This window comes from Anopheles bellator, chromosome 1 (assembly GCF_943735745.2).
Source record: "Anopheles bellator chromosome 1, idAnoBellAS_SP24_06.2, whole genome shotgun sequence".
Classification (NCBI taxonomy): domain Eukaryota; kingdom Metazoa; phylum Arthropoda; class Insecta; order Diptera; family Culicidae; genus Anopheles; species Anopheles bellator.
This window is the reverse complement of record NC_071285.1, coordinates 25,701,180-25,814,963: the sequence shown is the minus strand read 5'-3', so window position 1 is coordinate 25,814,963 and position 113,784 is coordinate 25,701,180. Positions and strand designations below refer to the sequence as shown.

General features: G+C 49.0%; 9 protein-coding genes across 11 annotated transcripts in view; 4 read left to right on the top strand and 5 right to left on the bottom strand.

The window, feature by feature from the left end:
- The first annotated feature begins 6,092 nt into the window (after positions 1–6,092).
- Positions 6,093–34,831, top strand: LOC131206355 (potassium voltage-gated channel subfamily KQT member 4-like). Its single transcript, XM_058198879.1, has 8 exons — positions 6,093–7,264; positions 13,328–13,545; positions 22,850–23,025; positions 23,091–23,342; positions 23,410–23,658; positions 31,000–31,315; positions 33,999–34,140; positions 34,246–34,831. Exons 1-8 carry the CDS (start codon positions 6,093–6,095, stop codon positions 34,829–34,831), a joined length of 3,111 nt encoding a protein of 1,036 aa, XP_058054862.1.
- A 7,133-nt stretch (positions 34,832–41,964) lies between these two features.
- Positions 41,965–43,325, bottom strand: LOC131215304 (keratin-associated protein 10-12-like). Its single transcript, XM_058209693.1, has 5 exons — positions 43,308–43,325; positions 43,148–43,224; positions 42,736–42,840; positions 42,378–42,663; positions 41,965–42,008 (listed from the first exon to the last, which is right to left on the bottom strand). The coding sequence occupies exons 2-5, from the start codon at positions 43,199–43,201 to the stop codon at positions 41,965–41,967; spliced, it is 489 nt and encodes a 162-aa protein (XP_058065676.1). The 5' UTR covers positions 43,202–43,224; positions 43,308–43,325.
- Positions 43,326–43,912: 587 nt separating this feature from the next.
- On the bottom strand, positions 43,913–45,882 carry LOC131215303 (m7GpppN-mRNA hydrolase). Its single transcript, XM_058209692.1, has 3 exons — positions 45,453–45,882; positions 44,585–45,382; positions 43,913–44,470 (listed from the first exon to the last, which is right to left on the bottom strand). The coding sequence occupies exons 1-3, from the start codon at positions 45,741–45,743 to the stop codon at positions 43,913–43,915; spliced, it is 1,647 nt and encodes a 548-aa protein (XP_058065675.1). The 5' UTR covers positions 45,744–45,882.
- A 1,083-nt stretch (positions 45,883–46,965) lies between these two features.
- LOC131206083 (BSD domain-containing protein 1-A-like) lies at positions 46,966–49,834 on the top strand. The gene is made up of 5 exons (XM_058198478.1): positions 46,966–46,997; positions 47,068–47,200; positions 47,401–47,879; positions 47,983–48,140; positions 48,208–49,834. Exons 1-5 carry the CDS (start codon positions 46,981–46,983, stop codon positions 48,813–48,815), a joined length of 1,395 nt encoding a protein of 464 aa, XP_058054461.1. The 5' UTR covers positions 46,966–46,980; the 3' UTR covers positions 48,816–49,834.
- Positions 49,835–49,851: 17 nt separating this feature from the next.
- On the bottom strand, positions 49,852–50,568 carry LOC131215302 (uncharacterized). Its single transcript, XM_058209691.1, has one exon. It carries the CDS (start codon positions 50,566–50,568, stop codon positions 49,852–49,854), a length of 717 nt encoding a protein of 238 aa, XP_058065674.1.
- Positions 50,569–52,137: 1,569 nt separating this feature from the next.
- LOC131216843 (vesicular inhibitory amino acid transporter) lies at positions 52,138–54,911 on the top strand. Of its 2 annotated transcripts, none has more exons than XM_058211432.1 (4): positions 52,138–52,366; positions 52,445–52,628; positions 52,689–52,812; positions 53,717–54,911. In XM_058211432.1, the coding sequence occupies exons 1-4, from the start codon at positions 52,138–52,140 to the stop codon at positions 54,899–54,901; spliced, it is 1,722 nt and encodes a 573-aa protein (XP_058067415.1). In that variant the 3' UTR covers positions 54,902–54,911. The 2 variants fall into 2 exon arrangements, with proteins under 2 accessions (XP_058067415.1, XP_058067416.1); XM_058211433.1 differs by having other exon boundaries at positions 52,138–52,370; positions 52,452–52,628.
- A 3,529-nt stretch (positions 54,912–58,440) lies between these two features.
- LOC131205595 (failed axon connections) lies at positions 58,441–98,926 on the bottom strand. Of its 2 annotated transcripts, none has more exons than XM_058197758.1 (6): positions 98,764–98,926; positions 96,985–97,551; positions 61,646–61,984; positions 61,068–61,214; positions 60,791–60,987; positions 58,441–60,712 (listed from the first exon to the last, which is right to left on the bottom strand). In XM_058197758.1, the coding sequence occupies exons 2-6, from the start codon at positions 97,411–97,413 to the stop codon at positions 60,535–60,537; spliced, it is 1,290 nt and encodes a 429-aa protein (XP_058053741.1). In that variant the 5' UTR covers positions 97,414–97,551; positions 98,764–98,926; the 3' UTR covers positions 58,441–60,534. The 2 variants fall into 2 exon arrangements, with proteins under 2 accessions (XP_058053741.1, XP_058053742.1); XM_058197759.1 differs by having other exon boundaries at positions 61,068–61,205.
- A 3,186-nt stretch (positions 98,927–102,112) lies between these two features.
- LOC131215301 (sterol regulatory element-binding protein cleavage-activating protein) lies at positions 102,113–110,504 on the bottom strand. Its single transcript, XM_058209690.1, has 8 exons — positions 110,200–110,504; positions 107,236–107,586; positions 106,973–107,147; positions 104,164–106,908; positions 103,913–104,081; positions 103,490–103,834; positions 103,203–103,409; positions 102,113–103,081 (listed from the first exon to the last, which is right to left on the bottom strand). The coding sequence occupies exons 1-8, from the start codon at positions 110,502–110,504 to the stop codon at positions 102,900–102,902; spliced, it is 4,479 nt and encodes a 1,492-aa protein (XP_058065673.1). The 3' UTR covers positions 102,113–102,899.
- Positions 110,505–112,937: 2,433 nt separating this feature from the next.
- Positions 112,938–113,784, top strand: part of LOC131215300 (uncharacterized) — a 12,574-nt gene continuing 11,727 nt past the window's right edge. The window contains exons 1-2 of the mRNA XM_058209689.1: positions 112,938–112,979; positions 113,182–113,766. Of these exons, the coding sequence (XP_058065672.1) occupies positions 112,938–112,979; positions 113,182–113,766 (627 nt within the window). The remainder of the gene's footprint in view (positions 112,980–113,181; positions 113,767–113,784) is intronic.

Below are 113,784 nucleotides of genomic sequence, written 5' to 3'. Positions count from 1 at the left end.
TTTTTTTTTTTTTTTTTTAATTCTCAAAATTGGATCTTTATTATACAGAGATGTTTGATTACATAAGAGTACAGAGATATAGTTACAGCCTTGCATCTATCAAGCCGTCTCACCGTTCGCTACGAAACGGTGACACTCAACCTGACAGAGTCGGCGTTTGCGACGCCGACCTCACGATCACAGGATAGTGTTAGGTAAATGTAGGAATAGGGTTAGAATAGGTAGTGTTAGTGTTAGATTAGAAATTAAGTAGGAATAAGAAATGTGTATAATAAAACGGCACTCTCGATTTGATATCGCCTGAGTAAACACGTGTTCGAGTTCGATCACATAATTATATTCCACAATGGGATTGCAGCTATTTAATAATTTTAAAGTATCAAAATGATTGAAATGAAAATATTTCGATTAAAATCTATTTAGATTACATGTTATGCCATGTGGCATTGAGTCATTATATCATACTTATAACTAATAACTAATAACTACATACATCTTACAACTAGTTAACTTTAAAAACATCAGATAATTAGGTCTTTTATTGTTGGGTGGATAGAATTATTGCATCTATTGATTAGGCCTTCTTTTAGTTTGTTAATTTCTAACGATAGTCTATGCGTGCCAGCGAGGCTTAGGACGAGATTTGTTGGTGTTCTCCAGTGTAAATTGAGGATCATTTCGAGAATTTTATTCAGTCTGATTTGTATTGATTGGAAGTTAGTTTTGGAGCAATGCGACCACAGAGAAGAGGCATAGGTTAAAAGAGGGAGGAAAATTGTTTTATATATAAGGAGTTTATTTGGGAAGTTTAGTTTTGATTTTCTGTTTATTAATGGGTATAGCATTTTGATGAGTATGTCTAGTTTTTTATGTAACATTTCTAAGTGTGGACGGTAGTTAAGTTTATTGTCCAGTAGAAGCCCCAGGTACCTGAGGTGAGGAGACCATGATATATTTTGATTATCTATAATGATATTTTGTCCAGGTAGGGGAACAACTCGTTTGCTGAATTTATATGGGAAAAATATAGCCTGAACTTTCGATGTATTGATTTTTATCTTCCAGTTATTGTAATAACTTTTATAGGAGTTAACGATTTTTTGTAGGTTCTTAATCGCTGTTTTGGTTACCTTGCTTGTTGATATAAGGGCTGTATCGTCAGCATAAATTGCCACTTCACACGTTCTTGTTTTTGGAATGTCGGACGTGAATATATTATAGAGGGAAGGACCAAGGATACTTCCTTGAGGGACACCAGCTGGAGCACTAAAGGATGCAGAGAGCGTATTGTTGACAAGTACTTGATATTTTCTATTGTTAAGATAGCTTTTTAAAATTTTTAATATGTATAGTGGGAAATTAAGTTTATGCATTTTGTGTAGCAGTCCATAGTGCCATACACTATCAAAAGCTTTTTCAATGTCTAAAAAGACAATGGCTGTCGATTTGGTTTCAGATTTAGCTTTTCTTAAGTGGTTTACTACTCTGGTTAGTTGGAGTGTTGTTGAGTGTCCTGATCTGAAACCAAACTGTTGGATAGGAAAAATATTATTTGAGCTCACGTGCTCTATAATTCGTGTCAGGAGTAGTTTTTCAAAGATTTTACTTAGAGAGCTAAGCAGGCTTATTGGTCTGTAGCTACTCGGTTGAGTCGGATCTTTACCGGGTTTTATTATTGGGATTATTTTTGCTGTCCTCCAGGCATTAGGGAAGTAACAGTTTAGAAGACAAGCGTTGAACAGGCGACTAATGAATTGTTTGGTTCGGAGACTGAGTTTTTTTATAAGAATGTTAAAGATTCCGTCCATCCCAGGAGCTTTAAAATTTTTAAGGAAATCTATTGTGTTTATCACTTCATTAGGAGTGAAAAAATTTATATTTGTAGTGCAATTTGATGATTCAATGAAGTTAACTGACCTTAGTACTTTTGTTTCGTGTGGGCTATTATACGAGGCTGTTGTAGTGTGTGAATTAGAAAAATGTAATCCAATGGCATCACCTTTCTCAGTGGGACTGACAAGAATATTGTTGTCTGAGGTGAAAATTGTTGGGATAGGCTTTGGTTTTGTTCTGAGAACTTTGGCTACTTTCCAGAAATGTTTGGTGGAATTTTTTAACTTTTCGGTCATACGCGAGAATGATTCATTCCGAAGAGTTTGGCATCGATTCCGAATGGTAGAGTTTAATAGTTTTAAGCACAGGCCCATAGCTGGGGAGCGATTTCTTTGAAATCTTCTGCGAATGGAATTTCTGTATGAAATTATTGCTAATGTAGTTTGATCGATGGGAATAGTGTGGTTTTGTATCTGAATGGAGGGTACAGCTAAATTTTCAGCTAAAATGATAGCCCGAGATAGGTCATGAATAGCCTGATCAATATGTTCAACATTTCCAAGCTGACTATTAAGGTTTATATGATTTTCCACTAGTTTCTGGAACTGGTTCCAGTTGACGTTAGAAAAGTTTTTCTTTACTCTAGGGTTTTTTCGTTGAACTGAGCAAGTAATAGTTGCTACAACAGGCAAATGGTCGGAGGAAAGAGCGTTGTCAGTAACTGGAGTGTCTATATTTACTAGGTTGGATAAGAAAAAATCTATTGTAGAGGGAGTTGAGCTGGTTCTAATGTAGGTAGGAGAAAGCGGAGCATAAATGTTACAGTGTCCTTCTTGCAGGAAATCATACAGAATTTTACCGTTACTATTGTTGGAACTATTGTACCAGTATTGATGTTTGGCGTTCAAATCTCCAGCTATTATGATTTTCTCGGAGGAGCTTGATGATATTAGTTTTCGTAAATCTGAAAGGTAGGTATTATTGCGGCCTGAGCGGGTGGAGCATTGAACCGGGCAGTATACAGCGTACAGATCAAAAGATTGTTGCACACCAAAAATACGTACTCCTAAGGAAGTGATAATTTCAGTTTTTTTATGGGACAGGGTTTTGAAAGGGATGTTACTTTTAACTAGGATGGCCAAGCCATTAGAATGGGAGGTACCATCTAATCTTACAACATTGTAACCGGGTAGAGAAAGATTTATTTCCGATGTTAAATGGGTTTCAGTAAGAGCAGCTATATCTATCTCCGAGGAAGAGAGAAAGTGCTGTAACTCTGTTGTTTTTTGCCTGACTGATCGGGCATTCCAAGTGGTTATTTTAAGTTCAGCAGGCATAGCGAATGATGAAGGTAGCGATAACATGGATTTGCTCTGTTTTTGAGCGACAGTTTGTTAGGGCGGGTAAAAGCTCGTTGAAGACGTGCATAATTTCGTCCGCATTCATTAGTTCGTTTACGGTGTTCTTACCTGCCTTTTGCTGGTTTGGTAGCATCGGTATAGGTAAAAATGTCGTGTTACCCACAGGCACTTTAGGGAAGTCCCTCTTCTGGTGAGACACCAAAGGCGTGGCAAGTGCCGGTGTGAATGAAGATCGTCCGGGGCCTGATGTGTTCGGAAGTGTTTGGGACTCCAGAACTGGTGTCCGGGGGAGGACCGGAGCTGTTGCTGTAGGACTCGGCGGACTAGGAGTCTGAGGTAGAACTTGAGCTGGTACCTGATGTTGCGGTGAAGTTGGTGCTGGATCCGACGGCGTTGAGGCCGTTTTTGGAGTGGGAGCTATGCGACCGGCGCCCTGGATGATCTCCGCGAATGATGAACCGATTTCAGACACGTATTGGTTCACAGACGCGTGAACCGATTTTTTCACTACATGCACTGTTTGGGCCGGCTTGCCTCTCGCCCGTTGCCTTATTGTGATGTATTCGGAGCGGGTAGGGCAGGAAATGTCTGATGCTGCGTGATTGCCACCGCAGTTGGCGCACTTTAAGTCTGTTGTGGCTGAGCAAATGGCCGTTAAATGCGCAAGCCCACATTTTCCACATCGAGGGTTAAGGTGACAGGCCGAGCTTCCATGCCCATACATCAAGCATCGATGACACTGCGATACTAGTTGGGTCTTCGGAGTGAAATTCTCCCACTTCACTATAACGCCACAAACGCTTTTCAAACTTTTGAGGGTTTCGAGTCTTAAATTTTTTTCAAACTTAATTATATAGGTGCAACTGTCAGTGGAGGGTTTTCCTATTGGGAAGACTCCTACTGGCTCAGAACCAAGTTGGGTTTTGATGTCACACTTGATTTCATCGGCTTCCAGCGTTGGCAAGCCTTTCACAATGAACTTCACCGTTTTGGGTTGCACTTCAGGGTGGGTGAAGTAGTTGAATTTAGCCTTGCACAGGTAGGCTTCAAGTGTTTTTTTATCACCAAGTGAATTTGGGATTATTTTTGTTCCAATGGAACATGATTTACAGAGGGCATTTACCCCAAGTTTTTTTATGGTTTCCAGTAATTTGGACATGGACGAGTCCATTACCATGATGGCTGCAGCAGGCTTGTTGTGCTTCAAGGGAGCACTTGGCATTTTTTCGGAACTTTCTGTTCCAGTGGATCTTGAAGTGTCAGCATTCTGTGACGCGGCACCACTTGGATTGATGGACTCATTGGGAGTCGTGGATTTGTTTCTCAACAGCGGGGAATCAATAGTTGATTCCAACGACTGCGTCGAGTATGATATCGATTTCGCTGACGAGAGCGAGCATTTTTCTAAATCTGGCGACGAAACTTCGCGCACTAACTTTTTAGACGATGTGTCTTTCATCTTCTTCTTTCTTTTTCCCATCGTTAAAAACGACCACACTTGTAAGGATACACGAGCTGACAGGTAGATCACTGGAGAGCTCCTTTAAACACGTCTTGTCTCGTTGAAGGCACGAGAAGGAATGTGTATCACGTGGTTCGATTGGAGCCCCTCAAGAAAAAAAATCGTTTACTACAACATTAAATATAGTTCGTTTCGTATGAATTCTTTTGGAACTCAGCACGTTCTAATTTTATAAAGTAATCTTCGAGTTTTTATAAAGATCAATTGATCTCCTTACTCTGCTGAAGGTCCTTCACAAATATTTTCATCTGTCAAATTTGCTACTCATAAGTCCAAACCGGTATACATAACGAAAGCAAACATACAAGTTGAAGGTATAGGTTATTTGGTTTAACAGAATTGATTGGGAAATTGACAGTTATACAAAACGTTTTTTACTTAATTTATTTACTAAAAACTTAAAATTTATATTTCATTCATGAATTCGTATAATTTATACTGCAATATCAATTGACTTTAAATCATTATATTATGCCGTTTCCTACGATAAATAAAATAAAATTTCTAAACAGTTATTTCTAGTCAATTGTAAAAACATGGCATTGGTAAACAATTGTGCGAAGAAATTGTGAAACAATTCGGAGCGACACATCCCAGTTCTCGTAACAGAATTCCCTCAAATTCTGTACGTTCCATTAATGAACGTTTGGCGCAGATCGTGGTCGAAGCAAACATCGAAAAAAGTCGGGAAAAACGGAAACACTTTGACCGTGTGTGCGCGGTAAAACCTAATCTATGTTCGCCCGGTGGCCCCGTAATCCTTAATGACCAGCGCGGTCGATAGTAACACAATTTACCACAATAATTATTTCCCTCGCAGATCCGAAGCCTGTAGCTTAAGGACACAACACAGAAAAGGGGCGAATGACCACAAATTAATAGCGGAAGTGCAAATAGTAATCAAACCAACGGCCGGAAGTGGAAGTGGAATTGCGGAAAAACACAACGGCGGCAGTAGTGCGAGGAGCGGACGCTGCGTAACGCTGAGTAACGCGCGTAACGGGTGTGCGTGAAATGAGCCCTCCCGGCCCGGTGGTTACGGTGTGTGCGTGAAAACGGTGGCCGAGCCAATCGAAGCGCTGGTCGTAAAATGTTGACGGTGGTCCTACCGTCCCGCGTGGCCCGTGTAGTGAAACAGGACCCCGCAGCAGCAGCAGCGGCAGCAGCAGCAGGTGGAACAGAGAAGGTGGCCCTCCAGCGAAGAGGCCGGCAACCGGAAGTGATAGTGTTCAGGAGTTTGGATCTGCGACTTGCGCCAGGGCAGCGACCGGAGGAGCGAAGCCACGTTGCCGAGCACCGGCCAGGAACGCCCGCCGTCGCCCGCCGCCGGTAGGACACCCGGATGTCCCGCCCGGCCCAGGACGTGATACTGCCAAATGTTGTCGGTCGTGCTGAGCGCTAGCGCCACCACCACCACCACGATAACGATGAACAGAGGCGAGCAGGAGCATCTCTACCGCCAGTCACGCAATCTACGGCTGCAGCAGCAGGAAGCGAAGGCCGTACAGCAGCAGCAACCACCATTCGCCAGCGGAGCTCGCCACCAGCAGCGCCACTACTCCTACGGCAACATCCAACAGTACATAAGTGGCAGCGGCGGCGGCGGCGGCGGCACGGCCGGAAGTGGTTCGCTGATGATCGCCCGCGGCCTGGGATCGTTCACGTTGGAGACCGACCAGGGGGGAGTGGGTGGCTCCGGGGCGTCCGCCTGTGATGATCTGGTGCTGAGCGTGCTCAAGTCACCGGTGAAGGAGACGACGAACCTGCTGCCGGCGGCGGCCAGCAACAGCAACAGTCGCAACATTTCCGCCAGCCCCAGCGCCGGCAGCAATGGGCTCGGGTTGGGCGGTGGGTCGTCCACCCAAACGCCCAGCCCGGGGGGCGGTGCGTGCGGGGCCGGCGGTTCGTCCGGCGGCATGATTAGCTACCGGGCGCTCCAGGGATCGGAGGACGATCTGGTGGACGACATCGAGTCGGCGATCGAGACGACGGAACTGAACGCGAACGACTCGTACCGATCGCTGCAACCCCTTCAACCCGGAGGCGGCAGCGGTGGAGGTTCCTCTTCGCCCCGGGCCCTTAAGTTTCTGAGGCGCTTCCGGCCGAGCAAACCGGCGAGGACCTTCGAGCCGCACCATCGGCGGGTACCGACGCCGGTTAGGCGGAAGAACCGGAGCCGATCCCGGTCCCGGTCCACCGACATTCTGGACGGTGTGGGGTCCGTGCAGGGGGACCTCGATGATGACGTCGACCTGGACGTCGATGACGTGAACGGGCTGGGACCGTCGGTCGGGGATCCGCTCGGTGCCGGCGGAACAATCGGCGTTGGTGCCGGTGGCGGGACGGCCGGCGGAAATGGCAACGGTGGCGTCGGCGGTAAGAACCTAGGCGTCCCGAACCCCTACTACCCGATCGCCCTGCCCATCGACCAGGCGTTCAAGGCCAAGTACGTGTTCCACCATCGGCGCGGCAAAACGGTCCAGGAGCGGTTCTACGTGTTCCTCGAGCATCCCGTCGGGTGGCTCTGTTTTGTGTACCACTTTTCTGTGTAAGTACCACGGGGTCAGGGTCGGCGGCAGGTGGTCGTCGGTGGGGCCGGGGAATCTACCTTCGCAATGCAAATTAGAATCGTAACAACCTATGATTTTGAACCATTTTACTCCAGGAAGGCTCTCAGCAGGAACGGAACCAAGAAAACATAAGCAGCAAATCAAGAAATATCAACAATGGAATAAATATTGGAAATGGCTAAATTGTAAAACCAAAACACAAACATGCTACTAGCATAAACAAACATTAGTCAACAACTGCTATGTTCAATAAGTTTTCCAAAACACCGTTCGGACTCTCCTAATGATTCCTAATGCACTAAAAGTTTCGGAAAACGGAACAGAAAATAATCTCTTAAATCTACTTTTCCGGCACCCGGCGGCTTGGAATTCAATCCATTTATCAAATCTTTTAAGGCACTTTGCTCTGTAAATGCCCATGGCGTCACTATGTTCCAAAGGTAGACAAATGCTCCCAATCGCGCTGCTGAGATCATGAACGACTCGTTAAAAACTTTCATTCCGAGATAGAGGCCCACGATAAGCAGGCTTCGTGACAGGTTTTGATGAAACGAAACGGAAATTCCATTCGCGCGCTCTCTCACTCTCACTCTCTCTCTCTCTCTCTCTCTCTGATGATCCTCATAAATCTCATCGAAACGAGCACGGCAGGCTAAGTAGGCTGGCAACGTGGGCAGCATTATTGATTGCCTGTCAAACACTTACCGGCCGAACCGAGCCCGAAGTGTCGGAGCTCGCAACATCCGACAAGGCTTAAGCAGTACCCGTGGTACCATCACCGGGTTCATCCCACCGGGTAGCTGGGGTTTCGCCAACTTCGAACGGCGGCCGATAGCTTGTCTGTTTAATTAATAAACCACGTAACGACATAATTTTGTGTACTTCGCGCAAACTTTCTACCCGTCGCCCGACGCGAGAGTAAAATCAGTGCAAATAATGCCACTGAGACCTCTGAGGCAGGGAAGGAAGATAAACGACCAACGACGGCGGCACAGCAAGCATTCCCTTCCCTATAATGTGACAATAACACGTAGAACACTGCGGGGGGGGGACTGCCATCAAGGTGTTCGAGCCTGGTCCCCAGTAATCTGCTTTCCAATCACAAGCCCCGCGGAAGACGCCATCTTGGCGACCGTCGGTGGGTTCTTGGAAAATGGCCGGTCTCGTAGAGGTCATGCGTTCCATCGCAAACACACGCGCTCTGGCGTGGCATTAATTAATGGCAGCTCCTGGCAGCTCAGCATCGGGCCCGGGTAAAGCGTTTCACGGCAACGGAACGAATGTATTTTTAATTGCATTCGTATCTTCGCCTCCTGTGGGTGTGTAGCGCATAAAATGAAGGTGTCCCGCAGAATACGCAGTCTCGCAGCGTAAAGAACGATTCCGAAAACGTCATTCACGATGTGCTTCAAGGGCAACTCCTCGTCGCACGGCGATCCGTCTTTTCTAACGATCCCGGTACCCGAACCCGGCACCGGTGCTGCACCGGTGTGGGAAACTTTATACCATAAGCATAACCCAAGACCTGCGGGTCTTATGCTGCTGGGTGTTTGTTATGCCAACTTCAGATTGGAACCCACATGAATGCACCGCCAGGAGGGTGCGCCAGGTTGTTATGTGCCCATTCGAGGGCTCTCTCGTTGCTGTGTAGTCTCCTTGGAGGGCTTGGAAAAAAGCGGGGCTTTGTGTGGTCTTGTAGTAATCCTTAACACCCTCCAGCACTAACCTGTTCTATAATCAAGTTCTGATAAGAAGGCAACCAGAAGCCCTGATAAACCATGGAAAACTTAAAATAATTATTTTCAACAACACAGAAAACCAAGGGATGGCATTTAATTTTTGAGAACGGCTTTGAAGTTTCTACAACTGTTATCTCAACAAAAGTGGCTTCCCTAAGCAAACCGGCAAATGTTGGCCACGAAAAAGCACACAATTGGGTTCGCTTTCGGTGTCCACAAATTGGCGGGTCGGGGCCGACTTGCGCTGGTGCGTTACCTCCTCCGAGAAAGTTTGTCGTCAACTTGTTGAGCCGCCCTTTGGCGAAAAACTTTTCACGCACGCACACCCCGGGGGCTGTCGATGTCGAGGCACGGCACGAACCACAGACCACGAGCCTCCAAGTCCAAGTTGAATCCTCGGAGTGTGTCTTGGCGGCGCGCAGCAGCCGCGACTTGGCGTTGGCGTCGAGTTCGAGGGTTCGAGCTACGGCCTGGCGATGGCAAAGTGAATGTCTTGAACAGAAAATTGACTCTAATCTAGGGCTTAAAGTTATGCCTTTCTGCGTTTGACAAACCAATGGGGCGGCCGCCTGTTTTTTGGAACAACTAGGCACCGGGTGTTCAAGCTAATTCAGTGATTGCCGTACTGGCGTCAGATCTGCACTCACATTGAGGGGCCACTGTTTCTGAGAAGCTAAATTGCTAAAATCTTTCGTTCGCCGTACATTCGACGGCCAGTTAAAATTGGAACAGTACGCTAAATATAGCATCCTTTTAAGAGGATTTGTCTCGCATCGTCGATGAATGACGATTTCGTCCAAATTGTGGCGATCGAGCGTAGCGTGTACCACGGCCAGCTGGCCGAGCTCCGTAAGCCCAAGTCCATTAAAGGTGTAGGTCCATCGCGGCGTCCATTTGTCCCTACGTTACATTCTTCAAATAATTGGCACGGTATTTCTCGTTGGCACCGGTGAATTCGAATTTTGTCCTTTCGGGTGATCTTTGCAAAAATCAATTCCAATTCATTTCAGCGGAACGGCGGAATTTCATAAATTTTACACCAAAAATACTGTTCCCAGCGAGAGAAAGTGAGCCAGAGAGAGAGAGATGGAATGAAATTCCTCGTCGGTTCGGTTACGGCCGGGAAGCAATTTCAGGTATTTAATTTTCCTCCGGCAGCGAGGCAGACACCGAAGAAGCCATATTTTTCGTTGAAGCCGCCAGTTTTCGATGTTGACGTCGACGGGTGGTACCGAAAATCGATTGGACCGCCTGTGTGAGCGTGGCAAGCTTACGTTATTATTTGAGCCAACCAACGCCACAGTTCGGCAGAGTCTGGAAACTGGAGCCCTTTTTGGAAGTGGATCCGCCGCAACGCGGACGCGGAGAGAAGACGAATCTAAATCCTTTCATCAATCCTTTTCATAATCTGCCGGCCAAAGTGGTGCGATGATCTTGGCCCACCCGACAAAAACCCGTCCGATCGATCGAGAGCTCCTTGAATGGGTTGAGATGCACATCGTTCCGTTCGAGGTGCTCGCTTCGTTCAACGTCTAGCTTTAGATAAGGATTTTCGAGGATACTGCCCCGGTGGGACTGGTGCCTTTTTCCGGCCGGCGGGTTTCGTTGCCCGAGTATCTGTACCCTTTCGAGGCTCGCAGTGTACGAACGAACCGGTCGGAACGCACACTGGACGTGCCTGGCCAGGGCTTTAGCACGGCTTCCGAAGCAATGGGCCCGTTGATTTGTCTCGCTGCTATTCGGTAACATTTTGAGGCGGTTTTGGAGCATCTCGGTGGCGTTTGGACAAAAAAGTCCAAAGTTAAATCAATCAAAACTCAGGTTTCAAACGGATGGAGGCGCCTAGCCCTTGGTAACATTTTTGTATGTTGCAATGGTTTTCTTTGCACTAAACAGTACAAAAGCAACCTATCTTCGCATGGCCACTCAATAAGGGCGGTGTATTGTCACTTATAACCGGGTTTGCTAACGACCCATGTTTTTGTCCTTCCGACAGCGCGCTCAACCCACTGTGCAGTTCCATCCCATCGGACAGCCGATTGATTTTGTGTGTGCACCAAACTGAAGCGATCCCCCAAGCCAGACGTGGCAGCATCCTCTGCAGCTGCTGCTGCTGCTGCTGGAACTTCCGACAGCGCGCGTTGGAAATCCAAGCACCGTTCCATTACATTAATCTAAAATTAATGTGTACCTTCTTTTCGGCTTCGGCGTCGACGGATGATGGATCACGTTACAACCGGGCCCTGCGATATCCTGCGTCAAGAGCCACCGGGTGGCGGTGGCCTGTGAACCGATTTCCCCCGAAACCGATAAGAGCTTAATATACATTGGCATTACCGTCCGCGGGCCACGCATCAAAGCGGTGCAGTACGCATTTCGCGCCACTCGAAAGTGCAGCTGGAGCAAAAACATAAAATCAATTGAGACCAACGGGCGAGGGCACCGGGCGAGGGGGGTATGCCCGAATATTCCCGAACACCGGAAAAACGAAACGAAATGGAAAATGTGCCAACAGATTGAAATGTCATTCGCATGGGACCCACGCATCAACTATTCACATTTCGGTAACAAATGGGTTTTCAATCACTCGGAGCCCACCGGAAGTCGGAATGGGTTAATGGGTTTATCGATCCATTCTGGCCACCGCTCGGTGAGCGTGTGAATGTATGGCTTTATTTTCGTGTCACTTTTGCGTTTGACTATTATTAGGCCAGCCAGCCCAGACCGGGCCGGCATCATCGGAACGTGCAGCGTTTGATGAATGGAAGGGATTTATGGGGCCAAACCCAATACGAGTTGTTGGCACAAATTGTCACGGTGACGCTGTCGATGAAACTAATGAAGTTTAAAATTCGTGGTCGCTTCAGAATCCACACGAGCGGGCTCCACTGTCCGTTCGGAGTATTTCCCATTCGCTCGCTCGCGCTTTTCGCGGGGAAGTTCGTCGCCGACATTCGGTGACAGCTTCTGTCAGCTGCACTCGAAGCGCCCCCGGGGCTGCTGCCGCTCATCGTCACCGTCAGCGTCACCGGGAGCGACCCGTCAGCAGTCGTGATCCTTTCGGACGAGACAGTTCACCCGACACGGTGGGTCGATTGCACAACTCACCTCAGCCGATTGTGCACTTCCCGGAACGTGCGCTGTGGACGGCTTATCCGACAGCGTAGACGAGCGTGGGATAAGCGCCAGTGAGTTAGTCACCCGGCCAGGTGGTGGTCGCCGTCGGAGCATAAACTGTACATTTTTTATTTCTTTCACCGGTTCGAAATTGTGGCATATTTTGTGGGTTAAATATTCAACCCGCAGCGAGAAGATAGCGCAAGGTTTTCCCCTCGGCACTCACTCGCGATATTAACTTCCCGGAAACCGGCGGCAAACGGAGCCCGGATCTCGGGCCTGCAGTTGGCAACCGACACACACAAACGCCCGCGTATGTGCCCCGGACTCAACCGGATTATCCCGGGAGATTGTTTTTGGCGTCAACAGGCGACGTGGCCGTGTCCGTACCCTACGTGTTCGCTGCTCTAAATTCCATTTTCCGACGTGTGATACATTTTCCATCAAACCGGATGGCACGATTACGGGGTGGTACGACGTTTATGGTGTATGTTTTGCTTGCCTGCGTGGCGTCGGGCGAACGACAAAAAAGGAACGCCCGGCGAAGGTATGAATAAAAAATGGAGCCAAAGTTTGGCGATGTGAACAAAGAACCGATCAGACGCAGTCACACCGGATCCGGTTGGGTTTTGCTACGGATGTCCTGTCACTGTGCTGCCCGTTCGTGTAACCCATAAACCTACATTCATCGGCCACACGCGGTCCGATTAAGAACCGTCGACGTGGAATGTGCGACCGAAATGAAGACCGTCCGTCGCTCCGTTGAAGACGATCGTAAAGATGATGACCTCAGGAGGCTCATGGCCAGCAGCCCATCATAAAGCATCCGCGTGGTCACCGGGAACACCAATTTCGCAAAGTGCAACCAACTGAGCGCCAACTGTGCCGGAATGCAACGGAATCGCTTTTACGGTGATTCATTTGGCGTTTTTTATTGCAAAACGAAACCCGTTAAAAAGTCGGACTCTAATTGCGAGTCTCGCTTTAAAAAACCCCTTGGCCCTCTTCTTTACAGTCATGGCGAGCAGGACCAGATTTTCAATCAATCGTCGTAGGAAATAAAAGAACCCGCCTGAACGAGATGAAAAGGATTGTGTCTTCGAAACGTCAAACAATCGGTCGTTAATTCTTTGCCACTTTCGTTACTAATTCTGCGCTTTCTTTCGCTCTCATTGTTTCCGCCAGGTTTCTGCTCGTGCTGGTGTGTCTGATATTTAGCGTACTGTCGACGATAGACGAGTACAGTAAGTTCGCGAACGAGACCTTGTTCTGGATGGAGATCTGCCTGGTGGTGTTCTTCGGCGTCGAGTACCTGGTCCGGCTCTGGTCGGCCGGCTGCCGCTCGAAGTACATGGGCTTCTGCGGCCGGCTACGCTTCATCCGGAAGCCAATCTGTATCATAGGTAAGTCTCCGGAAGGCTGGCAGAAATAACAGAATGGCGCAATCTGGACCGGTTGTCGATTTGTTTAATGAAACGGCCACTCAAAGGCCTGGGCTGGGATCCTTGCGCACAGAGGCAATTGATGCTGCTGCTGCTTAACATTCGCACTGCAAGGCCAGGGAACGTTGGAATGGTACAGTTCGTGCTATTCAATTCTGAGCAGGGCAGAGGCACACTGCCGACTAAAACTATTGAACTACGGCCTTCGTTTAACGTCGAGCTTTACTCGACGTTTACTTTGTTAAATCCATTCCTACATTCACAAAAAAGAAGCTAATTTAAGAAGCTTAAGAACCTTCGCCTTAATCTTATTCACTCTTGGCAATGCTTGAGTAACGGAACTGAAGTTCGCATATTCAAACGGAATGCATAGAGAACCTCTCGGAAAAGCACTAACGCTGCAAGAAGGTTCACCCGCAAAGAAAGTTCCATTAAGCAAAGAACCAATTTATTCTGAGTCGATAACTTGAACTCCGGTACTACGAGTGTGACACTTCCTTAACTTCGCACCAAGATATACGATGGCGGATGGCCCGGAAGGAAGGTTCATAAAAACGTGCTAGAAATGTGTGTGAAGTTTGAAACCATTTTCCAATCAACAGCAAAGGTGCAGGATCCTTCTCCGAGGCGCCGACTCCCTTCTGCTCGGGTGTGTGCGTGCCAGGGAGTGTGTCACCTTTGCGGTAGCTAATTTCGAATTCATTAGAAAACTAAATTAAAACACGACACTTCGATTCGAAATGCATACACTCGTACATATTTAACTTCCGAGGCACTCAGGAGGGAGTCGCCCCGAGTGTGCATTCGCGCAGGAGTCCTCCCGAAGCAAGAAGGACTCCCATCAACGGGCTGACGGGTGGCGCCGGCTGAGGAAGACATGTTTAATGCAGCCCCGGGTGTGGGGTCCTTTTCTTTTTCCGTTGGGTCCTTTCAACACCAGAACACCGGGCCCCGGGTGGGTTTATGCTCTGCGTCAATTCCGGTCACGGTCTTGCTCCACACGGATCCTCCGTCCGCTGGACGCGACCAGGGGGCGTCTCTCGGTTTTTTATGCTCCCCCTTTTTCGAGCTGTTCTGGAGGGGAATTTCAGCGAGCTCCTGGCTTCGGTGCTAATGTACTCTTCGGTGCGCTCGATTTTTCTTTCCCCGTCCGTCGCTGCCGGTGGCCAACAAATGAGCAGCCATTTACGGGGACACCACCTCCCAGGACCCACGGCCACTCTCACGGCCTGTGCATAAATAATGGCGCCAACCGGCTTGCTTTCGGCTCATCATTTAACCGCTTCTTCGCACGCCCGAACCCAATTGTCCACGGCCAACACATTTTTGGGGCCAACCCCAAAGCATTCGCCGAATATTCGGCGCCTTTCAAACGAGAGTCGTTAGTGGTTGTACTTTGACCGTCTCTCTCGCTCTCTCTCTCTCTCTCTCTCTATCGGGTGCAGTTTGTCAACCTGGAACCTTTCGGCGATCCGGGGGTTCCGCGTGGTGGGCCCAAACTATTAGGCAGGCGGTCAGCGCGTATGAATTATTCATGAGACCAGCAGCAGCATTGGAATGTTCTTGCCGACCACGGCAAGGACCGGTCGGTGTGACCGTAGCACATGTTTCGCACTGCACTCGTTGTGGACCAAAAGTGAAACAACTCGCGATGGACCCCAGAAAGACACACTCCGCACCCGGCGAGCTGCGATTTTCTTCCCACATTTGTCTCGTCTTTGCACTCGGCCAGGACACCACTCGGTCGTCGGTTACCTCTCATTAGCATTTCGAATTTTTAGCTCCTGCCACCCCAGACGTGTTTCGCCAAAGTTGCGCCGATTGTTGCGTGGTTGCTGGCCGTCAACCGCTTTCCACTTTCTGGCGGCGATGGCCTTGGGGCTCCAATTCCTATCTCAGGTGCGCTTTGTTGGGCCCGCGGCACTGCGGCAAGCCCTATCGGGAGCTTTCTTCTTCACTCACAAGCGAAAAAAGGCGGAATCCTTCTCTGTGCAGTAGGACTGTTTGGTGGTCTTTAGGCGGCTAAAAATGGAGCGACTTTGGCGAAGAATTAATTGAGGTACGGGTCCTCCCGCCGGGTCCGAGCAGGGTCACCGGAAAATGAATTCAAATGGTAATGGCTTGCCTCCGGCGCAGGAGCCCTGTCCTGTCCTGTTCAAATATTATAATCGACACGCCAAGGATTATGAATTTCGGTCACTACGACACACCTGCAACCTGCAGGAGGTGCCAGGCACTTTGTGGCCACCGTTGGACCTAATGCTTGTGGCCGTCGGTAAGGTCAATTCAAGCAGCTCGCGGGAAGTGCCACTAATTCCGTTCCGTTGCTGTACATTTCCCCAGGCCGGGCAGGATTCTTCGGGGAAACGGAATTAGCCCGACTGACGGTATGATTAATTTTGATGACTAAATAAAATTCCTGGGCAACCATTCGTGGTTCTGAGATGGTGCACCGTCGGAAGCTCGGCATAACCTCCTGGGTTATAGCCGAGCCAGAGCTTAAGTGAACCCCGAACGGAACGCACTCGCAGTGCTGTGTTCAAAGTTGCTGCTTACAATGGGAACTGACCGAGCATGTGGCAACCCAATTACAACATAATTTTGTGTTGCCAATTAAAATTGGTAAAACAGTTCCTGTTGCACCACTGGCCAGGGGATACATGGTTTCACGGAAGGCGATTAATAAAAGTTGTCCAAAGGCAAAACTCAACCCCAATTTTATGCTTTCTCTTGTTTTTGTCTTGTTGAGCGAGAAAAGGATGTCCACCGTGGCACCGAAAGTTCCCGGAAACAATTATTACTTGTCCTAGAGGAGGGTACCCGAGTTGAGGTAAAACTTTGGAATGCACATTAATTATCTCTACGCCCTCCAGCGGCGAGAAGGCCAATCAGAGGGCCAAAACCCAAGTGTGCCCTGCAGCACCTGGTAGGGAATCCTCTCTGGAGTTTTCCCGAAAACTCCGTCAGATGGGAGCCGCCCTGCACTAGGATGCATTCGCATTCGCAGAATTTCAGATGAACATGTTTGTGGAAACCAATTCCATTCACTTTCCGGGATTTCGGGTTATGAGTTCATCATTAGGCTGCGCTGGCGTCCACACAGTAAAAACCTGTGGATGGCAACGCCGCCAGTGATGCCAGTCCAACTCGAAACGAAACTCACACAATGATCCAGCTCTCTACGCAACCTCAACAAGTGCCTGAACAGAAACAAAAGCTCCAAATGGCTTGGACCCGGAATCCGCAGCAAACGATAGACTTCTTAAGACGCGTTTAATCCAAACCTAACGGTGAGGGAAGTTTGCAGCGTAACTTGTTCGACATAAAGCTTCGTGCTCTTGTTCCGTTCCAAGTTCCAAGAGCATTGGGGTTTCTTTTTCCCACACCAAACATACTTGTGCACGGGCCGGAGCAGTTTTCCTTTGATTTTCCTTCGAACTTTGAACATCTGTTGAACCGGTTCCGGTCGAGCGTGGGTTGTTGTTATTTCTTGCTTCTCTTGTTCCGTTTCGCGCTAAAAAGGCGTCCGGCTTTAATGGTCTAGCCATTGGTGTGAAGCGAAAAAATCAAAGCGAGTGCTGATGTGAAACTTCCTGAAAGCCGTACCGTTGTGTGGCACGGCCATACGTATTTTCTCTCTCCGCACAAAGGCGGCACAGAAACTTTGCAGTGAAAAAGTACTCGCTGCCAAAGCTAGCCGAATGGACTCTCTAATGGGTAAGATTTTCTTTTGGTTGTTAAAGCTTTTATGCTGCTGCTTAGTTTATGGTTGTGCTGAAAGCAATGCTCGCCATCAATCCGTGGCCTCGGTGGCCTCGCATCCTTTTTACTTTTGCAGCGAATCGCAGGATTCGAAAATCTGTACCAATTTATAGTTTTACTTTATATGCATTGCTTTAATTTGAGACCTCCATATCCTTGTGTTTTAAAACTAGCTGTTCCCGGCGTGTGTTGCCACGCCTCATTTCATTCTCATTCCTCCTTAACGGTGTCTGGTGTCGTATTCGATCGGCTTCCCTTCTCACTTCCCGGTTGGTACATGGCCAAATTCGCATGACTTGAATTTGGTTCGATTTGTTCGAAAACACCCTGAATTATACTGAATTTTATGTTACGTTTGTATGGGAGCCTCTCCCGAATGGGAATTCCCCCTCATTAAATAGAGATCTAACTGTTCTCTTTGCTTTCAAATCGAGATTAGTTTTCAGATGGTAAACGCTAATTAGTGATAAGCTACCGTCTCTGAGAGCTGTTATGTCAGAGCTGTTTTAATTATCAACTGGTTTACTTAAAAAAGTGAACTTTTTTTAAAAATATCCGAAAAAATCCGACAATTCCATGTGAGATGCGTTTTTGTTATACCACATTTTATAGTGACTTCGCGGGAACGCCGTCCGAACGCGACTAAAAAGTATCCTATGTCTGTCTCCTGGTTCTAAACTATCTCTCCACCAATTTTAAGCCGTTCTTAAGTTATAAATAGTGTAACTAACACATCTTGCTTTTATGTTTTTATCGACCAAAACCGGGAGCTTAGCGATTTGCCACGTGCGCAGATGATAAATTGTTCACGGAATGTGATCATCAGTTTCGCTGGCCCCGGACGTGGCCCGGTCTCTATGGTGCACAGACAGTAATTGTACCGAGTGACCGCAGAGCAATTTTTACCCTCTGCCTGTTTCTTACCCTTTTGCAACCATTCTCAAATCAACTTTTCGTGAACGCGCCCTGTCGGGAACCGGAAATGGCACTGTGCAGATGTGACCATTCGTTGTGAGCCACACACGCCCGAGAACGATCTGTGTGCAGTTTATTTCGAAATAACGCCCCATAAAATGGTGCACCATCAGCACTGGCACGTAATTTCATCAAAGTTTTATCAGCACGAACATTATTGAATGTTATTACGGCCGGGCGGTGGTGCCATTGTCGAGCTGGAACCGGTTATGATGCGGCAACCGGCGAAGGTAGCACTAGTTTTCGGAAGCCGAACTAGTTTTCGAGAGCGCACAACGGAAAATTAATGTGCACAGTCATCAAAAGAAGCCGGGCCGGGTTATTGGTGCAATTTCGACCGCGGGCTGATGTTTTGAACCTGTTTTCCGTTCGACCGTCCGTTGAGGGGCTTACGTTTGCCCGGTGACCCCTTTTGTTTGTCATCCGCGTGTGGTGGGCCGGAAACTCACCGATGGCTCAATAATGTTTGGAGTAATTTAGCTAATTTGTGCACCGAATTGTGGTGCAGGATCAAGGGCTGGCCCAACCGCCAACGTGCGGCTGTCGCGGCAGGTAGTCATCCACTTAGGTGAGTTAAGTGGGCTGATTAGAACCGAATTACTCTCACGGAAAAACACTCACTACCAAGTTTGTGTTGGCTAGCGAATAGAAACGAGGTAAACGACGTCTTCTAATTTGCCCAAAATATAATTTCTTATTCTCTACCAATTTGTCCTAATGAGGAATGTGTTCAGCAAAACTTACTCACAGTACATTGATTCCAACTTCTATGCTTGTCGGAAAAGTTTGCCAAAAAACACTTATTGTAATGCCATTTCAGCATTCGATGGCGATTCGAATTGGCAACTGTAAATAGCGGCGTAACGCAATGCTCGGGACGATGTGTCGCTTATAACGCTTTCCAACAAAATAACAAATAACAAATAACAAATAACAAATCCAAAACGATGAAGATGTACCAGTCTTACTTAAAAAAATTGAATGAATGAACTGAATGAAAAATTAAGATATCAGTAACGCTACCGTAACGCCTATACGCAGTCATCGCTTAACCATATAAAAAAGCTTTCAAAGTTTGTCAAAAATAAATGATTGGGCTGACTGACCAGTATGGAAAGTGTGCCGGTGTGAAAAGGTGTCTCAGAAATCGTAGGCTTCTTGGTACCACCAATATTGTGCTGACCCCCAAGACTGCGATCTTCTCAGAACCTCACCCGATTAAAATATGTTGGGCCGTCAGAAAGTGAAACCTCAGAGAATCCTGTTTTGGGAACCGCATATGTTAGCTATTCTGATTGTCCTGCCTTATGCAATCTTCAGCCCTTAACATCTTCATCCCTATCCTTGAAGCGACTTTCACCACCCTTTGCCCTGGTTTGACTCGATAAGTGAACATTATTCTCGTATTTGCGAGATCATTTGGCACACTTACCGTGGCGTTGTATTTTTAGGACTACTTCCCCACCTCGCATTGGGGTCTAGGTTTCGGTAACGATGTTTGTTCCCGACACGGTTATGTACAGAACGGAACGGAACGATTTTGTAAATTAACACAGCTTGGTGCGTGCTATTTTGAGCCCATTTTGCTTCATTTTTCCCGCCCCAAAACACCCGAAGACCCGAAGACCGCACCCCCGGACCGCAGACAATTAACGAGTAAATATTTGTCAATCACCATCACCGCATCCTGCAGCAGTCTCTTTGCGGTTTTCGGAGCCCAACATCTTTGTCGGTGCCGTTTGCTAATTTGGTAGCGAATAAAAAAAAGAGCCCGTCCCCAGGTCGAGGCACGCGTCCTTTTTCACGTAGCCGGAGTCGCATGATTCGGCTTCAAGCAACTTCTTCACCGGTGTCGGTGAAGGGTGTCTCTCTCGTGCCGGGGGCCCAAATTGGGTCAGTAATCAAGCTTCTTTTTCGTCCATGTTTTCGTAAAGTTGACGCTTTAATTGGTCGACGTTGTGGTCGGGAAGTAGTTTAATGCGAGCTGGCCCAAAACGATTTACGGGTAGTCGTCGGGCTACCGGGCGTCTCCGTTTCAGGTTTTCCTTGTTCCTTTGAGCCGCTCGCTTTGTCGAAGCTGTCGGAGCGTGTTGGTTGACGGGCGACCCAAGCAAACAGGCCGTCGTCGCCGTCGCCCTACTTTTGGCCATTAGAAAGGAGCCCGGAGTCCGGTGACCAAAGTTATGGATTGTTTTCGCCCCGCTCACAATCGTCGTCCCGGTGGTCCGGAGGCGTCCGTGGCTTCCGTTTGTCGTGCTGTGCTGTTTTACTATTTTATAATGAGCCTTTATTTCGGTGGCCCTACCGGGGTGCCATTATGCTGTCACCGCCGTATTGGAAGCCATTTGGTTGTGGGGTGTGGTGCCGATACGACCATGAGTCCCCGAATTCGCCGGCCGTCGGTGAATGCAAAGTACGTGTCACGGAAATGTGTTTAATGAAAACGAATGGAGCGCGACACGGCCGACGGTGGCCGGCACATAAAGCACGGCACAATGAAACATGGCCAGCTGATGGCGGTAACGAAAGCGGTACAATTTAACGACTACAATTTAAGGCACTGCCCATCGCTGTTGCCACCGGCCTGGTGTCTAATCGGCCCGGCCCGGGAAGTTCTGACTCCCATGGGCCGTTCGGCATGGGGAAAACTTTTCCCTGATGCTTCGCCGGCAGTGATAGCGAATTGAAAGTGATGATTTCCCGATAATTACCCGCGATTAGCGACGTTTGGTGCGCCATTTTCCTCACCATCACCAGGACGAGAGGGAGACTTTGTCAACAGCAAAACGTCGGTGCTGCAGCTCTCTCTACTCTCTACTTCAACCCCACCGTTTATTCACGTCCATTCTCGTGGCCACCCATTTCAAAGGGACCAACGATTAATTTAAAACAATGTTTAAAGCTCCCACTCCCCCCGAGGGGGTCCTCGGTGGACGGTTTTGGGAAAATTGAAATCCCAACCAAACAGCCAACAAGCTGTCGCGGTGGGCAATAAAAGATGTCCACCATTTTATGATGATTACCAGCAGCGGCAAGGGGGTGATGAGGGCGATTTGGGGTGCGGTTTTATCCCGGGGACAGAGGACCACCTGTTTGTGGGATCCGGAGGTAAGTACAAAAAAGGGAACAAAGATCTTGGACCATTTTTGCTTTGATTCTCTCAGGCATTCGCCCGTTCAAGGATTCCCCTCAAAACCGGCCGGCCCCAGGCTGCAGGGCAGGATGATAGGAATTTTTATTTCAAGAATTTGGCATCCTGCCCTTAGGGGATCCTGCATTGAGCGTCCTCGACGGACAGTTGAGTGGATCCTCGGAACGGGAATAAAATACAAATTTAATGCTCCACACGTGAAACGTGGTCATGTTTTGTTTTGTAACCGTATCGGATCCTGAGGCATAATGCAGAGCAACGCTTTTCTCTCCTTTTTGGGGGGGGGGGATTAAATTTAGCCATTTACCTCCATTTTGATCGATCCAGAACGAAAGGCATTACAAAATCAACCTATAGCGAACCCAAAATGTACAGAAATTTACTGCTAATTTTAAAGTGAATCAGAATGCATACTAAAGGTCACAATTTTGAGCCATCTCTGTATCAACCAAATGTGTGTTTTAGATTATTTCATGCACCAGTTCCAACCATTTCCCCAAACCGAAACCGAACCATTGTTGAATCCTTGAGCATTCATCTTTAAATTTTTGATGAATCCCTACCCAAACGAACCGACGACTGGTGCAAAACTTTTGTAATGGTCCACACGACGGTCTGTGGGGTCTGATTGCTCCGGAAAAACGCAGTTCCAAGAACCCCGACGTAACTCGTTTTCAGTGGCTCCGCTCCGAATCCAGTGCGACTCGCTCGCCGGGCAAACTTTTTTATGCGACTTCGAATGAATGCTCTCCGCTCGTTAAGCTGCGTGTATATTTTACGATGTAAAAATGGAAAAATAAATCACCACGAAGATCTTGCGCTGCCAGCCAAACCCTTTGCTGCGTGTCCTTTGGGCAAGTCTTCCCCCATTTGTCATCTCGCATCGAGCCGAGTCGAGTGCGGGAAGCTCAAACTCTCTCTCTCTCTTCCGAACGATTGATGATGATGTTACGGCTCGGCCCCGTATTTGCATCGGGTACGGGCGGGAGTCACAATAAACGGACCACGAAAGGAGCTTCTCGAAATTGAAAACATTCATTTGTCAGTGTCCTGCAGCGGATCGACGACGACTAGCTCTCGGCGCCCCAAGCAACTTTTCCCCAAGTCAATCTTGCTTAACTAAACTTCCACACTTGAGATGGTTGGTGTGTGACAAACGCCAGCTGCAAACTTTCACCACCCAAACTACTGGGGCTGGGCATCGCAGCCATTACAACTTTTTCCATCAACCGAACCGAAGTCGAGCTGCCTGAAGTTGGCTGGCCGACAGAAGAGCTGACAGATTTGGCACCCAACCAGCGATAGGAAGATGGGCCATAAGAAAATGATGAGTCCCGTCGAGAGCTCAATAACAAATGATGTCTTTTTCTTCCCCAGATCTAATCGTAGTGGTAGCGTCCATGGTTGTGCTGTCCGTCGGCTCAAATGGTCAGGTGTTTGCGACGAGCGCGATCCGGGGCATCCGGTTTCTGCAGATCCTGCGGATGCTGCACGTCGACCGGCAGGGTGGCACCTGGCGGCTTCTTGGGTCGGTGGTGTTCATCCACCGGCAGGTGAGTTCGACCGGTGAGAAATCTGCGGTCCGTCAGACAGTAACCAACGAACGTATCGCCCGCAGGAACTGATCACCACGCTGTACATCGGGTTTCTGGGGCTGATCTTCAGCTCGTACTTTGTGTATCTGGCCGAGAAGGACGTGCTCGGGCCGGACGGGAAGGCGGACTTTGCCAGCTACGCCGACGCGCTCTGGTGGGGCGTCATAACCGTGACGACGATCGGCTACGGGGACACCGTGCCGCAGACGTGGATGGGCAAGATCGTCGCCTCCTGCTTTAGTGTGTTCGCAATCTCGTTCTTCGCACTGCCGGCCGTAAGTCAAGCCGAACGACACCAACCGACACCCGGCACACTAATAGCGAGGGTCTTTCTCCCGCTAGGGTATCCTGGGGTCCGGATTCGCCTTAAAAGTACAACAGAAGCAACGGCAGAAGCACTTCAACCGCCAGATACCGGCCGCCGCGATGCTGATCCAGTGCCTGTGGCGCTGCTACGCCGCCGACAAGAGCTTCCACAGTGACGCCACCTGGCAGATCTACGTCAAGTCGAGCGACAACGGCACCGGCAACGGCAACAGCAGCACCGCCCTTCCCTCTCAGTTGGGCAAAGTGAGTGCGATGTTTAGCGGTGTACGTTTGTATGTTTTGGTGGTATTTTCCCTGCATATGCTTCTACACTCACGAACACCAATTATATGAAGAATCACAGTCACAGAAACACACACCGTTTGCCTCTAGGGTGGTTATGTCGTAATGTTCGATTGCATTTGACAGTTGACCGTTTGCTCGTTTGTTTGGATCTTTGTTTGATCCTCGTTCCCTAGCCCATTGGGTTCCCCGGGGGGGCGCTCTCGACGCCAACCGAAGCCTTATGTTGCTTTTTGCCCCTTTCTTTCATTATTTTCTGTTCATTCGGTTCATTTTCCTTTTTGTCTGTGACAGTTTTAGCTTTGGTTTTGGTTCATTCTGATCAATTAACCTACTTTTCTACAAATCATAAACCTTTTGTTTTTGTTTCTCCATTTGTTCGCTCCATTCGGACAACGTGCTCCGGTTGGGCTTCTCTTTTGAACGGGGGCCTTTGTTTCGACCCCGATGACCAACTTTTTTAACATGTCAGTGTCGCTCCCTTGTACGCTGTTTTGCTTTGTGGCCACTGAAGACCCTACCGGCGACATCAGATCAGAACGTCATTATGTCGCGTTTGCGCCCAAAGCAGTCACCCGTTTACATGTTTATCGCCCGGAACATCCTTCGCGTAGGTCTCCGGGACGAAAAGGTACATGTTTTGCCTGACGGCCAACGATGATCCGACCGGGGTTTAGCGTTTTTTTTTTCGTTTCCGGTCAGTCAACCAACAGAAGGCTCGCTTATAATCCATTCCCGGTCCCCCCGTTGTATGTGTGCGTGTTGATGTGTTATTGGTGTATGTTAGCTTACTCGTTAGGTGCATGGCTCGAGTGCATCCGGATCGGTGTTCCGTAGAACTGTTTGGTGGCCAATGGGTTTTTGGTGGTAGTTCGTTCGTTAGTAGGACGGCTTGTGCTGATAGATGGCTAATGCTTCTGAATGGTTCGGCGTAATGTAAATAACAGGCTAAATTAAAAGTGCTTTCAAACATCATAACCGAAGATAAATCCCTGTCCAATTTCCCTTACCCCCCCCAATTCAGGATGCAATCTCCAGCAATTCTTGTACTCCTAGCGAAAAAAACACCAATTCGTTGCCCAATTTGTATTAAATTGTCATCGTCCCCAGTCGTTGCGTTGAGGAGGGTTCTGTAACCGAACCCAACTTTGTTCTCTCAGCCACGAAGCTGTCAAGTGATCCTGCGACGGCCATCTCGGTACAGCTGAGACGTGCAAATGGTCCAATCAATATCCACCGCAAGTCACGCGGCGCTTTTGTGCGCAATTTACTGGAGCGTATCCTGTTACGCACGACGATCCGATTTTACACGCTCAGAAGAAGGCGCGCCCATCGCCGTCGTCCCTGTGATGGACGCGTCCTTGTTTGTTGGGATGCAGATTTTACCGGAGTTGCGGTTTCAGCTCGGTAGTATTACCTCGGTTCCCATCCTCATCATCATCGTCATCATCATCAGTGGTTTACTCAGGCAGAACCAACAAGCGACGCTTTGGCTTTCGAGGCGAAGCTCCGCTTTTACGACGGGCGCAACCATTTCGATGGGAAATAAACCAATCAATCAATCAAACATAAACTCGGCCCGGGAACCCAGAAAATCGAAATGAAACAATGGCGTGGGGTTTTTCGAAAGAAAAATAAAGCAATGCGGTGCGCGTGCGGCTGTGATCAAATTTAAATTGTGACAGCTCTCTGAAGTGGTTTCGATTTTCCGCCGGGGGTTCCGGTTGGCAGCCACGAAGCGTCGAGAGCCTTACACGATAGCGAAAGAGCCGGAGAGAGAGAGAGAGAAAGAGAGATAGTGGGAGAGAAAGCCTAAACAAACAGTGGCCCCTAAACATCCCATGCCGAGTGCCGTTTGTTGTTGTCGGTTTGTGAGAAGTTGTTTGAATGTTTTTGTTTATTTCGGCCCGGTGTTTGTGTTTTATTTTGCGCAGCCAAGAGGCAGCCGTTTGATTTGTGTCACCCCTCTTCGGGGAATAAATTATTCAGATGCCAATATTCAAGGGACACACTCACTCCTACAAACGATTCCATGGAACGGACGAAGAAGCGGCGCATAAAACATGCGGCGCTCCACCCTTTTAAAACCCTTCGAAGCTGGCTGTTGCACTGGCCCGGTTCATATTTTTATCGGCACCACAATTTGCCAGCCTGGAACGTACCATTCATCCCAATTCACACCCGATTCACGTTTTAAATTCCGAACCGCTTTGATCGCAAGACGCATGATTAGATAAAGCTCGCGCGATTCCTCGCGAACCGGCTCACCGTAAAGGATTCCGTGTGTGCATCGTGGCCCTGCGCTACGCGAATCGCGAATGACCTAAGGTACGTTAATGTAATTCAATTGGCATTCATGCATTCGATTGCCGTGCCGAGCACCCACATCTTCATTCGGATCGTTCGGTCGTAAAATTCGGTGCCTGAATGACGCACGAGCATAACGCTGTCGGCCCGTTCGGTCGATCCAGCATAAACGTGCCTTTGCAGCGCCGAATCAAATTGTTATAAAATATGAAGTTACCCTCATCGAGTTCAAAAGATTCGGATCCAGCTCGATTTCGCAGGGGTTAACACGTTTCCCATGTCATCAGGTGTACAGATATGGAAATTTTCACTATGAATATTTTAGTACGCTAAAAAAAGGCTTTCAGGCGTTCAGTAATTTGATTTGCTGAAAATAAATGCGTTGTCACCAAAGGTGCGTGCCATCGAACAAATGTTGAAACACGATTTGAGTTGCTGTCCAACTTTAAGCACATACTTTCAGTTGCTTTCCAAGTTCAATTTTGCCAGTCTAATGCTGGAAACATAGAATTTGATATATTAAAATATGAAATAAAATTTAAGAGGCTCAAATCAATCGAACGAGTTGAGCAGCTCCATCGTCTGAAATGAAATGTTGTTCAGATCGTTCCATTGAACGGTCAGCCACAGAGGCCTGATATGGCCCCTAAATCACATGCTTCTAAAACGTTAAACATTAAACTAATAAACCCAACATAATTTTACTATGTATTTGACTCAATCTAGAGCTGTTTTTCTCGCAAAGGCCACCGATTTACAGCGAAAAGTATGCGTCGCCATGCTTGAACTCATATTTAAAGATACATCTCCCATTGATGCCAAACGCCAATTGACATTGCGTGGGGTTGGTCCTGTTTTGTTTCCATTTAAACTTTTCTGCCACGAGCAACGCGCAACGAAAGCAAAAAGTCGTCCTCCAAGAAATCGCTCCGAACGGATGCACTTTTTACGGCTCTGGCAACTTTCTCCATCCTCATTACACGGCTCGGTGCGTAACTGTAACCATCAAACCACTTGGCCGCGCCGTGCAAACTTCGGCGTGCCGGAAAATAATAAATTACGCACGCGTTGCACGGTTTTCGGTCGCCGTAGAAATCACCGACTTGCGCCAGGCGGACTTTCCGAAAAATAAGTACACATTTCCACATTCGGGGTCCCATCGCAGGGAACGAGCCCGGTTGTTCCTGGCGAGTTCCTGCTTTTTGGAGTTATTTTTGACTCGGCTCGACGCGCGGTAAGGCGATTAGTAGCGGAGCAAGGCGACGCCATCAACAAATGATAATTTATTCAAGCCATCCACCGATCAAATTCATTTGCATGTTTCCACTCCGGGCCACCCCTCGTGGCGGAGGAACGATGCCCTTCAGCCATCGAGGGAAGGCGGCGTGTGACAGGAGTTTAATGTTATTTGACGGAAAATTATAATTAACAAATAGCGCCACCGGGCCCGAAACGAACCGAGCCGAGTCGTCTCACAATTCCGACACTCGCTCCTCGCTCGGCTCGGCTAATGCTAACCAATCATGCCAGCTCCCATGCTCGCTTTCATTCATCACGCTCCATCGCGACCGATCCCGGGTGGTGGGAAATGGTACCTTTATGCTGCCGGCCGTCCCAATTCGGTGTGCGAATGAAATGCCCGGCAAACGAAAGAACTCCCAAGAAACGCCATTTTCGCCCGACGCGAGGAGCCCAAGAAACCGGTTCAAGCGGCATTAGCGTCGGTTTCGCCAGCCTCAAGAACACACACCGCACTCCCGGCACAGCGCACTCATCAACGATGATGATGATGCCCCGGTTGCCACACGCCACTTGCCACGTGCATTATTGATGTTGTATGTTGTGCGATCGCACAGCATCGCCTCGTACCGTTTCGCCTCGGTTTCTTTCTGCGATTTGCTTTCAACCCAACTCCCATGGCCGCCACAGACCCACACACGCCATGATCAAATAATAATCACACCTCTCGCCTAACAGCATAATGCTCGGCTGGCAAAATGGGGACGGGATTCAATTCAACGATAACAGCACAACTTCCGCTCGGGAGCCAAAGAAAAGGGCCACGAACGGAGGAACCCATGCCGTTCGACAGGCGTTCCCTTTTCCCAATAATTCAACAAACACTCCTGGCACCGGCGTGGAGCATAAAAATCGAAACGTGACTTTATGCCTTCACACTCCACAGACCCCATAAGTGGCAGGCGAGTCCCATTGTGCCCGGCCAACCCAACAGGCGTTCCATTTTATAAACTGACGGAACGAACCGAACAGAAACAATCGAAAAGAAAGAGAAAGAGAGAGAGAGAGAGAGAGAAAAACCCACACCGGATGAAGGGAAAATGAAAGAAAAACGGTGGGAAAATGGGCCCGAGAAAATATAAATGTATCACGGACCGGCGGAAGCCGACTACTCGAGGGTCTTCTAATGCCGTTCTGTTTTTTTTTTGTGGCAAACCAAACCCCCCACTCCCAGCCATGGAGGATGATGCCGGATGATGATGATGATGATGATGAAAAACTTTCGACATGTTATTGGCGAAAGAAAAGTGGCTTTCGGGCTGCAGGAGTAGCCCGGAAGACGGGTGCGCGCCCTCTTTTTTCCCGGGAACGCAGCGGTTGGCGAACGTCATATATTAACATTCCGCACATCGCCGGTCCCCATTTGCGCCCGGTCTTATGTTGTGGGAAAGGAAACGGAACTTTTCCCAGGGCGTGCGATGCCACAAATGACGAATTATTACATCTGCCGACTGCTCGGCAGGACACGGCGGCCGAGCGAGTGAATGTTGAGGCGAACCGATTTTTCTGTTACTCCAACATTGTAGAATGTGGGGTGCATGCTCCATCAACGCGGTACTCCTCGAGGGGCCACATCCACAATCGGAGGAGCCAGAACCCGGCGTCGAGTGCCGGTGGTGGTACGACAATGTTGTGGTTGTCGAGAGGCTGGCCGACACTCGATCCCACTCTCGTTCGGTCTTTGTTTCTGCGTCGGGACGCTTCGACAGGGCCCCAGACTCGGTGCACTCGAGCGCCGTCCCGATGTGAAAGATGCAGCCCGCTGTGGATCTGCAGCCTGCAGCGGTATGCTGCTGCTTCTGCTGGTTCCCTTGCGAACGCGAAGCAGGAATCTCTTTTTCGGAGAATAAATTCCGAACCGTGGCAAGCCTGTGTGAGTCGCTGCGGCGATGGGATACAGAGTCCCGGCAGCCGGACCACCGGAACGCAGTAGGCCATTAGACGAATTGTTCGCTGCAATTGTGGGATCCCCTTCCCAGCCGGAGCCAGATTTTCTGTTTCTTTGCGGGAATTAGGGTTCGCCATTATGGTTCGCCTTGTGTAGGGTTCACTAGAAACAGCGCGATTGTTGCCAGCTTTGCATGTAAATGCCAAGCAGAATTGCTCGCTTTGAGTCCGCTAGACGAGACAAGACGAGAGCTTAAAGTTGTTGCAATTACTGAATAGGAATCGGAATCGCAAAATAGCTGAAGTAGAGCAGAGCGGGCGCACGGAATAGGAATGAAGTACCGCCAAACAGCGTTGTCCTTCATTAAGTTCCCCGAAATGTCGGCAATCAAGAATTAAGTGGAGTGCTTTATTGAAGAGGGCCTTCTGGAAAGCTGTCTCAGACGAGGTTCAACGCAGTCGGAGGAGCTTCTTATTGAAAAGGACTTTGGAAGTGAAATTTCTACAAAATCAGTTTGATACTTGCCGATCCAGAGCCAGATCGGTTGGGATATTAATTTTTAATGAAAGAATATCCTTCCGCATACTCATTCGGATAAAATCATTTGAATCACGCAGTTCATGCTACGAATTCGTTATTTTATATAAAGCATCATAATGAGTCTTGATTTACAAGAGAACCAGGCCGGGCTGAATTTTGCATCCAGAACGTGTCAAATGGTACGATAAACACTGGAACCTCTTCTAGATCAATGAAAGAAAGCGTATCGTGTTCTGGCCCGTCCCGATTGCCCACTTCCCAGACAGACACAATCACGTGGTCCGAAGGCCCCTTCGAGCGTACATTATTTCTTTTCCATTACCTACGCCAAATTAACTCGCTCACATGGCGGAAATGGAGACGCCGACTACTGACGGCCCACTCGATGACAGCGATGATGACGATGATGATAATGGTGTACTGCAATTGATCGCCGCACTCTCTCAAACCGGTTGATGAAGATGCGCAAAACGCGACGACAACGTGAACCATCGCCCATTGATTGATTGATTTTGATGGTTTCTCTCGTCCTGAGCGAACAATAAACCCCGAAACAAACCCGTAGAGCATCGCAAAAAAAACCACTGCCTTCATCGGGGTGGGCAGACATAATCGAATTGTAATCCAATTCGATATCGATGCCCGGCGATAAAGATGCTTTCCGGCGAAAGTTTCGTTCGCTAAGACCATTACCATGAAAGATGGATGTTTGATAGGAGTGCGTGCCCCGCGCGAGTGGTGGGTAGAGCGAAGGGTGTGGTGGTTCCCTTCAGGGACGAAGTGAACTCCCATCGGCGTCGACAATCTGTCTGATGGCGCAACATACTTCTTCGGTGGCGAATGGTCACACAAATCACAAAGTTTCGTGGTGCCGATAACCTTTCGGAGCTTTCCGTTTTTGCGAACTTTTTACCCGCACTACATCACCCTTTTACTAGTTTGCCATCGAGTGTTGACCAAGTTGTTTGTCTTTTCGTTGACATTAGTTCTCTTACTCCGTTTTTTTTTTAAGTTCAACTGGAACTGTTGGCATGGAGAAAGAAAGAAATTTCCAAACGCAAACCCTAACCACCCCAGCAAACATTCACACGGCTTTCAAGCACGCCCCCGCCCAAGACCCTCCCTGACCAACCCGCCTCCCGTTCCCCGAGCTCACGTAACACTCCTCGGACCCCGCACTGCACCCCGGCTGCTTGCTGCCAGCTTCAGGCCCGTGTCGTGGCGCTCCGGTCGATGTGTATCAATGTGTTCGTTGTTCGTTGTGCTTTATTCGAAACATTCGGGTTCAGACCCTAATGGTGCAGGTGGCGCGGCGCGGAGCATCGGTGCTGAAACGGCGCAAGTCCCGGAACCGGATGGAAGCCCCCGGAGTGAAGCCCGGTGCCGGCGCAGCGAACGCGGCCGCGACGGCCACCGGAGCACCGAGCCAGGCAGTGTCGGCGGGCGGCGGCGCTAGTGGCACTTCCGGGGCGGGCCAGGCGAGCGGCACGGACGGTGCCCAAGCGGTGCCCAACACTCCCGGCCCGGGCCCGATGTCGGCGGACCTGACCAAAAGCGAATCGGATGGCGACGTCGTCTTCTACATGGAGGAACCGCGCCCCGCAGGTACGTGCTGGGCGGGTTGCATACCTTTCAGGGGCCGGGCTTTTCTTTTTATTTCATTTTTTGCATTATTGCATCGATTCAAACAGGAAAACGGGCAACATCTTAACACATATTTAAACATGGTGGCAATTTAAGGAGGGGTCATAAATTCTCCACAACAACCAACTCAAATTCCAATCCGGACTGCGGTGGCCCATTAATTTCTCTCTCGGAATCCACTAGAAACAAAGAAACTTCCTGCACGCATCGTGGCTGAATGTCGACAATGTTTGTGGACACGGAGCCAACATGTCACGGTCGGGGCCATGAAATGCGTTCGACGAACAATCGCCCAGTTTCAGTAACCCAGTTTAGCCCACCGACATTTGTAATAGAGGTGTTACAACGGGCGCGGCCCGCACGGTGATGCATAATGAACGCTTGACCCCCTCGCATATCCTCCCGAAAGGACCCCCTGGCGAGGGACCTTCAGATGGCACTTTATTAATTGCTCAATCGGTCGCTCGTTCGGCGGCGAAAGAGCGTTCCAATTTCATACCGACGCGGTCTTGCTTTATTTTATGCTTGGCACCTCGGCAGGGAGGTCACCGTGGGTCGAGCTCACATCGATCCATTATTCGCACAGTGAAACGGAGGAACGAAAACAACGTAACCAGAAGCGTAAAGAAAAAGGAGAATCGATATATGTGCGCCGAGGAAATGGAGTAGAAAATTTGATTTCCTTCCGTTGTGGGGCGGACCTTGTTTGAGGAATGATTGCCATTCCGATCCCGTTCGCCCCGACTATCCGTGTAAGGTATTTGGTATGTCGATCCACTGCTGCCGCCGGGAATGTGACTCGAATTTCTCATCGGATCGGTCGAGACAAAAATATGTTGTTCTTTGGCTTGGTGCTTGGGGTCTTACTTTTACGAAAGTGGGCCCTTTTTGGGACTTTGTGGGAATGCCTCTTCAGCGCAATTCGATAAGCGTTGTTTCGGCGATTCTCCAATCGAATAATCGAATCGTGTCCAGGTGTCCTTGCCGTTGCATTGAATGGGAGAAATGAAATGGCTGTTAGGATGCGAGTGCACAAACAACGTACCACGTTGGAGCATCCTGAATGCTACCGTTCAAGCTAACAGTTACGAGCCCTGGAATTTGCTGATAAGAGACATTGCAAAGCGTTATGCCATATGAAGTTCCGTTTCGCACTATCGTTCTAATTTTTTTCGCTATTTCAAACGACCCAGAAGAATGACATAAAAATAGCATTTAATTCCACGCACACCGGACGGTCACTGTTTTCGGTTAGAAAAAGCGATTCGTTTGCACGCCATCGCCCGCACAGTTCGGACACAGACAGAAGTTAAAGTCATGTGTCGCGCGGAAAAAACGCAACCCGAGTTCCGAGGAACACACAAACGAGTAGCAGTACCGGGAAGGCTTGGCTTCATTCAAATTACTCATATGCACGAACGATACACACTCGGCACCGACTCATTTATTTACCATCATACCCCACAGCGAGGGCGCTGTGACCATGCCTAATTTTATTGTACGGGTCCCAGGGGAGAAATGTTGGCGACCGACCGAAATAGCGATAAAAACAAGCGTCAAACAAAAAGCGGCCCAACATACGGCACACACAATTCGAAACGCGAGTGGTCCTGTGGGGTGAACAAAAAAATAAAAACCGACCCCAGGCGGGAGATATTATTTCGAACTGTGTCGCACCGCAACACGCAACGCATTAGCCATTTGCAAGCGCCAAGCGACCCCATGCTGGACAGCGAAGGACAGCGAACACGGAAAACCGAGTGCCAACGAGATTAGAGTCCGTGTGGTGTAGGCAATTTCATCGTTGTTGAACACACGCGTTTTATCTGTCGGGATTTCGATCGGACCGTTTGGTACATGTCCCGGTTGTGTCGGGGTTTGCTGGTCAAAACGGGAACTCGTTGGCATTTGGTGTCGGCAAGAACACCACGTTTTGATTTCTTTTTTATTTGTATTTAAAATACTGGGCTGTGTTTGTATTGTTTAACAAAAATAAGACGCCACGTCAAATAAACGCCACCAATTGTTAGGCGTCTCCATCATTGACCCGAAACAAACCAGGCGCCTCCATCACATGGAAATCTATGTTTTCGTCGCTTTATGAAAAAAAGCGTTAACAAAGATTGACAGAAACTTTTATTGACTACGTGGAGTTGAGCTTATAAAGTAGCGACGAATATATTGATGACGCAATATTTCCACACATAGATCTGTTACTTATTGATAGAGGAAGTAACGATTACGGGCTGGAGCCGGCAGATTACAAACTGAAGCGACTAGAACCGTATCAGTAACAGCTTTCAGTTGTGCACTAAATTAAATTATGAAGATGGGCACCTTTCCTCGTTCAAGTGCGCTTGGCATCTTCTCAATCAACCTTCTAATTAAGGTGGACGTTGTGTGTTATCCTCGAAAATATAGCTGGTATAATGAAATAACATAACAGATAACATGGTCTTCACAGTCTATAAATTGAATGACATGTCATGATCATGTAAAATGAGCTATGCGCTTAAAAACTGCAAAGGGGACACTTTACTAGTCAAGCATCTGTTTTTTTTAACCGACGAAAAGAGGTAACATCCCACTTTTACCAGGCTATGCCGGTATATTAATCCACTCTTCGTCATCTTCATTCGCCCAGGAACGCCACAGCGAACGCGCCGTAACGATCCGAACCGGGGCGTGTTCGTGAGCCAGAACAGTTCCGTAACGGAAGCGCCAAGTGACGAGGTGGAGGCCGAACCGGAACCGGACGACGAGCCGGAACCGGCACGCGTCACACAGTAAGTGTAGCCTATGAAAGTCTAATGAGCCCCGGGGGAGCCCCGGTGGGCTTCCGGCAGTGTTTCGGGGTGGTTCTATCGCCCACTTTTTCCTTCCCCAAACAGACTGACGGAAGCGCACCGGAACGCAATACGGGCGATCCGGAAAATCAAGTACTTCGTGGCGCGCCGCAAGTTCCAGCAGGCGCGCAAACCGTACGACGTGCGGGACGTGATCGAGCAGTACTCGCAGGGCCACCTCAACATGATGGTGCGCATCAAGGAGCTTCAGCGGCGGCTGGACCAAACGCTGGGCAAACCGGGGAGCTACCTGGCCGGCATCGATCGGGTCGGCAACATCAAGCCGATGACGGTCGGCGCCCGGTTATACCGGGTCGAGCAGCAACTATCTGTGATGGACAAAAAACTGGATCAATTAACGCACGCCATCAACTCGATGACGCTGCAGCAGAAGATGATATTACCGCCGCTCGCCCAGCAACAGCAGCAGCAACAGCAACTGCTGCACCACCAGCAGCATGCGCTACACTCACCCGCAACGCTCGGTGCGATCGTGCAGCACCAACAGCTGCAGCAGCAGCACCACCAACACCTGCAGCACACACCGATCTCCCCGCTGCAGCTGCCGGCCGCGCCCTCCCAAGTGTCCTCACCGTCGATGGCGATGAAGTGTCTCGAGGACGATGTATAATATTTAATCTAAGCCCTCGCGCGATCGGTAAGGTTCGGCGAGGGTTCGGGTCCGTAGCGCCAGTCTCAACCACGAACCGACCGCTTCAAGCTACACGCTGTAAGATAGAGTCGAAACACAGAAGTAACTGTCTTGTAGAAACGACGCGGCAGGCGTTATACATAGTTTTGCACAAACTCTCTCCGTTTTTTATCTCTTTCTCTCTCTCTCTCTCTCTCTCTGTTAAACTATTTATTTTCGATTAGTAGCGAGTAATGTACAGCATAAGCGCCAAGGAGTCTCTTTGCCCGTTATTACCAACAATATGAGACAGCCAGGAAGCGCAGTGTGAACAGCGAATATCGTTGGGTCATTCTTTTGCTGTGTCTAATGCAACGTAGCACAGGGCCACAGGGGATACATTCTGACCAGTAAATGGTGGGGAAAAACAACCACAAATTAACATTATTCAACTAACTAATTCAATCTCTTCAGAGTAAGCCACTGCTGACCATTTTCAATCATCAATCCATTATCCCAGAACTGAAATCCAGGGTCCCTGATTTCTACTGTGTCAGGCTGCTCTTGGAGTACAATGACATCGGTGAAATATGTTTTTTGTGACATAACTGAGTTGCTTTCAAAGAACTTCAAAGATTCCCGCCATTTTCTGCTCAGAATGTACGTACCATTCCGTCGCCCTTTAGCGAACCACACTAAACTAAGAGTACTCAAAGCAAGGATGTAATTTTACAAGCACAGCATATGAGTACGCAGCTAGTAAAGCGACGTAGTAAACGGAACAACAGTTTCACCATGGCCTACTCGATAGTGTGCGGGGATTAAGCTGCGTGAAGGAAGAGTTATTAGTGCAGGGCTTGCTGAAGCACAGGTTTGGTCCTGCTACGCTGCGCATCTATCTTTCCGGCGCCGATTGCCTTTCGCCTGTTTAAGTAATTTTTAAGACGACACATGAGACTGTGATAGTGAAGTCGAGGTAGCCGGGAAAGAGAAGTGACCGGTCAGTGGGTCAAGCGAACGCCCGGCACCGGAAGTAGTTGGAAGTTCGCCGCTAAGTGTAAGTCTGTGCCGGAACCGTGCGGGTTGCAGGCTTCCCCATAGATCGCAATCTTCCGATACGCGCGCTCGGCTCGATCGTTTTGTGCGGCGTTTAGTGTACCTAAAATCTCCGAGCCTCTGGAGTGTATAGTTTTCTGTTTGCGTGTCAAGTCAAGTGCACAACCGCTGTCGGTGATTTTCGGTTCACATACACGGCTATCCCTCCGTTTTTGTCGTACATTAATCGTATTAAAGAATGTGCACTGACACTAAGTCGAAATCGGTAGACAGCTCTACTACGAAGCGTGTGTTTTAAAAGAAACAAAACCAAGCAAAGCAATAACTAAACGCAACTCGAATGCCTCTTAACCCTTTAAAGTCCTTAGCGACAGGCGTCAAGGAGCCGGCGGGGAGTTTTATCATCCACGTGGCTCGATTCAACCGATCTCGCGACTCGCTTCGCTGCGCAGAATTTCGCCGCCTTTTGTTCCTGACACAAGTTTTCGGTTAAGCCCTTTTTCCTTATTTCCTTTCTCTCACACCGATCTTTCAAGTGCAATTTCGCTGCGTTATGCTGCTGCTTCCGAACCCGCCGATGGCCATTAGAATGTGGAATCTGTTTTTGTACGTGTTACAGAAATATGCAAAAAAGTTTTCATATTCTTGCGGCCATCGCCGGGCGCTTCAACCACATATTGCCACAACGGAGCCCAAATACTCATTTTCTAGCGCCGCGGATGTGTGATAGTGTAGGAGCTGAACGCAATCGTTCTACAGAAGACACCAAACCAACCGAGCTGACAAAACGTAACGGAAACGGAAACGGTGGGCAGCTTGTCGCGTCTCAAGCAACGCACAAAATCTTACAATATCCACAAACTGGGCCCACTTTTTGCTTTAATTTGCGTCAATTTCCTTCTCTCTCAATGCACCGCCTGCACCAAACTTTCAGTCGCATTTTTTGCATGCGCAGCTCAAGCATAAATGCGGCATAAATACGAAAAGGCCGAAATTGTTACCCAACAGCATAGAATAGACACGTGGGTCCATTTCCTCATGTGTTTGCGTGTGTACATGCGGGTGAATCGTAGGCCGACCAAAGCTGCTGCAATACGTGTCGAAGGTTGTCGGGCTTTCCATAATGATAACTTACCCAAACATCGACTCTTTCACTCTTTCTTCTTTTTCTCTGTATTTGTTTCTTTGTTTCGATCTTTTTCTTCGGTTTAGCTGTATTCATTTTAAGTGTAGACTTTTTAGTCTTTGTTGACGCCAGCGCTCAGCGTGACGCCACGTTTCTTGCTAGTTTAGTTGGGAACGGGAACTAAAGAGCGAGAAATAAACTCACGAATTGCAAGTAAGTTGTACGTAGGACCGAAGGAAGTCGAGCTCAGTTTCAGTGTCTCTCATTTTGTCTGAAACAAATATAAGCACTGAAGTTCAGAGAAAAATAAGAAAATGATATCGTGATAGGTGCCACAACAGAAAAACTATCGATAACTGACGATTAAAATAAATAGATAAGACCTTTGAACAGCCGAGCAGATTAAATCGATCCAAGCACTAAGTGAAGAAAACTGAAATAAAATTAACGAACTAAGCATTCTTACTGTGATCATTACGAAAACAAAGTGGAATAAACTTATACAAAACAGTGGCATAACTCGTAAAACGCAACCTTGTACAGCCTATCGCGATCGCGTTTTGTGTAGTTTTTTTATTGCTGCTCTTTCTCTCTACTTCTTATCATCAGACCAGTCAAATAACTCTCTGGAGCGAATTATGAAACAAACCCACTAGTGCGGCATAGCGTGTTAGCAGTGTAGTGTAACGTGAAAATATTTTACACGTTTTTTCTATCAGTTTGTTCCCCGAAGTTGCAATCGAAAGTGTACAGACCACGTACACATTCAGTACTAAAAGAGTCATCTCTTTTCAAGCTACGCAAAGATAAGCAAACAGTGTTGCAGGCATATAAAATTGAGTAGGATAATAACAGATGTAAATATTTTATCGGTATGATTATAACATTTCGTTACCAATTTCGAAACATCAACTCTCTGCAGCATCAGCAGGGCAACGATAATGCAAAAGTATTGTAAGCTTGGACAAAGGGCACCCAAACGGTGCCGTTCGGTGTATACAACAATAAGCAGCTTAGACAGTTTACACAGTTTTAGCCACAAGCACTCATACGAATGCTATTGCTGCTGCTGATGATGACGATGATGGTGATGATGAAGCTAAAGGGTCCAAGCCTGTTTGCCTCTACTAAAAAAAACAGAATAAAATGAAATCGATTGAAAAGTAATAGAACATGCGAAGAAACGGCGAAGCAACTATAAACTGTAGCAAAGTAAGTGGCTTTTAGTAGAAAATAAACGAAATTTTTCCTAAATATAGAATGGATCAAAAGTAAACCAACAGAAACAAAAATACAGAAACCAATTAAATTGTGTAACACAAAACTAAAATAAATTGAACCGTAAACCCGAACCAAAACAAGATTGCGTTAAATTGAAACAATCCTAAGAAACTGAGATAAAATGCTTTAAAAGTACGCAAAAGCTACTAGCTAAATGGGGTACATGTGTATGATCAAACCACAAAACAAACCCGAACAGCAGCGGACCCGCTACACAAACCTTGTGACGAAAACGACCAACGATCGTACATCGTAAATAGAAACAGTTTTAAACTCAATTATCGTGTGGAACGATTTTTAACCAAAAATTTGAATAATCCACTCTTGCTAATGCCAGGGGGTTTGATCACACGAAACGTAAGGTTCTTCGAAGCTCCATAAAATAATACTTCTTTTAACCGATATCGCTAACCGAACCAACAGAACACTCTTAACAAATAGTCCAGTATTCAACACTAAGAAAGAACCCGAACCAAACCTGAAACCTACATGGCTTTAAGAAATAGGACCATCCCTCTCTCGTTCGAAAAGCAGAAAATTTAAACATTTTAAAATATAATCACCAAAAGTTTTCTAAGGTTCACTGCATGATCCTACTAACCTATTTTCAAACCGCCTTTACCAACTTTCCCAACTTCACTCTCGCTCGCTTCCTGTAGCTTTCAATCCGATGCCGTAAAACAACTCTGAGAAGTGTAAGAATAATAGGAACGGAAGCTGTTGACCAAAGAAAGAGGAAGTAAACATCCATAGAATTTACATATCTTAATAGCGCCGCCGGTAGTATGGAAGGCCACACAAAGCAAACTATAAAACAATCGTTTCGGAACCGATCTATAAACAAATCACAACAAAATGGTTTCTCTATTGCTACACAAGGTGCTCCATTGAGAATGTGTCTCGACCACAGTCGACTTCAAACGGCTTATCTATAACCAATTATCACCTATCTGAATCCACCTTAGTATATGTAGAATCAAAAAGCTCAAACCAAACCCTGTTTCCTCATCAGTCCTATTACCTATACAGCATATGCCTAAATCAGAAACCGGTAATCTTATTGCGAAATACTACAACACAAAAATCAAACAAACAAAAGATATGTTACAAACTAGCCTGAGCTAAACGAAAAATTGTGAAATCATTTTCAAACATGTGTTGATACGAAATGGTCAAAGATTTAAATCTCCTGTTAAAGCTAATCACGGAATATGAAGACATAAAGAGAAAGCAAAAACATATTTATATATATTATATATATATTCAACCCTCAGTATGGCACTCATTCGAGTTTACCCAAAGAGATTAGAGCGTGGGTTAGTCAAAAATCACAAATTAAATAGAATAATTTATTCACTAATTCGTACATTACCATCAGGTCCATGACCGACAAATACTTACGGCTACTAATTTCTCATCAACGGACACACTAACACCGTAGGGGCCTCTATCGAATGAAACGCTGCTGAGCATGCTTTTGAAGCATGGAATGACACATTTCCTGTAATTGGATGTTTCTATTTGGCATTTGCAAGAAGAACTATGCTAGTTACAAACTGAAAGAGAGTTCATTTTTGTCTGAAACAAAACTTCCAGTCTCACGCAAAAGTAAATTAAATTAAGTTCATTATGTTGGTTGTAATTAAAATTAAAATCATTTGTTTCAAATTTCATGCTTTCAGTGCACCGTTGTAAATCCCAAGCATAATTTATTGGGTAACATTTATCACCAGTTATCAGAGCCGCATCTTCGATCTTGCAAGTGCCATAACTTTCGTTTCTGTACATAGACCATCTTCCTAATGCAACGAAGCCGTTTGTTATTTTGGATCGATAGTTTAGTTCCAGGCAACGCTATAGACTGTTTAATTTCTTTTCGTTTTAAAGCAGTTACAGCAGTTTAAATAAAAAGGAAACACAATATGTGTAGCTGCTGTTTGTCTTGTGAACAATGCATGTTTTAAGAGACGCTTGTTGCGAAAACCGAAAACTCTTGACGAACACTATCTTCTATACACTGTCAGGTTCCTACTAGTGTAACGGTAGCCCGCTGATCGAATAGAAGTTAAATAGAAATAATAAAGTAAAAGAGATAGTATTTCAATTGCAAATACCTAGCGTAGTAGGCCCGTAGCGGCGGAAAGTTTTAGCTACATTAAATAAAACGGCCAGCAAGTAAACGATACAAGTGAAGAAATAAAGCTCACCAAACGAAGCGTTAGTGGGGAAGAGGGACTCTGTCAAGCGTACAATCATCATTCAAATTAGTTATATTATGGCTTTATGGCAGAAAACCTCTAAGGTTTTGAGTATCGGAAGTATAAAACAGCATTTAAAATGATATATTTAACACGAGCAGCCGAAACACAAACACAAAAAGACAGAAAAGGATAAGCAAACCGGCGTCCGTAGTACGGCCGCTTTTTGCTTTGAACTACTCCGGTACACGCTTTTTTAATGTACTACTTTTCTATCTAGCGAATATTACGATATGGCGCACCTGTACATAGAAATGAGGATGACTAGAGTATTTACTGAAAGAAAGACATACACGGGTTTCTATGCTTACCTATGCGGGAACGAGAATTCTCGAGAAGTCGTGAGGGGGTTTCGTTCTCAATTGAACTGGAAAACAAGTAAGCAACAAATATATTCACTTCTTGCTGAAATATAACAAAACTATCTTAGATAAATATAAAATTGTTGCCCGAAACCACTTTCGTTCACATCTTTATTCTGCTGTACCCTCGTTTACTCCTGACTATTTTCTCCCCCAACTGGTTGTTCTGATTCGTGGACAAAAAAAGCTTAATTTGTCAGTTACAGATCGAACAATTTTTTTCTACACTGGTGAGTGTTAATGGCAACGCATGTGAAAAACATATTTAACAAGACATTTAGCTGTCAGTCCCAACAAAACTAAAACAATGATATAAAAATGGTTAAAGTAAACTACAATCTCCTTTGTCAATAAAATGTAAAGCAACGATGCAATCTTCTATTGCAACCTTGAACCAAACTAAACCCAAAAATAAATACCCATTTGACCGGGTCAAAGTTAAAGATAAACACTATAAAATTTAGACACTTCTTTTCCAAGCGCAACACACATCGCAGAAGCAGCAGCAAATACAACCCCTTACTTATAATACACAGTAGTTGCCGAACAAGAGGGCGGCAAGGGCGCTCTAGGTTGCTGCAACATTTTGCATTTATCTTGATTCTGAACATAAGATATAGAGAAAAAATGTCCGTTTTAAATTGAAATGTATATCAATATAATACTACTCAGCACGGCACGGTAAAGAGGTACCAAAAAATTCAAAGCCACAATAAAAAACAACAAAAATGAACAAAAACAACAAAAACTACTATGAAGTGCTTTCTAGGTATTTGTACAGTCTTTAAAATGTATGAAAAGTAAACCAATCCAAGTCCGTCGGTCGCCCGGGCTGTCGTCCTGTTTGCTCGCTAAAAAGGCGACGGAGCTCGAACAATTCAATAGAATAATTATAGTGTAATCTAAAACAATAGTTCTGCAAAAACTAAGCAAATCTTTATGAAACAAGAAAAACTAAAAAATAACACACGATGATACTTACTTTCTGAAGCAAAAAGCCTCTTTGTCTGTATCTTTATTGAAAGAAATTTGGATTTTTTTAAGTGCCACTTACAACTCCTGATCATTGTTCTGGATGTGAGTTTTGTTTTCAACTAGCAGGGTCCATAAGGAACACAGCAATCAGTGCATGGATCACCTGCATTGAAAAATGGTATAAAAAGGAAGCAAGTTGATGAAACAATTGTACATAGCCACTATCGTTTCTCTTCAATCGCCAGTCAATGGACACATTCCAATACAATTGACTTCACTCACACCGATCAACATTATAGCAATGAACTTTACAGGGAGCACAATATCGGCACGGAGTAGGCATTCTCCTTCCTGCTCTACATAGGGGATCTAAATTTGAAAACGAGGATCCACGGATGTTTGAATCGAACAGAATGGGTCACTTACACACGCATTGCTGAGAAAAGGAATGCTCCGTTGCTAGCGAACCATAGAATAATTATACTTACAGCAGATTGGTTTGCAAACTGGCGGATAGCTTGAATCGCACACAGGAACACAACAAGGGTTGTAAGATGGGGCTGGACTGCACACGGCCGGCAAACAGCACGGATCGCATGGAGTTGAGCACGGTCCGACAGGACACGGATTGCAGCCACCACCAGCCGTCGACACTGTTTGCAATGCCGGACACTCGAACTTACTCTTCCGTCCCATCGTCACGAATCGATAGCGCCGCGCCCATAGCGATGGACAGCACGTAGCTTCCGGTTTGGTGAGGCAACAGGGTTTTGCCTAAAATCACGATAGGAACGAAACAGTAGTATTATGTCGACCTGTTCGATGGCGTGCAGGTAGTACTTGTACCTGACACTCCCATCGCGGACAATCGTGCTGCAAACCGTTCCTCTTCAGACATTCGCAGGACATGATTAGATTTCCTCCTCTCAGCTCACGGCTTTTGCACGGTCTCTGCATACATGAAAATAAAACATAAGAAATAAAAGAGAGGTATGGTATGAGGTATGAGAGAGCCGAGCCTGCAATTACCCATCCAATCGGAGCACTTTTACCCACACCCTAATTCAATCGAAAAAATTTCGATCATAGCAAACATGCCCTGTGTCCGAAGCTTAGTTATATGAATTTTAAGCTACTCTATACCTTATACGATTTCTACTCCGTTTCGGCATTTTTGCTTTAATCCAAAATCCATGCTATGTTTAATAGCGAGCAAGACAAGATTTAATTGTATTAAAGATAAAAATATTGAACTTACGCAAGGATAACAGGGAGAGCACGGATCGCAAGGGCCGCAACACGGATTACACATTTTCGCTTTTGCTGGCTATCAATCTGTTGTACAAGAGGTAGAAAATAACCAATTCTCTTGGTATCTTGAAAACATACATATGTCCGTTACACAAAGTGATACTTACTAATTTGCAGAAACTAATTTAAAGTGAGGGAGATTCAGGACAAATATATTTTACGAAAGAGTTAACAATTTTTTGTTACGTAAATCGTTTTTCTTTTCTTTTTATGGCTGGCTTTTAAGTAAAACTGTGTAATATAAAAAAGAATCACTGAAGATTTCAGAACTGATATTTTTCTTTTTTTCTTTCAACAACCACTCTGTTCAAGATCCAAACACTTAATGAACGTCCTCCAGTAGTATGACCATTTATTAAGCAGCACTGCTATTACAGCGAGCGTTACTGCGATTACTTTATACTTGCCAACGCTTAACATAATCTATTTTGCAGAACAATTTACACTGTTTTTCTTCGTGTAAAGTTGAATTCATAAGCATGGAAAAAATTCAATTAATTTCTTTTCAAACAGATAATTCGGACATATTATAAATCATTTCTTGACTGACGATGTAGAGGAGGGCATGCATTTACCAAGACTTCAAAAATGCGTTATTCGTCGCAGCATATAGTTGCTATGCCATTTGGAAAGCACGAGTGAATATCGCTTTCCATCGTTGATGCTTCCTCTCGTTTGAAAATCACAATCATTTCAGATTATCTTGAATTCCTCAAAGAAACTTACTGAAGTCCAGTTTAAAGTCAACCCATGCGTCGATCTTGGTAAACTGAAGAAAAGGATCTTCCGTCTTCTCATTCATCTTGCCACTCTCGACCATTTCGTCCACCGTAGGAGGTGTATAGTTAAAAAGTTTCCTTTTTATTTGAGGCTTCATCGGCCGTTCAACAGGGGGCTCGGGGGCCGATGGTGCTGCTGCCGAACCCGTGGATCCCGCCAGCGATTGATCTTGCCTTTTCCGCCAGCGGGAGATCTTTTTGGTCGCTGAAGTTGATCCATCGACGATCGACGTGAAGTCTTCGTAAAGGTCCATCATCTCTCGCTGCGGTCGGTTTCCATCATTCTGTAGCACTTGAGCAACATTCGGGCTATTTTTGAAAAACTGCTGGTTACCATTCTGTTGTTGCTGTTGCTGCGATTGCTGCTGAAACTGATTTACATTCTCTTTACGGGAGATCTTTTTGGTCGCTGTCGACGTCGACCGATCGACGATCGACGTGAAGTCTTCGTAAAGGTCGATCATTTCACGTTGCGATCGATTTCCATCATTCTGTAGCAGTGGACCAACATTCGGGCTGTTTTTGAAAAACTGCTGGTTGTTATTTTGTTGCTGCTGCGACTGCTGCTGCGACTGCTGCTGCGACTGCTGCTGGAACTGATTTACGTTTGGTGAACCAAAAGCGCTTTCAACGCGAGTGACCCCAGATTGCGGATCAATTTCACCCATCGATTTATGCCTCTGCCGTTGTCGTTGTGCTTGCTGCTGAAGAGACTGCTGGTTGGCTGTAATCTTGCTACCGCTGCCTCCACTGCTGCCGACAATGTTGTTGTCGAAAAATATCTTCTGCTTGCCAGATGACTCGCCACGCCCGAACACGGGGGAATTGCATGCCTGCAAATGGTTTGCCCCCTTGCCTGTGGACTTGTTGCCCTTACCACCCTTGCCGTGCGATTCGGCGACCCACTTCTTCAACCGTTTGACAAACGGTAGGATCATGAAGAAAGAGTTGCCGGAAATGTTTTGATTGTCCTTCACGATGCTTACGTGCTTCGTCACTGGAAGCAGATCAACCGGGAACCACTCACAGCACTTGATTTCGTTGCGTGTCTTCGGTGCAAACACTGTCGTCAGGGGCACACCCGGCACCAGGTACAGGCGCGTAAACTGGTAGTTTATCACAAGCTCAATGTATTCGCCGGGGTTGATGAGATTTGTTACGTCGTATCCCGTCTCTTCGTACACCTCACGAATAGCGCAGTGAAGCGGCTCCTCATTCTCGTTGATCTTACCCTTCGGAAAGCCCCACGAAGATTTCGCCCAGAACGATTGTACCAACAGAACGTGTTTCAGATCCTCCGTTAGCAGTATCGCACCGTAAGTCGGAACGGTGACTTTGTACTGCTTCCAGTTCTCCAGCACCTCATCTACCTGTCTGCAATGCGGTTGTAAAAATGGAACATGCTGCGGGAAGGCAGGCAAACATAACTTTTAGGTCCGACGCCAATCTTTCTCCTTACTCTCGCATACTCACCATGAACATCTGCTGGGCAAACTGCTTGATGCCACACTTCTGTTTGTTCTCCGAGCAGTAAAAGTCCAGGTAGAACCAGTGCGCTAGCTCGACTTGGAAGCAGATACGGATCAGGTTTTCACGCTCTTCCACCGGCACGTTGATGATGAAGCGGCTGGCCAGATCATCCAGTATGTCGGTGGAAATGGCGTACGGTAGGGCCTTGACCGTTGCGGCGTGCGGTGAATGTTTCACCTTGGCCGCCGCAACCATGGTCGCTTGAATTTCCGCCAACGATATATTGAGCGACATTTCGAGTTCCGGTGAACGGACAAATTTTTACTCTTACGAACCTAACCGTAAGAAACTTAACCACACTAGCTGACGACGTTGTTGATATTGCTTGTGATTGTTTACCGCCCAGCTATGACAGCTACGGTGGTGAGCGCGATTATATGAGCGCTGCTTCGATTATGCTATAAGATGCGATTATGTAGCAAGTTTACAAATTTGCTCGCGTCACAGCTGGAAAATATGAAAGGTTATTTTAATGTTATGTGCACTTTCATCCACCCGGTAATGGTTGAATATTTTGAAGAAAATCAACGCGCTACATGAAATAATATTCGATGTTTTTCGCTCACAGTTCTATGATTTTACAGTTCATCATGTGCTTCATCGTTAAGTCACACATCATAGATTACATTTCGAACAAAAACTTTCAGTCAATGAAATCCATTCTACTAAATTCTCGAATCAAATCCCATTAGATTAAGTACTTTTTCGTCTACGGCACTTTGGAACAGCTGATTCTTTTGAGCAGATTCTTTTGTTGACAAACAGCGAAAACATCGAAATCGTTTCCCGTAACACTCTAGTACTCCTTCTTCGACAGAATAGTGTCCTCTCGCTCTCGCTCATGCAAAATGTACCGATCTGTGTGGCCTAGCTCTTTTGCACTCTTTCCAACAAGAGACCTCTGCTGTCACTTGTTCTTTATTTTGCGTGTCGATAGAAAAAACAGTAACCAAATTCTTCCACCTTTCCGTTTGCTGCGCCTTTTATTTACAAAGTTTTGCTCACGAAGCACCGTACGACATCAAAAGGATACGCGACGTCGCCAACAAAGAAATCTCCGGAATATTCCGATGTTGTTGGTAACGTGAAGTGTGGAAAGTGCGCCGCTGCATGCCTCATCATCATCGGTCGATCGATCGATTGTTGTGGGCCAACGTAAACGGAACTGGAATATGTTTGCCCACCGTGTGTGCCAGATGGAGTAGCAATGTGTTAGACTTTCGCTCACATCGTCACCAGTGATTTGCTTACGTGCAAATGTAAAGCCCGCCGTGGGGACATCCACCAACGTAGCTCCCCTTTGGCCAACGGGACCGTTGTACCGTAGAGCAACAGTTTTGTTGCTACCAACCCTACCAGCAAAAAAAGTGCAACCTCCTTTCATTGTTGCATTCCGTGGTATCATTAACGCCCATTCGGACGTGCTTCACACACCTTCACACACCGCCATCAAACAACTCCAGCGAACGGTATGGCAGACACCAGAAGGTGAGCAAAACGAAGCAAGCGCCGTGATTTCGTCACCAATCTGTGTTTACGAATTTATTTTTCCACATAGTGCGACGGATGAAATGGTCGGATCGCCAGATACAACACCAATCAGTCCGGGCGCTAAGGGCAAAGCAAGCCCCAGTGGCAGCACAACAACATCCAGCTGGTGGGGCTCCTGGATCGATACGGCGCGCTCTAAGGTATTGCCGACGTTAAGGATACGAAAGACTTAATGGTGACGAGCGCATTGATTTTTTCGTTTCTGTAAAAGGAAGGATATGATTCACTCCCGATTGCTCTTATCACGCTCTTATCGAAGAGCAGGTTGATGCGCGTACTACAATCGAACTCACTCGCTCTGACCCTTTTTCTTGTCCTATTATCTCTCGCCCATCTTCAGTCAGCATCGGTGCTGGAAGCGGTCAAAAATGATCTAACAGAATTGTCAACGGTCGTAAAGTCGGAAGCGACCAGCGCTTCCGAAGCGCTCGGTCGTACGCTCAGCCTGGGCGAACCGGACTCTACCGTCGGTGCGATGAAGAAAAGTTTCAGTAGTTTCCTGGGCCAGGTGACGGAGGCACTGGTACCGTCTCTGGAGGATGACGAAGAAACGGAAGCGATATTGATAACGGCGGACGGCACCGTAACACTAACCGGATTCCATAAACACCTGGCAGAGCTGCAGGCCCGAGACGACACGTACCTGGACGAACCGGCCGACGAACTACGCGAGAAGTACAAGCGCTGGATGGAGGTGGTGGAGCAAGAACAGTTTACCGAGCCGCGGCTGGGCAAGCATTTGGCCAGCAGTACGATACTGAACGACAAGTACGTGACGCTCGTACCGAACCGAGTGGCGCATATGGAGTTTTGGAAGAGGTAAGTTGCACCCGCAGAGTTCCCTCTGAGAGTAATGTGTATACCGTTTTCCGTTTGATTGGTCATTCTTACCCAACTCCATGGCGATACGATCCTCGCTTAGGTATCTGTTCAAGAAAGCGCTGCTCGAGGACGCGATCGCTAACGCGGATATGGCCGAGCGGAAGGCGAAGGCGGCTGCTGCATCAGCGGAAACGGTGGCTCCGAGCAAAACGATCGTACAAACTGCGCAACCAAGACGCACGATCGAAGAGGAGGAAGGTAAATGAAACCAGCCAATGCATTGCATTCCAATGTCAAGTGTTCCGTTTTGATCCGCACCTCCTAGAACCTGCGGAAGAAGAAGGACAATATCCGGCGGCGGATGATATTGCCTGGGCGGAAGTGCCTGAGTTTGATGCCACAAACATCGAGCTGTCGGAGGAGGAGCAGGCGCGACTGCTGGAGGAGTACGAGCAGGAGATCCGGGAACGTGAAAAGTCAGTGTCCGGCAGCGTAGGTCGGCTTGAGCTTGTCGACGAGTCGCTGCTAGTGCAGTCCGACATCGAGGGGACACCGCAGAAGACAACACCTGCCACTAGTGTGAGTAAGCCACAAAAGAAGGACGCCAACGCCAAGGGACCGCAGCCGAAGGTCGGTGGCAAACCGGAAGCAGCAAACAGTAACCAACAGCCGACGGCCAGCAAAGCGAACACACAGAAGCAGCAACAGCAGCAGAAGCACCAACAGGGAAACAAGTCGTCCGGCGGAGCAACGGGAAAGAGTGTAAATAAGAGCGCGCCTGCCAGCGGTAAAAAGGGCAGTCCGGCTGGGCAACCTTCGGGTGGAGCGAAGAAGGATCAGCTCAAGATCGACAAGAACCACTTCACGAAGGAAGCGGAAGCGTCCTCCTCGAACTCGGACGAAAGCTGGGAGAAGGAGTTTGAGCTCGAATGAGACGAACCGATCGATCTGCGTCGCGAGTTGGCCGAGTGCGCCGATTGGTCGTAATTCGTACTTTTGTTTCATTTACATGCATAGCTTTGGCTCTTCTCGGTTCCGAGAGTGGGTCAGATTCAGGTTTTGAAGGACGCGGGTAGAAAGGCCCATTTTTATTCCCTTCGCGTGTATGTTAACACGGTTCCAAGTGCCGTCGGGGAACTCGATACAAATGACTCTGTGCAATTGAGGGGCGGCGGACAGTGAGCAGTATATTTGTTTATTTTGCGGAGGGAGGGCGATTTTTGACGCACGTTTAAGATTATGGCAAGGCAAGCGAGCATCAATTTGGGAAAAAAGCCAGAAGAGAAAGTTCTGATCGCCGACCCGGCATTCAATTTGCGCCACGCCAACAACTATTGATCACGATCACGTGGACAAAAGCTGCAACTTTCGCCAAGTCCAAAGGTGCCCCCATTAAATCGTGTATAGTTTTATACAACATTTATCCTAGACAATTATCTACACGTTTAGCTGTGTTTAACTGCCCGTGGCTGCTTCTTTCGGCACTAGGGGTTCGTTGCATAAAACGAATTTTAACCGCAGTTAGCGCAGGAGACACGGAACGACGCAACGAATCGGAATCGGGTGTGAATTAGTGTACCCTTCCATCCTTCCCGCGTTGTGAAGTCAGAGAATGTCACCTTCCGGTTAACCTACTTAAAGCACCGATCGCGAGTGACGAATCGGTTAGCAACAATCGTGCAACAAATACGGGAAATCAGACGTAGAATGCTAGCAATGGTTGAATGTTTTTCTTTAAGTTTTAGTTTATTCCATCGCAAACCAGCTCCTTCTCTCTCTTGTACCCTCATTACCAATTCCGTGTTCCGTTGTGTACATCTCTGGTGAAAACGTGATCGTGACTGACGAAAGCAAATACAAGTACGAACTCCAATGGGGTGGAAGGCAACTGGAAGCGGTTGCTTTCGTTCGAACCGTCGTCACAATAATTTGATAAATAAAGTAAATCGTATTTTATTACCAATTCCAGTTAAGTGCGAGTGGTCGTGAAGGTGGGATACAGAGTGGATGAGCTTATTGCGTTGGGCGAAACCGGTCCACTGCCCGTAGCACCGGTAGTGGAAGGTGTCGAAAAGGATGGAGCGCTGGTGGATGTTCCCGTTGAGGTTTTCGGTGCGCCGGTCGACGAAGGGCCGCTGGCCGTTGTAGTGGTGCTGGCCGTTGTAGACACAGCCGACGGTGCTGTAGGCAGTGCTGTAGACTTCAAGCTGGACGTAGTACTTTGGGTTGTCGTCGACGGTGAAGAAACAGCAACGGTGGTCGAAGAAACTGATCTCGTGGCTGCTCCGGTAGTTGAACTTGCACCGGCTGGCATCGGCGTCGTGGTCGTCGAAGAGCCGGCACTAGACGTTGCGCTAGTCGTCGTAGACGATCGATTCCTGTTCTTTCCCTTGTACCTCCTCCTCGGCGGAGGTCGCGGACGCTTTGTCTTCCGGTCACCAACACCGGAAGCGGGCACACTGTCCTTGTCTCGTTTTTCACCCTCCTTCACTGCCGGTTGTTTGCTACCATCGTTCGACTCGCCTGCTGCCGGCGAATTACGATCCTGTTTCCGATCCCGTTCCACAACTCGCCGTTCGCTCGACTCTTCCGACGAATCACGCTTTCGTCCCGGGGCTCCCGCAGTGTAGCCGATGAAACTGGCCACACACAGCACCACAAACGTTAGCAGAATCACTTTGTTCATATTTTCGCAGCCGCGTATCACGTTGTTGGTCGAAAAGCAACTGACCAACACGGGCACGGCCATGGGACCGTTTTATATAGGCGCCTCGGCGCTGTTTATTTGCCATTTAGCGTGTGTCTCGGGCAAACATAGTCTTCAAACCCAAAACCGGTCCAGCACTGTGGGACTGTGGCCACGGGTGCGTACAAGATCGGTCCGGTTCATTCGCAGCTCAGCGCAATTCCGTTGTTTTCTTGGAATATTGAATGGTAAACAGAACACGACGGCGCAAGAGACACTTCTCGGGCTTTCGGTGCTGTAGTGGGCATACAAACGGTTTTTGGCTTTCAATTTTCTGGCAAATATGACTGAATCAAACAGACCAAACCGAGAGGCTGTTCTGATCGAGAAGGCGTAATGGCGGCTCAAAAGAAACCCCCGTCGGTTGTACCAGGGGAATACCATGATTTTCCCGCACAAAATTGAAGGCCATCTGCTTAAAGATTAGGTCCAAGAAACCGTTGGAATTGTATTGGAAGGGAATTCAAATCACCCGCAAAGCAGAGCGCCCTCTATAATTATCCGTTGTCAGCAACCCATTCGCCTGCTCTCCGCGCCATTGGACATATCGGGCACCACGCGGCCTCCTTCGATGGCAGGATGTGGCTAATGTTTACTTGTCACAATGGGGATCCTTTTGCCGGAGACGGGTCCTTTTCGCTCGCTCTCGCAGGCTCTCCGTCCTCTCGCTGCTCGCTCGCCGTACGGTCCTGGTGCTCTCTGTGCTCTTCGCTAGTTTGGCGAGAAAAATTCGACGAGCGCACACATTCTCCACATAGGCCACCGCAGTGGGTAGTGCGTTCATCTCGCCCCATCGGAAGCAGAAATCACCTGAAATCAGCCCCAATTCGGTGCCGTTCGATTCCACCAGTTCGCACTCGCAGCATCATCAGCACCGGCCAGCGCCAGCACCGAGGAGCAGGACACGTCCTTACCATCGCTTCGAAAAGGTATGACCCAACTTGGAGCCCGACTGGGGAGCCAGCCCCATCTGGTGCGTGTACGTGTGTGTCGGTGTGTTACGTATTACAAGAAGTGAAAAAGGATGCCCCACGGAATGCTCCGAAACCAATGGAGGAGTGCTCCGAAAAGTACTTGAAGCCCCATTTCCTGGCACTCTGCTAGCACGTGACCACGTGAAGGCACCACATTTTTTGCTCGAGCCAGCGCCATTGACGACAAGTGAGCGAGGGGACGCGCTGGTGGCACGAGGAGGACCTTAGAAAATCAATAATCGCCATCCCATCGCCAAGGATCTCTCGAGATGCCCCAAACACCCCACTTCGACTTGATTGTGATGAAGTTTTCGCTCTCTTTCTCTCTCTCCCGCCAACAGGTCTAAAGCCATGGACACAAGCCGCAAGCAGTAAAGCGTCGCGTCGGCCATAAAAAGAAAATCACTACAAAGTCTTCCAGAAGGCGCATTTTCGGAGCACGAAAAAGCCCTCACTTTACCCGTGTTTTCAAGGCGGCCCGATTCTTTAGAGCAGCGTCCAGTGTCCGCTACAGGCCGTCACAGCGTTGACAGCGATGGCTTTCCTGAATAACCTGCGCTCGGTGCCGCTGCCTCCGGTCAAGAACATGCTGAACGTGGCCCTACAAACCGCACGCCAAACGATTCCTTCCAAGCAGAAGCAGAACGGCTACGAGGAGGCAGCGGGCGACAGCTTCGGCGGTCCTGGTGCTGGCGGTAGTGGCGTGCGGTCACCACCACAGGTTCCGCCTAGGCCACAGAACGTACACTTTGCTGATGCGGATGGTGGGTGTTCCGAGTGTTCCTCACACGGGCAGCACTTGGCGGGGCCCTTATTGATGACTTCCTCACTGGTCTTTACAGTTGCGAGTGATGCTGGTGGAACGACGGAAATGAATCCGCTGAACCCGTTCACGAACCCGAAGGCGTACTACCAGGAGGACGGAAGTTCGGAGCAACCCGGAGGCGGGACCAACCAGTACCAGGAGACGGGCTTCAATCAGGGTGATTTCGAGAATGGGTACCAGGCGGGCGGCTACCCTCCGAGGTAAGTATCGGAAACGCCTGTCGGGGCGCCTCGTTTAATCGCGCTTCCCTTCCCCGGCAGGCAGGGCAGTGTCCAGTCCTTCGGCTCGGACAGCACGTTTGCGGGCGGATGCGAAGGAGAGGCACCCGGTGGGGCCAAGATCAACGAGTATCAGGCGGCATGGAACGTGACCAACGCCATTCAGGTGAGCGTCAGTCCGTCTTCGGTTTGGTTAAGTTTAGACATTATTTGCTTTAAGTGTTTAACCAACATCCGCCCCGGGAGTGATTTCGAAGTCCATTTAAAATGGGCAACGGTCCATTGGAACATTGGAACAAAGCATTAAAATTTTGTATCGCCAAGTGTCGGATAAGTCCGGAGATCGCAAGTCTCAATCCTTTTTGCCTACCTTCAGCCATAGATGAGAAATACGAAAAAGCTTCGCAATTGTTCCCAATTGTGCTAAAGTATCATAAACTCGCCATAATGTGTGCAATTCGTAGTGGGATCTCCAATCTCTAAACTTTTGTCCTGGTTCTTTCGAAGAATTTCAGAGAAAAGTGTTTAGCAGCCTCGATGCACCCATACAACGGTTACACATTAAGCGATTAATTTTTACTTAATACTTTTTAATTCATTACTTTGTTGCCTTGTTTCGTCTTCACGTTCCCGAATTCAAATAAGTGCAATATTTATTTCCATGAATATGAATGGTTGGTATGTATTTGTAAAACGCTGAATAACATATTTAGGAACAAACCATTTGGTAGAAATTATTGTCAGATTAATATATAAATTGGAAGCTTCAAGTAAAAATTAATCTCACTGGTACATTTGTAAATTGGTACTAGTTTAGATAGATTTTTTGAAATGCATACCATCAACCCACAATAGACGATCATACCGCTTATTTATTACAAGCAGATTCACAGATCCATCTAGGTATGGTACGGTATGGTACGTATGCTTTGGAAGTAATTGATGGCTCAAACAATGAAGACAGACAATCAGCGCTGGAACCAGTTTCCGCGCTGGCAGGATCATTTGGAAGGTTCTTTGGCAACTATCGTAACTGCATCTGATACGACTCTTCCTGTGACTCGTTTCAGGGCATGTTCATCGTGTCGCTACCGTTTGCGGTGCTACGCGGCGGCTACTGGGCAATCATCGCGATGGTGGGCATCGCGCACATCTGCTGCTACACCGGCAAGATCCTGGTGCAGTGCCTGTACGAGCCGGACCCGCAGACGGGCGAACCGGTGCGGGTGCGGGACAGCTACGTCGCGATCGCCAAAGTGTGCTTCGGCAAGCGGATCGGGGCGCGCGTCGTCAGCATAGCGCAGATCATCGAGCTGCTGATGACCTGCATCCTGTACGTGGTGGTGTGCGGCGACCTGATGGCCGGCTCCTTTCCGGACGGGGCCCTCGACACGCGCTCCTGGATGATGCTGTGTGGGGTCTTTCTGCTGCCGCTGGCGTTCCTGAAGTCGCTGCACCACGTCTCGCTGCTGTCGTTCTGGTGCACCATGTCCCATCTGCTGATCAACGCCATCATCGTGGGCTACTGCCTGCTGGAGATCGGCGACTGGGGCTGGAGTAAGGTCAAGTGGCGAATGGACTTCGAGAACTTTCCAATCTCACTTGGTGTTATTGTCTTCTCCTACACGTCGCAAATCTTCCTGCCCACGCTCGAGGGCAACATGGAGGATCGGTCCAAGTTCAACTGGATGCTCGATTGGTCGCACATAGCGGCCGCCGCCTTCAAGGCTCTGTTCGGCTACATCTGCTTTCTGACGTTCCAGAACGACACGCAGCAGGTCATCACGAACAACCTGCACTCGCCCGGCTTCAAGGGTCTGGTCAACTTTTGCCTCGTGATCAAGGCGGTCCTCAGCTACCCGCTGCCCTTCTTTGCCGCGTGCGAACTGCTCGAACGGGCGTTCTTTCGCGGGCGCCCCAAAACCATCTTCCCGGTCGTCTGGGAGCTGGACGGGGAGCTGAAGGTGTGGGGACTGGCCTGGCGGTTGGCCGTCATTCTTGGCACGATCATGATGGCGATCTTCATACCGCACTTTTCCATTCTGATGGGCTTCATCGGTAGCTTCACCGGCACGATGCTGAGCTTCATCTGGCCCTGCTACTTCCACCTGAAGCTGAAGGGCCACCTGTTGGACCAGAAGCAGCGGGCCTACAACTACTTCATCATCTTTCTCGGCGTGCTGTTCTGTGTGGTCGGTATCTACGACTCCGGCACCGCCCTGATCCACGCATTCGAGATCGGATTGCCGTTCTAAGCCGCTGTTGGCTCCGCTACTTCAATAATGCATCATAACCATCTCGTACCGTGTCCCGGCCGGACACTCCACGTTGTTAGTCTGTTTCTCGAAGTCGAATGTGTCGATCGACAGCAATCCTACCCGACGGCCGTTGTTTTAACGCACCTTTCTTCGCCGATGAGCCAGTGGCTGGGCCAATGTCGCCAGAGACAGCACCGCGCGAAACTTGCACCGATTCTCCTGCACAGAGCCGAACTTCAAAGGTGAAAACAAGTCTTCCAAACAAAAACACAACACGAAACGAAAAACGGTTCATCCGATGTCTTCCAATGGCGCATGGGGGGTGATGTAAATGAAAAGGTATTACAGTTAAATAAGGTAACAAACAAGTCACTGTTATAGAAAGTACATAATCCACCGTCGAACCGGATGCACTAGGGCACCGAGGCCGAAGAAAAATTAGGCGCGAAACAGCATTCGAAACTGCGAAAGTAAAACAAGTCTTCCAAACATATACATATTACATATACACAAAACTATGAAAGAAATTCGCCACAAGAAAGAGAGGGAAAGTTACAAACTAAATGCAAATATTAAAATACAAGCTCCCAACAAACAAAAACAAAACAACATATTTAAGCTAGTGAGCTAATTATACATACTGTGTCAGTTAGGAAATGAATAAGAAATCAAACAGAACGTAGCATTAGCGCAGAATAGGAACTGTGGGAGTGACTGTAATAAAGCAATCTCGCCACGATCGTCGTAGTAGCTCCGGAATCCCGAGGGCCGTCAGACTGCAGACAGCAGTTCATGGGGACAGTTCCGAATCTGATATAAGCGAATGACTAAATTGAATCAATTATAGCTATGTGCTAACGGGGACAATAAGCAAGATGGCGATCGGGCGATTGTTTCGGAGCCGGGCGCCAAGGTGGTTATCGTAGAATCCTATTATCGTTGACAATTAACTCATCTCAGTCTGACGGTGCACCAAGGCGCAAAGAGTGGGTCAAGGATAGGCAATCTATCGCCTTCGAAAAGGACCGAACGGTGGTCCCTTGGGTGACGGTGAATGAAGGCGATGCATCTCCAGCACCCACTCGTGGCGCCTGCGGCTTGTGAGAGTAAAGCATCTGTTTACCATGCGTCTTCCAATGCGACACAAACATAATTATAATCACTGTTAATGCTATGCATCCGCACCGATGGCTATAGAGTGACCGAAGTCTTCCAAAAACCGAACACGCGATGCGTTGCATTTAGCGGCGAAGTAAATTTAGGTGTACCCTCAACCTCCCCAACCGTTATTTACATTTACCATTCGGCGATCTTGCGAAAGTCTTCCAACAAACGGTTAAGTTTTATCCAAACAGCGGAGGAACCCCAACTTTCGATGCTCCGAAAGCCGTTCCGGGGGTTGGCTTTCGTGTTCGGTTTTCGGGGAGCCCGCATAAATACGATAGTGTACAACTAGTAGTGACACAACTAGCAGACAACCAACAAATTGTAACATTTTATTCCAATCTATGAGAACACGTGCTTGAAAAGGATAATAGTGTGATCGAGAAAGGTGACCGCGCGCAGTTAATGTTGCACACTCTAGCGAGTAAGCCAGTAAGCGTGTGAGAGCAGTTTAGTTGTTTTGTGGCTTCGTTCCAATATTGAATGTGCCCCACTATTATGCAATAATCTCTCTCCCGCACTGTACTTATTGCAAATTACTGTATTTAAGAGCAACAAACATTATAGGTGTCCGAATAAACAGCAGTTATTTAACTTTAAATTCAAACCTACCCACCCCGAGTTCCATTCCGTTTTAGCTTCTGGTGCACAAAATGTTCAACAAAGGGAAAGAAATATCGAATCATCACATTTTTTCCCAGGGCATACATTTTTGTTTTGTTTTTGGTGGTTTGGTTTGGTTCTTTTGGTTTCATCGGAAGCTGCAGGGAAAACATTTGGAACAACGCTACTTGGGCTTTCCTTCTCGACCTGACGCAGAGTTTTTCGCATGCTGCGCCACTTCTTAGCCATTCTAGTGTCTTGGACGGTTTGATCATTTTTTAAATCGGAGATCGGTCAAATGACTCGAAAAAAATTCTAGAGGATTTTCCTCTATTCCTCGAATCCTCTTTCCTCGAACACAGTAGAGGATCGGTAGAGGAATTTTTCAATTAATTGCTCATTTTTTTATTAAACCAGTTGATTGGATCAACACATTTTCTTGTTTGCAATTAATCAATTTTATCGCACCAATCAGCAATCAGCATCTGACCACTAATCTCGACGGGGAAGGAAAGAAGACAACCAGATCTGTTTCTAATCAGAGAAATTGAACCCAACCAAACGGAAAGTGAGAAGGGAAGCCGATCAGATACGTCACCAGGAAGTTCGATGCTCTGAAACACTGGATCATCGGGAAATGAGAATGAAATGAGTGGGGGCGATGCCCGCCGGGAACAGCTGGTTAAGAAATAAAAAAGGCGTTTATGTTGTCGTGGTTCATTCATATCAATTTATTTCCTTTCATTTCTTTTATTTTCCTTTATTTCATGTTCATCAATGTTTACGCCTAATGTACGCAGTAAATGAATGTATGTGATTTTTGTTTGTTTTATGTATGGTATGGTTTTTAATGGTATGGTATGCTTTTATCTAAAGTTTGCGTTACTTTGATGGGTGTTGTCATGTTCGTTCGTTTGTTTTTTGTTTTTCTATTTGTGCCTTTCGCTCTTTGCACTGCTTTGCCCCCGTTTTCGCTCTGTTTAATAACTTCAAAAGCCTAGCCTGTTCAACTCTGTTCGGGTGAAAAATGAGTTTTGATTTGATTTTTTCCCTTTTATGGTTTCCATAGATTTTTCTACGTTTCACAAATTCCCCGTGGGATTGCACATCATCCATCTGCCCCGTTCGGTACTTTTGATGCTCGATTCACTTCTACTTCTCACTGAAGTCCCACTCTTTCCGGCTCCAGTTTGAGCTTTTGTGCCTTTGTTTCTAACCTTCGCTCACAGAACCCACAGTCACGCGTTTGTTTCTCATCTTCTCGCGTCCTTACAACATTTACAAAACAGGATTGCTGGCCAGAAAACGAAAAACAAGCGGATGGCAAATGGAAGCGATAAACTTGGACCACACTAAGGGCGCCAAACACAGCGTTTTGTAGTACAGTTTACTTACAGTGCACACTTGAATTCACAAACACGGTAGCGAATGAATAAGGAAAACGAAAAGCAAATCGTACGAAATTGAATAAAATGAAGTGGATGAGATACGGAGAGAGAGAGAGGGGAGGACCAATCAAAGTTTTTCACTCAACTGATACAGATTGATCCGCTAAAATGGAGAAACCCTAAATGGCAACAATTGAACATTGTGGAAAATGGAAACATCGACTACTTTGGCAATGGTTTTATGCTTTTCCTGTTTTGCATCGTCCTTTTGTTTCCTTTGTGCCTTTCTCTCTCTCTCTCTCTCTCTCTCTCTCTCTCTCTCTCTCTCTCTGTGCGTGTCTCATTTATACAAGTAAGTAAAAAGAAAAACAACAAAAAAGGTAAACGGGAGAGACAATTTTTATTATACATTACCTTTTTCGTTCATTTTGTTTTGTTGCATAAAAGTACTATAAATATAAAATATATAAGACAAAAAATATAAAAATATTTAATAGCAATTATACAATTACTACCACACGCGCACGCAGCAAACCGTGCATTTCCTTCTCTCTGCCTGTCTCATCTGCATTTCTCTAGCTCTCTGTCCCTCTCTCTAACGATTGCCTACTTCGTGAAGCTCGGAGGAGTTGAGTACGTCCTGTCATGAGGGGATTAAGAGAGCAATCGGAGCTTAACAACGGAGGTCGTGCGTCGTTGGCCTAGCCATCCTCGATCGGTTGAAAAGAAGAAAATCAACGGCAATGCCGCTAGCAGGAGCGCGCGCGCGCGCACAGAACGACAATGTTCCGCGACTCGTAGCACTGTGACACGCACGGGCACCCACAACACACCCCACGATAGAGCTCTGTGTAATTCCTCTAACAAACCCTCCAAAACCCTGCCGTGGCTGTGATGGACGTTCTTCCCACAGTAACAGGGTACACGCGTGTAGTGGTTGTATTGTTATCATCCAATGTCGTCGTCTGCTGTTCAACTTGTCCTGCTGAACACAACCGAAACATTTATTTGACTGTTTTCCTTTTTTTTTGTTTGTGTGTAATTGTTTCTCGTTTTTCTCTTTTCTCGTTTCCTTTTCTCTTTTACCTATCTTTGCCTCTTGAATTCTCTACACTTATCGTTACGTCTGCAAAAAATCTTTACAAAAATGAAAAGTTTTTGAGTATTGTATGCATATTTCATTCCTGTTTCTGTTCGCTCCCTTCCGACTTTTTAATATCGTTTCGCCCTCCACACGACTCGGTTGGTTTCCTCACCACCAACTACTACTCCATATCATGCCCCCTCATCGGCACCGGACCCTCCCCCGTTTTGCTACTGTTGTTTCGCATTCCACCTCTCTCTTATCTCATTGTTTGCCATTTTCCTCATTCGATACTTAGTTGGTGTGTTGTGTCTGTGTGTTTTCGTGCGTGTATAATTTTGCGTGTTGTTTCTTCTCCCCGTTTGCTTCACTTATTATTATAGTACGAATGATTCGTTTGCAGGGAAGATGGAGGCAGCTTTCGCACGAAACGCGAAATGCTCGCGGCAGTGGCCATTTCCGTACACGCATTTTCGTTTCCGGCAAAACTCCCCTAAACCGCGCGGCTCACCGGATCATGCTCTCGAGGGGGTGGATGCTGATCATGGTTCAAACAAGCAAACAAACAAAAACTAACCGATACCGGTGGCGGCGCGTCATATTCGCTCGCTCTCCTTATATCTCTTCGTGTCACTCGCGTGACTCGCCCTACTAGTAGCTTCTCTCTCCTCGTTTTATCATTTTTTTTATTCTTTATTTCTTACATAGCTTTGCGCGCTTCTCGGCGCCATCCTCGAGTGCTGGCACATTCTTCAATTATCTCTCTTCGCCTTTTCTTTTCCCTCACCAGTTTCTTTTGCTTTGCTTTTATAAAGGGGTTTTTCCTGTTGTTACATTCTTCGTTCCGTTTTCCTCCTCCTTTGAAGCAGTTTCACTTTCACTTGCGCCGTTCTGTAGATTCCGTGTAGTTGTGGGCTTTCTTCCTAATGTTTCCTTATCGCTATCTGAGAGTGGCATTTGTGTGTGTGGGATCGCGCCGGTCTGGAGCGCGTTTCGAAAAGTTGGGCAATATAAAAAAGGGGGGACACGAAAACGATCACGTCTATCGAATAAACATTACACAGAGGAAAACAAAACATTCCTCCTGCTTCGACGACGCACGATCAATCCTTCTCCGCGCGCACCGTTCCCGATCCGCCTTCGGTGACATTTTCTGAGTTCCGCGTTTTAGTTATGCTCTCTTCCGATTCTCGATTGGTTGGTTTTGTTTTTTTTTTCTCTCTACAAAAATGTGTCTATATGTATGTAAAATGATGATTGATAATTTCGACGGTTCGGAGGAAGGTTCGGAGGCGCACAACGCCCCGTCCTGCTGTCGCGCCCGAGCTAATAATTAGAGTAGTGAAAACGTGGTGCGTGGAAAATGTGACTCCTTACGAGCTAGCCCCTGCTTATTTAGCTGCTGCCTCCTCTTTCTCTTTGTTCTCCTCGACCTTCTCGGACTTTTCCTCCTTCTTTTCGGTCTTCTCGTTCGAGTTGTCCTTCTCCAGCTCCTTTTCCGATTCGTTCTTCTCCTGCTCGGCGGTCTTTTCCGTATCGGCACCTTCCTTGTTTTCCTTGGTTTCTGGCCTGGGCGCGTGGATAAAGAAATCAAACCGAAAAGGTTACAACTTTGGCCATCCAACCGGATGCACTTATGACACTTACTCTGGCTTGGGGATGTGTGCGTTCAGGTCCAGCTTGGTGCAGATGTCCTCCCAGTCGGGGAAGCAACGCTCCTTGATCCGCGAAACGTGTCCAACCAGGTTGGGGCAGTTCTCCTGCATGAACTCCTTCAGCCCGTATTTGACCTCGTCCAGAATGAAGTGGATTTGCGCCAGGACGGAGAATGCGACACAGTCGAGCTGAATGGGGAGAACCAGAACGTTAGTCGGTCGTGACAGAAACGATCGCGATAAACGATCCATCACACCCAAGCACCTACCGTGGTGGGTTCGTCACCGAAGAAGAACGGCTTGTCGGCCAACAGCTCGGACAGCACCTTCAGATCCTTGCGGCCAAACTCCTCGATCTCCTCCGGCTTGTGGACGCCCAGTCCTTGAGCTTTCACCTTTTTAGCACCCTGGAAACACTAGAGACGTTAGAGGACGGACGGTTCCGATTAACAAACGGGTGCACACTACATGTGGTATGGGTTTTGATTATTGATGAAGAGGTGGTTCTCGTGCGGCCTTCTTCGCAAGCTTCGAGAGATGGTTCTTTTTTCTTCCAACGAATAGTTCTCTCGTCGACCAAATCCCTATCTCGCGGAGAATGTAGCCTTTTTGAGGGGATGTAAGGAATGTTACGAACACAAGACATGCAGCAAACGGATACTTCACGGTCACTAATGGGGAGCCTCTTGAAATGGGCTGATCTCTTCAGGTGATTATGATGGGAGTGGTTTGTATGGGAAGCGTGGACAATGGATACGGAAAACAACAACCACAGCAGCAGCAACAACAACAATAACGCACACGATGCAAAGCAGAACAAGGAATATGCAAGTGTAACGACACCTACCTTGCGGCTGAACTGGAATTTGAAGAAGAAGTTGAGCAGCGCGTTCGGCAGGCGGCTACCGAGGGCGTGCTGGAGGTTGATTTTGTAGCCCTTCAGCATCTGCTCGGTGTTTTTGCTGCGCCACGACAGCACCACCCAGATCAGGTGGTTCTCCAGCATCGAAATCATCGCGTGGGCAATGTTGCGCTGCTCCTGGGTCAGGGCGGCATCGAGGTCCTTCTCGTAGCGCTGGGCCAGCTCCTTCATGATGATGGTCGAGTCGGCAATCTCCTCGCCGTTGACTTCGACGAAAGGCAACTGTCCCTTCTTCGAACGCAGCTTCAGCTTGTGGTCAATGTTCTGTGGTGGGGCAAAAAAAAAGGAACAGGATACTTATGTTAAGTAAAAGTTTCGCAAAGTAGCATTTGTATGCTGTGGCAGGACGCACAATGGGGTGTCCCGAGAGGTAATTACTGTGCCCGTACAGCAAAGGTCACTGGCTTCACGTAACATGTTATTTATTCACCCATTAGCTCGGCAGGGTTCCGCGTGGCGCGTTAATGGTTTCGTTTCACGGAAAATATATATATTTTGGGAAGGTTTGTTTCGATGTGTTTCGACTGCCAAAATGTAATAAGTTTTGCAACATATATTCTCTGAAACAAACCGCGCGGAAAAGGAATTCCATTTACAAGGTCGAATGTTCAAATGATTTTGAGCAATAGAAAATTGTTAAAAAAGCTAAAGTAATAATACGTCCCACAACCTGGTTAGTGGTAATTATAATCGATAAATAGATTTTAACTTCATTACACGGTGACAAGCTCTAAAATATCGTCAATTTAAAAACACATTATTTTAGCTCCTTTTAGCTCCATTATAATTGATAGGAACCTAGCATTGAAGTTTGCCCCGTAGGTCAAAGTGTGATGGAAGCAAAATGCCACAGGATCACGGCGACACTAGGTAAGGGCTCTCCTTTTTGCCGATAGTTAATTACATTGACTTATCAATATTCGCTATGTTGGATAAAGTAGACTCAACTCGTTCAGGATGTTGTCGGCATCATCATGATTGACGCGCAGCTAGATGTCCATATTGTTCTTTTGAGGCCCACACCCACCCATCACAGACGCTGGGACATCGAAGAAAAGTGAAAAATAAAGGAAGCTGCCAGGGCAACCCACTGCTAAGATGTCCTGGCGCCCTGGGAAACATGAAAGCTCCTTCTCCGATGCCCTAGCCACGCGCAAAAAAAAACGGGAGGTAAATCTGGAACAAGCGAAGCACTCGAACACGAGGTGAACGGTCCGGAACGGTCACCAACGGGAAACGGTCAAGCGGCGCGGAACCCGGCGACGAGTGTCTACTGTTACACTAACACAGTGGCGCCCATTTCCAGACGGGTTCCCTCCGCCACCCTCTCTGCCGCCTCCATCCGGCCCGCCTGGCAGGACTCGCCCCACGCCACGCCACGGTCTCGTGGCCCGGAAACATGACTCCTCGCTCCCGGTCCCTCGCTCGCTCTAGAGAGGACGCCGTGTCTCGGGGATTGCGCGCGCAAACGAAACACGTTCACCCGCGACACGCCTCGCGAGGTGAAAGATAGAGAGTGAGGGTGAGGGAGCGGCGTGAAGGGCTGGGTTGGCCGGGGCACACCCTCCGGGGATCCTAGCCGCCCGAAAGAGAGAGAAGTCCTGTTTTCCACGCGGTGACTCCCATGCACGGAGCAGCATATCCTGAAATCTAATTTTATCCTCCGAACAATGTCTTTGTGTTGGTGGCCGCGCGAAGCGGAACTGGAAAAACAAAAAAATAACGGACGGAAAAGACCCGACGCTCACGATGAAGCCGACCGGCGGTCGTCGCGGCCCACTCGCTCTTCGGGCGGCTTTAATTGCTGCCCACGCCAAAAGATTTAAAGCTTTATAGGGTGAGTTGGGGTGCTCGTGTGTGGGAGGGAGTGGGTAGAGCATCCTTAGGAAAGGGAAGCAAAGCTGCACGCCACTTATTAACGATCTAATTGAAGCATTTTGTTAACGCTTCATATCACTGCCAAGTGGACCGGCGCTGCTTGGAAAGGACAAGACCTCTTGAGGACTGAAGGGGAACGCCGCAGGGTGGTGACCTCAGACCCTCTCGTGGCGGTAGAGAAGTAGAGCCCCATCATAATCCCTGTAGCGTGAAAAACCGGCTCCAGCTAGCCGGGGCTCCCTTATCGAGACCAAAAACCGGGCCATGTGCAAATAACGGTCGCCGACCGACGCGTCCTTTTTCGTCCTAACGCCCAGCCCACACACACACACAACCATACGCAGTGGAAAACCGAGGGCCCTCTCTCTCACACACTGGCGCGCGCGCGCGCTTAGGGTGGGAGCGAATTTCCTTATCACCTCACCAACACACACTCGCAGTCGGCTCTCGAAGGGTGGTGGTTCACATTTTATTGATCCGTTGGCAGGATCCGTGTGCCGCCGACGCACCCATACCACTCCGGAGCGAGTGCGGTGGCCACGGAAGGCTCGCCGTGGTGGTGGTGGTGTTGGTGGCCTTAGCAACAGCGCGACACCGATTTTCTCGGTTCGCGAGACCGGAAAATGTAAGCGAAACACACGCCAAAGTACTCTCGCCGCACGCACCCGCTCCTCGATCGGGATCATTCGGGTTTGGCCGTTCGGTGCGATTTTCCTTCAAGTGTGCGTGTATTCGCCGGTACGGGAAAAAAGGTGGCCTGGACTTGGACGTCAAACAAAAAAAAAAGGACCGGTAATGGTTTCACTTTGCTAACCACCGACCGACGAGAGCCGTGAAACATCAAACGGAATGTGTGCACGGCATTCGGATTGTGCGCGCCCTTTTGGAGTCGCATTACTCCTCTGCTTCGGTCTTTTCCGGTATCCCGATCCCGGAGTCCTGGAGACGTTGTACTTTGAGAACGGGCAAATTTATGAGGCGAGCCCAACGCAAATAAAGAACACCTTCATCCTTCGACGAAGCTGCAAAAAAAACGAGGGCAGCGAGCGTCAAATGCAGGCACTGCTCTTGGACAGTGTCCATTCCGGCCCAATCCTGTAGTCTTGTACTTGGAGTAGGTTATCTTTAGAAAGCATAGGCATTCAATATGATGGGGGGTCCATCGCATGAAATCTTAACAAACAGCCCTTCATCAGTCGTGATTATCTATAGGTTCTCTAAAGGGATGCCCTAGGGAATATCGGCAATTCTTCGGTCTCTTATTCAAATGTTGATAAATCTTAATTTGTGGACTCCACATTTGCTATGGGCCAGCATCTTTAGTAGATGCCCTCTGTCCCGTAACTATGTCTTCACATGTTAATTGGGGTTCATCAGGAATGTACAGTACAATTGAAGATACAAGCTCTTCTGATGGTTCTCTTCTCTTGTCTTACACTCCTCCCGGTAATTAACAGCGCGACAGTGGCCATCAGCAGCCTGTGACACTGGACGGTTTTATTACCTCCCCCGAGCCTCAGACAATCGCGTCCACAGCTCGTCTATCTCCATCTTACTGTGGAATGTGGCGTTGGTCGGTGCTCAATTAATTTATTGCTCGTGCTCTACAAATAGCCAGGGGTTTGAGGCGCGTGCCGACAACGATTCACTTAGCGTCGATGGCACGCCTTTTTTACGCGTTTCAATTGCTAGCAGATGGCGCCACTCACACCAGGGGATCGCTTGTCCCTTGAAAGGATTGTCGGAGAGCGTTATCAACTGACCACCATCAGCAAATCCACAACGTGAACCAACCCCAAGGTCCACCAGGACCAGGGTCAATCATCATCAAGAGCAGACGAAATAGTTATCTCCCAACAAGGATTCTCTCGGAGTGGCCGAACGTAACGTTGCCGAAGGCGTTATCTAATCGCCAGCGAAAATCATCGCGGCAGCGGCGACAACACTCCAAGGCGCACCACACCACAAAACCGGTCATTCCTGTTCCCCTGGACGATGTGATACGTGACACGAAACGATCCACAAATCACTCACCTAAACCGCGGCCTCCGCCACCACCACCAACAGGTTGCTGGCACAAGACAATGGGCTGGGTGGTGAGGCGACCTCTCCCTCACGCCACATCTGGTGACCGACTAGAACCGACCCAACCTGTTAACGTGGCCCGTCTAATATCTTCCGCGTTCTATCACCGGCATGGGGCATGGAAAACTTGTTGATGGGCTAGGTTGAGTTCCCCGCGCACCGCGCACGGGGCTATGATTTGCATAATTGAAGACGCACATCGCGGCACACCGCGCTACACTGCTGATGGCTCCCCGATGGGCAGTCGTAAAAAAACAGAACTCGATATGCTGCAGCCCCGAGCCGAGCCCCGCTATTCTTCGCTCATTAACGCGGCTCGTGGCGCGACGAGAGTTAAGAGGATCGGAACGAAGCGGATCATTAGAAACAAAGCAGCGTCCGAGGGTGACAACGATGACGACAGCGCGCGCGACAGGGATTATGGCCCAACGAGCGGCGGAACATGAAACTTCCTTCCCCGCGGCACAAGAAAGGCGATGGAAAGTGACAACTTTTGGTCGTTTTTTATTCCTTCTTCCTACGACAGTAAGCCCCGCAGCAGCAAGGGAACTGACCGGCAGGGAGAAAGGAGATTAATAAGAAACCGGGGAGTGAGAAGAAATGAATGGAATTTCTCTTCATGAGGTCTGCCCGGAACTTTCGAGCCGTCGGGCCCCCCCAAAAAACCTTACGGACCAAACGATGTCTCCCGATATTGGCGGCGGGGGGGGAACAACCTGTGACCACGTCCCGGCGGTTAGATAATTTTAATCAAACTTACGCAAAAGCGTGACGCGACCGGGCCCTCGCGTGTGTGAGGCACGTTTCCGACGAATTTCATCATCATCGGAAAGGGAGAGTGACGGTGACACCCCGGAGGGTGCCTTAGCCCGGCCTCGGAATGTCCCAAGGAGTCCCGCCAGCACACTGAGTGCCGTCGTTGACATTCCAGTGGTGAACCGGGTTTCGGGGTTTTCGGCAACATCGTGAGTTCGCCTATGAGACCGGCCACCGACAACAACTTCTACGCGCCGAGGCCTGAGGAAAGGGGAATGTTAGCGCTACCTCCGAGACCGTTATCTTGCTTTCTGGCCGATCGCGGCCCAGACACGAAAGCAAACTGTGGTTACGACGTCCGGCCGGAGAAGATTCGACCATCAAAAAAAAGTAACGCAGAATACAAACAAAATGAAAGTGGCTTCGGTAGGGTTTTTGACCTCACGGGGTTCGATGGACCGAAAGGAGCGGTGTGTCTCGTGGTGAGTCATTATTTTCGAATATGCAACCCGAAAGAAAGGAAGGGAGACAAAACAGAAACCGACGAAACCGACCGGGGGCGAAAGTGCATCAGTCAACCGGAGAGCCACAGAAGCGCACATTAATATGCTGTGCTGCTGAACTCTTGAGAGGAGGTTATTTTCTCCTCACCGGCGCACCGGTGCATGATGGATTGGGGAGATCTGCAACTCTTGTGGGGCCTTTCCTACGACCGGCCCAAAACACGCGCCACTTGCCGCATCATTACCGGAATGAGTTTTTGATTTGGCAAGGACTCTCTCCTGGGTTGGTGGTGGCCCTCTGTTAGCTCTTGTGGTCTGCAACATTCGGCCGTCTGAAGAGGACCATCATCATAGCGGAATGATGCAGCACCGGGCGAATACTCGGTCAAGTGAGGTGGAGTTCCAGAGCCAGAGGTTCTAAATGAACCTTTTATTTTCGGTTACGTACAAAAGGCAGTGCCAATCAAAGGGCCAAACTGGGTTGCTGTGAATTGGAAGAAATGTCCGAAGAATACCAACCTCCAGGTGAGGTTATGCTTACCGAAATACCACTTCGCCGGAGAGCCTGCGGAAGACGGCTTTGGTGCTGTGCGATTGGCCCTTCGCATCCTTGGCGCCCTAGGAGCGGGCTCAGGGCCGAAAAGATTCCACCACCCACAACTGCCAGTTATTAAAGCTGCCGCTCAAGACCGGACCGGGCACGGGTCGGTTTTGTTTAGACGCGGACGGCGTTCCCCGAAAAGGTTCAATATTTGCTCAGCACACACAACACACCCTCTGCGTAGGAGGAGGGCTCTACACCTGGTGCTGATGCTGGGCGCCACGAAACAACAGAAAAAGGCAAAAAATATCCCTCCGTGTTTACGATGGGTAAGTAAAAGATAATAGCATCATCATTGTTATCAGATCTGAGATGACGAAAAAAAAAACTGTCTCCTGAAAAATCCCCGAGAGAGGCGCCAATTTTTCGTCGGTAATTTTTTCGATAACTTTACACCGTGTCCGTGGTAAGTGGTGCAAATGACGAGGAACATCCAAATTGAAGGAAAAAACGGCAAACGCACAGTGGCACCACGGCAGCACGGAACAGGTAGCAATGGGCAGATGAGTCACGCCTTTTTTATTCACGCCCAACACGATTGTTTTGAGTTTTTGAACACCCCGTTCGTTGTCCAATTCTCAGGTGATGGCACGGTCTGCTCCTATTGACTCGCACGGCTTGGAGACTAATCATTTGCCAAATAAAAACTATCATTTTTAAAGGACGGTAGCTGTTGGGTCTCACCTCGTGCTGGGTTTTAACGCCACCCTCCCCCAGGGAGGTTGTTAATAATGTTTTTGTCGCGCAAGCCATTTTTATTACACTGTTTTGTTCCCAAAACAAGGCCAATTATCACCGCGACTCATGATTTAGGTCAACGTTTGATCAGCGGCGTGCGAGGTCGTCGCTCGTTTTCTTTTATTGCCTTTCCAGTGGTGCCCCGCCAGCTAATTATTACCTTTTCGCCGGAAAAATGGAAAACCACCACCGACCGACCTAGTAATGAGGCTCAAAATTAATGCTGCTAGCCCCGTGGCGTAGGCAGCAGCATAAACACCATTTGCGGCTAATAATAATGCGGAACCAGCGCCGACGCAACGCAACGCGCACACCGATCACGATTATCGAGAGATGAACAATTCTCCGGCAAAACGGCACCGTGAAGTGTGAAGAAAAGCCTGTAGAGCTGGGAGAGCATAACTTTCACTGCGAGCCAGCCAGCTCCATCGGGGCTGGCGATTTTTTGGGATGGGCAGAGAGCCCACCCCAAAGGGTTTCCCGGGCACCGAGCGCATCACCGAAACCAATAGAGGTTAGGCGGCCCTGTCACCTCGGCCCAACACAACGCGCCGCTGATGGGCGAGATAATGGTAGTTATGGAAAATTAATTAGCTCATCTAGCTCGTTAGCACCATTTTATTTTGGGTTTTCTTTTTTTTCACTGTGCTTTTTTCCCTCCAGTTGATACCGCTGCCTGCCCCCATACCCGGCGCGACCTCTCCGGGGGGGCCACGTGGCGCTTTCTCCGGAACCTTCGTTTTATGCTCCGCTCGGCAGTGGCTGCGCCTGGTTTCTCAAAAACATACGGGCGTTCGTTGACCTCTCCTACTCTCACGTGTGGAGAAGTGGAAAAGTTTAAAAGTTTGTTGTCAAATTTTTCGATAAGCTTTAAAGCTATGAAGTTGCTGCATTCTGTTTCACCGAAAATTGACTGCTCGATAACGATACCAAACGATAACATACCAACAAATTGTAGAACATAAATCCTTCCACATTTGTGACATTTCCGCTTTTCAAACAAACAAGAGACTCGTGATGGAACACACAGTAAACATCCCAAAACGGTAGCTTGCTTGCTTTTCGTTCAGAGTTCAGAGAGGATTCGAAACGAACCCGCCATTTGGGAAGGATTTCCCAACCGAACCACAACAAACGAAAACAAAACAATAAAATCGAGGCCACCGCCTGTGTTGATGCTCAACCGAAACCACCGACAGACGGGAGAGAGGGAAAGAGATACAGAGAAACATAGAAAACGTGGCGGCCGGAAAAGCCTCACGAAATTTTCTCCTCGTTAATGATCGGTGCTTCGAAGCACCGGACGGTTGCGGTGGTCGGCCTTTTCTTTGGGCGCCTTTTTTGGTGCCGTCTAAATCGCAACATCAACTTTTGCGCTCAGCTAAGGAAGAAGGCATTGTTGCCTGTGTGTTTGGTTTTTCTTTTCCGATGGAAACCTCCATAATTGCCAGCACTTTCGCGGGGCTGCGCTCATCGGTGGCATGGTTTTAATGTGTTCCCCCTTTCGGTCGCGAGCGAAAGATCGATCGGTGAGACGCCAAACGTCATTAGTTCGTCGTTTGGTCTGGTCTGGCCGTTTCAAGTGTTGCACAAACAATAGAGAAAGATAGTGAGGCGACAATTGTTGTGTAGAGAGGGATGCCGCGAGGAGAGCACAAACTAATGTTGAGAAAAGGAGCTCCCTCGAAAGTATTGACAGGAACACCCGCGGACTGTCGTTCCCACAGGCCGTCTGGTGAGAGATTTATCGGAAGCTCGCTCAAATAATTTACGAGCGAAGGTTTCACAATGAATAATATTATTCCGATCGAGAGACGGGCAACGTGACAGAATTATTGAGAGTGCGTCTATTAATCGTATGGCACAGCACACACAACCACGGGAGTAGCTAACCTCGAGGGCCGGCCCCACCATAGACACGGAAAAAACCCATCACCTAGCGATATCGTCGGAGTACGAAAGCAGTCGTCCGAGTGGAGTTCTACAGGGCCCGATAGAACCCGAGACCGTGTATCATATTCGTCTTAACTTCCTGCTGCTCACCCTCCACAGAGAGAGAGAGAGACGGCTTTAAGTCCGTACAAGGGCCGCGTTGACGGCTAGCCTCTCCCATAGACGTCTCTCATCGATCGATGACTATTTAAGTAAACATTTTAATAAGATTGCATTCTTTTGCATCCAGCCTGGCAATCGCGCCATCGTCGTGCCCATTTGTTAGTGTAATTTCATAAATTATTGCACTACGCTGCACCGCACGGGCCGCTGGATCGGCGTTTTGCGCAACAATCGTGCACGCTAGACGTGAACCGGAGAGATAATCTTGCCTGGCCTGGCATGCCGTTGGGCCGTCTTTAAGGGTCTGCAAACGGTGAAGCCCACACCGATAAGTGTGTGCTGGGCTTCGTGAGCTGTGTTCATCCACAGGGGCGAGAGTGGCACTCGGAATCGGACTTGATCAACAAATCCCTTCCCAACGCATCTGTGAGCACTTGAAAGCCCTTCCTTGCGCAAGCAGGAAAACGGCGCATTCTCGAAATGCACAACCCTCGGTCCCATCCGTTTAATTGCGTCGTTTAATTGATTGGCAGCGCTTTCAGGCGACTGGCGGCTCTGCCGAATGCATCCCGCGTCTCGATTTGTGCATTGCGCAAGTGTACTACTCGCCCCTTGGTTTTCCTACAATTAGAACGCACGGTGCCATTTATTAGTGGGAATAAATAATGTTGGTATGGAGTATTTGTTTGTCACCAATAAACCTTTCGGCTTCCAATGGCGGGCCCCGAAACTGGACGTCCGGGCGGGGGTGTGATTGATGCACGCACGGTCAGGAATGTGGAATGCACTTCCCCCAGCAACAGACGAGCACCTTCTCTCGCTCTCTCGAGTTTGCGGCCATTTGCAGCGGCTCGTTCCCTTCCTAATCCAGATTAAATTACGCGGCAAACGCTCGTCCTTGAATCACGGCCGTCATTCTCTCTCTCTCTGTCGCTCGCTCAACACTCTCATCGACGAGGAACATTACGGCACTTAATACGTCTGACGTGGCCGTTGTTGTCGTCGTCTACTATCGCATACCGCAGCGATGAGTGATGTTTCTGTCACAACGCTGACAGACTACACTTGTCGTCGGTCATCGTCAGGTGAAGCGGCTACTACTACCGTGACTGTAGCCGTCGTGGCCTCCGCTGGTTGATTGTATGCGTTACTGTTGTCGCAAGTTGGTGCCACACTTCGGTTCAGTTTACTTCCGCCAAACAACACCAAACGGCACGAGTCGGTGGGCGATGCTGAGGTGAATGGGAGATAAATCAGGGTGCGCTACTAACCTACACAGCACTCCCCTCCCCCTTCACGCGCTGCCACGGGGTCTAATATTTTTGCCACCTGCATTGTTTTAGGGCGTAGCAGTGTGTTTGTTGCTAATTTTCTTCTCATCCGTCGCACGGTGCGGGCCTTATGCGGATGTGTATGCAAATTTATTGCATAAGCGCGTGTGGCAAATCACATGCGGCTTAGCCGTACCTTACCACACCCTGCACCGGCTGAACAAACGTTCGCCATATGGGACGGGACGGCTCCGCAGCGACACAGTCAGCCGAGAGAACGGAGGTTCGTCGCTTATCGCAACGCAAGTCTATTGTTTGGCAAATGGCAAAATTCAAAATTCTCCGTGCAATTTTGGCTCAATCTTTTTTCTTTTTTTTTCGCGTTGCACTGCTGTTGATTTCCACTATTTTCCAGCGAAACTACGAATCGATGATGGTGGCAGCGCCGCGCAGATGTCAACAATGCATCCACACTCTCCTCAAAGGGAGGCAGAGCTTTGAAAAAAACGTTGACACTTCATTGTAGTGACACATATACAGACTGCCGCTTTGCCAATCGATTGCCGTCAGCGGAAAAAATGGAGCGACGTGAGTCCGGAGTCCAGAATACGCGCCTTTCGCTGACATTTCCACGGTGGAGTTCTGCCTTCTGGTGGCCTTTTTTTATTGTGTTTGTTTTTTTCCCGCGTGCCGGGAGAGAATTGGGCGAAAATGCGCCATCCCACCGCCGGGCTCAGTGCCAGACATTCCCGGAGGCTGCTGGCAACAAGTGGTGCCAGTGGCGCAAATCAACGGCCAGTCACAGTTCGTCGTTCGCGCGTCCGCCACACACCAACACACTCAATTATTCAATTATTCATCACCATATCTATTTCGGTCCGCCATTGTCCGCCGCTTCCGGGTGACACTTCCGGTCGCGCACAGAACCTATCGGAAGCCGATTGCGATTGCGACGGAAAACAGGTGATAACCGTACCGGGCAGGCGCGTAAAGCTACGCCCGCAATTGAGCGTATGTGACGAACGGAAAACCGAGCCGTTAGCCGCTCTCGAACGTCCGCAATTTGCATTTTCGACATCGAATCAACCGACCGACCGGCTGCCCGCTGGCAACCTCTTTTCCGGTTACCGGAAAACGGGGCACACATATTTAGCGTAATGTGCAAATTTAGAGATTTTCCACAAGCGAGAGAGCGCCGTGTAGGAAACCGGCGGCTTAACAGCCCTCGGCTTATTTTTTAGTATCGATTTTAAATAAATTCTTAACACTGTAACCACCCCATCATTAGCCGAAGGCTAGCGCATGTTGGCCGCCAGTGCACGGGAAAGGAATAATAAACATAACAGACCCACCGAGCGGGCCCCTTTGAGAGATTTGGCAACAACTTTCCCGTTTCCCAATCGACCTCAATTGCGAAATGAATCCTAGAGAGCCCGCACCAGACCTTTCTCGCAGGGCAGCGCGAGTTTAGCGGCAGCAGCAAGAGCGCGGTCCACTTTTTTGCTGGCCCCTTGATTCGACATTAACTGCACTCTTACCTGGAACGGGAAGAGAAAAAAAACGATAAAAGGTATGAGAGATGGTCGGACAGTGAAAAGTGGCGCTCGCGATGTTTATAAGTATATCGGTTAGCCGGTGGATCACGCCGCGGACTGCCCTGGGGTCGTCCTAAATTTAGGAACAAATAGGTCACCTTACTGCTACATCCTAAGCATTCACGGCACATTATGATAAATATTCCGAAACGCGACATTGTAGCACTTCGCTTCGGATTAGAATCATTCAATGAAATGGAGTAGAAAAATAATAAATCCAACACGACAGGACCTTCCGCTCGGTGGTACGATGCACGGCGCCGCCGTGAACGAGCTCCTGCACGGGCACGATAATGACTCTGTTAATATTTATGGGTCTGGCACTCAACAGCGCGCGCGACAGCCACACCCATATCTAACGCACTTTTTGATGCGATCCATCATCACACGCCTGTTGCGTGGGGCTCCGTCCAGGAAGACGGGTCCCCGGCCTTTGAGCAGGACTCGCCCCGCCCCGCCAGGATAATGGTTTGCCTTTGTCGCGTTGGCGCGCTCCCTGTGTAGCTTGAATGTATGAATATTTTATTACTATTTCTATTTGCACCTTGAAGATTCAAAACCCCCCGGGGCTGTTGTGTATTGCATTTGGATGCTAAATAGGATTAGAAATTAGACCTACACAGCCCAAGGATTTGCTTCCAGTCGTCCGGTTGGGTGGAAGTTGAAACGATTGGCCCAAGGAAAGCCCGGCCATGCCGTGGCCGGACGCTTTCTGTAAACTTGACGTTAGTTGATTAGCTAAATTAATCAATTTAACCTCCCGCTTTGGTGCGGGGCTCCCGGCGCAGGCCCATCTGTATGCACAGCGCAAACATGTGTGTCATTACTCTCACACACAAATATGGGTGCACTATGTGGGACATGGACGGCCGACCACTATCCAAACATTACCATCACCACCACCACCACCATTAATCTTTCAATTAATAAAGCATTAGGTCATTGATAGGGTCCCCCGCCCACTCTGCGGCCTGGGCCCCGGATTCCGTGGCACCGGATTATGTTTATGAAAATATGATGATGATGATGGGAGTACAATATTTGTGTTCGCCGCGGCCATCGGGTGCCTTGCTGCAACGAACGGAATGGCCCGGAGGCCGGCCAGTGCCCGGAGAGTTAAGTGATCGGCACTTTCGGGGTCGTATCATTTGACACGGGTTAAACGCCAAACGGGGGAGCGGGGGAAAAGCGTCCCTCCCCTCTGATGACTTTATTCACCACAAGATGACCGGCGGCGGGATGGATGTGTTCGCCATGACGGCCCGTCAAAAGTGACCGTGGGAATCGGCAAGTGAAAAGTGAGCGATGATGAAAATGAGTGTTTGAAGGAGCGCGGAGCCTTTCCCGCTTCCAGCTCCAGGCCCGCCCGCCCATAACAATCGACCAGCGGGCAAGTCGAGGTAAAAAAGAAAAGGAAAACACACCGGACAAGGCTCGGACACGGCTCGGACACGGCTAGAAAGCCCTGCCAAATTGTGATGTTGACAGGAGAAAGCTGACATCAACAGAGTCGAGAAAAGCCGAGATGCAAAGGAGGCACACCGCACACAAGGTTTGGCCGTTCGGAGCCCGGCTGATGATTTGCAACATGCCGGCCGGGGTTCGCAAATGACAGCAATTAGTGTGTGCGGTCGTCATTTTGGCCAGTGTGCACTTTGAGCTAAACATATTTATGCTGCAACCACACCGGAGGCAGGCGCTGCTTCGTTCGCGAAAGGTGTTAACAAATAAAATACAAAAAATCAAAACCATTATACATTTGACTTGATTTAGAGGAAGCCGGATAGATGATGCTTGTCTGACATTAAAGTGTGTTCCTTTCAGGCAATATGTTAATAGAGCAGACCACCGGTAAAAGCGATGCCAGATATAAGAGAATACTTTTTAGGTGTTATGCGTCGTTGGCGTAATGATGTGCATCAAGAAAGATCAGACTTGCGAACAGATACTTCAAGACAATTATTGGTTCAATTTCCTCGTGATGTTTTTGCATCACATTTTAGTGATCATTTCCATGCAAAAAAAACTTTACGGACCGTTTCGAAAATTGGAACCAACGTAAACAAACATAGGTTTTGGGAGAATAAAAAAAAATTGTTGGAATTATGAGCGAATTCTCGAAATGTTTTGCCCCCCTTAGTATAGTGATAAGGAAAATTTAAAAAAATTTTCTTTTAAAATTAAAGTTTCTCGCAAAATGATGTCTGTTACAGTGGCGCTTCAACTTTCCATCTGGTTCCTGGTTCGAAAAAATGCCAAATGTCCTTGACAGCAGACAACAGACGTTCATTGCTCGACCGAAACCACGCCAAATGACCGATCGCTGCCGCCGGCTGCAGAACTCTGCGCGCGTCGCGCGTCATTTCGAAACACATCCGCGCGACCAACAATTACAGAACAAGAAAAGCAGCCATTCACAGTCGGGGCGTGTGGAATGCCGTCAAGAGGCATTAGAGGCCGGCGCGATGCATCTTCTCGCTTGCAGCAGCAGCAGCAGCCGCATCCAGTGGGTTGTCCTTCGGGCGAAGCTGATGAATTATGAAGCCCCGGCCACAGCATAGTGCCCTCCCTTCAATAGGGCCACCGGAATCTCTTGCCCAGCCGCCCACAGACACTGTGTTCGTTGGTTGGTTGGTTGGTTGGACTGTTTATCGATGCACCAGAAGAATGCAGTTGATTGTTGGTTGCGTAGGCCGCGAGCGCGTGCGTGTTGCAAACCGCCACTCTGCTGATGCTGAACAGAAGCTCCGCACACACGCGGCCATGGGCCACCTTCATGGTGTGTGCATTGCCACCGAGGACAGTCGCAGGCAAGAACGAAACATCCACGGTCGCCGGTGGCCATGGATGTTGCAAGATGATCATCGAACTCGGTCACATGTGAAGTCTAGGGGCGCGTGAAGATCCCAATCGCTGGCACGGATGCTGGCGAGCGGAGGCGGCCCTCCGAAACAAACCCCACTTCCGGTCGGAAGCGGTGGCCGGCGAGACAGTTTATGAATGGAGCTGCTTTCATGGTGCGGCCATGGGGCGGGCCCGTTCGAATTTGCTAGCGGAACTTCCTTTCAAGACATTACTATCAATTCTCTGATATGGACCTATATATGGACTCACAGTCTACTTTCATCCATCGGAAGCCGCCCAAAAGACTGGGTGGGTGATGTGCATAATTGATGTGCCCTCCTGTCAGGTTGCCCTCCCCCATTTCTACTCGAAATCCACCGAAACCGAAGGCACGCGCGCTAAAATTCAATTGCAAACTAAATAAACACACATTAGCAGCATAAATGTGCCGCTTTCTCCCCGAACTCGCCGCCCTTGTTGGGCAAGGGCTGGGCTACACCCAGAAGAAGAGCTAGACGCCGTCGCCGCCCGAAGCAATTGCAGCAGCAAATTAATGCAAATTGCTCGTAAACGCCCATTACGGGTGAGAAGCAGCCGGGACATGTATACAACACGCCCTTTCCGCTCTTTCACACGAGGAAACGAAACTGCAGGCATCGCACCTTTTCAAATAAGACAAAAAACCACAGCAGACGTCCCGAAGGGCAGTCTGAGGTTCGGTCGTAAAATTCTGACATTTTACAACCAAACCTCAGACGAGCTGCGCGCCGGGCCATTCTTCGGCCACTAGAGGAGTAGCGAGGGTCAGATAAACAAACTGCGCCGAACCCTTTGCTACCGATACATCCGCACATCTCACCCGGCGACGACGAGATGATGTAGGGCCCCCGTTCTTTGGAGCAACATTCATTTGTTCCGAATATGCTGCTCACCACTGGGCGGCGCGCAAACGTTTACATTTATTACGCTCTCCATCTTCGCCAGGGACGACCCCACCAGTGTGCGATGACGCACTTCTTCGCACCGCAGCCGATCGTCGCGCGCCACGGAAGCCATTTTTTTTTGTTCTAAACACACATCCCAACATTGCATAAATATTTACACGATGCACAACCGAGGGCAACCGAGCGCTCATTGCAGCAACGAAGGGAGCCAACCATTTCAAACATTTCAATTGTGGTTTCAAAAGCGTTGCCAAAAGGGCGCCCAGTTGGCGGAGTCGACCCGTCAGGCGGCAGGGGCGGTTTTGGCCTTCACAGATCGGACATGGAGTCGACAATCTGGTCCGGGATCACCACAGCGATTATTGCCCCATTTCCGCCCGGTCGGCCAATAGTTGGATCTCCGCTCGGATCTCCAGGCAATCTCCAAAGCATACACCCCAAAAAACTGTCCCAATCCGGCTCCCAACGGAGGGCTGGAGTCGAACCCGACTTATGGGGCGACATCGACGACGCGATGAGGTTGAGAAATCTAATCAGGATGCGATCGATCACGATGGGTTGGTGCAGCAGTCTCAGGGCCCCCCATCGTAACGTCAGAGACACCCATCAGGCCCGGGCGAAAGGCAATTTCCGCGCCCAAAAAACAAACGCGATTGATACATCCTTTCGGGCGCTCCGCGAGAGATCGGATAGCCGAGAGACCGGTGACAAGCCCGGGGGGAAAATCAATTTCCTTTCCATGTCCTGCTTGGTCCTGGGTCCTGCTGCTTCGGCAGCCATCTATCCTTATTGGATTGCTAATTTGTTTTCCCCGTTCGCTTCGACACTATTTCTCTGTATGCCATCGGTGCGACCGAGACCAGAGTACGCAGTACGTGAATTATGCGTGTTAGATGATGTTGGTCGCCCATTTCCTGCTACGCTGATGTCAGGAAACCTCAGGCCGTATCGAGGGGTCCTCGCTTCAGCATCTCGCTCCATCCTCTTTATTTGGAACATTTTCTGAACCTGAACCTGAACCTGAACCTGAAGGCCGCCGATAGCCGCAGGGTTCGTTAATGAACTACCGCCCGGCTATAGGTCTCTTTACAACCAGACTAGACCTGACCAGATGATGCGTGAATTGATCGAACTGGTCACGCCGATTACTGGACATAGGGGGCGCGTTTGGAAGGGAAGCCGAAAGTCGGCCCTACCGGACCGAACCGGACCGACTTTGTGTGCCTTGACTTCTGAATTGACCCAAATCACTAACCGACGGTGGTCGTCATGGTATTGAACGACAGAACTATACGAAGAAAACACAACATTCCGACACTCGTTTCCCTAGTCACAAAGTGTCAAAGTGTCACAAACCGTTGACGTTTCCCCACGCCGTTACCGACCAATTATGCGCACTTTGGAATGCCTGGCCACCGGACAACCGTAACCTTCAGCGTAGTCGATACTCTAATGTGCACCTTCAGCCAGTTTTGGAAGAGCTGCATAGCTGGGTTCCACACATTGGTCACACACCTTCCAATCGCCATTAGGTATTCCACCAGCGAAGCACGCCCGGAACGGATCGAAGCTTTTAGGCAATCCCCGCACTCTAAAAGTCCCAGCCCGCAACTCTACATTTGGTAACTGGCCCGGCGGACGACGTGTGCATATTCACGCCGCTGTCGGCGAAATAAGGAGCGACATAATTATGGATAATTACGCTTTTGGACTGCCCGCCAACGATGGCTTCCAGCGCGCTCTGTCGGCCACGGTGTGAACCATGACCTCAAGTCTTTGGCCAAGTCCCAAGTCCCGAAAGGTAACACCCGGCATGGGGTTAAGAAGCTTTATGACGCGTCAATCGATGGGACCCAGAGTCTCAGACGGTCTCCGGTCGGCAGCTAGCACCGCCGTTAACCTCCCAACACTGTTGGCGAGTGCGCACGTGGCCAGAGTTCCGTTCAGCAACCCGCCCGGCTTCGTCCGTGCCCAACATTCCAATATATCGGGGAGCTCGGTACGCTCGGTACGCTCACGTCCATGTACCGAAAGGGTGTTGTTGTCTGGGGAAAATTTTAGAAACCACATACATACACGATCGAGAAATGCAGCCAGACCCGCCCCGCCCACCGCCCCATCTTTCTTTCCGCCGCCCGCTGCGGCCCCGGCGTCTCGCAGGAGGTTGTTGAAGTTATGAGACCGCAACCGATTTTCGCTGTTTATCACAGTTTACCCCAGAGGGCTAATCGCTGGCCGTGCTGGTGCGGACCAGCTGGGGGATATCTCTTCTCCAGTTCGATCCCCACCCCACCCCGTCGGCGCTTACGTTCCTCCACCAGTCAGGCGCCGGCCGCCCAACTGTTTGGCGAAATTTTTCCACCCGCCAAGCGCAGCAACATAACCCTCCTCACTTTCTCCATCTCTCTCCAGTGCGATCGCGTCGAGCAGCGGTCGGAGCGGCCCCGCTCCTCCACCTCCTCCTGCGGTACAGCGTTACGTGCGTTTCACAGTTTTGATTGGTATCGATTTTCTAAAAATACCCACTTGTTACCCAATCCCACCGCACCCGCCTTCTGCATTTTTTTGCTTGCTATTGCCATCCTCCCGGGGGATCCCGACACACAATCATTCGCCAACCCGAGCAGGGGTGCGCTTCTCACGCCGATAGCAACAGGCGGCGGCGCCCGGGCGGCCATAATCACAGCACGGGGAACGGAACGCCGTCAAATGCTTGCGTCAAACGCGCGCCCCCCGCGGGTGGCGGGGCGGGCGGGTGAACAACGGGGGACATAAAAAGGCCGAAACAAGGGGCACCCGAAACGCGTTAATGGTCCAGGGATTGGGGCGCGGAGAAGCTGACCCAAGCTCGAACGGATCGAAGCACTTCAGCTAAGGCCGAGGGCGATGAAGATGCGTGCGTTTGGCCACGTGCCGTTTACTGTCCTTGTGTGTCGGTGGTGTGTCTCCCTCCTTGTTTGACGTACTCCATTAAGAAATTAGCGAAGGGAGCCGGCGGCAACAGAAAAAGCGGGTCCCTTCCTTTTCCCAAACTGAAGAATTGTTTTTCACATTCAATTTTGTAAGCTTGATAACACCCACCGAATAACTGTGGCTTAGTGGAGGCGTAGCACGTGGGGTGAAAGGTTTCGGGCATAACACATAAATTACTACTAACCTTCAAAAGAAAGCAGTGAAAATGTCATGATCTTCTACTCAATTACTGTACAATTTTGAATTATTGTCTGAGAGTAACACCTATTTTGTTATTTTGAAACACAATTTCGTGTTCCAATTTTACACTGCTTCTTGATGGGAAAAACTACCGATCATACGAGGCAATGGCTTGAAAAGCGCTATAAGAACTCTGCTCAATCATATACAACAAAAAAAAGGTTCGTTTGCTGACTTAAAACGGTGTCGTAGAGACAAAACAAAATTATCCGTTTAAAGTGAAGTTGAGCTGAGTTAGCTAACATTCTAAAGATATCAAAAGAACGTGTTGGTTTTATATTGAGCATGAGTATTCGACTATGAGAAAGCTCTGTTCAAAGTTAGTACTGTACATGCTCACTGTTGACCAAAAAACAATAACGTGTCGATGAGGCTGAGCAGTGTGAAAAGCACATGAATTGAAATCAGAATTGCTCCCACATACACCATATTCACCAGATTTGCTTCTTAGCGAGTACTGAAAACTGAGGCTTATTTTGAGATAAAAGATAAATGGTTCTACAAATTCTTCTTTTAAAATGTTAAACCGGCGCTAGAATGATTGTTTGGCCCTTGATGAAGAGGACCTAGATAGCTAATTTTGAAAATAAAATGCGTTTTCTTTATCAGGCCCGGGTCTTTTCAGTCCATGTGCTAAATATAATCCCCTTGGGCACAGAAATGTTGCTAGGAATCGTAAATCATAAGAACACACAAACGTTGGTCCAATATTTCCACCCATTCAAAGAGTAATTTGCCATGCTCTCGATCCTGAGCCCTAAGCTATGTTGAGGAGTGAAGCAAAATAAAAGCAATAACCGATACACTCTTTACCGAGTGCTCATGAGCCTGTACACCCGCAAACCGTCATATTTCTTCACATTGCATCATCCACACTGACCGTTCGCTTCGCCGACGATAGATTCTTGGGGAGGCACACACTTGGGACCACAACAAATGTGGGAGGGAACCACCATAAACGTTCGTGCCCTATAACTCTGCCACACAATACATAATTACATCACGCCGCCGCCGAGGCACAACACGCGCGGGATGGTGGTGAAAGCGCAAAGTGGTTGCTCGTGTCACGCGAAAAGTGCCCGTGCAGCACCCAGTGACCACCCGCACCCGGTTACCACACACGATGATTAAGATTTTCCACCCAACACCCCAGCGGGCACACAGATGGTTTCCATATCTTTGGAACCACGCACCATCCGCACGGTTTTCCTCGCGAGCCCCGCCTCGTGTGGCTTCCTCTCGTTTATGAAAACACGACGAGAAGACAAAAAAGAAACACGGAATGCGTGTGAGAAACATATTAGCCCAGCATAAATAGTAACAAACCGCGGGCGCGCGCGCGCCACAAGAGTTGGACAAACAAACGAAAGCCGGGAATCGGGAGAGAAACTCTCCCGGGCCGGGCGATAAATATTTATCCCTTTAAATTGGCGGCCGATAAGTCGTTTGTCAGCTGGTGGTACGCGTGCTACGTGCTTGGCAGCACTTTCTTCGCAGAATCCGGCTTATTTGTTAAGCAACAATGCTGTCCGGCTCAGACTAAGGGACTCACAATGTTCGAAGATGCTGGCTATTTGATGAAAGTCCCGTTTTTGGTCCTCAAATCTCAACCTGGTTGACGCGATTGACACTTACCTAAAATGAAAGAAAGAAAGCATAATTAGTAACATTGTTCAACGACCGTTATTTTGGAGAGATTTCATTGCAAAAGAAGGCAAACAGTAGAGAAAAATCCACGGTTTTAGTGTCAGAAAATATTTTCTCCAACTTGTCAGGGAGTTAACCCTGAGGTCCGCTGGATTTCCTCGCCCATAGAGCTGCGCCCTGTCAGTCTAGTTGCGAGGGTTGCGAAATGGAGCACCATTTTCTGCAACATTAAACAAAAAAAACTAGCAAATCTCTCACCTCCGGGGGATCTCACAAAGAAAAACAAAAACCACCTCAGCCGCCTAATAAAGACTGATGGCCCCCCAAAGGAGCTATAGATATGGTCCAACAACACAGCACACATGTCCGATCACCCCGTGAATGTTCCTCCTTAACCTTGGAAGTGCTTTGGCTTGAGGTTTTCCACCAATTCTGTCGGCTCGGCACGAATTTCGCGGGCAGGTTATTTTTAAAAGCAATTTTCCAAACACACCCAACATATTACGCGCATAAGTGGACCGGACAGGGCGGGTACATTACGCGCTCTTTACAAGTGCGAACCCCCTGAGCGGAAGAAGCTCCGGCACATAAAGGGTTGTGGAATGCGCGGTTCAGGCACCCCCAAGCGCCCGCTCTCGTCTCCAGCAGAAGTTTCTGATGGTACAGATCCTGTGCGCGATATTTGGAGGGAAAGGCGCTGATGGGACGCGCCAATGATTGATATGACCATGTGCGAGATTGGTGTATGGACGGGCACAAACGCGCATGTCTTTGTCTTTGGGAGTGGAAAATCCACTTGATCTGGTGCGAGCACTTGAACACTGGCGGGGGGCTGACCACAGCACCCTCCAGGACCTTCGGGTGAAGTTGAGAAAATCTTCACTTCTTCACCGGCCTTCTTCAGGCCTCGTAGGACAGTGCACAGGCACGCTGCTGCTCAGTAAATCAGCTCTGAAGTGGCCCCGGTCCGTACATCAAGATAAAGAAAGCCAGGCCCCTGAGTCACCCGGGTTGGCAGCAGCAGCATAGTAGGCTTATTATGATGGAGTAAAGACATCAGACGCACGTCACCACGAGCGATACGGTGTGCCGGGTACCCGCACTCTAGAAACCTTCCCAGGAAATATGCTCTCGGACGGAAACACGATCGGGAGCATAAAATAGTAACAGCGAACGATTTGTGTTTCACTGCGAACCTGCGAGCTACAAGGACCCCGGTTGCGTTACGAAGGTGATTGACCTTCAGAAATCCCTTGATGGACGTAAAACATCGATCAACTTTACGCACCGCGGTCCCTTGCCTTTACAGCATAGTCCCAGGCGGACGCTATTGCGACGGGGCCCCCTGCTGATACACTAGTGCACTTGACAGTGTAGTTTATGATCTCTCCTGGCGGTGATGCATGCCACGCCGCGCATGATTTGGACCTTTGGAGATTTATTTTCGGGTCGGGTACTTGTAGACTCACAGCGCTCCGGTCCCCGGTCCGAGAGATTGAAAATAAATCATTTTTCGTAAAACTATGCGAAGACCGCACGAACGGGACGAGGACCATAAACCTGGACCAGAGACCAAGGTCCCGTGAGAGGCAGATCATCTTACGCTGTATCTCTCGTGCGCAGCACACAAAAGCTAGGATGTTCTTGGGAGATTGCGAGAAATCGCACGCAGTTGCCACATTTTTCGGAAAACCATTAACTTTGGCCCATAAATTTTCGGGGGAGGGGGCTACGCGAAAAGGTTCGGTTATCTCACGCGGTTTGTGGATTAAAATGTTGGCATCCGTGACCAGTGACCGGTCAAGAGATTTCGATCTGCTTGGCTTGCTGTGCGTGTTTTCGCCAGAAGCAGCATTACAATAGCCACTAGCAGCAGCAGCAGTTCGCATTCTTAATTACCGACCCGCTTCGACCTAGACGACGGCTAAGAACCTAGCGAGAGCGTGGTCAGAGACGCCAAAAGCGAGCGATAAAAATTGCTGTGACTAATTAATCAAAAACCCGTTCTCGGGCCTACCCTCTCAGACCTCGAAACCGACTCGCCGTCAAGTTCCTTCCGTTCTTTCGTTCACGTCTCGGCGGCTGATTCGATGTTATTCGACCTTCCAGATCCAGATCCGTCGTTCTGCTGCTGAGGAAGGAAGTTCTCAAAAGGAGGAAACATAAATTGCCAAGTGCGAGACCCTCAGAGGTAGGCGGCAAAAAATACACCCGCATCCACAACAACAGGGGCCCCACCTAAGGCCCTCTCTCTGGATTGCCCCTTTCGGGGTGCTATCAACACCGGCACGAGATGGGCACCTCCGAAGGCCGATCCAATTAGTCCGGGGGTGGGGACTAATTTCCTAAGAAAACTTCTACCGACACCGGGAAGGGATGGGTGTTTAAATATTAAAATTAGCGAAGATGCTACACGCAGAGCTACACCCTCAAGGCGAGCGCTGTCGGAGGGTCAGAGATAACGCTAAGAATGGGAGCACCCTGCTGGTTTAACCCAGCAGAGCCAAGAATGCAGCAGGGGTCATCGCGAGTGGGTTATCGCGGCGTCTTATCTTCAGTTCTGTGACCAACGCCGACACACCGGCTATACCAGACCAGACTCTCATCTCCTTGAAGCAGGCCCAGACCGCCGACACTAGCGAGCTGCAAACTCCATCATCACGCTTCCAGCCAGAACTTCGGGCGAGTCGGACGATGCAAGGGTGTATCATAGGGCTGCCGTAAGGTCACGATAGGAATGCAGCGCAACCAACGTACATTTATTTATATGGCCGTAGCCAGGGTATACTACACAATCAGTAACGTAGCGCGTCGTTGGTCATTTACATGTATGGCTGCTCTCTGGCCTCTCCAATTTTACTTGGAGCTGCTCACGCCGGCCGAGGAATGTGTGTCCGTTCCGCAGTCGTCCGCGTACACTACTTATTAATATGGAATGAGCCGTGCGCGGCGCATATGGAGTGTGGTGCTTAAAATGGCATCAAATGGGGACATTCCGGGATGTGCAAATTAAGACGTGCACGTGACAGATACGGTTCCGAAGCTCTCACTTCTCATTACTTGGCCAATGCATTAAGAGCGCCCCTTCTCGAAGTTTGAAACATGTAACATCAGTCAAACCAGTTCTGACAGCAACACTCCGAAAACCCATCACTAGGCTTGTCTGCAACTCTCAACTCAACGAGCCGGTTCCGAGCTGATTTGTTCCATTTGTTCGGCAGTGGCCAAAATTCCGGTTAAAAACAATAGCGCAAGGCCACAACGGCTGGCGACTGGACACAAGTTCGCAGAACGAACGTTTCATCATCGCCGCCGCCGCCGCCGAGCAGCTCTGGAGAGCCGGAGATGACTCATGTACTATATTTATACTTCTCGCCCCGCCGTGTGCGGTTTCCGACTCGGAGCTATGTTGGCCGCACCACCAGCAGCAGCAACAGCAAAAACGGGTTATTCTGCCAGCCGCCAGTCCTCACAGTGCACAGCATGATAATTCCCTCGCCAGTCCGGCACTGCGGTGTGTGATTAGCTCGTGCGATGCAGCGCTTCACAGAGAGCCGACCGATGAGCTAATCCCTCTGGCGGCTGGGCACTTCCTGACCAGCCAAACTCCCGGCAGACTCGGCTCAGATATAGGTGTGTTACCGGCACATGCGACTGTACAAAAATTAAAATGTGTGGGCGCTGCAGACGAACGCTGAAGCGATAACAGAGCAGCGGCAGCAGCAGCAGCAGCACCAGAGAGATGTTTATTTTTTTTGTCAAGAATTATGTCAAACATCGACCACCAGCGAGAGAGGCGGAACGGGGCCCAGAACTCCTTCCTCGACCGTTGCAGCAGCATAATCTCGAGTCGGCTGCATCCAACCGTCATCAAGCTGATAGCACGTTTCGGAAAGCCCACCGCCCAGTGCATCGGACCGATGATGAGGTCACAGATCGGAGTCCCGGCCATGCCAGCGATTGGTTGGGCAAGGAAAAGGAAAAGTAAAATAAATGAGATTGCTCTCAGCGACACCAAAAAGCATAGCGCCCGTCGAAATCTTTGCCCCACCCCACCCGACGATGATGATGGTGAAATGGGAAAAATAAAATAAAGCTAATCATAATGTGCAGTTGCACTAGCGGCACCAGATTATCTGCTTTAGCCCTCCCGTCCAACAAGAGCACACTTTCTATTTTTCCCTCAGCATACTTTTCCACCGCAATAATCGTATCTCTATTGCGCGGTCGGTTTTATTTTTTTTTTCTATGTTGCTTTAGTAGCCCAAAGTAACGTCAGGTAAGGCGCGAGGGAACTCCGATCGGGATCTCGAAAGTTGAGCGAGTTGCTCTTGATGGTGGCAGCAGCTAAAATTCGTCGCACCAACTAGAGCCAGCAGCAGCAGAGTGGCAAACCACAGATGTCCGTACATTAACGCGGAAAATTACATTTCATATCCTTTCCCATCGCTGGCGCGCGTAATCATATGCATTGAAGAGAGCGCACCGAAGCAAGAGATCTTTTCGAAGCGAAAATCGTTTCGAATCCAAATCTCGACGCGGAGACGCGGATGTTGGAACAGCGTACGGGCGCCTTCGCGCAATAACGGATAATCATCCTCTTATAACACCCCGGCCCGGCCCGGACTTCCGGAGCACTCTCCGGTTGGGACGACCCGAGCGAACCCCGCCCGGACATAAATATGTAATTTGTTTCTCGTTCGCTTCGCCGCGCGGCGCTGTTGCTTCCATTTTCGCGTTGAGACATTACATTATTCTCATGCTGCTTTCATGCCTCTGCCGCGTAAATTTTGTGCATCGAAAGTGAACCACCGCCCATCGCAAAGTGCCTCTGGGGGGTCTGAAGCGCCCATCTAAATTGCGATTTTACACACTCGGCTTCATTCGCGAACCGTGCGTTTCATAAGACCACACACGGTCGTCTGTGTGGGTCTTCCTTTTCTGCCATAAAGCACAGGTGTGTTTATTTTATGATTCACTTTCAGCTAAAATATAATCCTTTTTTTGCCTTTTTTTTCAGAGTAAGCAAAATCAGTTTGGAAAAGAAAATGAATTTTAAAAATTGCTGCTGTGATGCATCCAGCGCTCTGTTGTGTAGCGCCACCAAAAGGAGGAAATTAATATTTTCCACCAATTATTAGGCAAACCGGGTGGACCGGACCGAACCGGAAGCCACAGATCGAAACTCCACGGGGCAGCAGCACCGGTCGTAATGAATCAGTCGCGCGCGCCAATCGCTGTTTGGATTCAAATTCCGTTTTGAAACCAATTTCCTGGATGCGCGCGCCCCGGCACCTATTTTTAAGGCCCAACGGGCCACGCGTGCAGCCTGCGGCGTTTGCCGTATGTTTGTTGGGTCAAGTAAATAAATAATGCACACACCGACGTCGTGGCGGCCGCGAGCATCAACAAACGATGAGCTGGCGAGAAATTAGCGAGAATTTTGTAAGGACGTCGGGTGGTCAATTTATGTGACACCAAAAGGCTGGCGCCAACTCTTTCAACGGGTACGGGGAGGGGGCGCGCGCTATTCCCGTTCAGAAAACGGAAACAACTCCCCCGTGCTTTGTGTGATTTTCTGTGATATGTTTAAGGGCCGGCCAATGGGCCCCTGTTGTAAGTGTAATTAGCGTTGATTGCGGACATGATTCAAATATCTTGATAGCAAATACTTTCAAAGATTGGACCCGCAGCAGACAGCCACGGCCCGGTTCTCTAGAACACACTGTGATAGTGTGGGGTCTATAGAAAAAAGAGTCAGGCTGAGGTGGTCCACCCAGTCATTAAGGAATGCAAAGCACACCACCGAAGCGCTACCGTGAAACGACCCGGCCTCCGGACGTCCTTCGGTCGATCTTGAAACTCTTGAGGCCACCAGAATGGTCGGGCCGGTCGGGGGACGCATGACACGAAAAAGGGGTCATTTTGAACTTCGGCATCGGCACCGGAAAAGGGGTCGCTGATTGCCTTTTAATGGCGGTTATTTTCGGACCAAAGTACGTCCCGAACGCCGCGAAGCACTGAGTTGTTAATATTTTTTTCTTCCTCCTCCTTAAAAACATAAACTCGGCTACTTCCAAGCCATTCTGAAGGGGGAGCAGCCAGAGAGGGCGGCTCTACGATTGTAGATTAATGTGTTAATTATTATTACAACTAACTTTCGCATCATTAGCAGAAAGATTGTAACGGCTGCAACTAAACATCCAGCATGTGTTATTAATTTGCGGGACACTCTCTCACTCGTTGGACGTGCGTGAATTTCAGGAAGCGGTTCTCCAATAGCTTAATTAATTGGGCATCGCAAAAATCCATGTTGCACCGCCTTTGGAACGTGCAGCCCAGCCAGGGGGCGACCATCGTTCTGTGCATTCCTGCGCTGCGGAGTTTCCGAGAGTTGCTGCGGATTGCTGTGTTTGCGTACGTGGCATGCATTATTCAAACAAACCGGAGCCGGAGCCGAAGCCGGAGCCGATCTCTTTTAACATTCATTCCGACACATCCGCGAGAAGGGGCGATGCGCGTTCGGCGAGAGGACTCTCGACACGGCCCAGCACCACCTTCAGCAAGTAACTTCAAGGTCAGCCGCCGCCAATCGACGCAAATTCCCAATAGAGGGCACACGCGCACACGCATCACACACCGCCCGCTTTTGGTTGCGGTTGATTTTTTCTCTCCCAAGAAGAATTCCAAAGGTATCGTCTTTCCGGAGGGATCTGGGTCTTGGTCATAAATTGCAAAACTTTGCAACCCCCAAAACATTGGCGGTCGGGAGAATTGCAAAGCCTGGGGGCCTGAGCTGTGCCAACCTGTCTGACAACTCGCATCATCAGACAGTAAGTATAGGTCCCGGTCCGGCCGGGGCCTTCATCTGGCATCCCGGGGGGCCCTGGGGCGGGGATAAGACAACCAGGTCGGGCATCGTGACAGATTCGCCCGAACAATGGGGCGTGTTGTAGTAGCGACACAACGCGACGCACGGGCAAAAGGCCATCCACTCCGCTTCGCCGTGTGACACAATGATTGATGATCATCATCATTCTGATGGACACTGCCACACATCCATCTCACGTCACGAACCGGCTTCAACATAAAAATAAAAATAATAAATACATAAATAAATAAGTCCCTCCGTCTCTCAGTGTTCAACAACTCCGATTTATGTGTCAGCCCGATCAACTTTTGATGACTTCTACACGTCAGATGACAACAACAGCTACCGGACCGTTTCGGAAAGAAAGTTTGGCGTCCGTGCCCCAAGCAAAAAAATAAAATACCCCACATTGATGTAAACAAAACGCCTACCAGCAACGGAGCGAGCCCAACGGAGAGCATAGCTGCCCCGAAAAAAAAAACAAGTTGCTTCAATTTAATTTCACTTTCTTGTTATTCGATGTTGCCCCCTCGGCCGAGTACGTAGTGGTAGTGGAAGCGGCCAGCCGCCTTTGGCCACGCTTCGATAAGCTTCCGACGGCGGGTGAGCCACGGCGATTTGCAATTCATGAGCACACATAGACACTGAGAGCGTGGCCCAAAACGTGATTGACCATCGCTTGGGACCCCGGAGTTATGCTCCGGAAACCCACCCAAAAACCGCTGATGCGCAATTGATGTTGATGAGCGCGAACTCCTCCTTTCGAAGGCAGACCCCCAAGTTTCGAGAGAGCCTTCTCCGTGCACGTTTGGAGCTGGCGTTACTTTTGGCTCCTAGCCTCAGCATAAAGTGCTCCACCGAAAAGTGTTACTGGGGAAGACACCAAACATTGCACCTTCGGTGCTGTCAAAATTATCTTAACGGGCATCACGTGCAAATTATAGCATAGCCACGCAGCATCACCACGCGCGCGCGCATCATAAAATCGAAGCCCGGGAGCGTCCGCAAGACCGGCGACGTCCCGAGTGACGGTGGTGCTGATGAAGCGGTGGTTGACCTCACCCAGCGCGTCCCACAGAGCCCTCACAACCAAATCGCACAGAGTTAAACAAAAAAATTGGCCACAAGAAAGGAAATCTTTTCTCCGCAGCTGCTGCAACACAGCCCAAGGAGCATAATGATGTTGGGTAAAAAGGAGAAACAAAAAACAAGTACAAGGCCCCATCAGTCGGCTGCCCGGGCGATGGTGATCTCCGATGAGGACGGGGAGAGCCGATGGCAGATGAGCCTCACCACGGTGCCCGAATTCGTGGCCGGCAGATTGAAAGGAAGAAAAGAAAGGAAAGGTAGGTGGTCGTGCGCTTTACCGCGTCACTTTACGACTTTCTCCGAAGCGAGCCTTCCACCATTTCCTCGGATGAAACGGAAGCAGCCGGGGCGCCAGACTGCCCTGAGCCGGAAAAATCCGTCAATTAGAGCGCATTAATAAACGTGGCGCATAGACACAGGAAACAGCGCTGCCATTTTCGCCAAACGCTTTTCTCCCCAGCGCAGCACTCGCGCTCTCTCTCTCTCTCTCTCTCTTCAGAGCTGGGGTTTGCATTTCCCAGGCGCCAATTTTTTTTTTAGTGTTGATGTGTGCAAAAGGCTCCTTTGTGCTTTGTTGTTGACTCGGGGTTTCCGCTCGCACAATGGAATGGGGTACGCTTTTCGCTCGGCAACATACTTTTCTATGCGCCTCACATCATCATCAACAGTAGTGCCTGGGGGTTTGGCCCACCACCAGTTGGCACAGAAGAGGCACAGTGTGAGTAGTGTTCTTACGTCACACACCAGCATAAGGCATAAAATAAAATTACAAAACTAATTGCGATCGAGTTGATCGACCTATTCGAGAATGCTGCTCGTTTCGGTATGCTGGTCTCCCCTCAACTCAGCAGGAACGCTGAACGCTCCCAACCAACAACCGATTGACCCTTTCAAGTAGTAGTGGCGAACGAATAAGAAATCAAATTATGCTCCAGCATAATGCACGGAAAGTAGCTGCCACCAACATCATGCGCCATGATGCTACTCTCGCCCGCCCTAGGGGTTTGCTGCAGGCCGGCCCAAATCTCTCGAGTGAATTGAATCAATTGAATAATTGATTCCCGTTCCCGAAAAATGTCGACGAGCACACCACACGACGCTGCAGCAACATATGCCGCTGCTGGCGAGGTCAGCCAACATGGGAACGGGAATCAGCTGCGAGTCCACACCAGCGACCAGCATCATCGAAAGACTCGACCCGCCGGTAACTGATACCATTTTGGGGCCCGAGTGAAACCCGATTACTGACCGATTCTCCGACCGTGATCATAGCACGATCAAACGTCCATTGCCTGGTTATGCCGGGCTGACCGCCATCGAACTTTGACCCCCGGAACCACGCCCGGACTCCCCAAGTTTCCGGACACTTCCTGCTCGTGCTGCCTGACGCACAAATAGACGGATGCAATTTTCTCCCGGTCAGTAATAGTGGAAAAAGAGAAACGGCTGGCCAGCTGGCCGACCTTGCCAATTCCGGGAACTCTCGGGTCTGGTTGATTGATTTATTGGTGGTAACAGGAATTAAATTAATCGACCAGCAGCCAGCCAGCAGCAGCAGCGTGCAGCATAAATGAGGCAGCACGCGAGCGGAAGAGCATGATGCTGGTCGAACTCATTTCTGGCGCTGAACCTCTATCTCGTTTGATTGGCGCTACTGCTGCCGCCGGTCATTAATCGCGGCTTTCCCGCATCGCCCCACCAGCAGCAGCAGCATAGGGTGCATCATGCAGGCCCATCGTCTCCTGGGCAGTGAAAGTATTTAAAAGGATCTACAGCGAGCGCGCCTGTCAAGAGCATCAACTACCGAGACCGCCCAGACTGGGAACTCAAAGTTCAGCACAGACGGATTTGAATTTATGTTGCCATTTTATGATCCAGCAGCCGTACCCGTGGAACGGGCTTTTCCGGAATCCGATAGCAAAAATGGCGAACCGTTAAAATACCGCACCACCGTGAAATAGTCATTTTTGAGAGAATTTTACAAGCCCACTCGCGGTCAATGGACCACCGCCGTTCGGGCGGTTTCTCCCACTCAGCAGCTTCCGTTCAGGAATGCGTGATGGCGGCCCACATTTTATGCATCTTGCCCGTCGTTGTCGTTTTTTCCCTTCTCGGTTTGCCGCGTGATAAAATACCTCTCATTCTTGGACCCTCATCGCTGCTAACGATCAATCAAACAGTGGCCCCTTGTTCGTTGCCCGGGCGAAAGTCGACGGTCACCGAGGGCGATTGGAAGTGCGGTGGAGTGGGCACGCATTCCTTTGGTGGGGATTGGGGAAGCATAAAGACGCTCCGAACCCGAACCCGGGCCCGTTAGGTTCGAAAGGTTCGGCGAGCGCGACCAACGCAATAAACTCATAAAAATCTATCGGACGCTACACGCCACTAAAGGAAAGACGAAGCCCAGCAGAGTGGTGCACACATTCCGTTGCTAATTTGAATAATTATCTCGGTTACTTTGCTCGGTTATCTTTACGACAAGCGTTCCCCGCCGTTCTGGGAGTTCATGGAGGAATGCCTTTTCGGCCAGGCAGTGTTTTTTCGAACAAAGCTACAGCAAGTTCTGGAACATGATTGTACAATAATGTTATCTTTGCGGACATGGTTACAACTTACTGGGGTATAGGCAAACGTTTGAACCCGGAACATAGTTTGGTAAAAAATTTCAAAAAATCCGAAAAATATATTGATTAGATAAATGGGAATAAACATTTTCTAACAGCATTTTGATGATTAATTGCGTCAGCTGCCGAAAACGCCGATCGCTGAAAGATCCACTAATGCGTAAATAGACGACTGGAAAATGGAACTAATTTGGCGGCTAATAGCATAATTTGTAATCAAATTACTCGCCCCATTTCTATTTCGGTGACTCTCAACCCGTTCGCCTGTATGTGGCGAGAATTTATCAACGGCCTGCATCGGCCGCTGCTGGAGGTACAAAGTAATTTCACGCCTTTCCCAGCCTTCGCTCAACACGCCCAGCCCAGCCCAGACACACACCCCACATTAAATCACCATTTACGAAAGTCCCCATTTTTTCCCAGTCCCGTTTCTTTGAAGTGTTACCCGTCGTGTTCCAGGCCCACATTCTTGGCGGCCAGATATCCGAGACCAGAGACCAGCGACGAAGCGGGAAAGCCACTTCAAGCAACACTTTTCACTTCACTTATGCTGCCGCGACGTCTGGACCGGCCCTGGAGTGGGCAGACGGAATAGACGGAAGCGTCTCGCGTTCTCCTTCGCTTCTAGCAACAGCACGCCACCACCACACATAAGCCCGTGTGAAAGACCGTTAAGCGAGCGGAAAGGAAAGCGAAAGAAAACGGGACCCAAGAGACCGGAGCGGAGCGGTTGTTACTTTCTTTCGCGCCGAAGACGCTCCCATTCTCGGGAAGGGAAAGTGTGACGCAAGCAACGGGCGGGTGCGCGGGTGGTTGAGACGTTCTGGCGCTCGAGCGTCCCACAACTTGTGGACACTTGTGGCATCGGGTATCTCGCCACGGCTTCGGCCCCGGTTGTTATCAGAGGGCCAACAAGGCCCGGGTTTGATGGTCTAATTGAGTAGTTAAAACGGAAACTCCGCCGGAGGACGTTATCTTCATCAAATCGCCGTTAATTATTGCCACGTTGGCATTTGGTGGGAAGTGCTCGAGCTCCGGGATTCGAGCCGGTTTCGAACGGACACCACTTTATCAGGTGACAATTAGTGGTTATCGCGCGTCGAAACCGCTTAAATAATTCACCCCCGGACCGAGTGACGTTTACTTTCTACCCTGCTTACGGTTACGGACGACAAAAGAGGCCGGCAAAAGGACGTCCCACGCCGTAACGAGTGCCAGTCTCAGGTCAATTTATCTCGGCCCATCTCGAAAGTGAGACAAGTCGCCGACGACGGCTCAGTTTGCCGTTTCGGTCCGCAGAAGAGCGCCTTAATTTATTTCACCACAGCCAGTCTGGGTCCGAAAGGCCACGGTGTCCAAATTCGGTCACTTTGGCCGCAGGGCGTTGCAGGTCCCAGCGACAGCTAATGACTCACATTAGAGTATTGAATTGTGGGATGTGTTGTGGGGGCCTCCTCCAAAACGTGAACGTGTTCCCAAGATTTATGTTTTTAAAAGAATCACACAACATCGCCCGGCCCGGCGACAAAGGATTTAGTCATCCTGACTTATTTCGCACCTGGACAGTCAATCGCACTACAAATTAATTTATCGACAAAAATAATACTCGTTTTCCAGTAAAACAACAGCCACAAATAATCGCCTCCAGATTCAGCGCTCCGCAGCGAATAAAACTAAAATCCTTCGCCATCGGTGGCCTGTTGTTGAATCGATAAAAAAAAACTAGAATATGAGCCACCCTGTTGAAAGGTAGAATTTATGTGCCCAAACAACCTTCAATGTTTGTTTTTTTCTATCTCTCTGTCTGCGGTAGTGGGTCAGTTCTAACAGTCTTTCCCGAAGGAGGCCCGTTTTACTATGGCCTACGACTTGGTAACAGTCCAAGTAGCGCCGCCTTCCTTACGTTGTCCCTCAGAGGCCGACTGGCAGCATAAGTACCTTCTTCTTTATGGAAACAAGAAAACCAAAACAAGCAACGCGCCGAACATGTGGAGAGACCAGATCACACAACCACTTCTATGTTGCGGAACCCTCATTTAAAGGCCACAGCCAAAAACTTCTCATTTATACACTACCTACGTCTTTCGGCTTCTCTTGCTGGAAGCAGGTGACACAGACCTGACTGTGTATGTGTTTGAGAATTAAGAAGAAGGTAAGAATCCGACACACAGGTACGGGAACTAGAATTTTGTAGCACACAATAAAGACTAAACCTGTCGTGGACCAGCCAGTCAGGCGGGCTCGCGCTCGTTAAATGGCTTCAAATCCAGCCAGCCCCCGCCACCAGCAGCATGGCGGACGAGATTCTTTTGTTATGCTCTACGATGCTACCCAGCCACAGCCAAGGACGTCGGAAGATGCGCATGAAGGAATTTCGGTGATTCGGAAACGCAGCGAGGTAAATAAAGACGATGACGACGGCGACGACGACCGTGTGTGGGGTAGCCCATTTTGCGGTGGGTGCTTGGAGGTACAGGAGTTGGAGCCGTAAAAACCTTCACTGTTGTCGGTGGCCGCCGGTCCGGTTCTACCTTTTCAAGGCCGTTAGCGCATTCTTGTGCCGGTGCCCTCCCATCCAGCCACCAGACGAGACACCGGAAACCACACTTCAAGAAGCTGTTGGAGAGACCCTATTGCGAAGGGGGGGTCGTCTGGAGGAGAGCCTTTAGCATCAGCGCCACAACATACCGTTACTCGCGGGCCAAGAGAAGATCGCAGTTGAGGCTCGCATCAAGTGGCGTAAAGAAACGAACCTCCCCAAAAACCGACGAGAAGAGAGAAGAGGTATAAACGGCGTGGGTCGACTAGTGGCCATGCGTGTGAAAAAATGGAAAAACTTACCCAAACACACACAGGCACACACACCAAAAAAGCTTTCCCTTTTTCACGCTCTGATAACGGGGCTAAAGAAACCAATAGAAGAGGATCAGAAGAGTAGGATATGGAGGGCACACGCACCACGGCTTTGGGTTTTGGTAAAGTATTACCCGTGAAAGAGGAAGAGAGAGAGAGTGTGTGTTTACCAGCGAGAGAGAGAGGAAGAGGGCAACAGATAAACGGCGGCGGTGAAATTGATACGATCGCTGATTGATCCGCGGCATCGGACGCGGTTACATTGTTTTTCCTTCCACATGTTTGCCTTCTTTCTTTTTCAGCGGCCACCCAAAATGAGGGAGGGAGAGAGCGAGTGGAACGGAAAAAGGAGCACGTGGCATGCGTGAAACGGAGAAATCGAAAACGCGCCAGCCGTGAATAAAACAAAAATGCAATAAACATGTTCTGCTGAACGCTTTGTTGTTGCTCATTCGCATTGCCCACCACCACCGCGTGTGTGGCCAATTGGCCACGGAACAATGGCGGTTGCGGAAGGTGGGTCAAAAATGGGGTAACTGGTTCAATTTGACGGTTTGAGTGATTTAAAAGGGGGCTCATTTAAACTGCCGTCGAATAAACATCCGAAAATTAATTTAAAATCCCGAACGAGACCAACTTTTCGCCCTTATTGATAAGTGTGCAGGTCAGGGAATGGCTCGGTCGCTCCCAAAAAGCTGCCCAGCAGATGTTGTGCCACCCGACGGAAAGCGTAAAAAAAACATTCCGTTTCCGGACGGACCGTTGGCATAACATTTTTATGGCATTTTATGCTTTCGCAGCTTCCAGCCGTGCACAAACACATGTGCGCGCGGATGGTGCTCCCATTTCGAAAGAGGTCCCTTTCCGGAGCGATGAAATCCGTGCCTCGACGACGAAGAACCAATTTGTCTGGGGCTCCTCGAATCGACTGAAAGCCTAGGGAAGGTTTGGTAGGGGGAGTGAGAGGGAGAGACCGAGGTCCGAGCATCGCCTGCGACATCACACGCACCCACACACACGCTATCGGGAACGTGGCGAGCGAGAGATTCTGGAATCGTCTCTTCTGCAAGAGAAAAGGAAGAAGCAATCGTAACGGGTAGCGAAAGAGAGAGAGAGAGAGACTCATCTTTCATGCTGGCTCCCGGAGCCCATCCCGGTTCGTTATGCTGCCTTTGCGAAACATGATGCACCACCATCCAGTGCCCCACGCACACAGAAGCGAATCTGATCCCGGGGACAATCGGCATCGCTGACGCTCTTTCTCTCTCACTTTCAGCACTGATTATGCTACGCACACTCGCACCAGCCCCGGCAGGACACACACACAGGACCTGTGTGGTGGGCGATGCAAAGATGAGTCCGAGCGCACTAACACACCAATAATCTGTGCCATCCATCGCCCTCCGGAGCGCCCAAAATGACCCGTCGGCGACCGACGATGTCGTCGTTGCAAAACTCTTTTCCAAACCGCAGATTCATCATTGATTCCCGCACAAAATCCCCAGCAAACAGCCTGTGGACGCGTTTACAAAGTCTCCAGATTGATTAATTGAGCCCGAGCGAGAATGAGAGAAATTTAAGCAAAAGGCGCGGCAATGGCCGCCCTGAGATGCCAGTGACACACCCTAACGTAGGAGTTCGTGGGAAAAATGAAAACCTGCGAAAGATCCTTCTCTTCCCACACACGCAGCACTTACCTCGTACTTCAGCCCGGCCAGACGGAGCCAGGTCTCCACCTTCAGGCAGAACGGCGAGATCGAGGGCAGCATCGGGGTGCGCGTGAACTGGTAGAGGTAGACGACGTCCTTTTCGAAGTTCGCCTTGTGCACGGTCGGCTTCACCTCCTTCTCCTTCTTGGCCGGTGCCGCGGCCCCATCGGAACTGGTGGCCGCCCCACCGTCGCCGCCCTCGCCCGCCGTCGCACCATCGCCGTCGGCGGCGGCGACCGCGACCGCTGGTTTCTCGTCGGCCGCCTTCTTATCGTCACCACCGGCGGCCGCATCCGCCGCTGGCTTATCGGCGGCGGCCGGAGTGGCTGCGGCGGCGGCCGCTGCGACCGCTGGCTGCTCCACCTTCTTGTCCTCCTCGGCGACCGCGACCGGCTTGTTCTCTACTTCGGTGGCCATTCTTTCCTTGTTTTGCTCGCTGTCGATGGACTGATTCCCTGGATTCACCACTTTTCACACACAGGCACGCACTAAGCGCTGGGCAACACACTTATTGGTTTTTGTCGGCGGGTGGTAGTAGACGGGCTACCTGGCACTCTGGAGAACAAACGGACGGACGGACGGACGGATGGGTGGGAGAGAGAGAGAGAGAGAGCACAATATAATACCCTTATCACTCGTCAAGCGCAACGCGAATAAAATGAACGAATTAAATGGAAAAGGGATTCGTATGGATCCTCGCTCGAAGAATTCCTGTGCCTGTGTGTGGGTGGTTTCACGATGAAGAAGAGCGAGGGGAATTAAGGAGGAAAAACAGAAATTAAAACCCTCGATCTTTCAAACTACGAAGCAAGTGGTAAGGGAAGTTTGCAAATAACACCACATTTAAGAAAGCGAAAAGGCTCCGGTAAAAACGAGGGAAAAACAGGATAAAACAATTGCCGGAACAGGTCTTCCCACGCACGAGGCGTGATCAGGAGCTTTGTGCCGCGCGCGCGCAAGCGAGAGAGAGAGAGCGAGACGGGAAGCTTTGGACGTGATTGCCTCGTGCGAAGGATGACTCATTTTATTAATCAGCTTAAAACAGAGTTCGGCCCAAAAGGCTTGGCCCTCGAGAGAGTTAGTTTCCCCCGACACAGCATCCTTCACCGAGCACCGCGCAAGTTTCAAGTTTGGTCGTCACTTTGGGGCTGGGCCAGCGAACTTGGACTCGTCCGAGCTCGAGCTGGTCATGGGTTTGAAAAAATGTATTTAGAACACCACGATCACAGTTTGCTATTTGACACAGCCGCAGATCACTTGGCAACCGCAGGAAATGCTCCCCCCTCCCTCCTCCTGTTCCTTTCCCATCAACCCAACTAAATGCCTGGCGGGCCAACGGAACCGAAGAGAGGGCGCTGCCGTCCGTGGGCTAGGATTTCTTTCGGTTTCGGCGGCGGCCAATGGCGGCGAAACCGAAGCAACACTTTTCGCACCACAATCCGGAAAATCGCATCGTTTGCCACACTTTTGCCGAGTTTTTGGCGATTTTTTCCCGTTTCCGACTATCGCGCTCATCGCTGCAGGCGGTAGAAAAGGAACGGAAAAAATGGTGCGCGTCACTTTCCAGGCACAGGCACGTTTTGTACGGCGCACAGGACGCCACCGACACCGGGAACGCACACACAGATACACAGCGCCCCTGCCAGGGCAAAGGGTTCACACCAGTCTCGGAGAGGAACAACACCGGAAAAAAGCACGCGCGCGTTGGGCGTTGGGCAACGACTTGGTGTCACGATTCGCGTTCCCTGAAAGAATCCTTTGGCGCACCTTTTTCCTTTGCAGATGGTGGGCGAACAAAGCGCGCTGAGAGCTGGAGCTGATGAGGCTGCTGATGCTGCTCGTTTCGAACTTTCCGCTGCGAAATCTCTGACGTTACTGGGCGCTGTGGTTGCTGCTACTGCTATTCTATTGCTGCTGCCGCTGCTTGATGCTGCCGTCGCCAATGGAGAGCGTACAAAGAAGACTAGACCGCGGAGCTGGACCCGCGCGCGCGACACGGGAAAAACTCGCACGCACACACGCGCAAAAAGGAAACTCGAAACCGCGCCGCTTCGGGTGCGGCCGCCGGAACGGGACGGTGCCGCGTGCGAGCGAGATGACCGCAGTGCTCCGGGTGCGCTTCGGCGTCCCTTTCGCCGTCCGCAGCATAAACACATACACGCAGCCCGGTTGTAACGGTTGCAGCCAACAACTCCGCTGAAGGGGGTGCTGCGAACGAGTGCATTTTGGTCCATAACGGACACGCACACACGCCACTACCCGGTTTTCTCGGTAGCTGCGGTGACTGGGGAATTAAAGGGTGGTGCACATGCACACACACCAACCCACGGTCTATGCTTCCAGCGAGCGGCACCGTATTCGCACAAATCTGTGCACCACGAACCAATATGGTGAAAGATGAATTAGGATCGGTAGAAGTGTTATTCGGAAAAAGAACTTAATGATATTCATTTGGCTGCCAACATGACCCGCCGTTCCCCTTCCACAAACTCCGCTCGTCGGGTGCTCAATGCCTAGCCCTGTTGCCTAGCAACGCTTAGGGCGCGGCAGTATCGTGGTGTGCGTGCAAGCGTGGCCGACCTTCCAGTGACTGGAAGTCTCTAGGCGGGCCAAAATGGAAGATCTTTCTGAAGGAGACATAAGCATAAGAAATTGGTTTCGCGGATCGGTTCAAACACCTAGAAGGTCGATTATTTGCCTAAGCGACCCTTTGTTCGCCATCGTACGTCGCAGCGGAGCAATGCATTTTGCACAGGTTGCTACAAAAAACCCAAAGACTCTCGAACGCGTGCCACAGTGTGTGACGGATGTACGTGAACGGATTGCACTTTTGGGAGATTCATTCTGCTTGACCACCAGTTCTTTGTAAATTTCTCTACTTTGAAATTTCATTACAATTGACGCCCAATGAACGATCGTTCACGATTCGCCATGAATGTTCCCGGATGATCGCGCATAGAAATTGAAATGATTAACGACTTAAATTACCGTGCGATGATCTTCAATTAATAGACTCCCAAAATCAATGCCCTTAACCCTTAGAAAATTCAATCAACGATTCCATGCAACCAGCATGTGTCATTTGATTCGATAACGGTGGAGGGCGATGAAATCTTTTGGAAGGGATCTTTAAATGTGGGAATACTCGGCTCTTGGTCGGTTGATATCACACCAATCCCCATGAGCCTTTACAGCTAATTTTAAATAGCAGACGAATAGTTGTTGATCGCGATAGGTGATTTTAAAATGAGCATCATATTTGTTTCATTATGTTTCAAACCAAATCAAGTGCGAGTCACGACGGCTTCGGATTCAACTCTAGCCTCCGGGAATGCAAACTATTTTGCGATATTTTCGACTACGTAATGGCCATCGGTAAGGGGTGCGTGCGTGAAGGAATGCACGGCGGCATGTGAAAACTGCACATAATGCAGTTCGTTGCATTGTACTGCAGCCGAAATCGGTTGCGAACGATTTATTGACGTCTAGGAGGATTAAAAATGACAAACGGTCACTAGAAATGTGCCGCACGTGTGGCATTAGAGAAAACTTAAGAAAACAATTCAAAATAAACCTCTGGCGAGTGCCTGGCCACTCTTGCAAACCGTATTATTCTCCCATAATAATCGTTGCCCGTGCACCGATCAAATTTGGATCTCTATTCTCATCGGTAAACTCATACCAAATCGGTAAGACTCATAATTCATTTTGATTTTGAACAAACTTCGTTACATACTCCAGTCGATCGGACACCGATGAGTCATGATGTTGTTGCGCCGATAGTGGCGTTGTTTTTTTGCTACAAAGACTGCAGTTCAGCCACTAGCTGTGTGCTGTGTGCTGTGTGCTGTGTGCGTCTCGTTTGGATGGAATGCGACACTGCCATGTGCATCGGTTTGCAACGTGCATCAATTGTAATTTGTTCATTTATTTACATTCGGGGAGGCCAAGGGGGGCGATCGAACCTGTCGATCACGAAATGACGGACGGGCGATGATGGTAATTCGTAATCGTGCCCTGCGCTGTCGATTGCTATCAGTGCCTGCAAAGGTGGCGGGGCAAACCCGATCAGACAATGTGCCGCGGATCGTGATCCTATGTACAACTCGGCCTCTGTCAGGCCACGTTTTTTTTCTAGTATGCAATCCATTCATGGGAATGCGTTATTAATCAGATAACGACTTACAATGCCTTGCCGTTGTTTTCCACCATTAAAGTGACCGCTCAGGTTGGGTGCTTTTATTTCGGTCACCATACTTCCTTTCAAACACTCGATGTCAAATATGGTCTTGCCAACTGACTCATCGCCACAGCGTCAGTCAACGGTTGTAATCACAGCAAATTTAAACCGAAAGCAAACAAACGGCGTGAATAGATTGAATGTTTTCCTTTATTTTCACATGGACGCCACGCTATCAGGTATGTTGATCAGGTGTTGATGTATGGTGTTGTTTATTGTTTGTCACTTTGCTTATGTTTTTGGTCGAATTGATACTTATATTAATGCGTTTCTCTTCTGCTTTACATTGATTCTTCTTATTTCTCGTCGGCTTTTCCATCTAGTTGAAATCAGTGCCTTGGCGTGCACGTTCGGGTGCACTGTTAATGTGTTACCGCTATGAGGTGAGTAGTGTTAATAATTTAATGAAAATAATGCTAATCTCTCATTGTTTGCGTTAAGCGCTTTAGTTTTATTTGTTTGTTTGGTTGTGTTAACGTGGCTGTGTCTATGCGGGTGCCCGTGCTGGCCTGCTTTGTATCGTGCGCCACTTATTCACCATGCTTAACTGCTATTTTCCCAGCCATTCCAGGGACCATTAGGTCACTGCGCTTTTGTTTTACGGTTTCCTTTCCTACAAAGTCCGGAGGTAGGTTTCTGGAGCGTTCCAAAGAGTACAGTTCGTCGTAAGAACCTATAACCGTGCGATCGTAGATAAAGAATGCCTTTCGCGTCCTTTCACAAGTGGTTCGCATTCACTCGCACTTCGCAACAGGATCCCTTGTGGGCCCATCGGTCTCCACGTCATTCAGTAACATTCGTACCAACACATAAATAGATGCTTTGAGCATTATTGCTAGGAAAATGGACGAAAAACCTACTCACACACACTTCCTTCTTGCTTGTAATTGCTTTTATCCTTGTCATATTGGCATATTTTTTACACTGGACTCCAAACGATCGAAACCGGTACGAACTAGCAGAAGGCTTGTTTGTTTGTTTCTCACGTCACTCTCAGTTTACAGTTCTGAAGACGCTGATAAATGTTTCCGATCAAACGGTTCACTAAGCTATCATTTTTCATTCAACTCTCCGTCTGCAATATGTTTCGATTTGATTTTCGGTGTGTGTTTCGATTCACCTCATGTGTTTGTGCTAATTGTAGTCCTTACTCTACGCACTTATCGATAAACTAAACTAAACGAAATCACCGGGAAAATTACAATAGCGCACATCTAAAGCAAAGGATTTGGAGCAGCTGCCACACTAAAGCATTGAGCCCGAAGACGCTGTCCGTTATCGTTTCAATATAAACGAAAGCTTTGGATCTTGGATCTTTGAGGCTCGTGCAACGTTTTGATTTTTGTTTCTTCGAGACCGAAAATGAGCAACAATACACTCAACTTGTTGGCAATATCAATCATGTGAACAACAAAACAAACAGCGCCAGAAGCATAACGACGTGCGTAACTATTGCCGAAAGGAACATTGTTCGTCTAGAGAGCCGCAGCATTTCTTGTTTTGCCTTCGGGATTGCGGAAACTGCTCTGGGTAGTACACGACACAACGCGTACCAGCAGTTTTGGAACTTTTATCGTTTAGAAACCAGCTTTGGATCGTTCTGTTTAACATTCGGCGCGTAGGAAAGCATAAGAATTTAAGCATACGGGGAAGTCGCAGCAATTTAGTCGCATTTGTCGGCAGCCACCAGCGGGAACCGTACGATACGCATTTGATTGCCGTAATCACAAATCACTGAACCTCCCGCTGGCAGCATGACCGTGGGACAGAGCTGCATATTGGAGCAGTCTAGCTTGACTTCGCGCGCCATTTCACCACTTCGAACGTCCCACACGACGAGAGCCCCTGTGGAAAACGAAGAACACTTGTAGCAACTCATTCTATCTTAAGTTCTGTTCGCTGTAGTAAGTTGCCTGAATAAACTTCCACTAGACATTCCCCCAATTGCTGTGCTGTAGTTTCTTACCTGGCTTGCCGGTCACGAGAAGTGACGGGGTCAGCATGACCAGCGCAGAGTACGCGTGGCTGACGGTGATTGTGCTTAGTAGGTGCACCTGAAACCGATCCCACACTCGTATCCGTTCGTCGAGCCCGAGCGATATCACATAGCTAGGAGACCCGGCGAGGGCGACGATTGAGTCGTCGTGTGCCTGAATTTTGTACATACATGCACCTGAAAGAAGGGTAACAAACCAAGTCGCAGTTTTACTTTTGCTGCGGCTGACTCAGAAATTAGTTCCTGCCGTCGCATACCTGTCGTCAGTTCCCAAACGCACAGCAACCCGTCCTGTGAGCCCGATCCCGCCATTCCGGATTGCCATTGGTCGATGAACATGCAGGTGATCGGTCCACAGTGGCCGTGTAGCGTGTACAGTAGCTGGTGGTTATGGATTTGGAACACCTTCATGGTGTGATCCTGACTGCCGGTCATGGCGATGTTTCCCGCCACTTCCAGGCAGGTCAATGGCTGCTGATGACCCTGATGCTGGAACTCCAAGATGCACCGAAGCTCTTCCGAGTCTGACGATGTGTGCTGACCGGGCCCAGTTGCTGCTTGGAATGAACTCAAGCTTCCGGCCGACCCTGTCCGCATGTGTGCTGCAAGGCAGATAGAGAAAACAAGAACATTCTTCAACCATCCAATGACCCACGTGACCTTCTACAAACTGTACGTACTTCGGCGATACGTGGACGTAAAACCCCAATCAATTTGGCGTCCCTGGGTGTACGTTTCTAGTCGGAAAAAGTCTATGCGACCACTCAAGCGAGCCGCTATGACTCGGTCACCGGATAACTTGATCTCGGTGATGCCATTGTTGTGTGTGTTCTCCGTCTCATAAATGCACTGCCAGGAGGATAAAGAACAATACTTGAGTCTGCGGTCGTAAAGCATATCGCATCACGTAGCCTGCCGCTGACTGGCTTACCTTAAAACTACCAGTCGTTCCTTCCCAGAACTCTAGCCGCCCATCGGCACAACCGATCACGATGAGATTGTCCAAAAAGTCCAAACACCAGATCGGTGAAACGCGATGGTGTTTCGATGACGGTGGACTAGCCGATCCCGGTGGCTGTGGACATTCGCTCGAGAGCGAGGTCGACCGCGGAGAACCCCCGTGTTCGTGTTCCGATCCTCCGACGGGTGACACCGGCACCGTTCTCACAGCGTCTCGCAGCCCGCTTCGGGTGAAACGATGCCGCAAATCACTACCAGTGCCGCTGGCAATGTCACTTCGCGGTGGCAGTGGACAGGGCGTAAAAAATCGTTCGTATTGTGTGCGAAAATCAAACAGCTTCGGATCGGGTGGAGCCGTAGCGGACAAGGGAGCGTCGTCTTGGAGACTGGAAAAGTTGAAATGCAGTTTCTTTTTCAACTTAAACGACGAGAGCATTTGCTGGTTCCAGCTGGTGTCGCTTTTGGGAGGTGAACTGGACGTTGGTGTAGGGGGTAAAGAATCGCCACCGTTGGCAGCCGGGAACGCTTCTTGAATGCCCGTTATCGATCCCCGGCCGCCGTCGGCTTTCAGCAACACACCGCTTTCGGACGTGGTCGGTGAGGACGAGCTTGCCCGCTGTTGCTGCATCTCGAAGTAGTTCCACCGATCGATCTCCGCCATCAGCTCTCCGTTAGTGATGTCCCAAACTTTGACCTGACCTTGCAGACACGAGCTCGCAATCATGTTGCCATCCGTCACGAGACACTCGATGCGGTGCGCGTGTCCATTCACCTGTATCGGAACACCTTCCAGCAGACACTGCTCCGCTTTTGTATCACCATCTCCGTTGGCCACGCTCTCCGCGTACCAGCTCGCCCTCCATTCGGCGTAGTTGCGGGTGCACACGCACCGATACAGAACTACCAGCGTGTACGTCACAACGAACGTACTGACCGCGAGCAGCATACAGGCCAGTAGGATTTCCATGGGCGTTTTAGGATAGAACGGTGCGTTACTAATCGAACCACCGCCCGGTGGCTCATCGCCCGGATCAATGTCGTTCAAATCGAGCGGATCCAGCGCTGCAGCCAGTGCTTTCCACTGGAAGTGGCGGGGAGCTTCTTTTTCGTCGGCATTGCGCAGCGCGATCGCTGTTGGCGGGTTGACAGCATGGGACAGTTTTATCGCGGGTAAGACGGTCACGTATCGGCCACTGAGTGACACGTTGTACTGCTTCAGGATTGACGACCAGTGAAAGTTGGAAAGTAGATAAACCGTCTCGTAGTCCGGGTGTTTGAGCCGATTCAACTGCTCGGTGACGTTCAGTGTTCCCCGTTCACCACCCAGGGGGCGCTCGCTTGCCGACACTTTATGGTAGCTGTGTCGATCCGTTTCTAAGGTGTGGGACGTAAACTCTTCAGGGAGCTCCCTTCCCAGGTCGAGCTCGAAACGGTTCGATAACGAAACACCGGCACCGCCCATACCCTCTAGCGGAGCTGATGGCATCGGATCGTGTCCCGCGGATAGGTTTCGATCGATCACGAACAGCTCCTCGATCAGTCCCGTATTGTAGATTATGTTCGAAATCCACAGCACCATCCAGATCATGAACCCACGCTGGAAGAACCGAGTCCTAGCCCAGAAATTGACAATTCGCAACCGTTTGGGAATCTTTGGCTCTTTTCCACTGTTTGTTGTTCCGCTCAAGCCTGCCGTTTTCTGATGTGCCACCCCGACCGCCGTTTGCTCTAGTCCCGTGAGTTTCGGGTGGGACCGCGACCGATTCATCGAGCTGCCGGCACTTCCATTGCGCACCTTATCCAGTGTCAACCCGGCACCACTGATCGGTGAGCCACCCGCGACACTACCACCACGTCGCAGTTCATTGTTGAAGTACAGCATCTTCGGCAGTCGGCGCACCTCCGTGCTGTACTCGACGCGCTCAATATTGATTGCCAGCACGGTGGCGAAGAAGAGCATCTGCAGCACAAAGTCCGACACGAGGCCCACGATCGCGAAGATGCAGAACTCCTGAATGACCGGCACAAACGTTGCCAGGCCGCCCGTCAGGATGGTAATCTCCGTTAGGAGGTTCTTCGTAATCGACCACCCCTCCCTGCTTAGACCCTGCGCCACCCGAATCTTTACGTCGAGATTGCAGTCCGTCGTTAGCACGCTTTTGGTAATGACGAGTACGTTTTCCAGCCCGACCAGTATTACCAGATACGGATAGACTCCCTTCGACTGGAAGCTGATGGTGAGGCCGAAGAAAAAGCACAACCCGAGAGACATCAGGAGGCTCCCGAGGACGGTCAGCACCGCGCAGGAAGCGAGCATGAGCCGGGAACGGATGGCTTCGATTTTGCGCACCGAGAAGTAGACGTAGCTGAAGAGCACACAGAACGCAATGCACTGAGGCAACACCTCTTTCCAGTTGAACTCTCCCGGGTAGAACATGTACATGATCGATTGCGGTGACGCTGGTACTTTCTCGGCCGGCTCACCGTTCTCAAGGTCGGTCGCTGCCTCGATTTCCGTCTGGTGCAGTGGATAGGCGCGGATGAGTTTCTGCCTCAACGATTCGATGAAGGAAGGATTGTTCTCTCGCAAGATAAGCGTCACCGCGTACTGGATGGTGCGAGGCCGGACACGCATCGGATAGCGCTTCACACCCGTATCGCGCAACGGAATACCGAACAACATTTCCGCCGTGGATACTTTGGACTTTTGTAAATTCTACGATGGAAAAAAGTTAATAAAATTAGAAAATGACAAATAATTGCAGCCATTTCTTACGCACATGATTGACGAAAATGGTGTTTAGCAAATTGTTGTCCTTGTTGAAGCTTTGGATATTCTGCTGCCAGAGGTTGGCCGGTGACAGCACCAGACAGTTGTACTCCGGGAACAGGGTCTGTTGCGAAGATCGTTTAACGTTTTCCACGTGTAAACACAAATGGCTGAGCGTGATTTTGCTGCAAACAAACCAAAACACAAAAAGGTGGATGGCAAATATTAGACACTCATGCTCATGCTATTAGACGGGCTAAGAAGTTCCGGTACCTTTTGTCCTCATGATTGCGAATTATCTCGACTAGTTTAAACACCTCGTAGAGGGGCCCCCGGAACGCATCGGTCAACAGCAGATCGTCCTCCCAAGGGACCACACTCGTTCGCATGATTATTTGCTGCACGTACAGCAACGGATCGATCCGGGCCCAGGGAAAGGGCGTTTCCATGCTGATGTTGTAGATGTTGAACATGTTACCACCGGCAAGCGTACTGAACGGATTGTAGAACTCGGTTGAAAGGTTTGCGTTGCTGAGATGTAGATTTTCGCTGATACTCTCCGTGTGCGGGAAAATCACTTTGGTCGGTATCGTCCCCGGCAAGGGAATGTTCAGCAGCGGGTAGCTATTGATGACAGAGAGGGAACGATCAGAATAAAATTATTGAAAGTATAATCCCAAAATGGTTACTATTCAAAACTGTATTAACTTTGAAGCATTACTGACGAATCGATAACAGATAACAGATATGATATTTTAACAATGGCCATACAAAATTACTGCATTCTGAGGGATAGCAGTTCTTGCACCACTAGCAGTGATCGTTCTTCTTTGGCTGCGCCAAGTGTCTGACGGCACCACGCTCTCAGCTGACGAAATTAACAATTTCGTGCTAAATAAAATCTCTGATCTCAGCGCGGAGAGTAAATGCTTAGGCGAGAGTTCTAATACCTTTTTGGATAATCAAAAAAGGAGCAACATCATGCAAACGGCGGGCAAAATGTCGTCATAACGCTCTACCGTCACGAGAAATGCAAATCACTACGCCATGAGGTAACGCATTACGCAAACGAAACCGAGGACCAAGACAAAAAAAACGGTGACTTCAACGGTGGCAATGCAATTAGTCAGTGATTCATGGAGGGTCCCCAAGCGAAGGATATGTTGAAGATAGCCCGGGCAAAAAACCTCAACCAACGGACGCTAAACCGGAGATAAACATTATCATCCGCTGCTGATATGGAGAACCGGCTTTCGCTGGAGTGTGAGTGGGCACCGATCCGGTGGTCATGGTCAGGGATGGACGGTCCAAATTGCGATGAGTCCCGCGTTCTCTGATAAGCTTGTGTCCATTTTTCAGCAACTCACCGAACCTTGGTTTCGAGCGACCCTCTCATCGGACAATTTCTAACATTTGGAATTTCTTCGCCGTATTTACATTGCCAAAACACACAAAATTGAGGGAAGGCCCACGAAATGTAAACGCCTTTTCTTCATTGTGTTCGACCGTCATTCGTTCGATTTCATTATCACACGCGATTTTTGCGTGAGATTGGGAGATTTCGAGCATTTTCGAAGGTCAGCCGACACAGCTGAACAGAAACTTTGAAGTGCCATCGGGAGCGTGTGCCATGCCGGTTTCCGATGCGGAATCTTATCTGTTGTTTCACCTCTTCTTCAACACCTTCGCTTACTGATGTTCCCTCAGCGGGCCACAGCGCCGAATGGTTTGGTTTGGGTTTTCGCTTAAAAAAAGTTTCCGCCCCGCATTGGCCCACGTTGCACGCCCCACGTGCTACCCACCCTGCTGTGTCCTGTGGGTGATAATGGAGTTTCGAGATTATATTAGAATGCACCAAAAAAATAACATATTTTTAAAACAAAACGTAAACGTAAACGACCATGCTAATTCCTTATCAGGCAGGCTAGGGTAGGCTACCAGGCTAAACCGGTTTGCCGATGAAGCAGCAAGTGGAACAGCTCAACTCTCCGAAGAGTTCCATCAACGGAAGAAATTCATTTTAACAATTTTAACTTCGTTCTGGAATGGTTTGGCGCTAGAGATCACTCAAATGTGGAATCTCCTTGGATGTACTCCTATGTACTTTATGTACATTCACTACGTTTCAAATTTTCTCCAAGATCAACCTTAGAGGAGCGAACCGTGTACGCTGATTGATGTTTGGCTGTGCGCGGCCCATGCCTCACCTGGGCGGCAGCGATGCAAATGCACACCAAAGTGCAGCTCACGTCGCCCCGTGGCGCGCATTGGAGACAAGCCTATGGCGGACTGGAGTGCTGTATTTGTAGCGTAAATTTGCATCTTCTAAATGTCAGTCATCCGCGTACGGTCGCGGACTGACGTGTGCAACGTGCGCGCGAATCAAAGTAAACCGTTTTTAGTGTTTGCCACCAGCACATGGCGGAAATGTGTTGCGAAGAAAGCAAAACAGGAGCAACACCCCGCCCCGAGTGGTTAGTGGTTGTTGTGAAGTGCATTTCTGATAAGAGTGATTGCGGGCGCACATAGGGCCGGTGACCGGGACAGAGACCGGGCTGAAGTGAATTTTCGGCTATCGACGGTTTCCTAATTTTAATTTATAAAAATGGCGGTTCATTAGAGCACCTACTGGTTTACGTGATCGTTTTCCTTCGGTTAGATTTCTGCAAACGGTTGCTGTGGTTACGCGGTGTCCCCACGTTCAATATTAAGGTGCACAATATTCAAAGAAGATTCGACTAATAGTATTCGAAGTAATATAGTATTCGAATAGTAATATTCGAAAAGTCAAATATATTCTTAAATAAAATGTTAATGTTTTTGTTTTAATTTCTTTGAACCTATTCAAAATGAGGAACATAAATCGATCACGATTTCTTGTCGACGTTATTAAGGTTACCTATTTGAAACCTAATAATTTGAAAGAAACGTAAGAAAAATATCTACCCATTTCGCTTGGCTCAGCATCTTATAATATCAGTATCATTAATTATACGTGACGATCAGTGTCTCTAAAACTTCCATTTTTTTATTGCAAAGTTGATAGACCAAAAGGAGAGCTAAGCAACCTTTAACAAGTCGGCAGAGAGATATACGGAAGCAAGAACATATTGTTGTAAACTTTAATCAACTATTTTCCCCCCTTAACGTTACGTTAGCAGTTTTAATGACGAATTAATGGCAGGTTCCCTAATGGCCCCCAATCGAGAGGCGAAGAAGGGCAACATAAAAACCTACCAACAGAAGAGAATGATTGCAAGCGCAATGCTGGTGGCGGTCGTTGGATAACTGGACAGGAACAGGCCGTGTTTGTAGTACATCTGCGACACGCGCGACGGCAGGGTGGTCGGGGTAGTGCTCTTTCGGTCCGTCGCCTTTCTGCCTGCACTGCTGCCGGTACCGGTACTGGTCGACGCCGTCGGCTTCCGAGCAATGGATCTCGGTCCGGTGGCGGGCATAGTCGGCTGTCGATGCTGTGATGAGTGTTGATCCTGTTTCTTCACGGGCGTTGTTTGGTGAGCTTGATGTTGCTGTGATGTCATTGTTTGTGACGCAGAAACCGTATTCGTCCCACCGTTTTCGGTTGCCGGGGACGACGAAGGATACAACGCTTCGAAACTCGAGTATGCCGTCATTGCCGGGAGGGGCAAAAATCGCCTCCCAGGACTCACCGTTCACAGATACACAGACACGCACACTGTATAGCTTCTCGACAACACTGAATTTGTTTTGATAAACTTTGGTTAAGCTTGACGCTGCTCTTCTCTACTCAATTCCACTTTTCTGTTATTTACTTAGAAGATCATCCAGCCAGATAGGCACGTTTGCATCTCGGGCATTTTCCCCCAACGTTTCCCGTTGGCCACTTCATGTACACTTTTCGAACCAATAACTCACACACCGTTTTGCACGATGCTCTTCCGTAGACCGGCATTATCCTGACCGCCAGAGCGAACACAATCTAAAGCATTCACTACGCACAACCGACACACAGGCAAGAACATTCGTTTCCGTTTCCGTATTGCCTCACCGTGGGGATAAAGTTTCGAACTACACAGTGATTGAATTCGACCAAGCAATCCGACCAAAATCTGAAAATAGAAAAATAAGATGCGTTACCCGCCGCTACTACAGGTCACCGGCATGGCGCGTTGCTATGCAACGTCTCGAGAACACTTTAATTAGAACACCGCCAAAGAACCATTTCCGAGCTGTTGATTGCGCTACAATAGCGGCGGGCAAGTGAGCAATTGGCCGTTTCTTCAATTGAACATTTCAGAGATTCTTCCCGTGTGAAGCACCGCACTTTCGGTGCCGGTTGGAGCCGGCAACACAAACCTTGCACCTCACCAAGGGTTTATTTTGTTTACCGCAGGGAACAGCTTAAAAACAGAGCAACGAACAATTAGGCGGAGCGGCCAGTGCTGGTGTGCTGTGGCGAGCAGCGTTTCGGTGTTGTTGTTTTCTTCTTTCTACACTCCCTTGCTCTCTGTCTTCCGACGGCGTTATCAACAACCGCATGCTCGCGGCAATTGCGTATGATGCGTACGCGAGGTTTTCACCTTATGCATATGCATTTAGAGCGCGCGGAGCAGTTGCTTTTTTTCCCTTTCCGCAACGCTAGCTAATTACCCGTCTGAGATGCAACTGTGTTTGCTTCGGAGGCACAGAGAAACACAATCTTAGCACACTGTTCACCTCCGCCAGGCGCCCGGCCACCACCTGAGCCTGAAAGGATGAGCGAGCGCGCAGAGACGCGTGTGGTGCATGCGGAGGCTACAAAATTACATAATTTTGTACCTCACGTCGAGCACGGCCCTGCCTCTGCAGAGTGCTGTTGTTCCGTGTCTCGCCAGCAATCCTTCCTTGGCCGAGCTATTTTCTTGCCGCGAATAAGGTGACTATGATCGCGTATCACGCACTTTTGTCGCGTGCCGATGATTCGTGCTTTTATCAGCGCCAATACGATTAGTCGATGATGCACACTTTGCAAATGGTTAGCGAACTTTGTCCCTTACTGTCCACTCACATTCGCGTCCGGTCATCTGTCGACAACCCGACTGATTAAGGACGTTGAACGGTGTTGATAATGCGATGAATCTGAAAATATTTCACTTTCGTCATTAAGAACCACGCAAACATTCGACGCAATGCGCGGACGCCGCGGGGCGGATTCCGCTCCGACTGCGGTACGGCCACAAGGCACGCAAACATTCGCTAGATCCGAGCAAAATACTGACCGCCTGTTTGTTTTGCCGAATCCGCCGAATCCGGAACGAACGCGCTTCGCGGCGAAAGATGAATTTAGTCTCGATTTACGTATTGCGGTCACCCGTTTTCTGCAATGCTGGCCAGCGCACTGAGAAACGACGATGTTGCTTTGGCGGAACTTTGACAGCTGTGCAGTTCGTCGTGGTCAAAGTCAATTGAGCTATATAAAGTCCAAACAATACAAATTTTCGTGCAGCTTAGCCAATGAGGGGTTTCAAGGAAACATTCAGCGCTGCCTTTTTTATATGGGGTTCATACGATTGCGACCGCTGTTACTCACGGTCATACAGTTATGTTAATAATAGCAATTGCTTTCCCGGTTGCTTGCGGATTTGGTTGCTTCGTTTTAATCCCAGACTTTATGTAACTGATCAACCGACTTTGGTCGGAGTCCGACAAGAGGAAACGTCCACAGCCAATTGCCCCAAACTTGCACGCAAGTTTGAGAGTAATAAATGCAACCCCAGCCTGAAACCTTTTAGAAACCTGCAAAATTGAGGTAAAGATAAGACACCGATAAAATCCTTCGAAGGCTTCAAAATACTTGGGAAATAGCTAATACTAATGCTGGCGTAATTGTGTTCCTGTTAAATTAATGTATCTTTCGCCGCACCAGATGTCGCTGTCGGTGCGCACGCACGACGGCTGTCAGAATTGCGTTTTGGAAAACCCACCAAACGTCAGAAGGCTCAGCGAGTGTAAATATGGCAGACAAGAGGGATAAAATCGCTGCTGCGAGAAAAAAGGTAAACACTGGCCGAAAAACGAACATCCTCTGGAATAGTTGGTAATTTTAGACACCTCCAACGTGTGGGGTAGCTTCTGTTGCAAACTGTTTCTCTGTCCGACCGGTGCATTGGGTAGTTCTTCGCAATCGACCGCACCGGATTGGCAGCAAAAGCAAAACAAACGTGACACGTCACCTTCGTTTCTGCCTTTACTTTGCAGCTGAAGCAGTATCAAGCGCGCCAGAAGGATCGGGATGGGGAACCGTGCAACGAGCCGACACCACCGGACATTGATCTCGCGGCCCAGACGGCCCCTTCGTCGTCTTCTGCATCGTCGACGACGGAGCTACCGGTGACCGTCCCGTTGCCAGTGGAACCGGTTCCCGACAGTCACTGGGAGCGAGATTCAAACGGTCCAACCAACGATGGAGCAGCCAGAATTTCGAACTATTTTACCACTAACAAAAGCACTGGCACATTCCCCGTTTTCAACAGTCCACAGTCCGGGTTGGGAATGGACATTTTCGGGAGCATTGAACCACAAATTGCACCGGTTCCGGGGCCATCTCAGCGTCAACCTGATCCGCCAGCTCCGGCACCGGCCCCAGTGTTCGATGCCAGTGTGTACAGCATTAACAAAATTTCCGACGAAATCGGCAATTTAATAGCGAACGCGAACGCCGATCTTGGGCCCCAGAACACGATCCTGGAGCTGGAATCGGAGAAGGCGGATCTGGCGCGTCAGTTAAACGCCGAAAAGCTGGAAAACGAGGAACTGCGCCTACGGTTGCGCAATAATCAGTCGGTGGTCGACGAGCTGACG

Excerpts from the sequence above, each read along its gene's own strand:
- LOC131206355 (XM_058198879.1), top strand. The coding sequence starts at position 6,093 with ATGTTGTCGGTCGTGCTGAGCGCTAGCGCCACCACCACCACCACGATA. Across the intron at positions 7,265-13,327 it reads TTTGTGTACCACTTTTCTGT|GTTTCTGCTCGTGCTGGTGT; the intron begins GTAAGTACCACG and ends TGTTTCCGCCAG. Across the intron at positions 23,026-23,090 it reads TGGTGTTCATCCACCGGCAG|GAACTGATCACCACGCTGTA; the intron begins GTGAGTTCGACC and ends TATCGCCCGCAG.
- LOC131215304 (XM_058209693.1), bottom strand. The coding sequence starts at position 43,201 with ATGTGTAATCCGTGTTGCGGCCCTTGCGATCCGTGCTCTCCCTGTTAT. Across the intron at positions 42,841-43,147 it reads GCTCTCCCTGTTATCCTTGC|AGACCGTGCAAAAGCCGTGA; the intron begins GTAAGTTCAATA and ends TCATGTATGCAG. Across the intron at positions 42,664-42,735 it reads GTCCGCGATGGGAGTGTCAG|GCAAAACCCTGTTGCCTCAC; the intron begins GTACAAGTACTA and ends TCGTGATTTTAG.
- LOC131215303 (XM_058209692.1), bottom strand. The coding sequence starts at position 45,743 with ATGTCGCTCAATATATCGTTGGCGGAAATTCAAGCGACCATGGTTGCG. Across the intron at positions 45,383-45,452 it reads TTGCCCAGCAGATGTTCATG|CATGTTCCATTTTTACAACC; the intron begins GTGAGTATGCGA and ends GCCTTCCCGCAG. Across the intron at positions 44,471-44,584 it reads GCGCTTTTGGTTCACCAAAC|AATGATGGAAATCGATCGCA; the intron begins GTAAATCAGTTC and ends CCACTGCTACAG.
- LOC131206083 (XM_058198478.1), top strand. Across the intron at positions 47,201-47,400 it reads TCGATACGGCGCGCTCTAAG|TCAGCATCGGTGCTGGAAGC; the intron begins GTATTGCCGACG and ends GCCCATCTTCAG. Across the intron at positions 47,880-47,982 it reads CATATGGAGTTTTGGAAGAG|GTATCTGTTCAAGAAAGCGC; the intron begins GTAAGTTGCACC and ends ATCCTCGCTTAG.
- LOC131215302 (XM_058209691.1), bottom strand. The coding sequence starts at position 50,568 with ATGAACAAAGTGATTCTGCTAACGTTTGTGGTGCTGTGTGTGGCCAGT.
- LOC131216843 (XM_058211432.1), top strand. The coding sequence starts at position 52,138 with ATGGCTTTCCTGAATAACCTGCGCTCGGTGCCGCTGCCTCCGGTCAAG. Across the intron at positions 52,367-52,444 it reads ACACTTTGCTGATGCGGATG|TTGCGAGTGATGCTGGTGGA; the intron begins GTGGGTGTTCCG and ends TGGTCTTTACAG. Across the intron at positions 52,629-52,688 it reads GCGGGCGGCTACCCTCCGAG|GCAGGGCAGTGTCCAGTCCT; the intron begins GTAAGTATCGGA and ends CTTCCCCGGCAG.
- LOC131205595 (XM_058197758.1), bottom strand. The coding sequence starts at position 97,413 with ATGGCCACCGAAGTAGAGAACAAGCCGGTCGCGGTCGCCGAGGAGGAC. Across the intron at positions 61,215-61,645 it reads AATTCCAGTTCAGCCGCAAG|TGTTTCCAGGGTGCTAAAAA; the intron begins GTAGGTGTCGTT and ends TAACGTCTCTAG. Across the intron at positions 60,988-61,067 it reads TCGGTGACGAACCCACCACG|CTCGACTGTGTCGCATTCTC; the intron begins GTAGGTGCTTGG and ends CTCCCCATTCAG.
- LOC131215301 (XM_058209690.1), bottom strand. The coding sequence starts at position 110,504 with ATGACATCACAGCAACATCAAGCTCACCAAACAACGCCCGTGAAGAAA. Across the intron at positions 103,410-103,489 it reads CGTTTGGGAACTGACGACAG|GTGCATGTATGTACAAAATT; the intron begins GTATGCGACGGC and ends CCCTTCTTTCAG. Across the intron at positions 103,082-103,202 it reads TCTCGTGACCGGCAAGCCAG|GGGCTCTCGTCGTGTGGGAC; the intron begins GTAAGAAACTAC and ends CGTTTTCCACAG.